General features: G+C 37.9%; 7 protein-coding genes across 10 annotated transcripts; 6 read left to right on the forward strand and 1 right to left on the reverse strand.

Moving 5' to 3' along the window:
- Nucleotides 1-4,054: 4,054 nt before the first annotated feature.
- LOC117305588 (protocadherin Fat 4-like) lies at nt 4,055-44,807 on the forward strand. Its single transcript, XM_033790467.1, has 12 exons — nt 4,055-4,081; nt 14,606-15,160; nt 16,188-16,389; nt 18,504-19,598; nt 29,308-29,482; nt 30,307-30,551; nt 31,146-35,947; nt 39,152-39,234; nt 39,754-40,058; nt 40,446-40,666; nt 41,045-41,309; nt 41,926-44,807. Exons 1-12 carry the CDS (start codon nt 4,055-4,057, stop codon nt 43,764-43,766), a joined length of 9,816 nt encoding a protein of 3,271 aa, XP_033646358.1. The 3' UTR covers nt 43,767-44,807.
- A 1,451-nt stretch (nt 44,808-46,258) lies between these two features.
- On the forward strand, nt 46,259-59,241 carry LOC117305579 (progesterone-induced-blocking factor 1-like). Its single transcript, XM_033790460.1, has 16 exons — nt 46,259-46,656; nt 47,531-47,773; nt 49,459-49,578; nt 49,824-49,957; nt 50,376-50,484; nt 50,951-51,132; nt 51,885-52,010; nt 52,485-52,583; nt 52,742-52,907; nt 54,153-54,303; nt 54,973-55,063; nt 55,754-55,856; nt 56,304-56,434; nt 56,850-56,934; nt 57,450-57,650; nt 58,409-59,241. Exons 1-16 carry the CDS (start codon nt 46,327-46,329, stop codon nt 58,502-58,504), a joined length of 2,367 nt encoding a protein of 788 aa, XP_033646351.1. The 5' UTR covers nt 46,259-46,326; the 3' UTR covers nt 58,505-59,241.
- A 1,167-nt stretch (nt 59,242-60,408) lies between these two features.
- Nucleotides 60,409-89,754, forward strand: LOC117305562 (protein FAM114A2-like). Of its 3 annotated transcripts, XM_033790445.1 has the most exons (13): nt 60,409-60,622; nt 64,991-65,113; nt 66,951-67,855; nt 68,613-68,819; nt 70,890-71,119; nt 71,976-72,081; nt 72,817-72,984; nt 74,097-74,182; nt 75,225-75,299; nt 75,899-76,044; nt 76,779-76,914; nt 77,826-77,953; nt 79,424-79,543. In XM_033790445.1, exons 3-12 carry the CDS (start codon nt 66,970-66,972, stop codon nt 77,934-77,936), a joined length of 2,151 nt encoding a protein of 716 aa, XP_033646336.1. In that variant the 5' UTR covers nt 60,409-60,622; nt 64,991-65,113; nt 66,951-66,969; the 3' UTR covers nt 77,937-77,953; nt 79,424-79,543. The 3 variants fall into 3 exon arrangements, with proteins under 3 accessions (XP_033646336.1, XP_033646337.1, XP_033646335.1); XM_033790446.1 differs by lacking the exons at nt 64,991-65,113; nt 79,424-79,543 and adding an exon at nt 89,726-89,754; XM_033790444.1 differs by lacking the exon at nt 64,991-65,113.
- LOC117305565 lies at nt 82,361-86,890 on the reverse strand. The gene is made up of 4 exons (XM_033790450.1): nt 86,524-86,890; nt 85,317-85,442; nt 84,071-84,457; nt 82,361-82,866 (listed from the first exon to the last, which is right to left on the reverse strand). The coding sequence occupies exons 1-4, from the start codon at nt 86,594-86,596 to the stop codon at nt 82,748-82,750; spliced, it is 705 nt and encodes a 234-aa protein (XP_033646341.1). The 5' UTR covers nt 86,597-86,890; the 3' UTR covers nt 82,361-82,747.
- Nucleotides 89,728-105,250, forward strand: LOC117305564 (medium-chain acyl-CoA ligase ACSF2, mitochondrial-like). Of its 2 annotated transcripts, XM_033790448.1 has the most exons (14): nt 89,728-89,928; nt 91,965-92,142; nt 94,057-94,239; nt 95,005-95,123; nt 96,358-96,523; nt 97,189-97,284; nt 98,489-98,637; nt 99,440-99,608; nt 100,912-101,019; nt 101,597-101,745; nt 102,185-102,326; nt 102,894-103,004; nt 103,719-103,787; nt 104,741-105,250. In XM_033790448.1, the coding sequence occupies exons 1-14, from the start codon at nt 89,777-89,779 to the stop codon at nt 104,765-104,767; spliced, it is 1,818 nt and encodes a 605-aa protein (XP_033646339.1). In that variant the 5' UTR covers nt 89,728-89,776; the 3' UTR covers nt 104,768-105,250. The 2 variants fall into 2 exon arrangements, with proteins under 2 accessions (XP_033646339.1, XP_033646338.1); XM_033790447.1 differs by lacking the exon at nt 104,741-105,250 and having other exon boundaries at nt 103,719-104,333.
- Nucleotides 105,251-110,903: 5,653 nt separating this feature from the next.
- On the forward strand, nt 110,904-112,444 carry LOC117305589 (apolipoprotein A-IV-like). Its single transcript, XM_033790468.1, has 2 exons — nt 110,904-111,449; nt 112,268-112,444. Exons 1-2 carry the CDS (start codon nt 110,904-110,906, stop codon nt 112,442-112,444), a joined length of 723 nt encoding a protein of 240 aa, XP_033646359.1.
- Nucleotides 111,897-124,316, forward strand: LOC117305566 (cytoskeletal protein Sojo-like). Its single transcript, XM_033790451.1, has 9 exons — nt 111,897-112,010; nt 112,268-112,414; nt 113,652-113,785; nt 114,260-114,454; nt 115,044-115,184; nt 115,817-115,959; nt 120,054-120,133; nt 120,883-120,967; nt 123,923-124,316. The coding sequence occupies exons 4-7, from the start codon at nt 114,311-114,313 to the stop codon at nt 120,091-120,093; spliced, it is 468 nt and encodes a 155-aa protein (XP_033646342.1). The 5' UTR covers nt 111,897-112,010; nt 112,268-112,414; nt 113,652-113,785; nt 114,260-114,310; the 3' UTR covers nt 120,094-120,133; nt 120,883-120,967; nt 123,923-124,316.
- The last annotated feature ends 16,114 nt before the right edge of the window (nt 124,317-140,430 follow it).

Genomic DNA, 140,430 nt, shown 5'->3' on the forward strand with positions numbered 1-140,430 from the left:
TAACAATTCAAAGGACTTTCCTACAATCACTTTCTGAATCAATTGTGAGATTTCCTTTTTGAAATCCTTCCTGTTACTTATACCTTGAATATTTAACGGAAGGAATTAGCCACAGCAAATGACTAATTAAATGATTATGGTTTGAAAGTCTTGTGGGGAACTTGAGCGGCTGGTATTTGAATACCCAAAGGGCAATGTAATATCAGCAGCGGAATTACTCCTTGTGGTGAAGTAGGGTCATCAACCTTAAAGGGTCACTCAAGTCTAGGATAAATGATGGTTAAGCACATAACAATTCTACTGTAATGAATTGTTTGATCACCCGACTGCTCCTTTATTGATTATAGGATTCCTTTTAAGTATATTAATGAAGTATGAACATTACTATTGTTCATTAGAAATGTACTGTCATATTGTTGAAATGAAATGTTTCATCAATATTTGTTTCAAATTAGATCTTGATCGCAGCAGTGGTTTACTGATCATGTTGTACATGACATATCTATGCTCCTTGCTCTATGGTCTAACAGTGGTCTAACCACTGTTTCCATGAAAGACCTGCCCAAATGCTTGCTACCAACCAAACCAGCAAACCCCAATGTATCATCCAGCAGTAATTGTATTAGACTGAATAGTTTTGGTCATTTAACCACTCTTGCCTAACAAAGGGGCGCACCTGAAAATGGTAATTTAGCAAGTCACATGCACCTAAAAATGGCCTAAATTGGTCTGTGTGTTGTGTGAGGAGTACGGAAGTCATTCTAGAGATCTCTATTGAGTTCTTTAGATTAAAGACATGGAGTCTACAGTACACAGTCTATTGTGTTTAGAAGAGGGTTTCTCCACAGGCTGCTACCCCAATGACCACAACAACATCTACCATCTCTGAACTTACAACCAACCCCTCCACTGTAATCTATACACTTTTATTCTCACATTCCAATTACCTATTACGCTATAAAGAACTTTCCTGATGTGCACTTTTTGCCTGTAGTTTTCTCCATTTTGAAGTGGTGATTAATGCTGGTTGGTCTGAAACCATCTTCAATTGCTGGGATTAGATCTGTTGTTTGGTTTAATGAATTCTAATCCTTGCTGAATTCTTTCTGGTACAAGGTTATTGTTAGTGGTATTAACATTACCCATTAACACAACTAAAGTCTTCTTAGTGGCAATTAGATGCTATTCATTCTAACGTACCTGGTTAGAATCAAGACCTTATAACGAGGAGTCCCCTCGATCCACTTAAGCTAAAGTAGTCGTCCTGGCCGATTTTCTACCTGCCGCCCAGGTTAATAAAGCTGGACAGACATTTTCAGCTTACCTAAAAGTCTCATGAATTCCGAAAATCTACTCAGTGGTAGTAGAATATAAAGCAAGTCAAGTTCTCAAAATAACTTAATCAACCTGGCATGTAGATAAACACACATAAACTATTTCTTGCACTAATCCAAACATGTTGGTATCCTTAGCCATAGTTTGTGAGGAGTTTTTATGTTTGACAAGGATTTTAACAATTTGGTGCGCTCTTAGTTGGTGGTTCACCTTCTGGGACAATGAACTAAATAGTTGGAAATGACATGAATTTAAAGCAAGTGTGAGATTCAATCAGTGTATTTAGTTGTTATTATTCCCCTGGTCCTAGAATCCTTGCTTCACACATCTCATGGTTCTCAATCATAAAATGATTACGTTTTGACCTCAGTCACCAATAACACAATCAATAATACAAATCAACCAATACTTCATATTACCTTTTGATCTGTCACCAAAGCCGAATACATTATATTTGAAGTGTGATTTCTGCTTGAGGACAGAATCTAAGAGTAGAGGAAGTAGCTTTATCGCAAGGTTGTGGTTTTCTCTTATTTTGTATATCAACAATTTCAAGCTTTAATGGGTTGTTTTTAGCTTTTCTTAGATGTGATGTTTATTCTGCTTTGTCTTGGTATCTGTAGACGAGTCTATCAGTGACAGATATAGAATTTTTAATGATTTTCCTAACCTTGGACTAAAGGTCAGTTAACGGTGACCTCTGCCTGGGTCTTGTATACCACCATACCACCTACCAGTACATGTACTGGTATACTTGGCTCATTGTACAAACTAGCCCTAACATGTAAAATACACAGATTATCGTTAAACAGGACATGCTTTTGAGTCATGAAATCCATTTTAATTTCCTAGATTAAACAAGACATTTTGCTGTTGTCAGTACATGTATCAAACAAATACTTAAGTAGGATTTGAAACATTGCATGGTGGAGCATAGAGGAATGTGAATATCTCTTTGAGAAGTGTTGGTTCTGAACTAACCAGCGTTGGGTCTGATTAGAGTTGCTTACCATCGGTTCTTTTAAGAATCAACACTACTCAAAGAGATATTCACATGGTGCTACCAGCCGCAAACCTCTTTTAGTTAAACTAATACTTGAACAGTAATAGAGGACGTTTTAAAATGCTTATTAGATACTTTGGATGAAGTTTTCTCCAGAACAAAGGGAGGGGGGGGGGGGGGGGGGGTTGCTGAGGAGGCAAGGCACCTGTATGGAAATAATGATGTCAGTGGTTGAGAATTCCAATGCCTCTGGCTCTATTGATTCCTGCACTAGAGACACAGTTCATGATCATGTACATGGATACTTATTGAAGTTAAACCAACAGAGGAAGGACACACCAGGCCTTAAGAGCCATTAATTAAGGCTAGGAATTATAAAGTCATTTTCAGCTAGCGGTTCGAGTTTCCTATGAAATCCCATGACAGCATATTTCATTTGATACTTATTCGTTAAACAAACTCATGGACTGACCCTTTGATATTATTTAATCAGATTATTATTTTGAGTGTCAACATTTGTGTGTAGTGATTGTAAGATCAAACAAACTTACACACCTACGCTAACCATCCTTTGTTTAATCCGCTTACTATCTTGATTCTTGATAACATAGAAAGCCACTTAGCCAGACATGGTTTGAGTGCTTATATTATCTGATAATTTACAGGTGAACAAGCAATATTGATGTAAGTCTGTGCATATCTCTGCTGTAGTAATGGTATACCTCTCTCTTATCATTTACTATGTACTACAAACTTTGATGAGATGGATTCCTTCATACATCAGCTTGCAAACTGGGCATTTTGGGCACCATTACAGAAACAAAGAAACAGATTAATCAAATAAATATATTCTGTAGGCAAAGTTAAGTTCATTTGTCAGCGAAAACACAGCTTTCCACTGTAGTGAAGTTAATAACGAGAAGTCCTCTGGATCCACCAAAGCTAAAGTAGTAGTCCTGGCCGATTTTCTACCTTTCGCCCAGGCAGTAGTTACCAAGCAGGACAGTTCTTTTCAGAGCTGAGAAGTCTCCCGACTTTCAAAAATCTACTCTGCGGGAGTAGAATATAAAGCAAGACAAGTTCTCAAAAGAACATAATCTTCCTAGCAAGTAGAAACACACATGGTGTTACCCCAAACCAAATATTAATTTTGCTTGGTTACTTGTTTTTTTTTTCATAAATTTCTGCCAAATACACTTTAAGTGCTCAACAAAAACTGCACGAAAGTCATTATTTAAGTCAACATATCTGATATTAACGTTAGCCGATTGCCAGGCAGATACAAATTCTTGTTTGAATCGACTACAGCGATCAACAGTTTCAAGTATTGTCCATGAAAACCTCGACTATCAACATAAAATCCACAATTGTCAATAGAAATAATGTGTATTAATGAAAAAACCCTTTGGCATGGTCAGAGACTCAATCTCACAGACTCGGATCATTTGTTTGCTTTGGAAATATTTCATATGATACATGTATTTGTCATTGACAACAATGCAATCTGAAGTGCAAATATAGGTAAATGAACTTGGACAAAAGACGTGCTGGGTCATTGGCTTTGGGTAGTTCTCTCTCTACCAAATAGTCCTGTGTGTTCCTAGGTTGATCCAAACACACAACACAACATCACTATACAATATAGAGTTTTTATGTCGCATGGAGAAATGCATTCAAACTGTTGACAAATATTAATATTGATAATGAAAGGCGATCATGCGGAGTGTGACTGAGATGATGACAGTAAATGTATAGGATGGATTGCTGATGGTTGAAATGTACCAGGGGTTGTATTAGTAGACCATTGTACCACCCACCCTAAAACGACAAACAAAATATTCATTTAAATATAATATCCAGTGAAAGAGTTAGTATGTTGAGTGATATTATTGGGGACTATGTAATCTGTGATTATGCATGAATAATGAATAATCACACATAGTAGATATAGTTCCCACTTAACATCACGCAATGGTAAGTTGAACACATGACTACGCACTACGCATAAACACAGCGCAGCAGTTTTATATCAAATTCATTGATTGCGTGATTGATCGGTGAACAACTTAGCTGCTTAGGATAGGTGGAACGCAGCTCAAAGCCAAAACCCAAGTTGCCTGTAAAGATGGTGTCTTAAGTCTGATGACTGAACACCCTCCCTAATAAAGAAGAAAGTAGAATAAATATGTTAATGAAAGAGTACGTTAGTATAAACATTGAGGAATAAATTCCTCCATGTATTCCTGCATGGTATGAAGGATTCGCTGTAAACTGTGCCAGTTTATTTGTTCCTGGTGAGCTCTGTTAATGTGGACATACAGACATGTTTATTACCGAGAGGGTTTGTTCCATGATCTTTCTGCTGTGAACCTGTCTATAGTCTGACTTATCTTGCTTTGTACTAGGACTAAACAGTGCAAATCTCTGGGGATTGATTTGTTTATTATTTGGGATTATGACAGCTTTATTTGTCATCCTTTGCATCAAGCAGTCCAGCAATCATTGTGATAGACACCAGGCCTTGCCAGCACCTCTGCAGGGCTATGGGTCTGTTTCACAGCAATGATAGAGCGCTTAGATGGACAACTTGGCTAAAATGTTAAATTGTCGCTTTACAACATTTCAGCAACCAACTCTTTTGCTGCATAGATCAGAACTGACAATGCCTATTACTATCAAATCAGAATCAATGATGTATGAGTCATTTGCTTGCAAATCAGAATCAATGATGTATGAGTCATTTGCTTGCTAAATTTGCGCCAATGTGAATTTTCCTGTTTCAACGATATTTAGAGTTCCAGTTCCCCAACATCATGGCATCATGTAGTTGATACTGATGTTAATGTCAGTCATTACCCATCAAACATCATACAACGGAGGAACTGTCAGTCTAGGTCAGAGTTCAGCATCAACTTATGAATATTCATTGCTGAATGAGGTAGTTTGTTTATTGATTGTAACCAGGCTTCCATGTTGGATGTTTATTGATCATCTATTCTAACACCAGCTAAGCTTCTTTTGTTTGGTATTCTTCCTTGGCATGTTGGATTAAGTCCTTTGGTATTCACATGGTTCTTCTGAGTACAGCTTTCTATACTGAGATCCTTAGCGACTCTATTTGAACTACTGTACTTTCTTTTAGTAGAGGCTTAAGAATCCATGTCCAGTCATTGCTGGTTGATTGTAGCAGCTTAATGAGCCATTCTGTGTTCAATCAAACCTTCTTATTTCATCTTGGGTGTATCTAATACTTGTTGCTCTCATTTTAGTTGATTTCCCTTTTACACTCTAGAAAAACAGGTTTTATCTAATGGCAGGCATGTATGCTTTGTTTTTGAAAGGGGGCACCAAGGCACTTTCTCCCTGTGTAAAGGGCACCATATTAGGACATTAAAAGTTACTACTGGAGCATTTCAAGGGCACCAAGGCAATGACCAAGGGGCGTGGAGGCAATCGCCTTTGTTGCCTCCGTGAAGTATGAGGCCTGTAAGACTTAGGAGGAACTTCTTGGTTCTTAAGCAAAAAATAATAAAGGGATTTGAATCAGAAGAGCCAAACCTGGTTCTTATCTCAACATATTTAGGCATGTGACCATGGAGGTAGAAATAGACTGAGCAAAATGGTTGACATAAAGTGGGCCCCTCTGATGATGCGTCTCGTCTGCTGAGATATAGTATGTCAATATTTTGTAAGAGATCCAAACCGAATCTCAACATTGCAACATTTGTCCATCAGAGAGTAAGAATTCGTTACAAGGCTAAGCTTAAGAAGTTTGAAACTGTGACTGTAGAAATAGTCTTATAACACAATGAGTAAGCTTGAATAGGGACTAACTGTAAATGATTGATCTCTTAGCCCCTTAGGCACAGATTACTGGATCTATTGTACTTATTGTCTGCTGTATCTTATCTTATGTAAGAACTTTCTTCAAGACAAGGACTGCAACACTAAAGTTGTATTCAACGCTTTGAGGCTGTGCAGGACCTGCTGTGCAAATATTCAATCTTTAGGTCTATTTTCCTTCTTCTCTCAAATGTTAAAAACCGGCATTAAGTCGTTTATTGGTGTAGATAATGTAAAAGCTAAGAGGTATCGCTTCTTAGTCAGCCTCGTCAGACTTTGTTTGTCCATTGTTGGATGAAGCCTTCCTCATGCAATTATCATTCTCTCCTTGCTGTATGTTTAGATTTTGTCTCCCATCTTCTCTTCTCTTCTGTTTTCTTCCCCTTACTTCCTTTTCTAGGTTGCCGTTCGGTTAGTCTCTTGGTCTATTAAGGTCGAAGTGTCATGTCCATGTCATGTCCTTGATCAAAGTTGTTTGCATTATACATATATGTATTGATATGTTTAACTTTGTTGTATAGAGTTTGTCTCAGCTTTTGAGCATCTTCCTTTCCATAGCTCGCTGTGGTGTTCCATCTCTTTGGTTATTGACCACGCTTCGTATTTGGTTAAAAACAGTCTCCTGATTATGACTTGAACAAGCTAGTTGAGACAAGCTAGTTGAAACGTTGAGACCAAATTCAGCATTCACTCCGCGGTAATGAAGTAAATAATGAGAAGTCCCCTCGATCCACTAAAGCTAAAGTAGTAGTCCCGGCCGATTTTCTACCTTCCGCCCAGGTAGTAGTTAAAAAGCAGGACAGTTCTCAAAAGAACTGAGAAGTCTTCCGAATTCCGAAAAATCTACTCTGCGGTAGTAGAATAAAAAGCAAGACAAGTTCTCAAAAGAACACAATCTACCCAGCAAGTAGATACACACATGGTGTTACCACAAACCCAAAATACATTGTTAAAAACCACTTTGTATGATTCTGGTTGAGAAAATAGCTCCCTAGTAAAATCCCAATTCATTTGATAGGAGTTTTATCAAAACCTAAACTCTCCAATCAGCTTTAAAAACACAAAGCTTTGACAGGGTTTCTCCTTGTAAATTGAACTGTATCCTTAGTTTGTTTAGTTTGTGTTTTCTTACTGGTTATTTGGTTACCAACCCACGGGCTATACACTAATGAGTTTAAGGCTTGACCCATCAGATAGGATTAACTTCATTGCCATTTATTAACATTGGATTCCAATGGTGGTCACTTGAATATTTGGACTACCGATCTGATGGTGTTGAATGCATGTGATTTGATAGCATTGGGTATATCGGTTTTGACAAAAGATTGCTTATTCTATAAATGAGGTTGGGTGCTTTATATACAAACTTTGATAGGATGTAAATGACTAGAAGTTCAGATACCAGACCAGGGATGTAATGCATCCACAAGGAAAGCTTGACCACATCCATAAAGATTAAATATGTTATGATTAGATGAGGGCACTGTTTGTTGACTTTGTCATAGCCTTTGACCCCAATTGAGATTTGTTCAAATTAATATAGCACACATCTGTTTTAAATAATTAATGCATTTACACTTTAAGAAGGACATTCGGTAATTATTGTTGCACTATACATGCATGAACTAGAAAGTGATCAATCAAGTCTGGTGCTTTATTAGAAGTTTTGACTTTAATTCAAATGGCTTTTTGTAGATGTTGTATATGATGTTTACCCCATCCCTGGAAAGTTGACCCATGAGTTCATACCCTGGGGTTACATTCTGAAGGCAATAAGCAGAGTTTAATAACCTCCAGTCACCTGTTCCTTCCATGCTGTTGACTTTTCTTTGAACATTTTGACTGAATCTCCACATTTGGTATTGCTATTGTGAAGTTGAATGTACCATTATGGTTGTAAAGCCTGTAGGATATGGCGACCAGTAGGAGCCAAGACCCCTTACTGTTCCTGTTTGCCACTAGAGGAAGACAAAAACCCCAACTTGTCATGATCCAATCTTTCTTCATAAACCAAAGCAAAGATGGTGCATTCTTTAGTTTTTTGTGTGGCTTAATTCTGCTGCCAGTGTGTGTCCAAACCTGGTCTATAGTTGATGGAGTTGAAGAGTTCTGCCCCAAGGTTCAAGAGTCGATCACTCCTGCTTTCATTCCTGGGAAAGATAGAAAGATCAAGGGGCCATAGCTCCCAGGACGTTTGTTTTGGGACTGACTGCATCAAAAAGAAAAGTGATTGGGTTTACTTTTTAGTTCAATGAGAGAGAAAAGAGGACAAAAGTTGCCTAAGTAAAGAAGAGAGGCAGTTACTGGTTTCCCATGGCCACTATGCTGGGTTAATTTGTTTAGTTGAGGGCTTTATGAACCATGACCATTTGTTTTCTTTTCTAAAAGAGTCAACCGGAAGCCTAGTGGATATTGTTGGATGAGGAAAACACATGATGGTTGTCCAATACAAGCAAATGCCCTCAAATAACCTGCTTTAAAACATTTACTGTATTATAAAAGAGAAGATTGCCACCGACATCACGTAGACAAAATTGCTACAAAGTTCCGAAATTTATCTGTTCCTTCTTGGTATTTTTTTTATATATGTGCATAAAACCCTTGATCTTTTGTAATGCCAAATTTGAATAATAGATGCCCAATACAGCTCCCTCACTGAGGTCAATGAAGACATGTCATTGACTGAGAGTTGTAAAAGTGGCACTAACGCTTCCATCGCTTTTATGTATGCCACTAGATAAAGTGGAGAATCAAAATACTTCACTTTAACATTTAAGAACAACGACTTTAAGCCGGTTGCTAAATATTGTAATGTATGACTTCTAGGTCACTTGATGAGAATTGCGAGGATTTCTTCAAGTGTAAACTTGAATTATGTTCATTCATTTTAAGTTCTGAGATTCATAAACCATCTCTTACCTTTCCTTCGTGCTTATCACTCAGCAACACAGACTTGTTTTGTCTTATCCCACCAAATATTACAAATCATTAGCAACATATGAAAATAAACAAGTGCCTTACAATCTAAATAGTGCTAGTTAAATAAGTGACAGTTGCCAAGCGTTTGCTAAGGGTTGCCGACATCCACTATGGGTAGTAACTGATCCTGATCGACTAGGGAGATGAAGCTAGGTCATGTGATCTAAGGGTGTTTCACCTTCTGACCACAGACTAGTTCAAGTCTATGACTGAAGGCATGGCCTCCTGAACACACTACTTGTTTTGGGTGGACTTGTTTTTATAAGAAGAATATTGCTCCAGTCTAAACTGTCATGTTTACAATAAAGTGTTATTCTACATAACTTGCCCGCATGGAAATAAATGTTTTCACTACTTGACGTGGTTGTTTTCTTGGTCTTATATAATATGAGGAATGAAACAAAGTGGTGTGATTTCAACTCCTTTTTCTTGCGTGTTATTTACTTTAAACTAACATGTGTTTGTTACATTGGAGGATATTCCACAACATATAAAATGAAGACCAATCCCTACATTGGAACTTCCTTCCTTTCTCCTTATTTCACAATAGATTGAACAGAAGTTCACATGCGAGGCCAGGATGTTGTGGGGACATAACTTTTTCCTCAAACTAGCTACAAATTAAGTAGAACGTTTTTAGCAGTAACCTTGAGAAAGTTTGCAAACACATTATACAGTAAAATTTGTGCAGTTGGAAGCTAATGAAAGCAATTATCATACCATCACGCCTGATATACACAGGGGGCAGGCATTGGGCAGGCTGTGCAACAGCTGGTCAGACTGGTTCCTAGTGAGCTACAGGACTGTGACTAGACCAGCTGGACCACACATCTACTGGGCGCCTGGTTCGTTCAAATCCTCCATGTTTGTTTCATCAAACGTTTCTCATCAAAATCCCCATGATACACATGATGGAGTTCTGAAGATAAATTGGGGCTATTGCTTAGTGCAGAGCAGTGGGTGTCCGGAGTTCGCTTCATGGGGTGGAATTCCCTTTTGAACAGATGAAGTGCCTCTGTTTCCAATGTACAGTTGTTTTTATGAATGGGTCATTGGTTGTTTTCCATAGAAATCCTCAAACTGTTTGCCATATGTTCATGTTCTGATTGGTTTGTATGTATCTGGGACATGGAGCCATACTAAGTAAATCTAGATAATCCTAGACATTACAAATACTTCATGACATTACAACCAGGCATTCCAACTTGTTGATACCCCTTGGCCAACTCAGAATGCCCCTTAGCCAATGGCCAAGTCAAAACATCATTTCTCTTGTCATTGTTGAAATCACAAGGAACCCATAATTAAGGCTACTTTGGAATTTGGAGGGTACAAAATGTGTCCTTTAACACTAATGGCATAACCAGCCCTTTGCAGTCAAAGCAAAGCTAGTCAGAAATTATTCTTGGTTCAAGCATGGATGTTCAAGACTCTCCCGCTTTTTATATCTCTCCATAGACCGTTATCACAAGAGGGCGCACTCTCACCATAGACCGCTCTCAATATTAATACCAGGAGAGTCTTGCACCAAGACTAGTCAAAAATCAGAAACCCCCCTTGTTAATTCATGATGTTTCTAGGGGCAAGGTTTATGTGAGAGTAGACTAGATGTGTCCTCATAATGGGGGCAGATTGAATGCAATAGTAGGTGGTCTATTGTAGGAATCCATCTGGTCTGCCAGGATGGATGTAAATCATCAGACTATGTTCCCAGGAGCAAATGTTTGTAGTTACACTCAGCACTGACAAATTACTGTCTTCCATCAACTGGAGCTGTTCCTGCTGTGCTTATTTCTGGATGTTACTGGATTGCAAGTCTTTTGTTGGATAAGATTGTTTCTGAGACTGGTACCAATGTTATCCTATAAACCTCTCTTGTAACTCCTTTGTAGTGATTGTTAATCTACTAAAGAGAGTGCGGGTGCCGTATTGTAAACCACCATAAAGCCACCTTATTCACTATTTATCTTAAACCTTAAACCACTAAATGTTCAACTCCAGAAGACAAAAAGTACTTCCCGACGACGCAATCCTCTAAGTATGCCTTTACCTTCTCCATTCTGCTTCAGTAAAATCCCACACATCTTACCCAAATTGAGAACAAATGAGAAAGAACAAATCTGACAAGAAAACCTTAATCTTCTTTGTGGATAATGTTTGAAGGTAGTTTTAAAATAAAGCTGATTGGACGAAAGTAACAAGAGTAATCAATGAAACTTTTCCTCTAGCAATGGAAGTTAGTTAAGATGACTTATTAGCAAGTAACTGATCACTTTCTTACATTCCACTGTATCTTAAACCCATTCTTCTTCTTCTAAATTCCTTGTCTAATCTTAATCTTATGAGTTACCCCTTTGTCCAAACTGGTAATGCTTTGTAAGTAGCAAGGATTTAAGGATTAAGCTCACAGGATTTAGTGACAAGTGTAATCCATGCCTGAAGATGATCTCTTAAGATGCTTACAGCTAAAATTGTTGGAATATTTCTTGCATGACTCTTGTGCTGTTTTTGTCACAAATTTAAATATCTGATTAGAAAGAAGTTGTCTGTGTTGGATTACGCTTGTTATATTTCTGGCCTCAATGGTTTGGTTTTACACTGATAAGATGATCTGGATTTTCACGAGTGCTCCACGCAGAATACGCCCACGCTCATTCAACCAATCGAGGGCGTGCATTTTTATCGTTCTCGTCTTCGTTCTCGTTATCGGGGCCTGTGTGACCGGGCCTAAAGATTGTACCTGAATAATGACAATGTATGAAATATAACCCAAGCATGAAATGACCTGATTCTCTCAGGGTTAGTTTCTGATTGGTAGTTTTAAGAGTCCTTGCTCCATGATAGGACGGTATGCATGCAGAGAATTGATTGGTAGGAAGACCTTGCTGACAATCCATGCAGAGGATTGCTCCGGATTATATTTCACAAATATAGGTTCTTGTTGCCATAGAAATGAACTTATGTCATGACACAACCACTATGCATTCCTATAAAAGGCTATTTATTATAATTACGGATATCATTAGATGACAACATTCAAGTAAAATGCCTGATCCTTGTTTCTCCTCGATGCATACAGGTTAAGATTCACAACCAGTTGTGTATTCTAAAGCTGAAGTGTTGTGACATTTCCAGATTAGATACATTTCTGTGAATGAAGTTATTGATGCAAGGATTTCTATTTTGAATCAAAAGCATAAAAGTGGAACCCAAATCAACCAACCATGTTATTAAAAATGGTATTAGATTGTGCGAAATAGGGATCAGTGCATTCCAATAGAAGCTGATGGCATTATTAAAGTAACTACCTCCCACAGTTCACTATTTATTCAAAGACTTTTTCACTCACTTTGAACGGACATTTCAATCATGTCCCTAACTCTTTTATAATTCAATTCTGGGTGGTTACAAAAAAAATAAGTCAAGAAAATGTACAGTAGAAGTTTTTTGTGGCGGTTTAGATAAAAAGGAATTTCACCTTGCCTTCCTTATGCTTAGGCTTTACCAACAAAACATATAACTGTGGTTTAACAACGACACCTGAGCTACTAATAAGCCAGTTAGCCTTGATGTGTCAATGGGGGCTAGCATGTAGCAAGAGACTTTTGTTAATTGCCTGTGTCATCCATTTTAAACAAAGATTTGAGTGTCAGCACAATGTTGTGGTATAGTTACCATTGTGGGTACTATACTATGATTGAGTGACAGAACTATTAAGGGAGTGGTGTTTTCATATGATATGGAATATTGTATGGCTAGACATGGGTTCATGATACTGGTGGTACATTCCATGCATAACTCATTATGGCCAGTTTGAACAAAAAACCCGCATAATGACTCCAGAATACGTCTGGATGTAGGATTACTTACTTCCAAACCTCTAAATGTACTAGGAAGATGCAGCATGGAGTCATATCCTGGAAGAACAACAAAGCAGTCCTGCACCACATTCTGTTCCCTCAAACCTAAACCTGAACCCCAAAAGAACATGAACCCTAAAAAGAACATTCTTGACACGACACATTTGGTGTCTAGTTTCCGAGCTCTAGAATAAAGAAAAGCCAAGTCCAGTGAATCATCGATAATAGCTGCTGGCCCTGCTGCATTTCCATCTGACTTTGTAGGATTGTTACCTGCTGGCCCTGCTGCATTTCCATCTGACTTTGTAGGATTGTTACACCTCTTGTACAAGAACCACCTGGTGGAGTGTGTACTTCTAGGCTGATGGGTGTAATGACATGAAGGGAGTGTTGTCTAATGGGGGTGTCTTTACTGCCTCGGGGAAGGAGGAGAAAGGGTCACGGAGCTCCTGAGGCTTAAGAATTCCATTGCAATGACCTGTCCCTCTACTCAGCTCTAGTCCCTCAAGATAATACCTTCTTTCTTGTCTTGTTCTTTCCATCAACAAGTCCATTGCTAGTAATCTCAGGTTGAGTTTCTTATGGTTTCCTTGTATGCTTTAGTGACATTCTTACAAACAAGCACAGAATCGCTGCGGTTAATTAACTTTGAGTAATCTCCTGTACTTTAGTGAGGGGCATGCTAGCGATGGTTAAGTACTTAACTGTACCATACATCATTCAACCCACTTTATAATGGTAGTTAGATGTTTCTCATCATAGTCATTAACTATCTTCTAATTATAAACATTGTACAATGAAGAAAGGAACTTGATTCACACATCTTTGACTGTGACAGTTGGTTACTTCACAAGTACATGCAATGTCATGGGTTTCCTTCCTTCCTTCACAACTGGTTCAAGTGTTGTATGGTTGACATGAAACACTACAAAGCTTTTGCAGGTGTTAGCTCTCACACTGGTAATCATCATTGCTGTACAAAAGATAGTGGGTGGCTAATGGGTCTAAGGGGCCCCAATGTATTAGAATGGTCCACAGTCCTCAAGGAAAAACCTATCAGAACTGCTTTAAATTAAATGTTAAGAAAGGAAGAGTTTTTAGTCCGTTGAGTTTAGATATCTGCCTATATAGTAAACAAATGAATAAAACGATCACACAAATAAGTCCATCAACTACCATACCACGGTCTAGTATCCTTATTCTATGATTATATAAAGAATGTATTTAGACTGATGTCTGACTGTCCCAGATTGCTGATAACTTTTTATAAAAGTGTTTATTTGGGGGTTGAACACAGACAAAATTACTACAGCAGGACTTGAACATGCGACATCTGAATTAATATGGCGTTGCTCTACCAACTGAGCTATCTACATATTGCCCTGTTTTTGTCAACGTTTTTGTTCAGGGGTGCCAGTCAGAAGCAATTCAATCTATAACTGACTTGGTATAACTGACATAATGATAAAACTTTGTTTATGTGAAATGTTTGCTTGAAATGTTTGCTTGGAATAATTTGATTTGAATTGAAGTCCGTTATTGTCACGTATACTCATGTATTATTATCTTGATATCATTTGTACAGGTGATGATAACTGTCTTAGATGAGAATGATAGCCCACCAGTCTTTGCCCGAGACGTCTACAATGCCAGCATCTCAGAAGAAGCTCCAAGTAGTTCACCTATTACTACTCTTCTGGCTCAAGATGCTGATATTGGTTCCAATGCTGCTATCTCATACAGTATTATAAGCGGTAACGATGGCCACTTCACTATCGACCCTAATACTGGACTGATCCGAACCAGTGGTCAGCTTGACCGAGAGATCGTCGCCATGTACTCACTAGGAATCCGTGCCAGCGATGGTCGACAGTCTACAGTTACTACCCTAGATGTGAATATACAAGATGCTAATGACAATGATCCAGAGTTTACAGAGACGACATATTCCTTCACAGTGAATGAGAACCATGTAGTAGGGACAGCAGTAGATTCTGTTTGGGCTGTGGATCTTGATACAGGAACTAATGGTGATGTTGTATACTCCATTCTTACTGAAGGAGCACCAGGAGAAGATGTCTTTACATTAGACTCAATAACAGGAGAGTTTTCCCTCAGTACAAGCTTGGATTATGAACAGGTATGCCCCTTCCACATTAGACAAATTCCCTGGGAATTCCAGGCAAAACTTGTGTAAAGTTTCTCCCTTGACAAACTCCCTGAGAAGTAGCACTCCTTGAGTGGGAGTAGAGATAAGCAAGATAACCTACATAACAAGAACTAGCGTGCATCTTCACAACGCCTTTCACACTATCTGTTCAACACAGGAAATTCAATCACACGGGAGTCGTTTTCCTCCATTTCGGGAAAGTACTTTCGTTAAACATGATATGTCATTCGCAATTAGTATAATTATCAATTGATTTATCATTCTTTATTATTGAGCTTTTTAAAATAAAGTCTGTCACTTTGTAATGAGCTAGAGTTTTGTCACCTACAGAGTAAATTGATTACCCATATTTCTGGTCTTGAACTCGACTTATCAAGGTCAACAAGCTAAGTGTGTGGGATTATCAGCCCCAAAATAAGGAGACAGTTCTTCATATGGTTAAGCTAGATAACCGATTGCTCATTTTGTACCAAGGAAAATTGTATCATGAAAGTGTGAAACAAACATGGAGTGGCATTCGGGGTTTAAGAAAACGGAATTACCTGAGAGTTAACTTCCTGAGTATTGGCTTCGAAGTGTCACCTCAATTACGCTCATTGTAATAAGAAATGAATATTACATTATCACATTGCAATACCTAATTAGTTATCATATCTCTACCTTCCGTCCAGGAACAGGACAGTTCTTTTCAGAACTGAGAAGTCTCTGCCGAATTTGGAAAAGCTACTCAGTGGTATTAGAATATAAAGCAAGACATTCTACCTGCAGGCCTGATACTTTACCTCCATGCCCCCTGTTCATTGCCTTGGTGCCCTTGAAATGCTCCAGTAGAAATTTACAAATTCCTCATACATGTAGGGTGCCCTTTACCAAGGAGAAAATGCCTAGGTGCCCTTGCCCTTTCAAAAACAAAGCATACAGGCCTATACCTGGCGTAGATAACCAAATATAAATATTGATTCCTCAAATCTCATATATATGCTATCTCTCTCAACAGAAGCAACTTTACTTCCTGACTGTCCAAGCTAACGACAGAGGAACCATACCACGCTCATCTACAGCCACAGTATACTTCAATGTCTTAGACATCAATGATAACCCACCGGTCTTTGATCCTACAACTTACTTGGTTGATGTGACTGAAGATGTAGATATAGGAGCGGAAATCATTGCAGTTCAAGCTACGGATGCTGATTCAGGTATAATACAATAACACTTCTTAGTGCAAAAAGACCCTTCGTTTCTGTTTTTGTTAATATTTATGTTAGTAATAGATGGATTGCACATAGCGTCATCGACCCCGATATTTCATGATAAACAATTGGAAAGTGTACGCACTGCGTTTCATTAATGACGGTGGTCAATGTCGTCATGTGCTATCCATCTATTATATTCAGCAGGTACATCAGGTTATATTTGTAGCTTATGGAACCCAAATATTGCAGAGCAAGTCCCTACTACTAGTACTAGGACCTCATCCAATGTATTGAAGCTAACAATAAAGAATCTGGACATCAATATTTTGTGTGTATCAACTTTGATCTTATGGTTATGATAGAAACCTCAAAATGAGTCCAAGAAACAGTGAAATATCACCCGCTGGTTTCTAACTCTCTTGAGTCTCCCTTCAGAATAAACAGCCATAAAGATCATTCCAGTCCCAGAAATATGTATGGAATAGTAATCCACACCTCTACAGCAATATGTTACTAGTTAACCTTGATTTGAACCTTATCCTGATACCACAATGTGACTGAGTCACTTGCAATGATTCCCACCCTGACCTTTGACCTGTGAGGTCAAGAGGTCACAGTGGTTGTGTTACACTAGAGAGTTACAGCAGACCTATATCTAACGTGTTGATTTATGCCAATTACGCGTTATTGTTGTTATTGACAAAACTCTGAAAATTAACTCACTCAAATAATACTTTCAAATTTCCTAAGTCAAATCTTGTGCTTGTCCAATAATGCATAAAACCCCCAGTATAATTCATAATTCATTCGATTTACAATCCGTTGACAGTATGAGTCCCATGGATGTATTAAATATTGCCAAATATAATTTGTCCTTTGCGGTAAATAGTTGGACTTCCAGTCCAGACCAACCTTGGGCCAATTTTTTCATAAAGCTTAGATCGGTCTTAAAGTGCAGGTCACTCTTTAATTGCTAAGCAAATTAACTTATCTTTAGATGATTCTAAGCGCTTTGTGAAATCAGCTCCTGAACGCACAAACAAAATCTAATAACTAATTGCACTGCTGTCTTGAAGCCATCATAACTGGGTTACTTCATGTTCATGCATGTTATTTGTTAAGAATGCACCTTTTTTTATCCTGATTTCAAGATATATTTTGACCTTTGCCCCTGATGCCCCTTGAGCTAAGGGTGACTAGAGACAGACAGCAGAACAAAATGTGCAAGTCTGATCTTGGTATCGACGTACAGAAGTCTTGAAATGAAAAGCACAAATATTATACAGCTCAAAAAAGATTTGTTGGGATGTTCCTTCCTCTAATTAAAGGCTTGGAGTAATATTGAGGGGGTATTGTGTATCAATCAGTGTATCCCATACAGGTTGTCATTTGTGGATAAAATACCTCTGCATTCTGATCGGCAATTTTGACTCATCACAATTTAATATTTTGTTTATAAGAAGATTTCCAGCTGAAAATTAGAGGAGCTTGTCCTCATCAATATTGATTTCAATGTACAAATCCTTCCAGGCATAAATGATAACTACATGATTAGACATCTTGAGAAATCTTTAGTTATGCAAGACACACAATAAAATCTCAAGACATCTTGAGAAATCTTTAGTTATGCAAGACACACCACACTGCTAATTATTGTGAAGGTCGCCCCCAAATCCCAATCATTTGGAAAGTTTTACCACCGTGATATCCAACTGACATCGCTTGGTTGTCCATGGATGAAATTACTCACCCTCCATGACATGTAACATGCAGACGCTGAAATAATTATCACAGTAATTCAATTTGCACCAATAGTTCCCCTGTCAATATTTTATAATTGATTGATTTTTTGGGGGGCAAGTTGTTTTGTTGATTGAACAATTCTTCAAAGATTACTTCCTGCCAAAAGCCAAACTTGTCATTCTGAGCATCATTTATTTACTCAATTGACTTTGTGGTTTGATGTTTGTCAAGGCAATGTTAACTTTGTGTTGCTTTTCTAATGGAAGAAACCTGTACCTGTAGGGAGCTGGATTACTGATTTTTTTTCTGCTTACTTTTTTTCAATTGATAGTTAAAGCTTTAACTAATTACTTATTGATATGTTTTTCCTCCAGGTCCCAACGCTGAGATAGCCTTCATGATTTCATCTGGTGATCCTTCATCTAGTTTTGCAATCCATCCCAATGGTAGCATTACTACAGTCAGGAAGCTAGACCGAGAAACTCAATCCTTCTACAATCTAAAGATCACAGCAACGGATCAAGCTATCGACGCTACACTAAGGAAATCTAGTCAAGTTCATGTAACTGTGATTGTATTAGATATGAATGACAATGCACCAGTCTTCACTACAGGGAACTATGTCTCAGTAAGAGAAGATACAACGGTAGGAGATATTGTCATGTTTGTTCAGGCTACGGATGCTGATGTAGAAAAGAACAGCTATATTGAGTTTTCTTTATCTCCAGTTCCTGGTGAAGTATTCTTAATCAACCCAGTGGATGGAAATATCCGCTTATGGAATGCGTTAGATAGAGAGATGCAGTCCGAATACACCCTTACTGTGCTAGCTACCGATAAAGGTCAACCTCCCCAATCTACATCTATGGATATTGTGATTGAGGTATCTGATGTTAATGATAACAGACCCGTCTTTGATCCTACGTCTTATCATTCAACTCTACCAGAAGATGTTCCTCTTGGCTTGGAGTTCCTTGAGGTGTTTGCGACAGATGCGGACGAAGGAATTAACGCTGAGTTGCGGTTCTCAATCATCAGTGGTAACTATGACTCAGACTTTGATATCAATCCAATCACTGGTATCCTGTCTGTTGCCAACCTGTTAGATCATGAACGACGCTCGTCTTATTCCCTGACTCTCCGTGCTCAAGACAATGGTGATGGATCAAGGTTCTCATCCGTTACTGTGACTATCAATGTTGAGGATATCAATGACAATGCACCAGTCTTTCCTTCTCATGATCAAGCTGAGATTATGGAAAATAACCAACCAGCAGCGGAGGTCATTCAAGTATCAGCAACTGATGAGGATGGGGGTTCTAACGGCCAATTGACGTATCGTATTCAAGGCAATGACTATGATGGTCTCTTTACTATTGAACCTGATACTGGAGCAGTTCACGTTGGTGCATCGTTAAACAGAGAAGAAGTGCAGATGTATACACTGACTATTATGGCTCAAGATGCAGGTTTGTACTCTCTTTTATAAATCTCGACTATTTCAGTTTTTTTTTACTACTTTGTTCTGAAATATAGGATTTGAACTGCCTCTAGCTGCCGGGCAACCTCGGTAGTCTAGTTGGTAAGACACTGATCTAGAATTGCAAAGGTCGTGGGTTTAAATCCTACCCACGTAATATGCTTGTGATACACATCGGTGTATGGGTAAAACCAAAATTAAGATACTTTGTTCTTCTCGTTAAATCTTTATTTTGACACGTTGAAGAGAAAACATTCTATTTCACATGGCAAGTGCCAATAGAAATACACCTGAATTTGTGCATTTTCTGTTACAATAAAGACAACACTTATTTATGTTTGTCTGTATTGCTTGCCGGCACCTTGTGAATTATCAAATACTAAAGTAATTTATGCAAACTACAGAGGGTTTGTGAAACAAACAATCCCTGCTGGTAAAAATGGTTGACAAGGATTGTGAAAGTTGTAATTGGTGAATGGTTTGAAAAGAGTTTTTGATTATAAATAGTGTGATAAATAGAGCAGCGTTGTAATAAGTAGGTCACGTTTGTGGATGACTGATTTCAGAATAGACACTTTGTAGTCAGGAAAACTCTAACTTGTTCAATCAACTTCAAGATAATACCTCAATACTCGCTCTGACCAAATTCTCTTTTCTGGTTATGCTTCAGGGATAAGCTTTCCATAAAATGTTTTCAAACTAACTAGGTGGGGAGGTGTAACGGTACACTAAACAGAGTGATATATGAGGAGGCTTATGGATAATGTACTCAACATGACTTGGCATGCATGAATGCTTGGTAATTTGTTACAAGTGACAGGTCTTTCGTAACAACATTTTGCTGTCAAAATAAAGCTATGAATCTTTTATTTTGGAGAAAATGGAAAGAGATAAATATTCGGCAGATTGAACGGAATTCTTATTAGTAATCATTCTTTGTATCCTGGATATCACTTAAAACTTTCCTCTCCAGTTATGATTGGACTTCCAAAAAGCAAGACATGAGATTGCAATCGCTGTCTAATTAAGAAGGAAACTGAATTTCCCTGGGTGGAGTGATTCTCTGGGGTTTTCCACCCTCATCTGAAGCTAAAATTTCTTCTCTATCTTCTCTTCTCGTTTGGCTCTAATTAGAGCGTTGAGAATATTGATCAAGATCCAGATACAGAATTGATTCAATCAATTCACTCTTTACTAACTTGCTATGAATGCATATTGACAGAGAAATGACAGAGGAAGTTGGGAAAATAGAATTCTGGTCTAGTTTGGGTGTCAGTCTTTTTCTTGTTGTGAATAACTTGATTAGACTTTATAGAGGTCAGATTAATAAATAGGTCAAGTCAAAATTCATACACCTCAATGTCCAGAGGTCAAAGGTTGTTTCTCTCACTTTACACGGTGAATTCATATTTAATTGGGAATGAGGTTGTTGGTTGTTTCATCCCCGTGAGTGGTTCTGTGTTCATATTTAATTGGGAATGAGGTTGTTGGCTGTTTTATCCCCATGACTGAGTGGTTCTGTGTTCATATTTAATTGGGAATAAGGTTGGTGGTTGTTTCATCCCCGTGAGTGGTTCTGTGTTCATATTTAATTGGGAATGAGGTTGTTGGTTGTTTCATCCCGTGAGTTGTTCTGTGTTCATATTGAATTGGGAATGAGGTTGTTGGTTGTTTCATCCCCGTGAGTGGTTCTCACTTCATAATTAATTGGGAATGAGGTTGTTGGTTGCATCCCCGTGAGTGGTTCTCACTTCACACAGTGACTTCATATTGAATTGGGAATGAGGTTGTTGGTTGTTTCATCCCCGTGAGTGGTTCTCACTTCACACATTGAGTTCATATTGAGTTGGGAATGAGGTTGTTGGTTGTTTCATCCCCGTAAGTGGTTCTCACTTCATAATTACAAATGTAATTGGGAATGAGGTAATGAGGTTGTTGGTTGCATCCCTGTGAGTGGTTCTCCCTTCACACAGTGACTTCATATTGAATTGGGAATGAGGTTGTTGGTTGTTTCATCCCCTTGAGTTGTGCTGTGCTCATATTTAGTTGGGAATGAGGTTGTTGGTTGATCATCCCCGTGAATGGTTCTGTGTTCATATTTAATTGGGAATAAGGTTGTTGGTTAGTAAGTTCATTATAGATAACAGTGGATCTTCAGGGCCCATTTTCTTAGAGCTGCTTAAGAAGAAAAGATTGCTTATTTAATTGTTCATATTCCTCAAAAATAAAATAAAATTCATACAAACAAAAATGATCAGGATACCAGTCATACTTGTTTTTAAATTAAATTAATCCCATCACTTTTCATATTTAACTATTTCTATGACTTTACAATTTGTGTGTTTGTCTGGAGAAAAAAACCCACTTTCTTGTAGTTTTTTTGGAACATCCCTTAAAGTTGATGCCTAGCGAGTATTTCTTTCAAGCAGCCAATCAGTCTGGGTCAAGGCATGACCTTTAAATCCCAAGGCAGATAGATTTCCTGGGTTCTAGTTGATCGTAAGGCTGTATTTCACTGCGGTTTGTTGCATTTTTTCTGAAACAAGGGAGTGAAGGTGCTGTATTTATTCCTTCTGTCATACAATATTTAATACCGGTTATTTTTATTACATACGCTACTTTCTTACATTCCTACATCGTGGTTGAATTTTCACTCCCTCATCAGTTAGTGGTTCAATAATAGCACTCAATAATAGCACTCAATCTATTTTCGGCCATGGCAACAAAATCTACAGTGGTGCAATGTTCTTTTGGTGGGAATTAGGTGTATCCACGTATCTACATGTACCAAAAGACTTTAGTCAAAGGTAGTCATCAGGTATGTTAGAGATTTAAGAAAGAGGGACAGCGGAAAAATCTTTAAAAAGAAAATAATTTGGTTGAAACAGAGTCTGACATAAACGGAGTTGTTAAGGAGTCCTGAGTGGATATGAACTTGGAAACTGAGCCAAGTGTTGTTTGTGATTAGTTGATTAAGAGCTTGAAGCTAGGAAGTCCAATCAATGTCAATATAAGACATGATCAGTCTCAGTGTTAAAGAGTTCAAGATTGGAGTGGGGTCTTGAGATGTATGTTACTCATGGTTCATGTGGTTATTTGTGCAGCTGTGAACTCATGAAGTAAACATCAACAGTTTCCTGAGCTTGTAGCATTCTTAACTCACCTTAGGGTAGATACCTGTAGATTAAACAGTTGATCAGGTGGTTTGCCAGGTACATTGTAATCAGTTTGGTCATAGCTCTGTGGTTTGGTCAACACAGGGCACCAACATTGCAAGAGGTCAAATAGTGAAGTATGAAAGGCAGCAAGACATCTTGTGGCTTGATTGTTTTTATCAGTAATTGTTAGTTTTGTGGAGCTAATAATTTGTGGTAGTTTTCTTGAGAGATACCCCAAGCACAAAAAGCAGCTAAGCCCTAGGTAATTATGCTTACCGGAATACGGTTACCAGCCAAATTACCATGTCGCATGTCAAATTTGTGACTGGTATCCTGCTAACTTCTGCTTAGCAGAAAATTGTTCAGCAATATTTCTGCTTAAGCAGCTCTATGAAATTTGGCCCAGGACATGAGGGGGAGGTAGTAACCAAACTTGTCTTCTGAATAACAATACTCTATATGAACACGTGATTGCACAGCTGTCTTTTGAATCAGTTGCACTTTCTGCTTTATTTCATACCATGACACAGTACATTTTCTGAAACTTCTTTTTGGATTATTGGAGCGTAACTTCTAAATCATTCGCCCTACTCCTACTGTCAGAGTTAGCACATTCAAGGATACATGAACGTGACTTTGATCAAAAGAAATCCACATCAGGTTTTGTTCCCCTGAGAACAATTGAAGTTCATCCAGACATGAGTCTGTACCTATCAGAGCCTTGGGTCACACCATGGCGTCATCAGAAAAAAACATCAAAATACCTCAAAGTTTTTTTATTATTTTTTTTTATTGGTGCACTATGTGTGACTAACAAATGACACTGTCTAGTGTACTCGCATTCAGTTTCTGCCATTGTTAAATCTTGGATGGGGTGTTTGAGTTCTCACAATACTCAGTGTGGATTATTACAATGTTGTTGTGGACTGGAGGTAGATATTTCAAGGTCATATCTCATTGTATATTACTCACTTATCCTTTTATCATACACTTGATCCCCATGTTTGATAAATATCGCTTTCAGACCTGGTAAATGCTATTTGCAAAGTTTTCATGAAAAGAGTAACAAAGTACCCCTCGTCAAATCCAGTGACATGTAGTTGTTTGTCAGAATGGATAGTAATGATCAGGTGTACAGCAAGCTTGCTAACAATTGAAAGACACCACTCTATTAAAGGCACTGGACACTATTGGTAATTACTTCAAATAATTGTTAGCATAAAAACTTTCTTAGTCACGAGCAATGGCTGTTGATAGTATAGAACATCGTGAGAAACGGCTCCCTCTGAAGTAACGTAGTTTTTGAGAAAGAGGTAATTTCTCACTCAAAAAGACTTCATCAGGCTTGAAGGCCTTTTAGGCATCTGAAGCACACAAATTAATTGTGCAAGATGGGTTATTTTTCTTTCACTATTCTCTTGCAACTTTCATGATCAATTGAGTCAACAGTTTTTCACAGATTTGTTATTTTATGCACATGTTGAGATGCACAGAATACTGGTGTTTGACAATTACCAAAGGTGTCCAGTGCCTTCATGGTGGTATGGATCCCACAGTCCTTGTATTTTGACAAATAATAACAACAGGATTTCCTCATGGCTGATTTGCAATTAGCCAACAATTTCCTGGTAACTTCCCCTCTATTGTTACTCTGCTTTACATAGCAATCCAAGTATAAACCACAGCCTCGTCTTGCTTAATTACTCCCCAATAATAGGCTGATAATAAATAGATTACTTCACTATGAAGTAATAGTTGATTGACTTGCTGTTTTTATAGGAACTGGTTTGTTTTCTCCTTCGCCTGCAAGGGTTGACTTCCAAGGTCTGCATAAACCTATTGCATCTATTTCTAATAAGCAGTATACAAAAATAGTTGAGAAATTGTTTTATAATAGGAACAGTAGCAGTAATAAAGGACTTCCTCATAATAGTTATCTGACGTACGCTGTTGAACACATTTGATACGACACAAACGTTTTTCCCTGGAATAAGTTTTTATGAAAAGTGGAAGAACTTTCAAATTTCTAAAGCAGGAAAGAGAAGGTTATTATTTAAAGGCAGTGGACACTATTGGTAATTACTCAAAATAATTATTAGCACAAAACCTCACTTGGTAACAAGTATTGGGGAGAGGTTGGCAGTATAAAACATTGTGAGAAACAGCTCCCTCTGAAGTGACGTAGTTTTCGAGAAAGAAGTAATTTTTCACGAATTTGATTTCAAGACCTCAGATTTAGAATTTGAGGTCTCGAAATCAAGCATCTGAAAGCACACAACTTTGTGTGACCATGGTGCGACAAGGGTATTTTTTTCTTTCATTTATATCTCGCAACTTCCATGACAAATTGAGCTCAAACTTTTTACAGGTTTGTTATTTTATGCATATGTTGAGATACACCAACTGTGAAGACTTGTCTTTGACAATTACCAATAGTGTCCAGTGTCTTTGAAAGCTGAATGCGGAGTGCTACCTGGGTGTAGTTTGTAACCCAGTCCTTTGTTTGGCAACATTGGAATGTTATCTTACTTCTACTTGAGGACCTTAGTAAGGTCTAATTACATAGAGTCAGAGAGTCTGGGTTCCAATCCTCAAGCTACATAGATGAGGGTTTAAAGTCTGGTGCCAGCCACTATGACTAGAGGCACTATTGTGGTTGATGTTACTCAGAAACCATGTGCACACATCTGCAAGACATTCTGGGTGTCTTCTTACAAACTAGCCATTTCCAAACTTGTTGTTGTTAAAGATTTGCTTATTTTGAAGACTTACAAAACAGTCAAACAAGCCTCATCACTCAGATTACAAGGTAGGCCTGATATTTCACAGAGGCAATAGAGGGGATTGCCTACATGCCCCCTGCCCTGGTCATTGCCTTGCCTTGGTGCCCTTGACATGCTCCAATAGACATTTACAATTGCCCTTTACCAAGGAGAAAATGATTTGGTGCCCTTGCCCTCTCAAAAACGAAGCAGACAGGGCTGACAAGGCATGGTCAAATCTATTCAGGAATATAGAAAAGTTTTTAATGCATAGTTACAATCTAAGGTAAAACTGTATGTTAGTATTAGCTCATTGTATGTCAGAGGCAACAATTCCAATCACATTCTCAGATAAACAACATTTCATTTGATCTCAACGATGCATGAATCTTAGTGTGTCGGATTCGATTTGATGTTGTCGGTTATTTCAATATAACATGTCCAGTTGATTGTTACTTGTTAACAATGACGTCCATATATTCCTCTAAATGCTGCTGGAGCACGTTTTTTAATTTGGATTGTAATTTACAGCTCCTTTATGGAGCTACAATTGCTTTGTACTTGGTCATGGTAGTGGGGAAGGAGTGTTCCCACATGCATTTGGAAACTATTTAGATTGGAATTATTGAGACGTTTTCCTTCATACAGGCAGAAAAGCTAATCAAAATAATGAAAATCTACAGCTTGTTTCCTTTACTAAATGATTGTCATGTTGCATTTTCCAGTGGATAAATTCTCACAACAAGAAATTTCCTCTGAATTGATGTAGAAGGCCCTTAAGCAGGATTAAGATACAAAACTCATAAAGTCACTTCCTTGTGTGTTACAGTAGAGTGTAAGGCAAGCTTAGAAACAGAGTTGCATTTAGGCTTATTGACATGTACCCTGAAATTCCTGCTGAAAAACAAACTGGTGTGCGTGAGTTTTGTATGAAACCAGAAGCTTTCTACAGAGGTTCTGAACTGCCCGCAAGAGCGACAATAGAGTCGCAGCCAGTAATCTGAACTGCCACATCGCTATATTGACTTGATCAATGTTTAGTCACACGTGACTTATTACAATGTTACTTATGGCAAAGTTTCATGTTGTTTTCCTGAGGCAGCCAGGTGCATTTTCAATTATAAATCTAGCGTGTGTAATTTCTTTTAGTTGTTAAAAAAAAAAGTAATTTTGTTGTTTATTTGTATGAACAAATTCTTGAATGATTTGAACTAAGGGTGGGATGTCAATTGTAGTAGTTTCAAGAACATAAACGCATACCATGGAGGTAGACATTTCTGCCTCCCATGGTCATACAGAATCTGTCAGTTTCAACATTCATATAGAGTAAGGCAGACCTTTCTCGATAGTTCAAGCATAGTTGCATCATACTGGTACACGTTTCAAGGCCTTACATGCCACTCAAAACTAGTTTGTTAGTTTCAAAAGTAATTCTACAAGCCTTTGCTCCAGATAGTTCACTTTGTTATGGGACTTAAATCCTCTTTAATAAAATAAGAGCAAACAAACAAATTTAATTTGGTTTTACTTGTAGAATTAACCTACATGTACGTGACATATTATCACGAGTGTAGCTTGCAATGGATTGTGTTTGAAACTGAAATAGTTACAGAGCAAACTCAGATACTATCGAGTTTCCAATACCAACCTACAAATACCCTTTAGAAAACGCTAAATGTGTCTAAGCAAGCGCATTGTGTACAGACCAAAAGGCTATTAAGTTCAAAGCAATTTTCAAATGAAATACCTTTGTAATCAGTTTGTGGCTAGATCCGTTGCCCTAGAATCACAAAAGACCACTCAGGCCCTCGGACCACCCTCAGCAAAGAACCGTCACAACACAATACCACTCCCTCCCTTTTCCTAAACCGACAGAGACGAAGAAACCCTGAATGGATCGATAATAGTCTGTAACTCCCACAAACAAGAAAACTAGTTTCACACTGACATTGAAACCTAAAGGTAGTTTAATCCACTGGATGAACTAAGATCTTGTCTATAGGATTATCAGTAGTAAGCAGAAATACTATCAAAGGAAACACAATTACCCTCCAGGGAAAAGGGTGCCAGCTTTTAGAAAAGTAGTCGCAAGTAGCCTTGTCAAAATGAAATACCAAATAGACAGACCTTGGTGTATTGCATTCAGAAATAAGCCCAAAAGGGAAAGGAATAGTTTTAATATGAAATGTAAACATCATGAGGGAGCTCTCTGGTTGAAATGTGAAAGGAAGGAAGTTTGGATTTAGCTCTAATCTGTTTGATATGTATACACAATTTTGATTGACAATTGACATTGTAGTAAAATTGCTTAAAAATCTGTTGGTTCGGGAGTTACGTTTTTAACTAGGATTTGAAACTTTGCATGATGCAAGTATAACTAAGAGAGGTTTGCAGTAGCACCTTGTGAATAGGCATATCTCTTTTGAGTAGTGGTGGTTCTGAAAAGAACCGATGGTCAAGACTCAATGTTTTCGATCAGTATGCTCTGATTGTCTGTTATAATTATTATGTCAAATGGATGAGCAAATATTTGCCTGCAGACTTTTTCCACTTTCTTACCAAGCTGTAAGTTTAAACTCTCAATTCCTGTGGTTGTTGATTCTGTTTTGTTCTCATGATACATTCACCAGAAGTAGGCCACTGACCATCTCTAAACTCTTTCAGTATTCACTCATTTTTAAGAGGCATCGTTTCTCATTCAAATGAACCAAACAGCAATAAATCATAGATTCTTCATTGACAGTAAAAGACTCTCACTGAGCTGAGGCATAAACAAATCAAGTAGTTATTTCAAGTTTATGGGCAAGTTTTTTCCAAAGGACAAACTTGTTTGTTTTTATAATCTTTTCTTTGGTGAGCTTGACCCCCATACAGAGTACACATGGTGTTTTCTAACAAGGAAGACTGTATCAAAGGGATGGACAAACTTATTATCTGGGTTCACATTTTTCTTGAAGTTGAAGTCCACCTAAAAATTGTTGGGTATTCGTGACAAAAATGGTGTAATGAACAGGGGCGTTGGAAACTTGAAAATAACCAGAAAAGTAATTTTAGAAAATGATGTTATTGGACCATTGGGAGAGGCTAAAGTACTCAGTAGTTTTGTGAAAAGCAATTTGTTAAATCTGGGAATAAATCATGCTTGATTCTGTTAGCATTGTGTGTTTGGTTTGTTGGGACCTAGTCTCCAGGGAACAGTTTTAGTAGGCGGCTGGATAACTTCAGACCACCACACAAAACCACATCATGAAAGATTTCTCAATTAAAGGGTGGTCACCATTCAGTTTACATGTTACTTGTTGATGAAGTAATGATGATAGATTGCTGCTTGAAATATAAATAACATATTTACCAAAGATATTTTGCATTTTGCTCTATGCTTTGTGGTTTAGTTTGCCAAACTTCTCCTGTCCCTTTCCTTGTTGCACATCAGACTGTTATTTTTCTCATACTGCCTTAGTTTTTTCTTGCAAACAATTTTGGCTTCTGACTGGCATCCCCGTACAAAGATATTGACAAAGGAGACCAACTTTAGGGCTAGACAGCTCACTTGGTATATATAGCATTTGCATGATAATCCAAAGGTTGTAGGTTCAAGTCTTACTCAAGTCAATTTTACTTTCTTAAAGCCCAAATTGTTTAAATTGTACCCAGTCAGTTTCACTTGTGGTATATAACTTGATAAATAATCTTGTCAACATAATCTTAATTTATAGTTTGTAATTGCTATAGTAATATTAATAAAGCACTTTGTTGTTGTTTGATTTCACCCATACAGGAAATCCACCATTGGAGACATCCACTGAGTTAACGATTACAGTAACTGATGACAATGACAACCAACCAGAGTTTGAATTTCCTCATTACACAACTACCATGCAAGAGGGAATAAGTCCTAATAGTCCAGTCATTCAAGTCACTGCTACTGATCTAGATTCATCTGCTGCTTTGAGGTATGTACAGGCTTGATATTCTTCCTACTTTAGTTTGATTTCCGATACTTTAGCCCTTGGAAAAATCAGTAAAAAATTGTGATCAAATAGCCTGAAAAGATTATAAAAGCCTATACCACATGATCATGTTGGTCGGCTCTTTTACTTGATAAAATTGTCCTACTTTTTCTTCAAGGAACAAATTCATGTTGGGTATGAGCATTATTGTTTAAAAAGTTATACTCCGGTATTTTTGTATTGGGTGTTTCATGGTGACTGGAATTACATTGGTTTTAAATCCTTGCCTGCCCTGGTTTAGGCATTGGTGATTCTTCAAAAGTTTCCATGCACTTGTCAAATAGAAGAGGCATTTCAAAGATGAACTCCAGTGTATGATTGCATGTAGTCCTGTGAGGATGAACTTGTAATGCACCATATCTTGTGCAAATGTTATATATATTCAAAGCATGTAGATAACATGGTTGGCGTATGCGTAAAGCGCTCGCCTCTCACCAAGGTGACCCCGGTTCGATTCCTGGACGGGGCCAGATGTGAGTTGAGTTGTGCGTTGGTTCTCTGCTGTGCCACGAGGGTTTTCCAGACCATCCGGTTTTCCTCCCTCGTGAAAAAATCAAACACTTTCGATCTTGGCTGTGCTCCGTGGTCATAATGGGTTGATGTGGCTGGCAGCCAGAGGCGCCCTTGCATGCCAGCTTCTCGAACACGTTGTAGCCGAATCCTTCGCAATTCAGCTCTTAGCTGCGAGTAAGGATGATTAGCCCCCCAAATTATAGTTATAATAAAAATAACAATAAACAACAAACATTGATCTTCAACTATTACAGATACCGACTTGATAATACTATTGGAAGTAAGTTCACCATTGAGCCAGTGACCGGAGAGATTCTAACAGCAGGACCACTCAATAGAGAAGAGCAATCAAGCTATGACATCATTGTCACTGTAGAGGATGGTGACCTATGGACAAGTCAAACGACTGTCACTGTTCATCTAGATGACATCAATGACAATGCACCACAGTTTAGTGTACAGGGTTATCAAGCTTTGATACCATCACCTACACCAGCAGGTGAGTGTTTGCTTTTTGTTTAGATCCCTTGTTTCATCCAGCTACCACTGTCCGCCATTGTAGATGTCAATTTACACAATTGTACTGATTAAAGCACGGTTCATATTTCTTACGAATGGGATCTGAAGTTCGACGTCACAAATTCGCAGCAATTTTGATTGTGGTTAACTCCTGCGAAACATTCACTACGGAAACATCCCTGTGACATTCCAATTCGCTTCGCATTTGTAAGAAGTATGAACCAGGCTTTATATGCCTACCTACCATGTGCAGCTTCAAATGTGTATAAGAAATTCATAAGAGTCCAATGTCGCCCCCAAATCATGCAGTACTATATGATCAATGTCATCAATCTACACTTAAATTTCCACACCAATAACAGGCCCAATACTTCATGGAGGGAACGAATGCGATTGCCTCCATGCCCCTTAGTCATTGACGTGGTGCCCTTGAAATTCTCCAGTAGAAATTTACAGTTTCGTCATAGGGTGTCCTTTACCGAGGAGAAAATGCCTTGGTGCCCTTGCCGTTTCAAAAACGAAGCATACATTCCCGAAAAATTTGTAACTTTGATGTCTTTGTTATCTTTTATAGGTACCTATGTGATAGCTGTAGAGGCCCACGATGCTGACTTCGGTGTTAATGCAAAGCTGACGTACTCCATTATCAATGGAGACGCCACTAGATTTAGCATTGATGCTGATACAGGCTTCATTACTACAGCTAGACAGCTCACTTTGGAAAGCGGATCCTACACATTAGAAGTATCAGCTGCCGACAGTAACCCATCTCATACAGCTGCTATGGTTACAGTGCAAATCACATTCGATCCATCAGGAGAATTCCCAGAGTTTCAGAGTCCGTCTGATGGTACGATTTATACAATCAATGAAGATACATCAGCCAATACAGAAGTTGTTACACTACAAGCTGTCAGCCCAAAGACTGGTCAACAAGGGGATGTAACTTACCACATCGTAGGAGGCAATGCTGAGAACTCATTCATTGTAGATGAACAGAGTGGAAGATTGGCTGTTAATACTGCTGGTTTGGATTATGAAGCTATACAGAGATTCTCTCTTCTAGTTGAAGCTCGTGATGGTGACACACAACCACTGTCAAGTTTCATACAAGTCATCGTCAATGTCCGTGATGTAAATGATAACTACCCAGTGTTTACTCAAGCTGGTTATAGCGGGAATGCATTGGAAGGCCAATCAGCGGGGATTGACGTTATACAAATCATTGCTACTGATGCAGACAGCGCTTTGTTTGGTAATATCCGCTACTCTATACGGATTGATAGCAATCCTAATAATGATTTCAGAATCAATCCTAGTACAGGATGGCTGCAGACAAATAAAGTCTTAGATCGAGAATCAATTCCTGAATACGTATTGACGGTTCAAGCTGAAGACCAAGGAAGTCCTGCTAAGACTGCCCAAGTTACTGTTCATATAACAGTAGATGACATCAATGATAATGATTTGAGCTTCACCAATCTATTCAGTGCAACCATACCAGAGAATTCCCCCATTGGAACCGATGTGATTACCATTACAACATCAGATCTTGATATTGTCAATAGCGTCAGATATTCCATCGTGGGTGTGGGTGATGGTTTGAGTGACTTTGTCATTGATTCCAAAACAGGGCGAATCCGTGTCAATGCAACGTTGGATCGAGAGGTTAAGAGTCAATATCAACTTCCAGTCTCGGCTGGTGACGAGTCACATGTTAAAGATACAACGGTGACCATTACAATATCTGATGTAAATGATCACTCACCAACATTCAATCAAGCATCCTACAGTGTTAGTCTACCTGAAGGCTTAGCATCAGGCTCCTCTGCTCTACAAGTCAGTGCTACAGACCTTGATATTGGAGCTAATCAGGATGTCTATTACACCATGAAGTCACGATCTGATTTCTTCCTCATTAATGAAGATACTGGTTATATAACCATCAAGACACCGGTAGATTACATTCAACCTCTTGACTCATCTAACCCTAACGTCTATTATCTTGAAGTTCTCGCTAGAGATAGAGGAGTACCGTCTCTATACACTGAAGTCCAGGTGACTGTAACAATCTATGATGCCAACGAGTACCCACCTGTCTTTGAGAAAGCGGAATATTTCTCACCAGTTCCATTCAACTCCCAAATAGATCAGTCTATTCTACAGATCATTGCCACAGAAAGCTTAGACCAGGGACAGAACGCACACATCCAATATTCTATTATTGGTGGTAATGGATCATCTCTGTTTGATATTGAGCAAGATTCTGGTTGGATCCAAGTTAGATTGAGTCTACAATCAGATATTGGTAGTTATTACAATCTTATTGTTGAAGCTAAGGATGAAGGGCTACCATCACCTATGAGTGCTCAAGTTAATGTTCAACTTCTTGTCACTGGTAGTAATGATAACACACCAATATTTGATGAGTTGACTTATCAAGTGTCAGTACGTGAAGATTTATCAGTGGGATCGGAAGTGAAACGTGTTACAGCCACAGATTTAGATTCTGGCGTTAATGGAATGCTTCTGTATACCATTGGGAGTGGTAATGAACAAGGTTTATTCACCATCAACGAAGGAACAGGCTTAGTTACTGTAGCTAAGGCTTTAGACTATGAGGAGTTTACATCACACACTATGCAGATTGCAGTCCGTGATCAAGGCTGGAATGATAAACATAGCATTACTGTCTTAACAGTTGATTTGATTGATGTTGATGATAACCCTCCAATCTTCAATCCAGACCAGTATGATCCCAAAGTAGCTGAGAATTCACCCAGTGCTACGTACGTTACTACTGTGACTGCAATGGACGCAGATACAGGAACCAATGCTGAGTTCACTTATGATATCATTGGTGGTAATGGTGTCAATTTATTCATCATTGATCATGACACCGGTGTGATTCAAACACAAGGCAGCTTGGATTACGAAGGAGATCTCAAGATATTCCAATTGTCTATTGAAGCTGCTAATGAAGATACATCTCAGTTTGGTATCGCTCACGTCAAAGTGCATCTAACAGGAGTCAATGAAGATAATCCACGGTTTGTCCAAGCATCTTACCAATTCTCTGTAAGTGAAGCTGAAGTTGATGGTGCTGTCGTGGGTATGGTCTATGCTAGTGATGGTGATCAGGGAGTAGACGGCCAGGTGCAGTACCTCCTAGTTGGATCCAGTAATCAGCAAGGATTCTCTATTAATATCCTGACTGGAGAACTACTAGTCTCAAAGGCTAATGGTGAGCTGGATAGAGAGACCCAAGATACCATCACGCTGTCTGTACTTGCTAAGAATCTAGGACCTATCACTGGAGATAACATCGATGAAGCTCAAATTACTATTACTATCCTAGATGCAAATGATCCACCACAGTTCCTAAGTGATCTCTACCAAGCAACAGTTAGTGAAGGGGATGATGTAGGTACCTTCGTCACTGTAGTGAGTGCTGTTGAATACGACCAAAGCAACGAGTTCAGACAGTTCTCATATGCAATCATGGATGGTAACCATCAAGGTGCGTTTGATATTGATGCACTTTCTGGACGTATAACGATTGCATCAGAGCTTGATAGAGAGAGAGTCTCTACATACAGACTGACAGTAGGAGCTATAGACACTGGAGATCCACCTCAAACAGGATTGACGCAAGTCGTTATCAATATAGAAGATGTTAACGATAATGGTCCTATCTTCCTACCAGGCAATGATGTTGGTTTTGTCTCAGAGAATGAAGCTCCTTTAACTAATGTGATGATCCTGAATGCTACTGATCCTGATGAGAATTCCAATCCTAGTTTATTTACATTCACCCTGCTGCCTAATCCAGACAGCTCATCATTTACATTGAATTCAAACACTGGACTTCTAAGAACGACTCGGACTTTAGATCGAGAACTGAAGAGTGATTATTATCTTTCCATTGAATGCGGAGACGGAGCAGTTCCTGAAATGAAGGCTGTATCAACGATCCATATCACTGTGCAGGATCAAAATGACAACCCGTCATCAGAAAGAAATGCCCGTATTGAAGTCAAAGCCTATCAGTCTGTATTCCCTGGAGGTACCATTGGTGTTGTACGACCTAATGATCTTGATACTGGCGATGTATTTGCATGTCGGATTGTCAACGGTGATCAGAATGTATTTTCTATCCAATCTGGATGTGAATTAAACTCCAGAATGCATTCTACTGAGTCAGAGTATACACTTGAGATAACTGGGGATGATGGCCAACATCCAGCTATACTCTCGGACTTCAGTGTTTCCTACAAAGCCTTTAATAATGATTCCATCACCAACAGCATCACACTTCGATTATCAGATTTAGTCCCTGAGACCTTCCTCTCTGGTTACTATGATCGTTTCTCCGCTTCATTGTTATCATTCCTCAGCATCCGAGAAACGCTTCTGGTTCTAAGCTTGAATAACATCGAGAATGAAGTCAATAAGATGGATCTGACTCTAGCAATCCAAAAAGACAATGGATACACACTACGTGATGATGTTGCTAAGTTGATTACTGATAACAAAGCAACCATCATGAGCCAATCTGGAGTGATTATTGATATCGTTGATTACTCACCATGCTCAATCAACCCATGCAGTAACTCAGGAACATGTTCTGATCATATCAAGTTAGAACAAACACAAGCCATTATTGACAGTCCTTCAATCATCTTTGTAGGTCCAGTAATGCAGCGTGTGTTTAGATGTGAATGTATCAATGAGTTCTTTGGACCAACCTGTGAGGAACAGATCAATGAATGTGATTCAGAACCGTGTCTGAATGGTGGGCTATGCATGGATGAGATAGGAGGCTATAGCTGTTCCTGTGCGTTAGGCTATACTGGTAATCAATGTGCCACTAATATAGACGACTGTGCAGGAAATCCTTGTTTGAATGGTGGAACTTGCTTAGATCAAGTAGGTGCTTATATATGCCGCTGCAAGCCTGGTTATAGTGGAGACGATTGTGAGAATGGACCATGTACAAAGCAACCATGTCAGAATGATGGAGTCTGTATTGAAGAAGGTAGTAGCTACAGATGTGAATGTCAGTTTGGAGAATGGGGCGATATATGTCAGTTTAAGAGTATTGGATTCCAGCAAGGTTCTTATATGGAGTTTGACGCCCTCACTGGTAGTCAGAATATCATCACGATGCAGTTCACTACAGTCTCACCTAATGCTCTGCTACTCTACAACCACGACGGCACATCATCTACTGAAGCAGAGTTCTTAACACTTGAAGTTATATCCGGCAAGCTACAGCTATCCTACAATCTAGGAGATGGTGTGACGGTGATATCTACTGATAAAGAGATTGCTGATGGGCAGTGGCACTCGGTTGAAGCAAGACGCATTGGGAAGGTGAGTTGTACATGAAAGTTTTTAGTGAATTCACAGCTTAAAGGCACTGGACACTATTGGTAATTTCTTAAAATAAATGGTAGCATAAAAACTTACTTGGAAACAAGCAATGAAGAGCTGTTGATAGTACACAACATTGTGAGAAACGGCTCCCTCTAAAGGAAATATTAAAAGACATCATGGCTGAAGCCTTTATAAGCAATCTGAAAGCACACAAATTTGGTAGCATAGAAAACTTACTTGGTAACAAGCAATGAAGAGCTGTTGATAGTACACAACATTGTGAGAAACGGCTCCCTCTAAAGGAAATATTAAAAGACATCATGGCTGAAGCCTTTATAAGCAATCTGAAAGCACACAAATTTGTGCAACAAGTGTTTTTTCGTTCATTATTCTCTTACAACTTTGATGACCAATTGAGTCCAAAATGTTCACAGATTTGTGATTTTATGCATATGTAGGGATACACCAAGTGAGAACACTAGTCTTTGACAATTACCAAAGGTATCCAGTGCCTTTGTTTTAAAGACATTACGTTATAACTCCTGTTATAACTCCCGTTGCTTGTTTAAAATTATTCTGAGGTTTGGGATACTTGTTAGTAAAACCCTGACACTGCACATAATAAACGTGACAAAAAAATAAGGACATAAAACAGCAGCTGACACATAATGACCCAATACTGAGTGATTCATCACACTGTGCTAATGGCATTAGGTTAGAAGCTTTTTGCCATTACATTTCCATCTGTAACAATTACCAGAGAACTCAAACTATGTGATACACCGATTTCAATTGGATGGTTTGAGATGTTTTGAGTTATTGTTGTAAAATAAAGTTGTAAAGTATGAGGCCGTAATGTAAAGTTGAGGCCATACAAACATTCTTAGCCAATGTGGACATAGAAATGTGTTATTTTTATGCAGTAACAATATTCATAACAGAACAAAAAAACAAACAAAAAACATTCCATTTGCAGAGAAAATCTATATTGAAACATGTTATGCTTTAAAACAAACAAAAAAAGGTAACAGCAAACATCCCTTTAAATTAGGAGAAATAGAAAATTGATCCAAGTTTGAAACCTCACAATAGTTATTAAGACCCAGAGGATAAAAGCTTCCCCAGGGGGGTTCATAAATCAGCCAAGTATGGGCTGTGAAAGTCAGGCCAATCGGAGTTCAAATCTGTCAAACTTATACAAACAGATACTTATTCAGGATCCTTGTATACGGAGTACTAGACATTGGCCTTCATTCTAAGGTGTTTGAAATAATAAGTCAAAGAGAACTTTTTTTCCAATGAATCTTTGAACTTCCAAATCATCTTTCTCTCTTAACAAAAATAAGGAAACGATTCAAACCATTTCTGGAGTTATAGCTACTTGTTTTACCTCATTGGTTTGCTTCATTCTTGTCCTGCTGCCTCTTGTTCACATTTTGTGTTTTACAACTTAATATAGATATGGAATGTGTCTCCCCTTAGATAAATAAATAGACAATGGAGTCATTTGTCTTAACTCACACTTTGCCTTCAAGGCGACCATTAAACAAGATACTAACCCATCATTGTCAAGACGCTACCAGAACCGTCTAAATCTCTACTTGTGATTTTTTATTAGTCAATAGAGAATTCATTCCTACTTTCCACTTAAATGATGGGAAAAATGCCTTTGATGTTGGAGTTGGTGTTGCTTGTCCATTCAATGGTAAAACTAGTAGAAGCAGCTGCGTTATTTATTGAGTTCAATCATCGGTCAGGTCAGACCCTTTCATGGCTTCACTCCTTTTAGTGGCGTACTGAAGAGATGAAGTCAAAGTGAAAGGGTTTGGTTTATTTTGGTTGATGCCATTGCTCTTGATATATGTCCCTATAGGATGCATAGCTCTACAGGTTGATAAACTGCGTACAGAAAGAAAACATATAAGCACAAAATTGTCTCAACTATTTGGAATGCTGTGAAAACTTCCCTTGTGACATTGTATTGCTTAATACACGTGTTTGGAGTATGGAGCTAAAACAATTCCTCACATTATGTATTTGGTCAAGTTGTTGTGTATGCTTCATACAACATTCAAGTTCAAGTTTTTCCAGCTGGTAAGCATAACCAGCCAGTAAGCATGACCGGCTGGTTTATGTAACTTACTGGTAAGCACAACCAGCCAGTAAGCATGACCGGCTGGTATGTATATGGTGTTACCGCAAACCAAATATACATTGATACCTCACCATGCAATGCTTCAAATTCCACATAAAGCATAACCAGTTGATAAGCAAAACGTACTGCTAAACATAAAAAACACCTGCTATTAGAATCCAATTTCTAACTTAGCAGTCTCTCCTGCCTACTCAGTTAGGTCCATTTTAGGACTCTCTGTAGAGCCCTTCTACTTTGTTCTGATACAAAGATAAGAAACTCTATCTCCCTCATAAGAGTACTTTAACAAACTAATTGTGCAAATAAATAGGCTAATCTGCATTGGGTTGAAACCAGAGAAATTGATGTCAATAGGTCTGATTCCTCTAGGGATTGGGTTTATGCCTCCATGCACGTAACCCATAGTAACACCTGTTAGTATCAATCACATCTTTAGGTATGGGTGTCAAAATGTAACAAATAAAACCTGAGAATTAAATTAAGAAACAAATAGCAAGATTCTCTGTAAGCATGTGTGTCTGATTGGATAGTTGTATCAATTATACCAAGCTGGTTTTTAAAATCTTTTAAAGTAGTTTCGACCTGATTTATTTATGAAATTGAGACAGATTAAAAAATTCCTGTTTGTCATCAACTCATAGTGCAATTAATTAGTTTGTTTATTTCCTAATCTCTCAATGAACCTTAGTGCTGATGACGTCACACTTTGTTCACCTTTTCACAGAAGAATGGGAAAACGGGTCCATTGTGTCTTTTGCACAACTGTCAGAAATGCAGTACTCAGAAATGCACTAGTCAAAACCAATGTAATCAGCACAGGGGTCAATTGGAGAAACAAATTCACAAACTAACATGAGAATGGTTGCAGACAGTCTGGTTTCAACCCTATCAACCACACACTACATCAATCATCACTTGAACTCATTGTATGGTATGAAACCATAATAAACTCATGGCATGACATTCTCCTTCTAATGATGTAAATGTCTCTTAGATGACTGAGGACTATTACTCAACTTCATGTATCCATGTTTATATAATTACAGGATGGCATGTTGACTGTAGATGACTGCTCTTCATCTGAAGCTGATGGTTTCTGCAGAGCATCCGGTGGAAATGGAAATGAAATGTAAGTATAGACTCTCCATCATAAGTTACATATCAAATCAAATAGAAGGAAACCATAGTAATGGTCTTGATTAATCTTCTATACTGATGAAGACCATCAGAGTTAACTGATTGAAATGTTGAGTTTATGAAGAAAACCACCACAACTCCTGCGAAATATTTGCAGCAGAAATGGAGCCGTGATGTCAAATTTGTATCCCAGTTGTGAAACCTGTGTCCTTAGGGAAGACACTTAGCCATTGATCCATTGTGTTGTGTAACTCACATAAAAGAGCCAAGTGCACTCGCAAAAAGACAAGGGGTTTGCCCCAGTGGTCGTGGTTTGATTGGCAGCATATTGCGCCACAGCACCTTGTAAACCAATAGATGGTGCTATGTAAACATTGCAGGAAAATACTGAATGTGCGCTTAGAAAACAACCGTATTAAGTGCCTAATAAATAATGTGTATTATTATGAGTTTATTTGTTTGTTTTATAAGTGATATCCTAATATTTGAACTTGATTGATTACTTTGACAGGAACCTTGATGTAAACGCTGTGCCCCTCAGCCTTGGAGGTACTGAGTCTATCCACGTTATATTAGAACGATCCTGGCAGGTTTCATCAGCAGATTTCTTAGGATGTATCCGGAATGTTTACATTAATGGTTCACCATTAGATCTATCTGCACCATTAGCTGAGAGAGGAACGGGTGAAGGATGTGATAGGAATACAGAGACGTGTTCTAATAATCCATGCAGTGGGAATAGTTTGTGTGTGGATGAATGGTGGAAACATTGGTGTCAGTGTCAAGCAGGTTCATCTGGAGATAACTGTGATAAAGGTACGTAACCCCCCCCCCCCCCTACCTACTATCAAATCACATTTTATTGTTTTGAAAGTGTCATGGCTGCCTTGTTTAGAGCATCGAACTAAAGTTCCTGTGGTTAACGTCAACAGAGTGTGGGTTCGTGTCCCGGTGGTGACACTTGTGTCCTTGAGCAAGATGCTTGACTATAATTGCTTCTCTTCACCCAGGGGTATAAATGGGTACCTGCGAGGGTAGAGGTTGATGAAAAAGCCTTCTTAGCACCACAGCAGCTCAGGGCTGAATACTCCCCATAGAGCTGAGAAATATTAAAGCAATGTTATTGACCCAATGACCATGCGCTATATAAGAACTAGTTATTAAAGCATTTATTCATAATGTATTGTTTTCTTGATTTTACAGCTTCGACAGCATTTTCCTTTGGTGGTGACAGCTTTGTTGAATATGTCGTCAAGGAGAGCTTCCAACGTCAACAACTCCTGGATGCAGCTAAGGCTGATACTAGAAGAAGGAGACGGGATGCCATACCAAGCTCACAGACCATTTCTATGTCATTCAGGACAGGGTCGTCACATGGTTTACTTTTGCTGGTTGAGTCTGGAGCTGATTTTACTGTACTCCAGGTATGTTATATGGTCTGGACCCCAGACTCAAAGTTTATACTGACTTTAAATTAAAGGAAAATAGAGTGCACAAACAGGGGGCACTATATGGATTGGGTTTTCAGTCCCTACTTGACTGCCTGGGTTTTACCTGGAATAATTCTCTGGGGTTTTCCTCCCACTTTTAAAACTGAAATTTCTTTATCATCTACTCTTCTCGTTTGGCTCTAATTAGAGCGTTGGGAATACCTATCCAGATCCAGATTAAGGAATACAAAATATAGTCTCAATCTAAAGCAACCAGTGTTAAGGAAATATGTTCATTGTCTACTTGTGTAACTGGTATAATTACATAGAACACTGATATTAATATTCATCTTCTTGTTTCATCCAACCCAGATTGTAAATGGAGAAGCTCAATACAGTTTTGGTTCAGCCGGTCAAACCAAGGGTTCTGTCACCCTACAGATGAGCTTGAATGACTGGAAGTGGCATAATATCAATCTGTACAGAGAGGGCGCTACTATCTCTCTAGAGGTTGGTGTGGATGGAGCCTCAGAGCGATTCAATGAAGTACCGCATGACTTTACTGGACTTGATGTTAGCGGAATGTCACTGGGTGGTACTAAGAAACCTCTATTCATCGATGGCAAGAATATCACTGGTATGTTATTAAGAACTTTACTCAACATTTCAATTCTTGTTAAGATTTTCTGAAATTATTCTGTTTATGAATTGATGATATTATTTATCTTTCAAAATTCAGAAAATTACAAACTGAAATGTACACAAAATCTAAGATAATCGCAAAGTGAAAAGAAAACACACAAAAAACATTTAAAAGATGTGGAGAATGCTAAACCAAAAGGTTCAGTCTGCCAATGAAATTATTTCCATAAAGTTGAAACTGTTCTGCATTAAGCCCGGTTCATACTTCCTGCAAATAATGATGTGATATGGATTTTGACGTCTTAAATTCGCAACAAATATTTTGCAACAGTTGAGAAAACCGGAAACAGTCATGTGACGTCAAAACTCACTTAGCATTCACAGGAAGTATGAACAAGGTTTAATACAAAAGAAAATTCAATCATTTCAATAGCAATTTCAAATTTGTAGTAGTATGATACATTGCATGTAAACAAGCAAGGCACACAATTATTTGTAACTTTTGTGCAATTAGTTGAGTTTAATTGAGAATGACTTTGCAGCATTGAACATTTGAGACCCATATTAAATAATGTAATTAATGTCTCTTATGTTGTTGTTTTTATTTCCAGCTTTTTCTGGCTGCTTAGAGGACTTTGAACTGAATGGTGCTGCTCTACCTCTAGATGGCGCTAATGAGATGTTTGATGCTATACCATCAGAGAGTACTGGACAGGAATGTGGTACAGTCAATGTGTGTTTACCCAATCACTGTCCGGTTGGTCAGATATGTAATATTGATGGAGATGGGTATTCCTGCGAGTGCCAGGCTGGATTCTCAGGAGATGAATGTAAGATACCAGCGACTGGTGGTCCAGGTAGTAACACAGTCTTAATTGCACTTGTAGTTGTGTTCTCCATACTGCTTCTTGTGATCGTCTTGGTTTGTTTCCTGTTGCTGTTACGATATCGTAACAAAGCTAAGGAATCCCGGGCTGTTGCGGCAACCCGAGCTAAGAACACTTTCTCAATGGATTCCCTTGATAACCCTGGTTACAGCTCAGATACATTTGATAATCCTACTATGATGGGCTCACATAATAAGACACTCAACAACATGGATGTGATACGTCAACAACCAGATATCATTGAGCAGAATGCACATGCTGATATGCCTGGTGATTCCTTCATTGTGGATACTGATGATGTAGTGATTGGTGAAGAAGCATCAGGGAGAGATCTTGATGTTCCAGAACACTATGATCTTGAGAATGCTAGCAGCATTGCTCCATCTGATATTGAACCAGCATACCACTACAGATATTACCATGATGGTAGAGAGCGTAAGCAGAAACGTCATGCTTACCGGTACTCACCAAACCCCATGTTAGCTCGTATTGGAACTCCACCATGTGAAAGCCCCGTTAGCCAAGCATCTTCCAGACATACTCCAATGAATATCAATCCAAACCCTAACTCAATGCACTTACGAAGCAGCCCTAGTGGGGTATCTCATAGTACTCCCATGGAGACAACGAGAGCAAGTCCAGCTTCTGCTGTGACCAGACAGAGTCCAGCATTGAGACAAAGCCCAGCCTTACTTATCAATAATCAACCCACACTGCGCTCAGCAACACCATTACGCCTTAGCCGAGCCAATACACCAATACGTAATATTGCCAGCCCTGTAGGATCTGATCATAGTTTTAATCAGAGTGAGCTTCGAAGCCAGGGGCATCACAGTGATGTAAGTAGTCTCCGTAGTGGACAGGGAGATAGAACTCATGCCAACCCTAAGCCACGTGAAACACACAGACCGCCACGTCCTCGTAGTAGATTAAAGGAGAAATCTCCTGGAGACTTAAGAAGCTCATTAGGCTTAACGGTAGAAGAAGTCAAGAGACTAAACACAGCTCGACCAGATTTAATGACTGGGAGCCATGCCAGTACTATTGATAACCTTTCATCTGTAAGCAGTAAACATAGACATCATCCAGTCCTTCCACCACTGCCATCAGACCTTGAGCCCTCACCACTCCTTGAACCTCCTGAGTCATCATCCTCTGATGAGACAGCCGGTTCATTCACATGCTCAGAAGCAGATTCAGAACATGAGAAAGTGAAATTAAGAGATCTGGATCCAGGAATGCTGCTTCTCTCTCGTCTGTCCCAAGTCGATGATGGGGTAGAGGAGGATGAAGAAGCTGAGACTTATGAACAGTTTAGCGCTCCCTTCAAGAAGAAAGAGGGTCTTAACTCTAGAGGGGGCTCTCTTAGTACCCTCTTTGCATCAGAAGATGAAACTATGGACCCTAAGAAAACCAATGGACAATTCAGTTGGGACCAATTCTTAAACTGGGGTCCACGCTTTGAGACTTTTATGGGTGTCTTTGCAGACATCTCCCAGCTGCAAGAGACAACTCCTCCTGAAGAGTCAGTTTATATTGAACAATCGGCTGAAGAATTTGTTTAAATTATAAACCCAACCAAATGATATATATATATTTTTTATTTACTATTGTGTTTCTCTGGTGAAGACAAATTCTTAAAGAGATTTATGCAAAATACTGTCCATTGGTAATGTATTTAATAATAGACTCTTTTGTATATTTTAACTTGTTAGTAAATGTATGATGTGTACATTCCCTGGACTTTGTTTAAGTGTCGGGTAAAAGTAAGTTTGTCAATCCATTGATTGGGAACAATTCCTTGTGATTGTATTTTCACAATTATCTTGATGTTAATACTGCAGAACAAGGACAACACATTCCAAAGTGAGAAGTCCTTTATTTCTATTTATTCTTTGTGCATGAAGTTTCCAAAGAAATCAGTAATTTTTTTGAAATTTATAAACATGATTGATCAAAATAAATGTTTGTCTTTTTTACTCTGCATGTGCCAGATGAGCTTTTTATGACAAACTCAAAATTCCTGTGAGTTATTATTCAATTTACCATCATTTTATAAATCTTTATTGTGGAATGGACAATATTTAAATTGTTTTTGGGTGGAGATGTAATTGAGTTCCACTTATTTTTTAAGGTTTAATAGAAACTTTTTAGAATATTTGAAATAGCCATTTGTCCATTACTATGCAGGACTGATTTTACACAGCATTGTACATAAATAAATATTGTGTATTGTTTTTATTTAACCTGTTCATAATTGTTTATTAATGTCTGATATAGTCTATCTTGTTTAATATCAATGTTTATAAATGCAGGGTCGTTAACTTTGACTCCTTCCAAACTTGTTATATTTGTCAAATATTATGTTATGGTTAACATAGTAATGCTGTGTTCCAGAAAGAAACACAATTTATTTATTGTGAATCAGTCATCATTCCATAAGGCCAGCAGTCGTATCTGGCAGTAGTTCTGGCCCCAATTTCATAAAGCCTGTAAGCACAATAACTTGCTAAGCAGAGAATAGTACTGCTTAGTAAGCAGAAACACCAGCCCAATGCAAGATTGCATTTTTGTGGCTAGTGCAGACTCAATTTTGTTCTTCTAAAGCAAAGACAAAATTCAGCAGTATTTTGTGCTGAACAGTTTTATTAAATTGGGCCCTATTTGAAAAAATGTACTGTAATAAACAGTTAATTACTGCCCTCTGACCAAAACTATTTACATTCTAATTGATTTTAATGCTCATTCTGGAGAATTCCAAATTACATTTGATATTGACTTCCACTTATCAAGAATAATGCAAACAGTACCAGGTATTTACCTTCATTGTAAATTGTTCATTAGCGGAAACCTTCGTGAAGACCTCGGCTTCATAATAAGAATATGTTAACTAGTTTCTGTACATTTTGTATACTGCTATGTTGAAATTAATGAAATTATTTTTAACGAATACGTTTGTTAAACCTGGAGTCAAGCAGATAAATACACACTCATTGCAACTGTAATTGGATTTATTAGTCTTATACAAGAAATAAAACAAGATTTGTAAAATAAATTCTGTGTTTGATTTTATGTAGTTTCCATTTTTGTCAATTCTGGGAATGGATGGCAGTATAGTATACATTGCCGATATGCAGCAGAGGCAGCAACCCCCTAACACTCTTCCCCACCCCCACCCCCCTGCCAGATAATCTTGAGATTCCCAAAATGCAATAAAGACACAATGTGAGTGGGAGGGAGGGGGGGTCACCATAGTAATAGTGGCTTCTTATATACACATGTAGCGCTCTGTCACACACTAATGGCGCTTCAACATTATTACCCCTGGTCACTTGGGCCTGAAATCATTCCTTGAACCATCTCAGCTCCCTAAGGGAGTATACAGACTGTGCTGCCGAATATGTAGCACACTAAGCTAGTCAATCACAAGAAACATCTCTACCCCAGCAGGTCCCCATTTACCCCTGGGTGGAGAGAAAGAAACTTATGGTTAAGCGTCTTGCTCAAGGACACAACTGTCACGACCAGGATTCAAACCCACTGAACAGAAACACCAGAGGCTTGAGCTCTGTGCCCTTATCTGCTCGGCCACGACACCCCACCATGCAACATATCCAGCACCAATTGGTTGAGGGAGATGGTTGGTAGGGTGATGAGCCAAAAGGTTGTGGTGAAAAGGGGAGGGGTGCATAGCCATCATAGATGGTCTACTGTACTTAAATACCACATTTCAAAGGGGCTAAGTTTGTTAGTTTTGCTTTTGTACATGTGTCCTACAACCCTTTACTCTGTTTACTAGATCCCAGCTGTCATGATTTGGGGTTATATGTAGGATCACACTCGGACATGTCGATAAAGAACCTGTGGTCTGCATGTACCCATGTAACCTAGAAAACGACAACAATTTTATGTAAACAAACAGTATGTAACTGTCAACATGCTACTTTTCACCAATAGAGGGCGCTAAATACAGGACCGTTAGTCGGATACTCAACTATCCTCAATTTCGTCTGCATTTTACACATACGCACGTCTAGCAACCAGATTGTGACAAGTGTTCGCGGCGGGTCGTACAAAAACGTCCGTGAAAATAGTTTTCTGACTTAAAAACACTGAAATATCGCCATGGAACACGAAGATATATCCAGTATGATGAGTGAATTAGAGACGGGTGATATTAGCACCTCTCTGGCGACTGATTTGTCAATATCGGCAGAGGACGAGTCTGAAACAGAGAGGAGAAAAGACCGTAGAGGAATTCACAAGCAAAGACAAGTCAAAGTGACCAAACAACTGATTGAGCGAAAACAAATGATGCATGATCTCCAGTTGATGAAGATTGAACTCTCTCAGAAAAACCTCATTATCGACAATTTGAAGACGGAGAATGCTGGCAAAGTGGAGGAGCTGGAGGAACGTCTGGCAGACATATCTCATCAAAAACACATCTTACAGGTAATATTAATCAAATATAACAATTAATAATTAAAATAATAGTCGCGGGTGGCTTTTTTATCATTTTAAATGCTGGGCCCAATTTGTTCATGCTAGCGCTGAATATTAATTAGTACGAAGCACCAAAAAGTGCTAAGCTCGACGGCTTACCACCAGAAACAGGTTGGCAGCCAAAATTACTTTAGTATACGTTGTTGTGACTGGTGCCCCACTCAATTTTTGCTTAGCAACTTAGCAAAGACACTTTTTCGCTAATTAATATAGCTTTATGAAATGGGGCTCCTGTGCTGCACTTTATATTACTTTAGCACATGACACACCAGAACACATTACATTTATTTTAATACTTATAGTATACTTAGACTTTATGAATCATTGTACATCTAGGCTAGTCGTTTAAACTTTGTAATGTTTTAACAGAAAAGTTTCCGTATGGCTCCACCACTTTTTAATTTGATATGAAATAATATAGTATCTAATTTACCTCAATGAGATATCCCTTTTTGTGAAAAGGGTTGAACAAGTGGTGGCGCCATACGGAAAGTTATCCGTTTTAACTACATAATAAATAATTAAACTACTTCTCACATGACCAATTTATGTTGATCCATGTAAAGAATTAAGCCTAGGCTTACTCCTAGAACTATTTCGGTTTCGTCCGGCTATCGTCTCCGCCTCTTACCAACCAAATGGACTGAGAGTATAAATGCAAAAAATAGTTAATGGCCTGATGTTCGATCCTAGCAGAGTCTTTCTCAAAGGCTAAAAAAAAAAAAAGTGAATCTGTGAACTTTTATTTATTTTTCTGTGCCAAAAGTGTATAATGGCTTTAAATATTTATGAGATTATTCATCATTTTGAATTTATTTTTCAGGCAAACCTAGAGGCCCAGCTTAACATTCATAAGCAAGATTCACGTCATCGTCAGCAACATTTACAATCTGAGCTAGAAAACATTGCTAAGCGTCAACAACAACTAGAGAGAACTAATGCTGAACTACAGCAACGAGCAGGTGATGTACGAAGCGTCTTACGTGACTTGGAGTTGACGGAGACTGACTACATGGAATTGAGGGCACGGTCTGAGGAGGAACTTTCATTACGGGATTATGTGGCAGTAAGTTTTTCCCAAGTTTTGAGTGATTTATGTGATTTTAAATTGAAGCAGTATCAAGTTTGTATTAAAGGCACCTTTGGTGATTGTCAAAGACCGGTTTTCTCACATGCATAATATAACAAGCTTTGAAAGTTGGACTCAATGGGAGACTTTCCAACGCTAGGTGGCAGCAGACATACCGGGTAAATTTCCATTGTTTACGTAGTTCTGAACATGCGCATAATTCTGAGAACAATGGATTTACCCGGTAAGTCTACTGCCCTCTATCGTCCCAGAAAGTCTCCCATTGGTCATCACAGTTGCAAGAGAATAATGAAAGAAAAAACACCTAAAAAGGCTTCAGACCTGAAGTCTTTTAATATTTGAGTGAGAAATTACCTTCTCAAAAACTATGTTACTTCAGAGGGAGTCGTTTCTCACAATGTTTTATACTATCATCAGCTCTCCATTGCTCGTTACCAAGTAAGTTTTATGCCGAAAATTATTTTGAGTAATTACCAGCAGTAATGTATCCAGCACCTTAAACTAGATGCTCTAAGTGTTTTAATAATTACAAAAGTAGGTACAAATTTAGTCCTAATTACTTCCTTTAGGAAAGGTTTTTACTGTTTACTGAGTCCTTGTGTTAGAACTAAGTCCTTGTTTATCTTTCTGTTTTGTTGTACTTAAACCTTGATTTGTTTATAATTAATTTGCAAGAATGGACATTGCATGAGAAATTGGTTATGTAAGTTTGTTTAAAGTATCATTTATTGGTTGGCTATAAACCCTTATGAAAAAACAATGCAGTCAAGTCATGATTTGATTTGGTTTGGTCAATAAATATGCAACACCGCTTACAATACAATTAAATATTTTCAGAATCAAGTTTTATACAAAACTTCCACAAATAAAAACTTAAACCATGTTTGAAATAAAAATGAAAGTATCCAACAGAGAAACATATACTTTTTTTTCTGAGAGGAAGTTTATGTTATTACACAAAGCTCCATAAAGATTGACTTCCTGCCGGGGCAAGTCATCTATGTAAGATTTTATATGCACTGTAAATGTAGACTGAGGATTTACAGGGGGGAAAGCTGCCGGTTGTTTCAACTGTGAGTATTTGATTTGTGCCATAAATTCAAGATTTATTAAGAAGCTGTAGGAATGGTGATTTTATGATACCTTTTCTGTCATGTGAATGTTTTGGGTTTGTGTTTTGCTTACACGTAGTATCAATGGGCGTACAAGTTTTGCAATGCTCAGTGAAGTTGTGTTTTTTGTAGTAATGCATGACTGCCCACTCTATATACAATAGGGAAGTACACTGAAATGTCAAGGTTATATTAAGCTTATGGGAATGATAGAAGTAAACAAAACTTGTACAAATAACACATCTAAAGTGAGCTTTTCATAAAATAACATTTGTACTTTTGGTATAATCTGGCTCAGGTAAACTTTCTCAAAGGCTAAACTTGAATGATATAATAGGTTCTTATTGTGTTTAATTTTAATATCTTCAATATTAATTTCACAATAATTAAAATATACTTTTCTAAAGTTGTACATTACCCTGAACAGCAAGATCCAAGTTATCCCTTTATACATAATGCAATTATTTTATTTTGTTGCTTGCCTCTTCGATGTTAACTCTTTCGTTCACAGTTTTTCATTTACATTTACTTTTACATTTCCGTTTCCAGCTGAAATTGTTTGATAAAGTGCGCCCTCTACAGATTGAATTAACTGATCTTAGAGGGTGGAACAGCACCCTGGAGCAACAAGTCAATTCATACAAAGAGGACCTATCACAATTACAACAGGTAAGTTCAACTTTATTCAATCAAGCTCTTCATTGCAATGTGTTTGCTCAATTTTGTTTGTAATCTTCGATTGTTAAGTTAATTTGAAGATAACACTTGTATTTTGTTGTTATGTATTTATTGTAAAGCGCATTGTGAGTTCTCGCAGATCTGAAATGCGCTCTACAAGAATCAGTACTGATAAGAATGTCTTATTACATGTATTATTATTACTTGAGTTTTTGAACATTTGTTTATGGTAATAGACGTTAGCGTTGGAGCACAAGACTAGAAGCGAGTTAGAAGGAAAGTGCCAGAGATTGACCCTTGACCTTGCAGAGACTAAATCCTCCATCCAGCAAAGTGATTACAAGAGAGAGAATTACGACAGAGTCAAAAGGTAAAACACTCAGTCTAAGAGACCATGGACATGCTGTGTAGATAACATATATAAACAGCAAACTCTCTTTTGCAAGTGAATGACATACCTGATCTTGATATAAAAAAATCCTAAACATAACGCAAATAAGGAAACTGTGAAGTATCGCAATGCTAGATAACGCAAGGGTTATTCGTTAACTATTTTTAAGACTGGCCAGTTGGCATTTCAATTTACTGGTCCGTGACTTTTTTTACTGGTCCATACTTTAAATGAACTGGGAAGTTTTTCAAATTTAACTATTCAGTAGAACCACTTGGAGTGGTTTAGGACTGGTCACCATGTGTTTTAACTACCATTTGGCAGTTGGAAGTACATTAAATTGTCCTGAACTGTGCAAGCCAATGTTTGATGGTAGTTTTATTGTTTATCAATGTAGTGAGAGAGATCGCTTAGAGCACGATTACATGGAGCTGAAGAAACAACATACGTACATGGATGTAGCTTATAAAAACTGTCTGAGTGAGAAGGAAGATATCGCTAAACAGGTTTGTCATTATTCATCTTGGTTTTAACAAACCTTCCTTGTCTATTTCTTGGAGTTAGGGGACTTTAGCTTTCAATCTTGAAGTGTTGATATCTGCTTTACATTACTGCAGTGTAGTCGACTTGAGTCGGTGACTTGGGCTCGATTCAGACTCGAGTCGCCAATTTTACTGAATTGCGAACTGACTTGACTTGGAGGAAAATGACTTGAAACTTGACTTGTGCAAAAAAAGACTTGAGAGTTTACAAATGACTTGAATTCATTTGATTTTACAACTATGTTACTATTGTTTAAAATAAATGTGGCAAAATTGAGTCTTCGCAATGATGCTGCCTCATGTTTTCGAGTGTATGCTCGACTTGTGAACATTATGTGACTTGTGACTTGACTTGACTTCAGCAAAAATAACTTGGTTACAACACTGCATTATCGATTATATATATCTTTGTTTTTATGTTTGTTTTTAGCTATCAACAATTAATCAGGAACTGTCCCTTCTAAGACAAGATAAAGATTACCTTCAGAGGCAACTGAATGATGTCACCAGCAAATATGATCATTCTGATAGTCGTCTTAAAGACACATCAACAGATCTAGAGAATGCTAAGAGATCAAGAGAAGAGTTGTATGACAAATATGTAGAGTCAAGGTAAAGAAAAGCTGAATAGTTCCAGGGTCTGCTTTTTCTTATTTTCTTACTTGTCCATTTTTCTTATCCGACTTCTTGATTTACAGTCACTTGATTTGCTTTATTTAACTCCTTGTTCTTAAGCATTTATTGTTTATCTACAGTTGTCATTAATGTCCTAATTTATCCTTTGCCGCCTTCATTTGTACTAATGTTTGTTGTTTGTTTAACCTATTTGCTGATTGTGGATTGGGTTCTTCATACTTCCAACGTACTCCATCCACAATCAGCATATTACAGGGGGCCACACTCGACAAGCTTGCTTCTCATGAAACCCCTCCACTTCCTAACTTCTTGTACATTTATATTCCCAACTCATTGTGTATGTTGTAAACTTTCTTCTTGTGGATTTGGAAATAAAGCTCAGTTAATAACATTATTGTGTCACTACACAAGTCTCGTCCAGTGCTCCACACAGGCTCTCGCACGGCTGCTCATGGCTTCATCCTGGGTACAAGGCTCTGGCAGGAGTAGGCAATCTAGCAGGTGCCCATTGTCTGTTTCTCGCCGCATTCACAAGCTGTTCATCTCTGAAATAGTCTTCATAGTCCGTAATCAGGTCTTAGGCTGTCAAGGCTTTATAGCCCAAAAGGCTAAGTTTCACTGGAGCCAGATGCCGGGGATTCCTTGGGGCTGAGGAAGAGTTTATAAAAGTAAACAAGATGACAGTGTATCAGACTTAACCTCTTTATCTTATGATTGATTTGATTCAGGGATCAATACAAGGCCGAGTATGAAAGCAAACTGCGTCAAGAATTGGAAGCCATTCGACTTCGGACTGACACTGAGGTAGACAAACTGAGGACTACTACAAGGGACATGTTTGAAAGAGAAAACAGGTGGGTTTTATTCAAACTCTGTCTTCTTCAATTTAAACCAATTTCATAGTGCTGCTTAACAGTAGGCAAATGTTTGTGCTTACTGTAGCAGAAAAGTTTGCTAAGGTGTAAGCGTATTCACCAGTTAGCAAGAACATCAGGCTGCCATCTTGGAAGTTCACTATGGATTTGCATTGTGACATTCATTTTTGTGCAGTGAGCACCGTAAAGGTTAGCATGGCTTTTTGTGAGCTTATGGTAATATCAACGCTATGGGATGGAAATCGTAGAGTAAGCACAAAATCAGCTGAGTAAGCATCACTATAAATTAGGGTCCATGTTAGATTCAACACCATACAGTTCAATGTTGCACTATGCCTTGCTTAGGGTTAGTCATTGTATATCAAATATGATTTGTGTCATGAGCAACATACATGTATGCTGAAGGGAGAACTTTTTTGAAACATGATTTTGTCCTTTTGTTTTGTTGCTCAGGAATCTTCGTGAAAATCGTGATACCGCACTATCAGAGAAGGAGAGAGCTGTGGCTGCGGAAAAGGAATGCAGCGCCAAGTATGAACAACTTCTTACTGAGTAAGTAAATTACGATTGAGCTTTATCTGTTGTTGGCTTTTTCTGTATTGCCTTTCCCTTTGTACCGTTCGTAGGTTCATAGAATCACCACCTGTAAGATGACCAGACAAGTAATGGTTCTAATCAAAGACATCATAAAATGATTTGTTTGTGTGCAGCTTGCGGCAACTCCAGATGACATCAGACACTAAGACATCCGAGCTACTTGGAGAGGCTCGGATGCAGAAGTTTGAAGCTGAGAGAGCACACATGCTTCATGAAGAGACACTTCAGAACTTAGAGAAGACACAAGTGGAGTTAGAGAAACACCGCAAGAAAATACAGGTAATTCAAAACTATTGAATACCCTTTATTTCTCATAATAGACTCTTGCATAGGCTGCCATCCCTGAGCTGGAATTAATGGAAACATGCGCATTTCACATGACGATTTGCAGTCAATCCAACATTATGTTCGAGTACATGTAAATTAACTGTAAATAAAACTGTGGACACTACATGCAGACGACTGAAAGTAAGCTTTCCATATCTGTTAGGTTTGAGGTGATGTTTGTCAGCTGCACCCACAACACCTCGGACCAATCAAAACACAGATATGTAAAGCTTTTGTCACTACGCGTTTATCCAATGACGTCGGTGTATCCAATGAGAAACACCGCAAGAAAATACAGGTTATTCAAAACCTTTGTTTATTTCTTGTAATAGACACTTGCATATACATATGTAGGCTGCCATCACTGAAGTGAAAACAATGGAATCAACACCTGAACACAACATGAACATCATTCAGCAAATAATACAGCCTGAACATCTTATATGAACACACCATGAACATCATTCAGCAAATAATACAGCCTGAACATCTTATATGAACACACCATGAACATCATTCAGCAAATAATACAGCCTGAACATCTTATATGAACACACCATGAACATCATTCAGCAAATAATACAGCCTGAACATCTTATATGAACACACCATGAACATCATTCAGCAAATAATACAGCCTGAACATCTTATATGAACACACCATGAACATCATTCAGCAAATAATACAGCCTGAACATCTTACATCACACTGCGAGGCTTATGAATTACGCTGAGTTTGGCCTCTAGCCTAGGTCAATCCCCATCCATAATCACCTTTGTGATTCCCAGTCAAATCCTACATACCAACATTACATGCAAGTACATAATCATTAACTTTACATAATACACATGTGGACAATACATGCAGACGACTGAAAGTTTAAAGCTTTCCATATCTGTTTTGATTGGTCCGAGGTGATGTTTGTCAGCTGCACAAACATTACCTCAGCTTATGTCACTGCATGTTTATCCAATGAAATCATTGTATCCAATGAAATCACTGGTTCTGAAAAGCAAGTAACTGTCTTTATCCTTGCCTATAAAGACAGGGGACCAGTCTCCAATGATAGGTCATTCTATGACCTCAGTGAGGGCAATGTTTGAGCTTCATAGTCAATGGTTTTGTTGGTTATCATTCTGTAGCTATTTCATTTTGTTGTTTATAGTTTCTCTATGTTTGTCTGAATTGAACCGTAGGTTTTAACCAAGGAATATTACAGCATACAGACATCCTCTGATCGCAAAGCTACTGAACTAGAAGCTCAGGTATCTGAGCTGCGAGCTAAGCTAGATATCTATGAGAAGCTAGAGACAGAGTTAGATGATGTTGTTATGCAAGCAGCAGAGAGTAAGTAACACTCCCAATACAGACTAATTTACTCATAGTATGAAAGGTATCCCACAGTGTTTCACACCAAACTAGTTCACAAACCCCTCCGGAAAAAAATCAGGTTAGCACATATCAAATTTGACCCAAGTTTGATCCAAATCCACGTCCCTAGTATGATCCAAGTGTGGTGTTTAGGCTTTAATCACTGAGACACTTAGACATGTTAGATTAGACTGATTCATGATGATACGTTTATTATTGGTCAGACATCTTGGATTGCAACTTATAGACTTAACAACTACAGTCAATAGAGGGCGGTATAACAACTCTACACCAAGTACTGCAATTCTGTTTGTAGTATGCTCTTCTCGGTTTAAGAACATTGCTACTCCATCCAATTGAAGGACGGGATTTTGGGCAGGGTCAAAGTTCTGGAGCACCATTCCTGATTAAACCCGTCCGAGCCTGTCTGTGAAGTTCAAAAACAGACCTAACTTGTTACTACGTCCACTCTGTTTGACACAGTTTAAGATCGTTCGGCTATATTTTTCAGATTGTCTGAGAACGAGTTGGGTGTGATTGGGCTAACTAAACTTTATATCAAAAAAACAAAGACACAATGTATATGCATTAAACAGTTCTGGCTCTGTCACTAATAAGACAAGTTTTCTCTTCTTGATATTGTAGATGTGAATGGTGAGGAGGCAGAGAGGGTGTTATTCTCTTATGGCTATGGTGCTAATGTTCCATCTACAGCTAAACGAAGGCTTCAACACAGGTAATGCTTACATTCGCATTATTATTGTTATTATTAGTATCATATATTTCTGGTTATGAAAACAAGTATGCCTCATTAATGACTGTAATCACTGTGGCTCACAAGCTAGATGAGGAAACCTGTAAACCTGTGCTATGTACACCAGAATCACTGGGGTTAACCCCTACTCTTCTTCCACGATAAATGTTCTTAGTTACATGCATTACTATACCTAGCTCACTGGACCTACGGCTTAATGTCCCAACCGAAGGACAAGCAATTAGTGTGAAGTATCTTGCTCGAGGACACAAGTGCCGCGATTGGAACTCAAACCTCACACTTTGCTGATCAGAAACACCAGGGCCCAGCTTCATCAAGCTGTTAAGCAGAAAATACTGCATGGCAAATTTCTTTGCTAAGCTTAAAAATTGGTTGGCCCTAGTCACAACAATTTAAACTATAAGGATTTTTCGGCTGGTAACTAGTTTCTGCTAAGCAATATTTTTCTGTGCTAAGCAAGTTTTTGTGCTAATGAGCTTGATTCTGGTACTCTTTACCAATCGACCAAGACATGTAATCTTTATGAAGGTGCAGCAGATGTGAAGCATGTCATATTGGATGTCAGTGTTACAATACATTTTAAACAGAATGCGTTTTTGGGGTAAATTCGGTAATAGTTGTCAAACATCTGAATTGTTTCAATTTGTTCAGTGTTCATTTAGCAAGACGTGTACTCCAGCTTGAAAGAATCAACACATCATTGAAGAAGGAGTTAGATAGTAACAAGACACAAATGCATCAACTTGGAGAAGAGGTACAGATCAAGATATTCATTTCAAATCCTGTTCTATCATCCCCATTCTGAAACAACTTCACTAGCATATCTCAATGAATCATCTTTAAGCTGATTCTCATTAACCACAAAGCACTTAACGGCAAAGCTCCCCACTGTATTTCTGAACTACTTCAAGTTTACACTCCGTCAAGGAATCTTTGATGAAGTTCCACTTAGTCTTAGATCTTGTCTTCGTACCACAACATTCAAATCTCTTCTCAAAACATGTCTTATATCACAGGTTTTCAACGGCAAATTTTGCTGTGTCAATTTGTTTTGTTATTGGTTTTACTGCGCCTTGAATACCCAGTAGGGTGGATATGTGCGCATCACAAGTCTTTATTATTATTTATTGTTAATATTGTACCACTTTGATATGGAAAGTGCCAATGTTGAATTGAATATTGGACTTTGTTTGTTTTCCAGCTGTCCGGCGCCACATCACTGCTAGATCAAGCCCAGCAGCCATATAACTATCTAATAGAGAGTATTCGCAGTAGAGATAAACAGATACAGAAACATAAGAGTCATATTGCAACTGTAGAAGAAGATATTAGGTAAGAAACAACTTAGACTTGTCATTAAAGGCACTGGACACCTTTGGTACTTATCAAAGACCAGTCGTCTCACTTCCAACATATGCATAAAATAACAAACCTGTGAAAATTTGTGCTCAATGGGTCATCAAAGTTGCAATAGAATAGTGAAAGAAGAAACACCTTTGTCGCACAAATTTGTGTGCTTTCAGATGCATTGTAAAAGCCTTCAGGCCTAAAGTCTTTTATTATTTGAGTGAAATATTACCTCTTTCTCAAAAACTACGTTACCTCAGAAAGAGCCGTTTCTCATGTGCCTTTTTAGAGGTTTAATCAATTTAATTTTGTTTTTTCCTTGTTGAATTTGTGTTCAATTCCACACTGTATATTTCCAGTATATGTATATCATTCTGGTTTTATTGATTTCTTGTTGCAGACGATTGAAGGAAGAAAGGAATGAGTTACATCAATCCAGGAATCAGATGTCAGCTGATCTAGAGAGACTTCTAAACCAGAGAGAGGTAAATCTATATTCTCATTTCATCTGCCGTTACAACTATCACTGTTAATGCAAAAAGGCACTGTCAAAAGGCCTGATTTTGTGCTTGAAACTGCAAATCGGCAGTACTAAAGCCACTGATTGCAATTTGAGATGACTTGCTTATTTATGCCCATCTGAAACGCATGTCACCATGATCAATTTGCGGCTCTTCAAATTATCTGTTCTACATCTACTCGCTTCTGTCACAATGTACAATGTGCTCTGTGGCTCTTATTGAAAATGGAAATATGGAGATATAGATGGATTGCACATGACGTCACTGACCACCATCTGTGATGAACCGTGCTCGCGTGAAAGGCTATCATTAGCTGAGAGTTGTGTGCAGCACATACACACGTGCACTTTTCCATTGTTTTTGTTTAAATATGGCGGTCGATGACGCTATATGTAATCCATCTATACACACCTTTGAGCCTTTTTGTGAAAACAGTGACAATATAACTCAGTATCCTATAACTCATGTCTTATGTTCAGGAAATGGCAGTTATGAAACAAGTTGTGTTGAATATCAGCCAGCGCCAGCATCCTGGTGTCTCTAGTTCACATCCTGGTGCAGTACATATTGAGAAACTACCTAGTCCTACAAGGAGGGCGTATGCATCTACTAGCAAACAAGCAACAAGACACAGCAAGGCAGACATTGGAGATATCAGTAAACCAGCTCCAACAATCTTTGTAAGTACACTTCAGATTCCAAATTCATAAAGCCTGTAAGCAAAAATGTTGCTTAGCACATAAAAGTATTGCTTAAACAGAACCAGGTTACCGTCCAAAACTACACTTAGATTTTAATTGTGTGACTGGTGCACGCAAAGTTTTCACTTAGCAACAAAGTTTGTCAAGCAACATTTTCTGCTTAACAGCTTTATGAAATGTGGCCCAGGTATTGACCTCTTATGCACAATGCGCAGCACAGTTACACGTCACCATTCAAGTCAAAATGTACACAGAGGCAGGTCTGGATTTTCATCTTTGAAGATGTTGAAAGGGCCAGGCCATTTTCATTATGCAAAGGGCACTTCCATCGGAAAATCTTAAACTTGGTCTTGAAGGGCACCAAGGCCAAGACAAGGGGCAACGAAGCCATTACCTTCGTGGCATGCGTGTATGTCCAGGCCTGCAAGGGAATTGACTCCCAAAAATGGTGGACAGGGTATATGCGCATTGTGTGGAGGTATGCTTAACATCATTCAAGGGATTAACAAGAGAAATTTAGCATTACTTCATTTAGTTTTACTAGAAAGATTACTGTACCACTCTAATACTCTTTAAAAAACAAATAGATTTTAGTGTGGTTCTCTTTTTAGGAAAGATCGGTCAACATTTTATCTGTCTCCAGTTCCTATACCAGATTGGATATACTGATCGCTATTTTAATAGAAAGATTAACTATTTTGATTTTCCTTTTTTGCTTTTGTTTTTTCTGTTAACAGACATCTACAGATCCTCCACGGTGGTATAATAAGCTGAAGGAAGAGAATGCAGCTCAGCAAAGTCGTTACTCTACTGTCTATGCAACAGGGACATGATAGAACCTTCGAGAGATGCCTGGCGCAACTGAACGAAACAACATCAACATGCTTCCAAGCAACAGTAATTAGGTTTACTTTTGTTGTTCCTGACCTACATAAGTTGTTCTTTGTTGTTTCATCCAGTTGTTGTCCCAAGTTGTTTATTCCCCTGCATGCTCCTCTTCTATTCAGTCATTGTTTTTGCTCATCTAGTTGCCCTCCTCATCATGTTCTGCTTTTGTATAATTATTGTGTGCTGTTTCTTGAATAATTATTGTGTTCTTTACTATTTTGATTGGTCTGTTGTGTTATCGTTTCACTTTTACTGTGCCTTTTGATGTACTTGATAAAACCTCTGAGAACTGTCACAACAGAGCAATACTTTCTGATGCGATACCAAAGACCTCCCGAATACACCCCATTACTAAATCATTGTTTCTCATTGTTTCCCATTGTTGTCATTACATTTCCAGAACTTATTACTTTCATCAGGGGCTATATTAAACTTAGCCCCCCCCCCACCCTCCCAAGGGTTTGAATGCATGTGCAATCAATATTAGCTTTGATTCAAGTTCTAGGTCTGAAAGAATATTTTCTTGTTTTTTGTCTGTTGTTTTATATTTATTTTGAATTGAACAAAGAAAAATTGACTAGAACAATATTTTGAACCAGCAACACCGGTTTAAGGGCACTGGACACCTTTGGTAATTGTCAAAGACCAGTCTTCTCACTTACGCTATCTTAACATAATGCATAAAATAACAAACCTGTGAAAATTTTAACTCAATTGGTCGTCAAAGTTGCGAGAGAATAATCAAAGAAGAAACACCCTTGTTGCACAAGTTGTGTGCTTTCAGATGCTTGAATACCTCAGCTGAGGTCTCAAATTCAATTCAAATATTTTAGTGAGAAATTTCTTCTTTCTCAAAAACGACGTTACTTCAGAGGGAGTCGTTTCTCACAATGATTTATACTATCAAAAGCTCTCCATTGCTCGTTACCAAGTAAGTTTTTATGCTACGGTTATTTTGAGTAATTACCAACAGTGTCCGGTGCCTTTAACGTGCCAGCGCTCTACCAACTGAGCTATATCTAGCCCCTTGTTGGCGATCTCCCTAATTTGTCAATGTCTTTGCTCAAACATATTGCGCAAACCATAGGGTGTTGGTTCAGGTCAATTTTCCTTTTTTCAACCCCCAAATCATTAGAGCAAAAAAATACCCAGTCAGCTTCCGAATTCCCTGGTGGTTTATAAAAAGTTGTTTGTCTGTTTATGATTTTTGAAACAAAGCCTTGTGTAAATAATGCTCCAAACAAAGCATAGAAAATGCTTCCTGAAATTGACTACAATTTATAAAATTAATTATAAATTTAATGATATTAAAAAATATGAAATATACTTTCAAAAAATGGTTGTACTTGTAGCACCTTTTTAATGAGAATTGCAAAGTATTTGTACTTGTTGTGTTATGTTGTTTCCATCTCGGGGCATTCATAAATATAAATGCTCTTTGTTAATCAGATTTATATCTCCATTTAAATGTGTTTTCGGCAAGGGTTTTGGGAGCTAGTCGGCATCAGTGTCACAACACTCGCCCAACAACCCAATTGGCTGCCAAATCACTAAATCTGTTGTTTTGTTTACCATTTATAAATGAAGAAGGGGTACCAATTGGGAAGAAAACAAGAATGAGGGAGAACAAGAAAACAGCCTTTTGAAAATCCCACTAGCAAACTTTTTAAGTCCATGAACTGAATGGTCGCTGAGGGCGCTATTCGTGTTTCTTGTTTCTGTACGTGTGTGTTGACGGTTTAATTAAAAGGATGGTAATAACCGTCAGTACTGTGCATTGACGGTATAAGTAGTAGGTCCTACGGAGGTAGGGTCGTACTATTGACCGTCAATACACGTGTTGACGGTTATTGATGATAAGGGGTGCGTATTCGCGGTCGGAACCAATAACTGTTTCGTTTGAAAACTTGTCACTTTTGCACTTTTGACTTTGGTGTTCGGTTGTTGTCCGTGAAATTTTGTACAATGTGTTCGTGTTGACGTGGCGAATGGTTTGACAGCTATTTTTGCAGAAACAAGCCAACGAAAATAACAACTATTCCAAAGATTATTGACGGTTGAAGGTAAGTCTCAAGAAATAAAACCTGCATGTGCTCGTAATGGTTATTTATAATTTGAAAATGAAAGTGTAAAATAAAAGAACATTTGTTGTTGTTGTAGCCTATTTCACTTGGCCTGCCCTCTCCCTGACTAATGATACTTTAACTTTATTTAGTGAATTGAACTTTCTTTGAACAGTTGATGAAGGGAGGTTCGTGAAATGTGTGAAGATGTTGTTTGGTTGAGTTCAACAACATTCATGACATGACATTGCTTTCTAACTAAAACTTGAAAGTAACAAAACAAAATGACTGTTTAGTTGCTGCGTGAAGTAAAGCAAACAACTTGAATTTGTGTTGTTTTGGATAACTTTCTGTATGGCGCCACCACTTTATCACTCGTTTTTACAAAAAGGGATATCTCATTGAGGTAAATTAGATACTATATTATTTCATATCGAATAAAAAAGTGGTGGCGTCATACAGAAACTTTTCCGTTGTTTTTTTCCCAATCTCTTAGTCTTACAAAAAAAGTTGTCAGCTACTCAACTACTACTCCTGTACGTAGGGAGGCCGGCACTTTTCATGTTTGTTTTTAAAGGAACCCCACAAGTTTAGTACCATTAAAAAGAGAATTTAAAGAGAAATGCAATGGTGTAAAAATCAGCTTCATAGCTGAAAGTATAGAGAATTTATGGTAATTTAAAGTTCAAAAATAGGCGTTTTCTGTCTGTAAGATTTTACTGACGCAAATCCAAAATCACAAAATTGTATGTTGGGTGGCCATAACAAAAATAACTTCAAATTCATCATACATGAACTAAATTACCTTAAAAAATAATTTGGAGGTCTCCTTTTCTGTAATCTTCCATTAATTGGTATGTGTACAGCTGCTCATCTTCGTCATATTTGATGTTGAACCAAGATGGATATCCAGGGACCTATTAACAAAATTGTTATTTTAACAATTTTGTTAAACAAGAATGTGTGCTTACATTGTACCAGCCTTTATTTTCGTCAATATATGCTAGCCACATGGAGTCTTGCTCCTCATCTGATATATCTGACTCCGACATATCTGTATATCTGCATATTAATTGTACAAAAAAGGTAATTATTAATTGTACTTGATTTGTCAGGGCCCTTGAAAAAGTTCATCATAAACCATAGATGGGAAGCAAATTCATCCTCTTCTAGTCTAGAGAAAATAAATAAAACAAATTATAAGAAAAATTTAAGTTTGTTTTATTTATTATTGAATTAAATTTAAATGTTTATCATCAACAATGTCATTAAATGGTAAATAAATTGAGGTATAAACAATGTAAACAAAAAGTATAGGCCTTACAACACATGCACTGTGTTGACTGTTGTCAACAAAGCCTGAATAAAATTCCACTCACAACTGCAACGATGTTTTTTGCGTTTGCCATTAAGACCGAGTTTTAGTCGGTCGCACAGTGGTCGGGCGTCGGAAATCTGGACGCGCGATCATAAAAAGACACGGTTTTTAGGCCTCAGTCTTAGGATTGCGCGCAAGATTTCCGTCGCGCGACCATCGCGCGACCGACTATAAACCGGCCTTTTTAGACCTCCCCATTAAAATCGCCCATGCGACCATTTTGCGCCTTCGTTAAAAAAAATAAAAAAATGTATTCTTTATTGGTGAATGTATAAGTGTTCAGAAAAACATGGTTTCATATAAGTTTCATCGACTCCTGATGTGTGTATTTTGGAGTTTTTTAAGTAAAAAAATGGTAGAACACTGTACCTTTTTTGGCCTCTTGCAAACAGTCTTGTTAAGGAGTCACCACATTCGCGAAAGTTGGCATGTCACACATCAAACGAAAGAGCTTGCTTTCATCTACAAAATGATGACATCATCTATGCAAACCCCCCTAAATCTCGCGAGATCTAGCCTAAAACGCGAGTTGGCATTAGGACCAGAAATCAAGGTGGCCGCGCCCAAGAGTTGACGCGTCGTAAGTCAGCGCTGATTAAGCGGGATTTTCTTGAAATAATCCATCTCATAAATCATACCCATTGGGACAAAAAATAACACAAATGAAAAGATAAATCTTTCATCTACTGAAATATTGTTTAAATTCCTACTTTTGATGAATGAAAAGGTCAACCAACGCTGATTATAAATTTTGTTTTTTACACGCCTACAGATATAAATCTGAAAACAGTCGTTTCACTGGCCTCCCTACTACTAGAACTATTTCGGTTTCGTCCGGCTATCGTCTCCCGTATTGGGAAATGACAGCGAAACAAAATCCAAATAGTTCTAGGGGTACTCAACTAAACATGCTAAGTAAAGTAGGCCTAACGTCAATAGAAAATTCATACTTTTGAATGGACTTTTTTTTTATAAGGAAAGTGACGTCGGCTGCCTTTTTACCAAGTTCAGGATTGGTTGATTCTATTCTGAATTAGTATTGTGCCCTCATTTGCAAAACCCATTCATAGGCCTACCCCTATTAAAAAAACTATCTCTGAAAGCAAGGACACAAACAAAACTTAACAAGAGTAATTGCCAATATTGGCATGGATGTGGACTTTCTCAATTGAATGTCATGTTGGTGTAACTGTGTAAGTATCTTTAACAGGAGCAGTGCAAAATCCCAGCGACCTTATTCTCAAAATCTTTTGTGTGCATGTGTGTATTCATTTTTATAACATCCCTTACCAATATTCTGCCTTTTCATTGGTTTAGAGCGCGTCACATGGTATGTCTTAGTTTTGCTAGATGACGGCCGTGTGATAGTGCATCGGTTTGCTGTGCGCTAGTCTGAAAGACTAGCACACGGTGTGCAGTACCCAGACGTCCGTTGCGTGTACGAGTATTATAAATTAATAGTCTGTAGTCGTTTCGGATTACATGACACTACATGCAGCCATGTCTACCTCCATGATGCAGCACAGTAAAAGTTTTCGCAATTTGTATTCGCGTTGTTCGTGGATTGAAGCATTCAGGTCTGTAACTTAATAGTACAGTATTTAGAAATGTTTGGGGTGTAATAAAACAAATATTGACGGCTTTCACTCGTGCAATGGTTAAAACTATGACTCCCTCGGTGCTCCCTGGACCGTTCTATTTTCCCGAGACTTCGCCTCGGGCGAAGCCTCGGGAAAATAGAACGCTCCGGGGATCACCTCGGGAGTCATAGTTTTAACCATAGCACTCGAAACAGTCAATATTTGTATAATAGCTCGTAGTTTCACCCTTACTGCACCACCAAAATACAAACTCGGGGTGTGCAGAATCTTGAGCAAGGTATTGGAACATGTCCGCTTTTTCCCTTGCTACTCGAGTATCAAAAACCTTTCGCCTTTGTCAATGAGGTCAAGAATTTAAGAAACTTTGTTTTGTAGTCGGAGATCTCGGAAGTGAATATCAAAGATGGGTGTAGATTGTTTCATCTTTAATCCTATGCTAGATTTAGGAGAACCATGATGATAGGAAGTTTGACTATGTAGTATAGGCCTACGTTTTGACAAAATATAACAGCTGTTGGGCCTCAATAATGAGTCATTTCTGTGCTTGGATGGAATTTTCTTATTTCCTTTTTCCATGCAGGTTTGAAGTGTATTTCACTTGAACAACTTTAATTTTTAGATTTATTGCAGAAGTTGCCAAATTTGCAGTATGGCTATATTTGGTGGGGTGGAAGGGGGGGAAGGTGTCTGATCTAGCGATAATGCTTATTTTAGCTTTCTAGACATTTAAATCAAGAGGAAGGGCATAACATACTCAATACACTTCCATATTCATATTCTCCATGGTCATTGGGCCGTATAATCACGTTTAAAAAAAGTTTCAAACGAAAATTAGATGCAGCTGCGACCCAGCTTTACTTAGCACCCCCACCAATGGAGGTACAAATGAAGCCCAAATACGAGCCAGCTAAGTACACAGGTACAGGTAAATTCTAACAGGATTATGAAAATAAACCTATGTTATATTTAATGAGTACTGCTTATAAATCTTTTTTTTTCATCTGTTCGAATAATGAAATATCGCAGCTACTTATTAGCTTTGAGCTTGCGATCAAAGAAATATATTTTGCATGTGTTTAGGCCTCCCTTTTTCCCCCTCTCAAATGTTGTACAGACGAACAAATTCTCTACAGGAATTAAATAGTGCACATTCTTTTTATGTACATGTATTATTGTAGTTTTCTATGGAAAATCTCCGTTAGAGTTGGCCTAGTAGTATTTGTTTAAAGCAGCCCTCTGCAAAAAATACAGCCCTCTTAATAAAGCCAATTTTTTTAAAAGTCATCATAATGCATTTTCAATAAAATTTTGTAAAATTGTCTACAGAAACAAATCAATATTACATGTACAGCACCAATACCGAAATAACTTTTTTTTTTAAATTAACAGATTTGTGGTAAAATGAAGACTAGCATTGGAATCCCTGGTGCAGGTAAAAAAAAACTGTTAACAAAGAAGTTTTTCTCATATGCAGGGGTGACTGTTAAGCTCCAATGATTTCCATCGAGCAAGGTACACATTATGCAAAGCAACATAACATTACACTAACAGTCATAACCAAAACATCTATGTCAGTACCATAGACATCACCATAAAAATTGCTTCATAAAAAAGTGCTATGTTAATTGAGAGTATTAATTTAGGATTGCACAAATGAGAGATAAGCCCGACAGCCGCAATCTTAAAGGCAGTGGACACTATTGGTAATTACTCAAACAAGTTATTGGCATAAAACCTTTCTTGGTGACGAGTAATGGGGAGAGGTTGATGGTATAAAACATTGTGAGAAACGGCTCCCTCTGAAGTGCCATAGTTTTCGAGAAAGAAGCAATTTTCCACGAATTTGATTTCGAGACCTCAGATTTAGAACTTGAGGTCTCGAAATCAACCATCTAAACGCACACAAAATTTCGTGTTACAAGGGTTATTTTTCTTTCATTATTATCTCGCAACTTCGATGACCGATTGAGCTCATGCATATGTTGAGATACACCAACTGTGAAGGCTAGTCTTTGACAATAACCAATAGTGTCTACTGCCTTTAACTGGCAACGCCTATGAGACATTTAACATTATTTTTATATTTTCCTTGCTCTAAGTAACATTTATTTACAATTTGTTTTATGTTAATTAATTCCTTGAAATGGCTATTTTGTTATCTTGTGTAAATGCTTGATGACTGAATAAAAAAAATAAATAAATAAATACCCTAAAACAAAACAATAACTAGTACATCATTCTTAAAAGAGACACGACAGTCATTAAAAAACCATGTAACTTTGACTGTCTGTGAGACTATCGTATGTAAAATGTAAAATCTCTTTAAAACATTTACACCTCCAACCATGTCCACTTGCAATCCATGTTTAAATTCAGGGGTACATCATGCACCCTCTGTCCCCCCCCCCCCCCCACCAATTTAATACAGCCTAGGCCTATCCTTGATTCAACTATTGTCACGCATCCATCCATGGCATATCATGCATACATGGTTCAACCCTTACAATCCAACTCCGTGGGGGGAAATGGACACTTTGTTTTCCCAAAATTTGACATAAAATGTAAATTACTCGATATTAAACAATCCCGCCCCCCCCATTTTCGTGCTAAAAAAATGGTTTTAGATTGGCTTAATTCATGCAAATAAATAACATGGTTAATCAAGTTCTGGGTGTTACTTTAATAATAAAAATAAGATTGGCTCAGTGATTTCTGTCTCTGCATTTCATCAGTGTGGACCTCGGTTCGATACCCACGACTGAAGCCTTCCATGTTGACTGGGCTTATCAGTCCCTACTGCTTGGGTAATCCCTATAAGGGTTTTACCTCCCACGTCTGAAACTGAAATCTTTTCATTGTCTTCTCTACAAAAAAGTTGGTGTGATTTTTCCATTGGGATGCTTTGGAGACTATAAAATTCACATCCAGAACCTGTACTTGACAACCCACACAAAGCATGCTGAAAACACCGTAAAGAAACAAACAGTGTCAGAACATAGTCAGAACACTGCCTATGTCACTTATGCATGATAACATATACATGTATGCATCAAATAGGGAGCAAGTCTCCAGTCTCTCTAATGAGCAAATTTGTTTTCCCCCTTTTTTTTCTGGGGGTGACATCATAACGTGTATTGCTACTTTTGGAAAGGCTGTCTGCATGCGCAAATGTTCAGTGTTTCGCTCAAATCAAAACACATTTTCAGTACCTCTTGATCTAGCTAGCGATCATCTCCGAATCTGGCCATATACATGTATTTGTAGCTAATTTGTAGCTAATTTGTCAATTTCTGCAAATCTAGCTTAAGTCATAACTGATTGATTGTATTTTCCTTTCCACTTGTTCCAGAAACCAAGGTATTGGCAAGATGGCAGAACTTGACAGCGATGATGCCTTTCACAGTGCAGATGAAGAAAGTAAAACAGTAGACAGTGCCCCACCTTCAAGTGACCAAGAAGGAAAATCTACATCACAATCAAATCCATCTACTGCAAGTGCTTCAAATACTGCAGCTTCCAAGAAGGAACCTCCAAACACTGGAAAGTGCAAGAATTCAAAAGGAAAGAAGGGGAAGAAAAAACAAACATCTGTACAAGAAGATAAAGAGGCTAAAAGTGAAGTTTCTAAACCAGTTAGTCCAGCTGTCTCTGTTGAGACTTCACCGGAGAAACCTACATTGCCAAAACAGGAGGAAACTCAGACAGAAACAGACAAGGAACAATCAAAACCCTCTGAAGAAACAATGAGTGAGGAAACAAAAACAGAAACAGTGGAGAGTGAATCTCGAACCATTGATGACAGCAAACCCCCAGCTGTCAAAGAAACCCTAACAGAAAGTTCTGAACAACACAAAGTACAATCTGCCAATTTGGAAGAGCAACCTGATGAAGATCAGTCAAGAGAGGATATTCAATCACAGCAAGATGCTAAACATGAAGATGCTAAAGATACTCAAATGAAAACAGATACTGAAGATTTGCACGAAGAGAATGATGGTTCTCAGGAAAATGAAAAGAAATTATTAGAGTCAGGAGATCAGATTGAAAGAAATGTTGAGGATGTTCCTTTATCATTTGATGGAATGGTAAAATCTGATGAAACAGCAGCAGGAAGTTCTTCTGAAGAGGCTGAGGTATCTATGGCAGGAGCTTTAAGTAGGCTGACTGGAGAGAAACCAGATGAGAAGAAATCTAGTGGAGGTTGGGGATGGGGAGGATGGGGCTCATCTCTTGTCTCGTCAGTCTCTAAAGTTGGTATGTGTCACACACATATATTATTATAATGACCAAATGTTAACTTGTGCAAATTTTATTTGTTTTATCTCTATATAGAAAGGTTTACTGTAACACCATGTAATGACTATCTCTAATGAGTTGAGGTGGTTCTGAAAAGAACCGTATGTTTCAACTCGACGTTTCGCTCAGTATGCTCTGATCGTCTTCTGGAGAAAGCTTTATTATCTCGTTCACGCGCTGACCAGTTGTTAGCGATCAGTTTAAATCCCTTTAAAAAAAATAATTGTGTAAAAAAAAAAATCAAGATCGCGCAACCACACAGTTTAAGAACAGGAAAACAGACTATTGAGGGTGCTATTGTGATCTCAAAAACAATTAATGTGGCCATGTTGTCAATTTATTGCTAAAATAAATGGTGCATGAAAGGGTTAATATTGCAAAAAACATGGTAAGATTTTGTATTTTTTTTCTTCATCAAATGTTACTTTTTGTAAACGAGCTTGATGTTTATTTGGAGAAAGATTAGAAGGAGGTGGAGGGGTTTTCATCTAAAAGGGATCAGTATGCAAAAGTCGTGTTTGGTCTAAGCTGAATAACTGTTGAATTACATTTGTTTATCTCCTTTGCTGATCGCCTTTTTATGTAAATACTTGCACTTGGATCGCACTGCATCGCTGGATATCCAGGACAGCAAGTTTTGCTTTCAAGAAAAGACACTTTAAGTTGCTGTAGCTCTTAACTGGAAAATGTAGTGATTTTGAACTCTTTTTACCAGGTCACAGCTTGAGCTCAGTTATTGAGAATGTTGAAACATCTCTTGGTGTGCCTAAACCAGAAACATTGTCAGAACAAGAACTGAAAGAACAGCAGTTTGTTGTAAAGTCTGAAGGAGAAAGAGATAAGAATGAAGAGGAGACAGTAGATGAAGAGAAACAAGAAGATGGAGAAATGAAAGATCAGGATGAAGATGTTAAACAAAAAGGTATGATAATTATAAAAACATTAGCAGCTTCTTAGATAGCACTCATATCCGTCACTCAGTGACGCTTAATGCACTTCAACTTTCAGTATCTCTTGCAAGGAATTATGAGGCTAACTCCTTTAACATCTATGGTGCTAAAGCACCATGTAATGGTTACAGGGTGCTGTGGCGCAATATGCAGCCAATCAAACCAGAAACACAGGGGCAAACCCCTTCTCTTTTCGATAAGTGCACTGGGTTCTTTTACGTATGTTACACTTTAAAAGCACCAACAATGAGCATGTCATGGTTGAGCAGTATATTAATAATGATCCTAACCAGTTTTTGTATAGCATTTTTCCCACCCGAAGGGCGTCTCAAAGCGCTTCCAACATTATTACTCCAGGGGTGGATTTCACAAAGAGTTAAGACATGTCTTATCTCTACTTAGGATGAGTTATGGAAAGGTTTTCAGTAACACCATGTCATGACTATCTCTAATGAGTTGGGGTGGTTCTGACAAGAACCGTTGGTTTCAACTCGAGTTGAAACCAACGGTTCTTTTCAGAACCACCCCAACTAATTAGAGATAGTCATTACATGGTGTTACCGCAAACCTTTCCATAACGTATTTCCACCATGCAAAGTTTCAAATCCTACTTAAGATGAGTTACTCGTCCTAACTTAGAACTAGCCGTGCGTTTTTAATATCTCCTATCTCTTTGTGAAATCAAACCCTGGTCACTGAGGCTTAAATCATTCCTTAAACCATCTCAGCAACCTGGGGAGTACAAAAGCCTGTGCAACAAATATGCGCACCATGGCTACATCCAGTACAAGAACCATCTCTGCCTTTACAGGTACCCATTTAACTATGGGTGGAGAGAAGCATTAAGTGTCTTGCTCAGGGACGCAAGTGTCACGACTCCCAAACCCACACTCTGCTGAACAGAATCACAAGAGCTTGAGTTTTGTGCTCTTATTTGCTCGGCCACGACACCCTACTTCAAACTTAAGTTCTGGTGCCTCATCATCAGGGTTGAGTGTTTGAATCCTGGTCATGACATTTTGTCTTGTTCTTGAGCAAGATACTCTTCTATAATTGCTTCTCTTTATTCAGGGGTAAATGGGTACCTGTTAGGGCAGAGATGGTTACTTTAAAATTGAAATTGCACAGGATAGATATTTCCACCTTACACAGGGAGCTGTGATGGTTTAAGGAATGAACTGTTTGGACTTGTAACTTAAAATTCATTCAGCAAATATTATACACTGCAAGGAAAACTGACTAGGTAAATTTTAAATGATTTGGGATTGAACAATGAAAAATTGTCCCTAACGACTGGCAACCCAAACAAATATAGTGACAAAATAGGGAGACCGCCAAAAAACATAGGGCTTTATAATTTAGTTGGTAGACCGCCGGCTCGTTAATCCAGATGTCGTTAGTTCGAGTCCAACTTTAGTAAATTGTCTTTGTTAAAGGGAAGTTACACGTTTGGTAATTACTCAAAACAAATATTAACTTAAAAACTGACTTGGTAACAGGCATTGGAGAGCTGTTGAATATAAAACATTGTGAGAAACAGCACCCTCTAAAATAGCATAGATTTTGAGAAAGAGGTAATTTCTCACTAAAATAATAAGAGACTTCTAGCTAGAAGTCTTTTATTCCTGTCTGAAACACACAAATTCATCCAACAAGGTTGTTTTTCTTTCATCATTTTCTCCCAACTCCGATGACCATCTGAGCTCAAATTTTCACAGGTTTGTTATTTTATGCATATGTTGAGATACACCAAGTGAGAACACTGGTCTTTGACAATAACCAATAGTGTACCTTCCCTTTAAACCCCAAATCATTTAAAATTTACTCAACCAAGTTTTCTGACGCAGCATAATTTAGAAAATCAGAAATTGCATTCTTCATTGCTTAAAGATGATTGAAGCCTATCAAACCATTGCAACTAATAATCTGTTTGTTTCATATACTGCTTCCTCATTTGTTACACAACAGCCTGTTTTTCTACTGATGGGTGTTTTTTACTGATGTGTTTTAATGTTTATTTGTGAACTTCATTATTTGAACAGAAGGCGAGATTCCTGAGGGCCAGTCAGAGGCACAATCTTCATCTAGTGTGAAGGGATTCTTCTCATTTGGAGCTTCAGCTATAACCAGTGTTGTTGGTAAGACAGTTACTGGAGGCTTAGATGCTTTAGAGACCATCGGACGTAAAACGATGGATGTACTCCAGGAGGGAGATAGTGAAGCAATAAGGAGGCAGGGCAATGCTGGTGGAGAAAGGGGAAGGTTGTCAGAGGTAAGTTGGTTACATCCTTGGCCCAATTTGTCGGCTCTGCTTACCATAAGCAAAGAATCGATGCTTACGCCTATTAGTTCCCGTTCATTATCCCCCGTTCGAGCACTTGTACGCGCACTTGTACTATGTTTTTTAGTTGTGCAAATGCCTGTACTGCGGTTCCGCTAGACAGGTAAACTGGGCAGTTAGAACACCTGAATACCTGCTACACATAATAATTTGCACTGTTGATGATCTGATCATGGTGCAAGAGGGTGATTCGTAACACAATGACCACGTGACGACAGTAACGATCAAGAGGTGTAGATGCCGTGAGGTTTAAAATAAAATTAATGTCCCAATGCGGAAACTTTTAAGGGGTGTTTTATTCAGTTTATTGAACTGCAAAGACAGTCATGTGTTTGTGGGGGGGGGTACAAAAAGAGGTGTAGATGCCGCAAGGTTTAAAATAAAATTAATGTCCCCGTGTGTAAACTTTTAAGGCGTGTTTTATTCAGTTTGTCATGGATGCATGTCCTGAGAAAATGGAGCTGCGTGTTAGGTGACGTCCCCCCGTCCCCCTACGAGGTCTTTGATTGCTGGTCCAACCTTCTAAGGGTAGTAAGCATAATTAAACCGTCAACTGGCTTTACAGATAATGTCAATGATATGTATGTCCCATTTCAGGTTATTGGCCACCTTAATTAATATCAAGTATTTTGAAGACTTCACTTGAAGTGGCTCACAGGGAGTAATGTCCATAGAAAAACATTTTGCTGGATTTATAAGCATATTGTTTTCTGACGCCCATAAATCATGACGCTCAACTCGTGGATGAGTGTTTAGCTCGTTATTTAATGGCAAGTTTTAATTTCAGATATTACGAGATGCCAAGAAAGAAGCTGAGACAGTTGCCCTTTTGGAAGAGGAAGAAAAAGAGCGACAGAGGGCGCACTTTGGCTTCCTTTTTGATCAGTTCCAGGGTAAGACCATAGTTTATACAAAATTACACTGGAGTTTTTGTTCATATCTGGTTTATTGTAAAAGACTCTTCTTGAAGTTAGTTTGTGAAAGATTCATGTCATAAGCCACAAATGTTGTTGGATATCAGAATACAGACCACCATGTACTCTGTGACATCACATGTTTACAAAAGAGCTAGAGAGTCTGGATTTCCTGCAAGCATGATTTGTACACAACTTCAAATAAGATATTTTATGGAGACTGCACTCTCTGATTTTTATCAACTTAGATAGGAAGAAAGTTAGCTCATATCAAATCCTGTTCAGCTTTTGTTTGGATAATTCTTGAATTTATGTTGAATGAATTAATGACACAAGATATGAAACTTTCCATGCGACCAGTATCTTGCCTGGAATGTACAAGTCACTCATTTTGAAATCAAGTACATGTTCTATAATTGTTTCAGTTTCTGTTAAGTTTGATATTCTGAAAAGGTCGGTGATAAGTTTTACTTTTATACAGAGTACAATTTCCGAGTGAACTCAAAGACAGTAAAGAAATCTACTTGATATTGTTGCTGTTTGCTGTACCACATCCTTGGTTTGAATTCCTGTCAACCATGGTCCATCTTTGATGTTTATTTGATCTGTGTTGAAGACATCCAAGCCCTTTGCTCTTTATGGAAAAGGAGCTATATAAATGCCAGCTTATTATTATTATCATTATTAGAGTGCTGTCTTTATTCCACTGTTCAGGTCTGGCACACCTTGAAGCACTAGAGATGATTAGTAATCAGAGTGAAAGTAAAGTTCAAGGGTCATTGAGTACGCTCAGTGGTGATAACCTTCAGAGTTTGAAGACTGAACTAATTGAGATCAGGGATGCATTCCAGTTGGAGGATCTGGAGTCAGAGGACCAGCCTGGTGAGTACCATGATAGATAGTACTTATGATGTTTTCATGACAGATAGTACTAATGATGTTGTCATGACAGATAGTACTAATGATGTTGTCATGACAGATAGTACTTATGATGTTGTCATGACAGATAGTACTAATGATGTTGTCATGACAGATAGTACTTATGATGTTGTCATGACAGATAGTACTAATGATGTTGTCATGATAGATAGTACTTATGATGTTGTCATGATAGATAGTACTAATGATGTTGTCATGACAGATAGTACTTATGATGTTGTCATGACATATAGTATGATATAACACCCAAGCAAATTCTTTCCGTTTGATTGGAGGATTGTCAGTATTGTGATTGGAAATAAGGGACAATTGCATTTATTTCATTAATTGTGCATTTTTCATTACAATCATCATGCATTTTTCCATTCATTTGATACAGTTTGCAAGGCACATATTACATTAAGGCGGCCAAAATACAGCAGTACAGAACGCACGTCATCACTATTGACTCCAAACAAGCCGAACCCAAAAAGGAAATGGGTGTAATGTCACAATTAAATATTGTTCATTTGTTTGTTTTGAAAGTTGTATCCTCCAATCAAAATGACCAAAGTCTACTTGGATGTTACATATTAAAGCAAATAATTAATGTTTTCCATTCGTGCAACAGTGAGAATATTTTCAACCTTTGAAAGATGGAATATTCCATTAAACTCTGCTCTGCCTCATTGAAAAGAACATCCATCTTTCAACTCATTGAAAAGAACATCCATCTTTCAACTCATGAACATGTTGGAACCATTGCACTCATTAATATTCCTTATTTGTATTTCATTGCTGTTGTAGTTCCATTGATTATGGTGACAGATAGTACCCCAAGAATTACTTTCATTATTAAATTGTTTTGCTGCTAAATGCTTTATTGAGAAATAAATCTTTGAAGGAAATGTTTTAAACAATTCTGACGAGTTTAAGCTTCTGATTAAGAAGACATAATATTTTGAGATACTGAAGGGAAAATGTTAGATTTATAGATAATAAAGTCTTTATGATTAGTGTTTTTTCTGATATTTGACTTTGACACGATTTGTTCTTCTTAATGGACTGATTTACAGAAGGGAGTGAGCAAGACTTTGTGAATGCAATAACTGAACATCTGTTTGGTGTGACTATAGCATCTACTCCCGACAAACTACAACGGGTAAGATCCTTCACTCCAAACATCAAATGTCATTAAACCTCAATTCATAAATATCTCAGACAGTTTCGCTATTCCTATTGGTGGAGAGCACGTCACGTGGGTGTGTATAAACTTTTGTTTATGACCAGTAAAAAGTTATGAAACGTGGGTGTGACATGCAAGCTTGCACCTGTTCTTATAAGACAGTTTCTTCATTCCTATTGGTCGAGAGCAACGGCTGAAACAGTTGTGCCACATCTCGCGATATGCGCGACGCGCACAGCATTCCCTTATAAGGAGTTGTTTACCTGAGGGCGGCGGAGGGCTTTACCATTTCAAGCTGGAGGGGTGTTGTGTTGACAGAAATCATTCCAACAATTAAAAATTTTGCATTTATTTTGACCAAAAACTGTTAATTTTTCTGACTGAAAGGGTATTTATGAATGGGAATCAAAGTGTGTTGAATCGGTTTTCAACTAGTGGTTTAAACCCGCCGAGGCCTGGCCTCAACTTCGTCTCGGTAAAAATGTCAAGAACCAGGCCTCGTTGGGATTAAACCACTAGTTGAAAACCTCTTCACCACACATTGATTCCCCTTAATCATAGAACAAGGAACAAGGAATATCATTTTCTCCTTATGCTCTCTGCAAATGTTACATATGTCTTTGAAAATGTTTGTTGTTTCTAGAGATGCTATTTTTTAATAGAATCAAAAGGTATGAATTCATTTGAGATGTTTGAACACTAGGTGGCAGCAGACGTGACTATTTGCCCTGAATGTTAGCATTCTGAATTGCAGTGGCAATAAAACCAAGTGAGTCTGCTTCTAATCAAAATCACCCAACGGTAGATTTAAATTGAGTCTTATTCTCTGTGTCTAAAAAAATGTTGTTTTCAATAAGAAACTTGACATGGCTAGAATACTTGTAAGACACTTTCTTAAATTCAATAAGGAATTTAGCTAAAAGCTTTGCAAATGTTTACTTGATTTTGTTTGTGTATGCTTCATCTGGAGTATTTAATGCATATTATCAAGAAACACATTTGTAATGTTTTCCCTTAGGTCCAGAAGGCGGCTCATGATTGGTTAGCAGAATGCAAGACAAAACAGGAGGCTGGTCAGAAACAAGAAATAAAGGTCAGTACTTGACTGTATTCTGTTCAAGCAAATTCTAGAAAAATCAAATATTTTAAATTTTTGTGATTGGTAATTATTCAAAATAATTATGAGCATAAAAACTTACTTGGTAACAAGCAATAGAGAGCTGTTGATAATATGACACATTGTGAGAAACGGCTCCCTCTGAAGTGACGTAGTTTTCAAGAAACACAGTTTTTGAGAAGCCCCTGAAGCCCCTTCTAGGCATCTGAAAGCACACAAATTTGTGCCACAAGGGTGTTTTTTTGTGTACATTATCCTCTTGTAACTTTGATGACACATGAGCCCAAATTTCCACAGGTTTGTTATTTTATGCGCATGTTGGCATTCACCAAGTGAGAATAATGGTCTTTGACAACTATCAAAGGTGTCCAGTGCCTTTAAATCTATAAGAAATTGTCCAAGAGGCACACAGGAAAAAAAATAGTAGAAGCCCACACCTGTAAGTGTCCTTCAGGCCTTGTGTGTCTAGCAACTTTGATAAAATAAAAAAAAATATGGCTTTGTATAGTTCCAGTCCTGCTAGTGAGTAAAAAGATATTGTATTCATTGCAAGTTTTGTGTTGCTGTGTGTTTAGGAGTTGCACATTAAAGCTATGGAGGTATTTGCTGAGTTCACATCCAGAGTGATAGAGCAATTTCACAAGGCATCGGAGCTGATGCTTCTACCTCAGGATAAAGAACAAGGGAAGAGTTCTGTTCAACGAGCAACAAGCCTCTCAAAGTAAGACATAATTTCTAGGGTTGTACAAAGTCTATTATAGGGAATAGAAGTAAAGTAATAATTCTCTCAGAATTCAAAGGTAGAAAACTTACTTTTATAACAGAATTATTTAGTCTGCAATGCACTTGTTGGATAGAAATAAATAAATAAATGTATTTCAACAAATTGCTTGGGCAAGTTTAATTTTCTGTGGTATCTGGAAATGCAGTTAGTATGGAAACATTGAAAGGCTATGAAAGGCACAGTTAAAACTATTGGCCCAAGTTGATGTCAAAACCATGACCATGATGTCAAAGGGATGCATTTTAGATAACAAGTATAGAGGGAGCTATCCATGTCATTATTGCCATATCTGTAACTTCCAATTATTCCCATTTCGTAAAAGCCAACTGTCTTTACAGGTTTTTTCTTTGCTAGTATGGGATTGAGGCATTGCATGGTGAGGTACCAATATATATCTTGTTTGTGGTAACACCATGTTTGTATCTTATAGATTATGTTTTTTTTTAGAACTTGTCTTGCTTTATATTTTACTACAGCTGAGTAGATTCTACTACCGTGGTAGAACATAATATACCTAGGAAGTAGATACACACATGGTGTTAGCGCAAACCAAATATATATTTTGGCTATTTCTGTGAAACAAAAAACTTAATGTTTTGTTATTCAAATCAGATGTTTTGGTTTAGTAATGGTGTTAATGTTACTCATTATTGTTGATGTCCTTTTCTTAGGTTGACTAGTGTCCTAGCTGCAGAGGTCAGTAACTTGGCTAATAACTTTGGTGAATGTTTGAATCGGGAAGCAACCAATCAAGAGGATGAGAACTCAGAAGATGTTAATCCTCTCATCACAAACATCTACCTAGAGGTCAGTTCAATGTTCTTGACCTCTCATTCTTTGTTCATACCCTAGCAACCCATGTACAATATGCCTGTATGCGTCTTTTATTTTTACACCTCAGTTTTGTACTGGAAAAATAAGTCTTGAGGTGAGACTATATTATTAACAACGCTGTATGCACACGTTCCATTTTACATGATTATTTCAAAAAGGGAAAGAAAGCCAGAATTCCATAATTATTATATCACCGTTATGCACACCTCCCAAAAAAATGTTATAACATTAACTTCTACTCAAGACAGAAATTGGCAGTTTACAGTACAAAACCCGTTGTTGTGGTGTAAACAAAAAATGCGCTGTGTGTGTACACACTGATGTTTGAAAGTATCATGCTTAATCAGATTTTGAAGGATTTGAGACCATTGAGTTTGAGGAATTTTGACTCCTACAATCCCGTTCAAAATGCTTGGGCCTCCCCCTGTCCACTTCCCCTGACAATTAACATCCCCCAGCTCAATGTTGACTGGAACGCAGAAGAAGACCATGCAACAATGAGAACCAACATTGAAATGGGGCAGGGGGGCCCAACGAGATATGACCGGGATTGTAGTTCTGGGCATGTTACTCGAGTGGGATTCGAACCCACGAACCCACGACCCTTGCAATCCTAGAGCAGTGTCTTACCAACTAGACTACCAAGATTGCCCGGTAGCTAGAGGCAGTTCGAATCCAATGTTTTGGCAGCGGGTACTGCAACGATATATAATAGATGTCAATTTGCATCAAGGATAAAGAATATTAATTTTTGGTTTTTACCCATACACCGATGTGTGTTAGCACTGTATACTCAGTACTTTGCCGAATCCTGTGAAAAAAAACATCACAGGCAATGATTTGTTTTGTTTTTACTTATTTGTGTATGTTTTTGACTTTGATAGGCATCTAATAGTACATCCTACATCCAGGATGCATTCCAGCTCATCCTTCCAGTTCTTCAGATGGTTAGCATTGAGAGGAGACAAGAATCATTACTGGAGGCTACTTCATGAATCTAGAATGAGGCAAGGTAAGTGAATCACTCACAATGAGAAAAGTAACAGGCTGGATCCAATTTCATAAAGCTGTTAAGCAGAAAATACTGCTCATCAAATTTATAAGCGGAGCAAAAAAATGGGTGGGGCACCAGTCACAACAATGAAAACTTTATGGATTTGGCTGTTAACCAGTTTCTGCTAAGCAATATTTCTCTGTGCTTACAGGCTTTTTGGAATTTGGCTCCGTAGTTTATACTCTGAATAGACCTGTCCCAAATAAATGCCATTAAAGGAGCCAGTTTGTAGCAGAGAAAAACTTCTTCAAGAATCTTTCTTCAGGAAATGATTATGGGAGAGTGTGGATAGGCTAGATATAAAATTAATCTTTCAATGAAGGTTAGCCTCTGCTCAAATGACATCACAAGAGGATGAAGGCAGACAGAGTTTGTTGAGACCACACAGGTTCTTTTCAGAACAATCACTCCTCCCAAAAGAGTTGTATGCAAGGTTGCACCCGCAAGTCGACTACTATAATTGGTCTCTTAGAGGTTACGTTTCAGTGTTTCACTAAGGGAATAAAGGGGTAGCGACGACTTCTTCAACTGCCGTTTAAAGCCGGCAGGGTCGGCGGCCGTGAGGGCCTTTATTGCACAACAACGACCCTGCAAGGTTTTAAACGGACGTTTAAGAACGAGTCACTACTCTTTTTTTCTCATTCATAAATGCCCTTTTGTTAAAAAACGTAAAACGTAAGACACTTTAACAATTGAACATTCGAGGTTTGAAATACTTTCCCCCAAAACTTTGTGAAGAATCTGTTCGATGCGCATGGGTTGTGTGTTGGCTATGAATTGCGTTCCGCGTGATAATCTTGCGCCCCCAACACGCGGAAGCCAGCTTGTTATAAACAGCTCCAGCTGGTCATTATCAAAGGTTTAAACACCCCCATGTGACGCGCTCTCCACCAATAGGAGTAGAGAAACTGTCTGGGGTATTTATGAATAAACAATAAATTGCAAAAAATTAACTTGAAAGGTTCAAATTGCAAACAAATTTATTAATCATTTACACTATTAGTAGTATGTTAACTTTGGCAATACATAGCTATAGCAGTCTAGATGCTGTTGATAATAGCTTTGCTTCAATATAAATGAAGGACACAATGAGTGAGAGAAAAACTTGATGTTTGTAGATGTTATATTTGCACTGCAGTGTATAGTCACTAGCTTACAAATACAACATCTATAAACCATCATGCAACATTCGATCTGGAAATAAATATCATCTACAAGAAAAAAAACTTCTCATCACACCGGGGGAGACATCATTTTCCATTGCAGCCCCACATCCCTGGAATCAGCTACCCCCTTCACAAATAACAACTGTTCACTTATTCAAAAAGTCTCACAAAAACACATCTCATGTCAAAATGATAGTTCTTCTAAACTAAATTTGTCTTTTTGGTTCCTTTCTCTTTTGTTTTTCTCTTCTTTTTGTTACAGCGCTTTGGTGGATATTTTGCGCTTTAAGACTTCAATATTATTGTTATTATTATTACATAGTAAACTATGTTGTAAAAATTTGACATGATTGTCATCCCACAATGCATGAATAACCTCAATGTCTAGACATTCTTACTGGTTTGCAACTTCACTTCAACTCATTGAGTAAGTCCAATACACATGTGGAGCATTCATACTACAGGAAATGAAAAGGCAAATTACTATAAGGGGTAGTTTGCATGTCATTGTACATTTAAAAAAAAACAGTCTAGGTTTTTAGAAGTATGATCATGTATGTGTTGTCAGACTAAGTGCAGGATAAATAAGAGTACAAGTTTATAGTATATTAATCTAGTCAATAAGTGGACTTACGCTATTTCTGTGACGTCACTCAGTTGATCAAAGTGTAGATTATTTTTTACAAATGTCACCTTTTTTTTAGGGTAGATTTGTTCAGCCTGAATATGACTGTCTTTCCAAATTGAAAGATAACATGAGTTGCAACAAAACAGAGCTGAAAAAATGTCAATTTACAAAAACATTCTCCAGTTAAAAAAAAAACACTCCAGTAACACACTTGTAAACTGAGCAGACTGACATTTTACTCGATAGTGTTGCAAGCATTAAGTGCGCTATCAATTTTGCAAATATAAAAGGTGACAAATCACTGTTTGACAAAGTACATCAATTTAGATGAATGTTGACTTGTAGTTAAGCATTGACTATGAATATGTACGCATGAGTAATTTTCAGAATCTACACTTATTATTAAGAAACCCATTTCAGTGAAACTATTAAATATTCAATTGAATTTAGGGGAAATAGTTTAAGTCAGAGAATAAACTCTAAAGTGTTTGACTTGTACATTTCATGAATCAACACTTTCTCATCCATTCTCCTTAGCAGTATGACCTTCAAAACTGTCAGATAGAAGTTAGTAGAATTACTGATTTTATATAACACCAAGCAGATACTTGCCATTTGATTGGAGGATTGTCCGTCACGTGATAGCAAATAAAAGTACCATTGCACGCTGAGTCACTCACCGTGGTTTTTTGTTCCATCCGAAAAGTACCATTGCACGCTGCCAGCGTGCAATGGTACTTTTCGGATGGAACAAAAAAGCACTGCGTGCGTGTGTCTTTGGTAACGCAGCAGTGTACTGCAAGGCATTATTAGTAAAAAAAAATACTAGCATTCGGCTTCTACAATTAAAAATTGTAGGCCTACGCTTTGTTTGTTTTGAAAGTTGTATCTTTCAATCAAAATGACAAAGATCTACTTGAATGTTATATAAAACAAATAATGAATGTTTTTCATTCGTGCAATGGTGCGAATATGTTCATTCAGTGAAAGCTGGAATGTTCCATTCAACTCGGCTCTGCCTCGTTGAATAGAACATTCCATCTTTCAACTCATGAACATAATATTCAAACCATTGCACTCATAAACATTCATTATGTGTATACTAGCCACTTTGATTATATCCAAACTATAATATCGGCAAATCACAAAAACACTCAAAATAGAAATATTATTTATTTATAGTATTCAGCTGAAAGCGAAACATGTGTCAGATATTTATTTTTTGCATTAAAAGTAAATACAATTATAGGCCTATAAAATACATGAAAAGTAGTAGAAGTAGTGATGGAAATATTAAATTTGAGAAGATTATTGAAATAAAACAGATCCCTTCACATAAGGATTTCTCATTTACCAGGTTATTTTTGAACTCAAGACAATGAAAATATTAAGTACTGAATATGGTTGGCTTCATGTGAGTTGCTTTCCCCAAAAGATTTCCTGATAAAATATATACAATATCTATCATGTCAAGTTGATTAAAAGGCACCAGGTTCATTTGCATGATAGAAAAATTACTAAAATTCATCCGAAACAAACATGCAATTACACTGAGCGAAATTCAATAGCTTTGTTTGCTACAATTTTGTCTATTTTTTATTCTGCTGTTAAAACACAGTTTTAAATATCAAGAAAAAAAAATCGCCCAGCGATATTAAAAATAGAATTTAGCAAAAGCACAGCTATGCCCATAAATACATTGCATTTACAAAGACATTTTAATGATCCCCAACAAAATGGTTTTTTTTATAAAGCGGATTAATTTGTAAAAAAAACGATGTTATTAAATCCACAATGTTGTATCTTGTTCTAATGTCTATGGCAATATTCACAATATTCCCCGGATGGACACAGTAAACTATAGTCCGGACTAAAACGTTGTTTTGCTCTTTGAGGAAAACAAACTTGTTCTCCTGAAACTTCAGCATTTGTAAAATATTGTGTGCAAAAATTTAGTTGCTCCTAAGCATAGTTATTGAACTTTCTCACTGTACAATTGAAAAGCAAGCATTTTTAGCCAATATACAACAAGTAATATTTTGTATTAAAGCCTTGTGTTACTAAAGTGTTTATATTCTTTTTGAAAAATTACGCAGATAAACTCGAACCATTTCAGGCCTGTATGCTTCGTTTTGAAATGGCAAGGGCACCACCTGTGGGGCATTTTCTCCTTGGTAAAGGGCACCCTATGAGGAAATTGTAAATTAGTACTGGAGCATTTTAAGGGCACCAAGGCAATGACCAGGGGGCGTAGTATCAGGCCTATCATCTGGTGTTGACTTTAAAAAGGCCATGTAATGATTAAACTGACAAAGGAAGTACAAACTACAAAGGCCATCCTTAGAATAAAGCTTGTTTGAGGTGCAGAGGATACACTATCCACCCCGCCTTGGAGTGGATCTGTAGGTTTTGCTTCTGTAGGTGTGTACTTTGGTGTTCCTGTATTTGCTGCAGTTGGTGCTGCTGTTGTTGGGGGAGCTGTGAATATAACCATAAAGCGATTGTAATTGGCTGGCTGGCTGGCATAAGCTGTTGTAGGTAGATATGATGTTGAACTTGTTGGTTGCCTGCATTTACTGTTAGATGGCTTTGACTGACCATTGGCTGTTATTGGAATCCTGCATTTGCAGATGTAGATGATAGAAAGACGAGGTGGAAAAGGCAAGAGAAAGAGCATGTAGGCAAGGAGATATCAGGAAGATAAGCAATGAAATGAAGAAGCAAGTGTTAAGGTTGCATAAATTATTTACAGATTTTGAATTGATTAGCAGCTTGAGCCTTTGACAGTTAGCTGGAAAGTTGAATCAATCAAAATGGACAATTCAACATATACTTGGATTCTATTTTTCAAAAAGATTGTTATTGCTGTGCATTTGCTCATAAGATTTGTTTTGCTGCAGCTCATTTTCCGAGAAAGGTTAAGTGAATGACTTGCCTTTAGTTCAGTGACATATTTTATTAGAAGCCAGATGAGATGGCAAGAATAACAGATACAATCAGTGTTGCAATAAATCCACTTTGGGAAACATTTGAACTTGCTACAGATTCAGTAGTCATTGGTATTGTTGTTGGTGGATCTTTTATCAGGAAAATGTCATTGTGAAAGAAAAACAGCATGAGGTATTGAAGTGCACCCACGCAAGGAGACAGTAGGACAACATGATAAAGAAAGAACAACAAAAGACAAAATGAAAGCTTTATTCATGATCAAAATAATGCAGTAACTTATAAAAATAACGTGGTTTATTTTGTAATTAATTCAACAATGAAGTGAAAATGCTGTGCATTGGAGATCGATTAGTCATCGTAGAGTACATATGGGAGTGGACTGCACCAACTTATACATTGTGTGTTCATCTTATATTACTGAGCCAGACAAATTAGTTGGAAGCACAGGATTTGTACAAAGAAACTACATATTAATCTGCTATTTTATTTATATTGCAATAGTAAAGCAGTGTCTAACACATACAATTTTATCAAAGTACTCAAATTTTTGGGGCAAATCTTATTGCACATAGATTTGATGATAAACAATGGAAAAGTGCACGCCTGCATGCGCTTCGCATAACTCTCGGCCAATGAAAAAGATCAAAGATGGTGGCCAATGATGTCATGTGTAATCTATCTATAAAGTGACTATCACTTGACTCATGGGATTTTGTTATATATTCAATTCAATTCAATTCAATTCAATTGTTGGTTTTGTATTCCATTGTTTGATCATTGTTCATTTTATTGTTCAATTGTGGGTGGTAAGTTTTGTAATATGTATAAGGGTTTGTGATTCATCGGAATAGCAAGTGTTTTAGAGGCAGGTGGGAGATGCAAGGCAAGATAGAAAAGCAAACTTTAAAGGCACGGACACTGTTGGAAATTACTCAAAATAATTACTTCCATAAAAACTTACTTGGTGACAAGCAACGGAAAACTGTTAAAGTAGAAATCATTTTGAGAAACGGCTACCTCTGAAGTAAATGTAGTTTTTGAGAAAGAGGTAATTTCTCACTTGAATATTTTGATGTAAAAGACTTAATACCTAAAGCTTTATTAAGCATCTAAAAGCACATACAATACAAAGAATCCAACAATAAGGGTGTTTTTGTTGTTGTTTTTCTCTTGCACTTTTCACAGACTTGATGTGCGTATGTTGGGATACACCAAGTAAGAATACCTTTCTTTGACAATTACCAAAGGTGTCCAGTGCCTTTAAAGTGCAGAATTTGTTGTTGTCTTGTTAAATAGCTTATTTTATTTTTTAAATGCTTAAGCCAGACATACCTGCTACAGTAGCATTCCAGAATATCTGGAAGCCCTGATATGTTCCTCCACCTCTATGAGTAGCGAAGTACATCCAGACTGTATCATTGTAGACACTAAATGGACTCGGAGGTCCAAATCCATCAAAGAAGTATTGCTTAGGGGGGATATTTCCAAATGCCAGAGACAAGTAAGGGATTATAAGTCCTTCTCCAACGTACAGCTCATCATCATTTCTTTCAATTTGAAAAGTACTTGCAAATGTGAAGCGAATCTCTGTTGCTCGTGGGATGTAAATAAGATACAATGAGGATTCACTGTTGTTGTAGCCAGTTGTGAAATAGTTTGGAGATGAGAAATTTCCGGTTATGCATTGATCTCCGTAACAGGTATCAATAGTTTTGGTATCTGTAGGAAAAATCACCAAATGAACAAAATGAAAATGTGTTCCTTACAATATACTCAGGCGACTTTCTTACCTAGATCTTAACTGAGAGCAAAACTCTAAAAACAAAATGTAAACTTGGACTTTCGTTCAATAACAAGTAGGACAAAACATTGTGATGTAGAGCTATAACTTATTGCAAGAAAATAACTAAAGACTTTTAGTTTTGTTTAAGGGTTATTTTGTCCGTTTGTACAGTTGTGCCGAATGAGTAAGAATTTTTCATTTTTGTGTGTTAAATACTATATTATGTGAATCTTGCATTGGGGACATGGAATCATATTTTTGGTTTTACCCTTACACAGATGTGTGATAGCACTGTATACTAAGTTTTTTTCCAAGTTCTGTGGAAAAAAATCACAGGCATATGACTCATGTGGGATTCAAACCCACGACCTTTATTATTCTAGAGCAGTGTCATGGGTTCGAATCCCAGCCAAGTAATGTGCCTGTGATTTTTTTCACAGAATTTGGAAAGTACTGAATTTAGAGTGCTAACGCATCGGTATTAGGGTAGAACCAAAATAAATTGAATTTATTATCATGAGCTCAGTGCTATAAGGTCCCTTACTGCACTTTCATATCTGTATCAATCAAAAGTGAATTAAAATCAGTAAAATAAAATGCTGATAAATCAGAAGGGGAAACATATCACAATCAACAAGTAAACATTTTTCTTCCAAAATGAATGTTTCTCTTTGTCAAAAAGTAACTTTTGAAACCACATTTGATCAACAAACTTAATTTACCAGGTGTTTCAAATATTCCATTTGATGAAATCCATACAAAGAATAATGTGGATGAAAGATTGAGAATACATACTTGATGTTGCCCTACAGTTATAGCCCATATAGTAGGGCTGGGTACATTCACACACATAGTCAGGTAGACCAGGGACATCCCTCGTCAAACATCGTTCATTTCCAGGACATCTGTTTGTTTCACATTCTGAAAGTGACAAAGATTTCATTTTATAATCGGCCAATCCAAGGTGAAATATTTATTACATGTGATTATTTGGGTGTGACTGAGTTTGATCCATTTTTGACAAGGCAATAATTTCTAATATATTGTTTATTAAAACTTACCGACTTAACAGGACAAGTTGCCTTGGATCGGGCGAGTTGGTCTATGAAAAGCCTTTAAAACCGTTAGTTATAAAACTTGTTTTAAAAGTAGAATATAATGATGCACCCAAAAATGCCTGGAAATTGCATGGTTTTCCTTATACATCGTGAACTAACACAGCACGCCATTTTGTTGATTCAAGTTTTTGACTCCATAAAAAGGTCGACCGTGTTAGTTCGCAAATCAAAAGGAAAACATTGCAATTTTGAGGCTCGTTTGTGTTGATCATTATATTCTTCTTTTAAAACATCTTTCTACCCTTTAAACGCACTGGACACCTTTGGCAATTTGTCAAAGACCAGTATTCTCACTTAATATATCCCAATATAGGCATAAAATACAAAATCTGTAAAAATGTGGGTTTAATTGGTCATCAAAGTTGGAAGAAAATAATGAAAGAAAGAAAACACTTGTTCCACAAATTTGTGTGCTTTCAGCTGCATAATTAAAGGCTTCTGCTCAAGTATTTTATTATTTGAGTGAGAAATTATATCTTTCTCAAAAACTCTGTTACTTCAGAGGGAGCTGTTTCTAACAATGTTTATACCATCAACTGCTCTCCGTTGCTTTTTACCAAGTCAATTTGTATGCTAATATTTGTTTTTAGTCGATACCAAAATGTGTCCAGTGCCTTAAAATAATTCCACCATAATTAAAAGCAATCTTGTGTTCATTTGAATCAACAAAGCTAAATTGATAACAATATGACAAAGTAATTTCTGATATGTGTGTGTTTTAAATTTGTTTTGTCTAACTAACAATATACAGTTATATCAAATTAAAGATGTATATTAAAATGTTAAGCCCAAACTAATCAAACTTATTGAAATATTAACACATTTGTAACGATAGAGTTTTAAACACCACACAAAATAGTTTTGTATTAAATTTCTCCACATACCTTCTCCATTAGCTCCAGCTAGGAGCGATGCAAGCAGTAATGAAAATACGGCAACAGGTTTCATGGGATGCATATTGAAGACTCTTGCTCTAGCTTTCGATTTAGTCTTCTCATGAATATATTGTCTTGGTATTGGGTTCTGTCCTTTTGAACTGTAGTTAGGCCTTACTAGTCATGAGTGCGATAAACAATTTTTTCATCCAATCTTTGGCAAACTTCCGTGTGCTGTCCAAACAACCTCTTGGTGTTCTATAACTAATTTTCTCAAATAAATCCAAGCTTTTATATCATAGGCATGATCCATTGTTGGTGTCCTCGATTTACAATATCACGGTTAAAAAAACCTCACGTCATCTGTTTTGATATGTAAATCAATAGAGTGAGGACCATACCTGTTTGTTTGAACCTACCTCGGGCATTGTTCATGACTCAGGCATTTTAATAATAATAGTTTTCAACTATCACAGATGTTGGGTTTAATGTGGCGTGAGGTTTGTATGAATAGGCCTTGGACGCCTTAGGGAGGGAAACCAAACCGGATCTCCCTTACTGGTCCTAAAGATTGTTTTATTGTTCCGTTTTTTGTGCTGGGACTTTTTATGGAGTTTATTTTGGCAGAAATTCCTTTTCATAGGTGTACCTGTATGTAAGAAAAATATGTTTAATGTAAGCTTTCTGAGTAATCATACATTAGATGTTGATGCTAGTGCCCATATAAGGTAGTAGTGTACTAGTGTAATGCAAATGTGAATTTGCCATCAGGGTTAGGGATTTTTTGGGGTCGTTGATTGTTCAACATAGCTCTTGTTTTTTTTGTAAGAAATTGCCTTAAAACGCCCTGTTCATGTGCTATGGCAAGAGGTTGGTTTAAAACAGGTATGCGATATATACTACAACTTTTTCAATTGAAACCTCAAAATATTGCTTCAAAACTTCCTTTGCACTGAAATTTATTTTACAAAATGGAATAAATAACATTTTTTCCTGAGGTCAATAATATGATCATGATCCGTGAGGGTCAACATTGAGGGTACGCCATGGATGGTGACATGGACAAAACCATAGATTTTAACAGTTAGCCTTGAGAGCTTTTTGTGTTTATTATATTGGTCAGCTAAAGTCACCATTTAGGCTCAAGCAGGGTATAGTCGCGGTCCACAATTGGGCTCAAGCAGGGTATATTGCACTGTCAACTAAAGTCACCATTGGGGCTCAAGCAGGGTATAGTCGTGGTCCACAATTGGGCTCAAGCAGGGTATATTGCACTGTCAACTAAAGCCACCACTGGGGCTCAAGCAGGGTATAGTCGCGGTCCACAATGGGCTCAAGTAGGGTATATTGCACTGTCAACTAAAGCCACCACTGGGGCTCAAGCAGGGTATAGTCGCGGTCCACAATTGGGCTCAAGCAGGGTATATTGCACTGTCAACTAAAGTCACCATTTAGGCTCAAGCAGGGTATAGTCGCGGTCCACAATTGGGCTCAAGCAGGGTATATTGCACTGTCAACTAAAGTCACCATTTAGGCTCAAGCAGGGTATAGTCGCGGTCCACAATTGGGCTCAAGCAGGGTATATTGCACTGTCAACTAAAGTCACCATTGGGGCTCAAGCAGGGTATAGTCGCGGTCCACAATTGGGCTCAAGCAGGGTATATTGCACTGTCAACTAAAGTCACCATTTAGGCTCAAGCAGGGTATAGTCGCGGTCCACAATTGGGCTCAAGCAGGGTATATTGCACTGTCAACTAAAGTCACCATTGGGGCTCAAGCAGGGTATAGTCGCGGTCCACAATTGGGCTCAAGCAGGGTATATTGCACTGTCAACTAAAGTCACCATTGGGGCTCAAGCAGGGTATAGTCGCGGTCCACAATTGGGCTCAAGCAGGGTATATTGCACTGTCAACTAAAGCCACCATTGGGGCTCAAGCAGGGTATAGTCGCGGTCCACAATTGGGCTCAAGCAGGGTATATTGCACTGTCAACTAAAGTCACCATTGGGGCTCAAGCAGGGTATAGTCGCGGTCCACAATTGGGCTCAAGCAGGGTATATTGCACTGTCAACTAAAGTCACCATTGGGGCTCAAGCAGGGTATAGTCGCGGTCCACAATTGGGCTCAAGTAGGGTATATTGCACTGTCAACTAAAGCCACCATTGGGGCTCAAGCAGGGTATAGTCGCGATCCATAATTGGGCTCAAGCAGGGTATATTGCACTGTCAACTAAAGCCACCATAGACTGTGCAAGTCTCACGCAAGTCTCAGGCATATTTGAACTTCCGGGACCATTGTGGTCCCAACCTTATGGAGTTTTACGTTGGGGAGATTTTGTTTCGTCCATTATTTTAGTTTAACATAACTGATGACCATAAAAATTACATGTTGTTAAAAATGTAATACTAATTAACAACATATATAAAAGTACAAATAAATTCAACAAAATAACAGAGAAAAACAAATATTTAAACTTGACCTCAGGTCAAGTTACTTGAACAAAATTAAGAACTTTTGCCCATCTCTGGTCAAGAAACTTGCGCAGACGCTTGTTTTTTTCGCGCGGGATGAACAGCCTTTTGATTGGTCATTTAAGCGTCAGCTTTCTTTTAAAACTGCGTCACGCATTAATCTAACGCCCTCGCGAACATTGTGCGTCCGCGTAAAACCCAGCTTTTGATAATTTCACAGTCGGGCGTATATTTGCAACGGGTTTCAAAAAATTTAAGATCAAATAAACATCCTTGTCCAAGAATTGTCCTTTTGTCTATACATAAACTATAACCGATTAGTTGCATAAATGTTTAAAAAGCTAAAACATAATTAAACAAGCTCTAATGAGTGTTTGTGTTGTTTGAAATCGGTATTTAGAATAATTTAAAGCAAAGATTTGATTTGATAAAAAACAAGTTTTTCGTCTGTCGTGTTTTCTCGCTTCGGTGCGCGCGAGAAAACACAGTCAATTGTGGCTCAAACAGGGTGTAGTCATTGAGCAATTTGGCTCAAGCAGGGTACAGCACACTCTCAACTAAAGTCACCATTGGTCTGAAGCAGCCATGCAAGACTGCCCATGGAGCTGAATGGGTAACAACAATGTATTTATAAATTTTCTAATGGGTCACCAGAAGTGCCTAAAGGGGAACAATATACACCTGCCACACAGTTACCACTATATGTGCTTATCCCTTTGTAAGCTTTTTCTTTGACTGCAGAACATTTTTGATGCTGGATAGGGTAAGGCCCCCCTTTTTCAAAACACCAGAATGGCAGCTACATTGATGTTGAGGTTCATGCGGACTACAAGTACACACAGCTACCAGAAAAGCGTTTCTAACTATTTGAGTAAATCAACAAAGCTAAGGACACAATGGCAGTCATGTACAACTTCATTCGCTTTGTGTTTCTCAAACAGCAGGTAAATCATTCCAGATTTAAAGGATTTGGGTACTTTTTCAAAATGTCCATAGATTTACATTAAACTTACAGGGTTTGAAGATAGTGATAGTGGAAAGCTTCCCTTCGAATATTACTTACTGAGGTGCTGTAGTTTTTGAGAAGATAATGAGTAAAACAATGTCATGAAAATACGTTTGTAAATGATTAAAATAATTTTCGTCTCATGAGACGAAAAATATTTTCATGACAATGTTTTACTCATTTCCCAAAAACTACAGCACCTCAGCACGTAATATTTTCAGGGAAGCTTTCTACTATCATTATCTTCAAACTGTGTAAAATTAGTGTAAATCTGTGGACATTGTGTTTTTTGTCCTACAAAAGTTACATAGACCCTTTAAGAGAGTAAAGATTGGTGATGAATGTAATGGCATGCAGACATCTGGGGACCACTGAAAGTATGCATGGGGCCACGCACCCCCCCCCCCCCTACAAATAAGCAATAACAACCTGGTTAAACCTGCATTTCTTTAGGGATGGCAGTGTGTACATGCGCTTGGAGGTTTTTACATTAGGCATTATACAAAATGTCTTTATTATTATTATTACTATTCAAATCGGATCACAAATGGACACTACTTTGCTTACAGCATCTTTGAATCCTTGCATCAACTTTATAATGAGTAATATTTTCATGAGCCTAAACCTGACCAACTTGCACAATTGTTCTTGCAATGAGGCACCCCTGCCCTTTAATTTTCATTCTTGCTTGAGCCTTGACAGTGTGTATGGTTAGAAACCAGGCTATACACAAATTGAACTTCACAAATATATGATATGGCCCTCCAAAGTATAAAACTATTTTCATACAAAGAGTTTATTGTTAATTCATAAATACCTTAGACAGTTTAGCTATTCCTATTGTTGGAGAATGGTCACGTGGGTGTGTATAAACCTTTGTTTATGACCAGTAAAAAGTGTTGAAACATGCGAGCTTTCACCTGTGATTATAAGACAGTTTCTTCATTCCTATTGGTCGAGAGCAACAGCCGGGACAGTTGTGCCACATCACGCGCACAGCATTCCCTTATAGGGAGTTGTTAACCCGAGGGCGACGGAGGGCCTTACTATTTCATAGCTGGAGGGGTGTTGTGTTGAAAGAAGTCATTGAACAATTTTAATTTTTGCATTTATTTTACTTTTGGACCCAAAGTGTTGATATTTATTTACCGAAAAGGTATTTATGAATAGGAATCACGAGTGTGTTGAATTGGTTTTCAACAAGTGGTTTAAACCCGCCGAGGCCTGGTTCTTTACAATTTACCTCGACTTCGTCTCGGTAAAATGATCAAGAACCAGGACTCATTGGGATTAGACCACTAGTTGAAAACCTCTTCACCACACATTCATTCCCTAAGTAATTACTTTACTATTTAAAACTAAACTCTTTATACCAAAATACTTTATGTATTTTCTTATTATGTAAGCTTTGCTAGTGTTGCAAAAAGTATAAGAGAACAAAATCTTTAAGGGCTTATTTGTACCTAATGTTCATTATTTTTTTAAGAAAACAATGATAATATTTTGTGAAAAAAAATCCAACAGTATTATGTGGACCAATTTGCACTGCATTAAGTACACTACTTTTGAAACATTTGAGATGAATTTTAAAAGGTTAACAATGTCTCTGAAATGACCTAAATTGCACCATTATACCACCTCAAATTTTCACTGGGGCCCTTATGGCTTTGCGCTTGCAATTAAGTCTCCTATAGCTGGAGTGCACAAAGCGCCATCAATCACCATGTTTGGTGATAGACAATGGAGAAGTGTACTGGCTGCCCACAACTTTCAGCCAATGATAGTGTTTCATGCATGCACGTTTCATTTACTAATATAAATTTCCTTTGTGAATATGGTTTCATGCCTGTTGGAATCAGATAGCAATAATTAATTCCAAATTTACATATGATGAGATCAAGTTTTGTAACTTTGACAACATAAACCTTTATCATCTAACCTTAACATAGTGCTATGTTTTCTTTTCCTTTTTAGCTCTGTTTCTGGCAGGAATAATGAGTTGAGCTACTACCATGCCGTTGGTAAAGAGCCACTTATTGGGAAAACAATGGGTCAAATAATGGATGAAACAACAGAGAAGTATCCAGATAGAGAGTCACACGTCTTCTGTGCAGATGGAATCAGAAGGACATTTGCACAATTCAAACAAGAGGTATGTTTGGGGGGTTTTTCCATCTGAAGGGTGGGTATTTGTTGACAATTTTTGTGTAGAAGGACAGCCTTTTAGAGGTGCTGGTCGCATGTTCCTCTTTGCCACCCACTTGCTTGGTATCTCATACAATTTTGAATATTTGTATTTATTTTTAGTTTCTCCACCTGCTCTGTTTTTAGGATAGTATCTTTTCAAACCTGTTCGTGAAGTGTAATAAAATAAATAACAAAATAAATAAAATAAAATGTGTTTAAAATCTTCACACACTGTAAATAATGTTTTGTCTATTGTGTGTGACGATTTTATTCTTAATTTGTATTGGAGAGCCTGCTTGTTATAAAGATGGTAAAGGTAATGGCAGTAAGCATCTTGCAAAATTATTTCAATCTCCACCTTTTGGACATTGTTGCTGTTTCCATCTTAATACCATGAAAGTTTTTTTCTTGTGCTAACTTAACAAGTAGACAATTCAACTGAAACTTTCACAGGCTACTTTCATTGTATCTTTTGGACAAAGACCAAATGATGACCCTACCTTTACACTGTGTTTTTGGTTTTGGATGAAAAAGGACACAAAAGAGTCTTAGATGAATGTTTCAAACTGATAGGGTTGTGGCCTTACAATAAAGGACCAAGCTTAAGGCAAGGTCATTTATCACAATGGGACAACCCTTCAAGGTTTTACACAGACGATTAGGACCACGCTGAGTGGTTTAACCTATTGGGTAGATGAAGCTCATGATCATTATTTATTTATTTATGATTTTTTTAACTTTAGAAATAAAGGTGTCACATCACAGCCTTAAAGAGGCTGAATTTAGTTTTAATTTTACATTTCATTAAGAAAAGATTAATATATAATTATTAAAAATACACAAAAGTTGACATTTTTTTTTATATAACCAAAATATTTGGATATGACAACAATTGGACTATATTGACAGCAACTCAGACATGGACAACAATCAACAGCAACTAAAACATTGATGACAATGATACAACTCTGGGCATGGATAACACAGACAGCAACTTAGACACGGACAAGAATGACAGCAACTTAGACATGGACAACAATGACAGCAACATGGTCGTTGGTCAACAGTGACAGCAGCACAGTCATTGACAACAATGACAGCAACACAGTCATTGACAACAATGACAGCAACTTAGACACGGACAACAATGACAGCAACACAGTCGTTGGTCAACAATGACAGCAACAGGGACATGAACAGCAATGACAGCAACACAGACATGGATAACATTGGCAGCAAATCAGACATGGACAACAGAGAAATAACAAATTGTATTAAAATTCAGAAGCTTGAATTAATTAGTTAATTTAATGCATTTTGGTGCATGTGTAATGTATATAAAGCAATGGGTCGGGGCAAACAATAACATTCTACTCAGATCAAAGGAGAACACTGGACCACAGCTAGATTTGCAGCTTCAATTACTTAACCTAATTTCACTGAGACAGAAGTTTTAGCCAGAATGCTTAACAACAAATCTCATAAAAAAAGATACAATGCACATCTTACACTCTGCTGTACAGCAGTGAACATGGTGAAAATGTAAAAACACCAGTGACAATTTCAACTCAGTTCTTTAGAGTCCACTTAATCCAAAATATAATACAAAAATTAACTTTTTAATTGTATTTCATATTTTCATTGCCAATTCTCCCTTATTGTGCAGAATTCTGTCCATGTTCTGATCAACAAATTTGAAAAACTACCTGATTTTGGAAACTGTTTCCCTATTAATGTGTTGAATTAAATTCTAAATATCTCCATGTACAAAATGTCCCTGATTGCAAGATGCAAAAGATGGTAGCTTTGAGCTTGAAAAGGTAGAACATTTATAAACACTAAGCTACACATTCTGATTGTTTTTTTTTCTTCTTTTCAGACTGACAAAATAGCACTTGGATTTCTGGCTCTTGGCATCAAGAAAGGAGACAGAGTTGGAATGTGGGGATCATCCACATTAGAATGGGTTCTTACACAGTTTGCATTGTCTCGTTTTGGAGCTATTATGGTCAACATTAACCCAGTTGCAAGAACTCCAGAACTGGAATACTATCTACAAAAGGTAAGGAACTGAACATTTTTGAGATAAAACCATGAATCACAAAAAGAAAAAAACGGATTTAACCAAAACTGTGCTTTTTGATTATGTTCTATTGTCTCAAGTCGTCACCTACACCACAATGTAGCACACTCTACTATACAAGCACGAAAAAACAATCCGATAAAACGGTCTCTGAAGTTTAATTTATTTTAGAAACCCTCTTTCCTTTAAAACTTCAAAATATTTCCGTTTAAGTTTCTTAATGTAGATACTTGATGACTTGAACTTAAAAATTAATTTAATTTTGACTCGTTTTTAGGAAACTAGACACGAGAGAAGTACCGTGCTACCTCGTGAAAAAAAAGAAGAAGAGATTTTAGTCTTTTAGCATCTTTCACAAAGTAGCACACGCCTATACTACAACACAGCATTTTTGTGCTACTTCGTGAAAACTAGGTCAGCGCGCGTGCACTCATACAAGTTGCATGTTACCTAGTGAAAAAGTTTATACTTCACTTTGACTTGAGTGATTGCCATGCATTACAATGGTAAACAGAAGTTGGGTGTTACTTTGTGAAACAAAAAATGTCACAGTTGTGCAATTAGTTGAAAACACGCATTAGCTTAATAAAAAAAGTAAAGCTATCTGAGCTATGAAATTTCATAAAATTGTAGGTCTTCATGCATTATCTACAGAAATTTAAAAAAAAAATTAATGTAAAATGAATTGTTTAAACCAAATTCCTTTCCACGAAAATTGACTTGCTGTATTCATTTTGTTTTTAGTCTGGCTGCAAGGGAATAGTCTGTGGTAAAAGTTTCCGAACATTGGACTACTATGCAATGCTACAAGAGATTTGCCCTGAGCTGGCAACCGATAAAGCAGGTCAGCTTAAAAGTGCCAGGTAAAGTAAATTACATTCTCTTGTGTTTAAGTTCGTGTCTTGCAGCCCTACTAGTGCATCTATTTGCAGTGAGGGCCTAGGGTGGGTTTCTTTCTTAAAAGAGGATTATGATTTTTGATATAAGTTGAACTGTAAATAACTTATATGTAAAAAGACTGGTCTTATTTTGTTTAATGCTTGATCAGTACTGAAGGTTATGTTTAATGAGTATCTACACAACGAAGAACTTCATTCCAAGATGACTTGCTATTACACTCAACATTAACTGGTATGATGATCAATTTCAGCTATTGCAGAAACAGATCTTCTCCCAGTCACATTATCCCAACATCTATTATCCTAACTTCAAGCTAATAATAACATAAAATTTATAAGGCGCTCTGCTCAGTACCTGGAATAGAACCATTCAAAGAAGTCGGTTGCTAGCAAGCTGACAAATTGAACAGATGAGTCTTGAGGTTGCACTTGAAAGTTGACAGATCAGGTGTGTCCCTCAACTCGTCGTGCAAGGAATTCCAGATATGCGTGGCACAGCTGGAAAAGCCAACGAACTGCTGATTTCACAATGACTAGAATAAGTATGTATTGTCGACGAGTTACTGAGTCACAATTTCTTGATTTGTGCAATTCATAATCATAGACGTTAAACCAATGTTTGTACTATGAGAGAGATTGGCTGTTGCCAGCTTGGCGTTATATCCCCTTGTGGGAGTTTGCCGAGTTTCCTTGATGGGAAGATCATCTTAACCAATGTTTGTATGTGAGAGATTGGGTTTTGCCAGCTTGGCGTTTATATCCCCTTGTGGGATTTTGCCAAGTTTCCTTGATGGGAAGATCATCTGAATCAATATACTGGACAGATTTCCCTTTTTTGACTAGGGTGTCGTGGCCGAGTGGATAAAAGCACCAAACTCAATCTCTGCTGATTCTGTCAAGCAGAGGGTGGGTTCGAATCCCGGTCGTGACACTTGTGTCCCTGAGCAAGACACTTAACTATAATTGCTTCTCTTCACCCAGGGGTAAATGGGTACCTGTGAGGCAGAGATGGTTCTTGTGATTGGTTAAGCCGAGTAGCGCATATATTGCGTACAGGCTGTATACTCCCCAGGGAGCTGAGATGGTTTAAGGAATGATTTAAGGCCCAGTGACCAGGGGTAATAATGTGAAGCGCTTTGAGACTTTCCTCGGGCGTGAAAAGCGCGATATAAAAACGGTCTATTATTATTATTATTAGACTCCCAGATCTGAAGACAGTCATCTTCAGAGGTGAAGACAGTCTTCCAGGAACTTACAACTTTCCTGATCTCCTGAATATGGGTAGCAGCACTGAAGAGAAACGTCTGGAAGAATATAAACGTCTGACTCAGTTTGATGAACCCATCAATATACAGTTTACATCTGTGAGTGGGAGTTGGGAGTTGGGGGGGGGGGGTCGTTGGAAGATGCATAGAGTTCTTATAATTTACCTGTGAGTTAAAATGGAATCAAATTTAGTTGGTAAAGATTCCAACATTTGCTGAGACAATGTCATCACATTTCAGCTTTTAATTTCCAAATAAAATTTGAATAAACTGCTGGCTCTCTAGTAATATTTTTAAGCACACCTCAACAAATTTTTTGTTTCTCATCATTTTTAAATCCAAGATGCTGTATCAAAGCATTGGGCATTTTATACATTCGTTCTCGAGCAAAAATAACTTGACCAAAGTATGTGTTTGTTAATGAGAAAAAATAGTATTGTCGTTACTCTATATGTAATTGTAGCTACACTATAGATGTGTGTAAACGTATAGAACAAGGTGTAATGCTACATGATCATTTACTTAAAAACAAATTACATTTAAAAATCTCCAAAAGTATCCATACATTTTAAAAGTATTTTTGTGCCAAAAACCAGAAGGGAAGTTTAAAAAAAATGAAGCTTGACATATTCCTTGGGGGAACTATAGTCTTCTATGTGAATGTACACAACATTGGTTTTATTGTATTTAAAATCTTTGTGTTTTTGTTGATCTTTATATCTAGTGCCATATGACAATATTCTCCAATTTGTATTGTATGACAGGGAACTACAGGCCTTTCTAAGGGTGCCACACTAACACATCACAACATAGTCAACAATTCCAATATTGTTGGTTACAATCTTGGCTATCATGAAAAGGTACTGATCGTAATTTGTTTCACTCAATCGTTAAATAAGTGTCATAACTTAACTTTTAGCAAGACAGTTTATTATCAAGTCACCTAAGAAGTCTCTGATATTTATTAAATGGTGTTTTGTTGGTCATCTAAAACCTTATTCATAAATACCCCAGACAGTTTCCCTATTCCTATTGGTGGAGAGCACGTCACGTGGGAGTATTTTAACAGTTGATAAAGACCAGCTGTAGCTGTTATAATCGGTTGTGTTTGGATAGCATTTGTGCGGGTTAGCCCATGGATGTGAGGATGCATGTTTTGTAGTCGAGGAGTCTACTACCTTGGACTCAAGTTCTGACAGTTGAATCATCAGAGTGTGGATTCAAATCCATGCTGTGGCACTTGTATCTTTTAGCATGGCACTTAAGCATAACTGCTTCTCTTAACCCAGGTGTATAAATTGGAACCTGAGAGGGCTGAGACAGTATTGTGTTGGATTAATCCCCTAGTGCTAAATAAAGCAGATAGGGGTTGTATGCTCCCCTGGGAGTTGAGAAAGTTAGAGGAATGATTTAAAGCCATTGGACCCTTTTGGTACAGAAAAAAAAAAAAAGTTCACAGATTTACAAATAACTTACAGGGTTTACAGAAGGTAGTGGTGAAAGACTTCTCTTGAAATATTAGTCCATGAAATGCTTTACTTTTTGAGAAAACAGTAAAACAATATCAATTCTCGATAGCAAGAATTACGGATTTATTTTAGACACATGTCATAACCGGGCGGAACGTGGTTACAAGGATGGGTTTTCCCGTTGTTTTCTCCTGACTACAATGACCGATTGAGCCTAAATTTCCACAGGTTTGTTATTTTATATAGAAGTTGTGATACACGAAGTGTGGGCCTTGGAAAATACTGTTTACCGAAAGGGTCCAATGGCTTTAAGTATGCCCAATGAACAGGGATAATATCGTTGAAAAGCGCCTTGATGTAGCTACTAGGATATGGGCGCTATATAAGAACCATTGTTATCATTTTTTGAGAGTCAAATTTGAAGAAAAAAATTATAAATGTTGTATTTCATTACTCAATTGACAAAGACAACCTTTTCTATCAATTTGGCATTAGCATAGCACTAAAGTGGCACTGTATAGAACTAAAATGATAGATGTTGTATATAATAGTACTCTATAAACTAAAGTATTTGACTTTCTTTTCATTTGAACAGCAACACATCGTCTGCCTTCCCGTACCACTGTATCATTGTTCTGGTTCAGTACTTGGTACGTTATGTGGAATGGTTCATGGTGCAACCTGTGTCTTCCCAGCCACTGGGTATGATGTTGAAGCCACTCTTAGAGCAGTGTCAACAGAAAAGTAAGCAGTAACTTGGACTCATAGATTAGTCAACCATAACCCACTCTAGCGCCCTAATCATATTGATATGGTCTAGGGTGCTGAACAAGTGGCACTAGTCAAAAATTAAGCAGGTACAGTTGTTTGGACAAATTAAAAATAAAAGAAACTGAGTTAAAACAATAAATGTACTACTGACACATCTAAGGCAATTATCATTCAATCGAGAATCTACTACAAATTTAGAACAACAAATAAAATAAATATAGAAGGATTTCTGATGCATTAATGTTTACATGATTAAAGGGAAAATATGTTACTTACTTGATTACAAAAGCCCCCCTCCAGCACCAATTTACATTTCCAAATAAAGACTGCAAAAATAACCCATCCTTAAAGGCACTGGACACCTTTGGTAATTGTCAAAGACTAGTCTTCTCACTTGTGTATCTCATCATTCATAAAAATAATAACAAGCCTGTAAAAATTTGAACTCAAATGGTCGTCGAAGTTGCGAGAGAATAATGAAAGAAAAACTACCCTTGTCGCACAAGTTGTGTGTTTTTTTATGCTTGAATTTGAGACCTCGGCTGAGGTCTCGAATTTGATTCAAATACTTTCTCAAAAACAACGATACTTCAAAGGAGCCTTTTCTCACAATGTTTTATACCATAAAAAGCTCTCCATTGCTTGTTACCATGTAAGTTTTTATGTGGTTTGAGTAATTACCAATACCGTCCACTGTCTTTAATGAATCCATTTTCAACCCATTTATTTTGATCTATAAAATCATGTTCTTTGTGTTTTACTTGTCCTCCTTTAGATGTACAGCTTTTATTGGTACACCCACCATGTACATTGACCTGTTGAATCATCCTAAATTAAAAGACTGTGATTGTTCTAGTCTATCTACTGCACTGATGGGTGGTTCCAGTTGTCCTTCTGAGATTGTACATCAATGCACAGACAAGCTCAACATCACTTTTATTACTGTATGTCACCATCATGTCACATTTTGCTTTTATTGTTTATATAGGGTGTCAAGGTCAAGAAATTAAGAGCATCCTATTGAAGTTCTGGTGGTTAAGTCATCAGAGTGTTGGGTTGGAATCCCGGGTCATGACACTGGGGTTCTTGAGCAAGATGCTTCACTAGAAGTACTTCTCATCACCCAGGGGTATAAAATGGCTACTTGTCAGGGTAGAGGTTGATGTGTTTGAAATATCCTTCTGAGTGCAGCTCTGGGCTGTAAAGATTAAAGGAATTTTATTGACCCAATGACCAGGGCACTAATGTAAAGTGCATTGATACGGTTATCGTGAAATGCGTTTATAATAAGTAGTTGTTATTATTATTATTATCTCTAAAAGTGTTAAAGTGGAGAGGGAAATGATAAATCAAGTGAAGTATGTGGAGATATGGCGGTGTTGTTAACTGTCGGTTCCTCTCAGAACAACCAAAGTTCATCAAGAGAATTCTTTACATGTTGTCTGCACAAACTTCACTAGAATGTACTCCATACATGCAAAGTTTCAAATCTTACTTGAAAATTATCTTATGTGTAATTTCATTGGGGAGGCAATTCGAGAAGGTGAAAACATGTGCACAAATTTAATAGATGTTAATTGTGCAAAAATGTTTATGATAATAAAATGATAAACCAGCCTTTTCTTTGTAACCTGCTAACAGGCCTGGAATTTTGACTATAAGAGGGTAAGGCAAGTTTGGTTTTGCAAAGGGCGAGTGCTATTTGAAATCTAGAGGGATGTGGGGAAGTTTTGAAGGGGCACCAAGGCAAAGACCTGTGGCAACAGAGGACGTGGACTCAGTTTAAATTCTGGGCCTGAGCTGGGAAATTTTTGCATTTTCAATGTTAAATAACTTTCACTAAGCAAATACCCCTTTAAATGCATTGCACCCTATTGGTAATTGCTCAAAGTAGTTTAAACATTTACTTGGTAACAGGCAAGGGATGGCTGTTGATAGTATAAAATATTATCTTTATAAGAATGAGGTAATTTCTCACTCAAGTAATAATTTACTTGCAGGCCTGAAGCCTTTTTTATGCATCTGAAAGTATTCAAACAGGGATGTTTTTTGTTGCATTATTCTCTTGCAACTTCGATGTCCAATTGAATCAAATTTTTCACAGATTTGTTATTACATGCATATGATGCAATACACCAAGTGAGAATACTGGTCTTTGACAATTACCAAACATGTCCAGTGCCTTTAAGCTCAAATTTCTCCTACACATGAGTTAAGTCGCAGAGATTTGTTTTTGTGTGTGTGAAGGTTTCTTATGGTCTGACTGAGGTTTCTCCTTTGATCTCTCAAACAACTAAAGATGATCCATTTGAAAAGAAGTTCTCCACAGTTGGAAAAGCAAATGACCACAATGAGGTAAAGTAGTATAGACTTACAACACTCCTTCATTTAAAGAAATATATGAAGAGCTAAAAACCTGCACTCCTTTAATTATTGAGGAGGTCTCTTTGCTCTCTTTGGAACCAATCTTCACAAAGCACTACTAAACATTCACGACCATTTGACATCAAAATTTGCTTCACATTTGCAGGAAGTATGAACCGGGCTTGAGGAGTGCTGAGTAAGAACTCTATTGCACTCATAGTCCTTGAAGAGAAAGGTGTGCTTATAAAGGAAGTCATGGCTTTGCTCAGTTATTGTATACAGTATCTAGTGTCTGTTTGTTTGAGAGATTTGACAACAATTGATGGAATAGTTATATCAAATAGTCATTTATCCAATGTTTGATCGATGGAGAATATAAGAAGAGTAAGTTTGTCAAATACAAGGGCTGCAAAGAGTTATATCTGTATTTATCTGGTCATAACGGTGTTTTTATAGCAAAAAGTGTCCCCCTGATTGTAACCAGATGTGTGGCGTTGGTTGTTTGTTAAATTAAGCAAGTAATAATTTTCTGGAAAGTGAATGTATTTTTGAAATAATTTTGTTCCAGCTCAAGATCATTGATGAAGCTGGCAATATTGTACCTCGTAATACTGCTGGAGAGTTATGCAGTCGAGGATATACCACAATGATTGGTTATTGGCAAGATGAGAAGAAGACAAAAGAGGCTATTGATGAAAGTAGATGGTTCCATTCGGGGTAAGCAGCTACATGTAGCTTTGGTTGTATGTAATACACCATTTCTCCTAAGCAAGACTTCTTTTTGTTTGTTCATCCCCTCAATCCACTAAGGTGAAAGTAGTAGTCCCTGCTGATTTCCTACTTTCTGCCCAGGGGGTAGTTAAAAAACAGGGAAGTTCTTTTCAGAGCTGAGAAATCTCCCAAACTGAGAAGTCTCCCAAATTCTGAAAAATTTACTCCACGGTAGTAGAATATAAAGCAAGACAAGTTCTAAAAAGAACATAATCTACCCAGCAAGTAGATACACACCTGGTGTCACTGAAAACCTAATATTTATTCAATTTGTTTAATCAAATTACAGAATCCAACTAAAGAAAGCATTTATCTGAAAAGTTCCTCATTATTAAAATGAAGATGAATGTATACTGGAGAGTTTTTATGATTAAATCTTGTTTAGTGATCTGGCTGTAATGGATGATGAAGGTTACGTCTCCATCGTTGGACGGAAGAAAGATATGATCATCCGAGGAGGAGAAAATATCTATTCTGTGGAGCTGGAGGACTTCTTGTATAAACATCCAAAGATTGAAGACGTTCAGGTATATGTTTGCTTCCTCCTGTATTTAGTTTGTTTTGCTCAATAAAGGATCCATGTCTCACAGCCATAGAGCAGTGTATGTAGGCAGGCTGTCTTGATTATGTTAGTTTTAGTTCTTGGGTCCTGGTAGAAGACTTTCATATCCTATTCAGTTTCCAGAAAGCACCCCATGCAACAGATCCACGTCGTTGTATGTCACCCTCTGATGATGCCATTATTGACCCCCAAATAATTAAAGTCTGATGTTTGTTTGTTACTATTATTGGTTTATTAAAACACATTCAAACATCGCAGCTACAAGCTGAATTGAGTTTAAAATACAGAGATTCATATAAAAAATAGAAATGTTGAAACTTTCAAAAACACATTAAGAGTTTGAAGACTACTCTGTTGAGTGCTAGGCTGGTACATGTACATGGTTGAGAAGTCATCAGTTCAGTTTTCCTGATGTCTAGCCCGTTTCCTACTTAATACAAGTGAATAATCTGTTCCTGACAAAAATAATTGATTGACAATTATTTTCTCCTAAGAATCACCACTCAACATTTTTAATTGCGTGTTTCAATAGGTAATCGGAGTTCCAGATGAGCGTCTTGGTGAGATTGTTTGCGCTTGGATCAAATTAAAGGAAGGACAAACTGCAACTGAAGTAGAGATCAAGGAATTCTGTAAAGGAGAGGTGAGTTTAATTGAGTTTACACGGTGAAAACAAAGACTACATCTAATGTATGAACTGCTAAATTGTCATGTCCTATTGGTTAAGAGCACCAGACTCAAGCTCTGGTGTTTCTGATCAGCAGAGTATGGGTTTAAGTTCTAGTCATGATACCTGTGTCCTTATACAAGACACTTAGCATCATGCTTCATCCTTGGGATAAGACACATAGCTGTTGGTCCTGGATGTTGTATAACGCTCCAAAGATGCACTTATCAAAAAGAGAAGGAGCTCGCCCCGGTGTGGCGGTTTCAACTTTCCGCCGTGTTCAGTTTTCAGAATGACCAAATACGGTAACATTACGTCATGCGACGCCTGCGCACAGCAAGCGAAAGTAGTCAATTGTTAGTGCCGTACTGAGTTTCGGAAAACTGAACACAGCGGAAGACTGAAACCGCCACACCGGTCTGATTGGGAGCACATTGCGCCACATGGTGCTATGAAAAGGACTAGGTCTAATAACTTAAACGTAGTCCCACATTCCTTGCAGGAAAATACTGATTGTTGAAGTGCCTTGAGCATCACAGAGTGACGAATAATTATTATTACTATAACTACCTTTATCAGCAAAGGTGAATGCTAAATGTTTTTAGGTTTTGTTTAACAATTGTTTTGCATTGAAGGACTGTTAGTTTGTTAAGGGAAAGCTAACTCTACTTTTTTATTGTTTGTTTACAGATGGCTTATTTTAAAGTTCCAAAGATAGTTCATTTCGTGAAGACATTCCCAATGACTGTGAATGGAAAGGTACAGAAGTTTCAGATGCGACAGGAGATGCAAAAAATGTTGAAAGTCAACAAGTAACAACAATGTTAATTTGTGAAACCAGTTCTGAAAATAAAAGAAATTAAAATGTATTTTTGATATTTTTGATATTTGCAGATGCAAGTTTTTCATTTTTACTTCATACCTCATACATACTTATGTCCAAGAGTAGAGTTGTCACTGGTCCATTCACATGGTAGATGCGCATGACAAGTACACTAGCGCCCGGGCAGCCGCGCACTAGTCTTATTGTTCTTCGCACTTCAATGTTTGTGAATGGGTAGCCCGGGCAATAGTCTACTTGTCATGCGCTTTTCGATCATGGTACTTTTGTACACTCACAGGAACATCGCTCTAGCGACATCCAACACATGAACAAATTTATCATGGTGCATTTTATTTCACAGTCGCCAATTCCCCTTGCTCCAAATGATATTATAATACCTGGTTCTGCTGGTTGGGAAATAGTTCGCTCTTCTGGTCACTCAAAGTCCCTCGGGGGAATAGACATACCACTAGTTATATCATTGCCAGTCAATATGTGTATAATATTGTTCTGGTAACTGAATATGTATGATTTATAGCCTCAGAAACTAGTTTGTCAACTGTCAATACCGAGGGGAGCTAATACCAACTATTCACCATCAAACCATGTTACATTTGATAAGTACAAGTTTTGTTTTTTTTTGCTTTTAGTTTTATTCATGGTTAGTACAGTAATAGTATGCAGACCCAATACTTCACTGAGGAAATAGAGACAGTTGCCACTTTGCCCCTGGTTATTGCCTTCGTGCCCTTTCAAATGTTTCAATTTGAGTTCTCTTCTTGCCTTGCCCTCACAAGACTGATGTTAAAATGCATTTTAATAGAAAAACAGTTTACACCCAAATTATGATTTCACATTATTGAGTTACTAATCCTCTTGTTGTTAATAGGACATGTGGGGACAGCCATGCTTATGAGCAACAGTAAGTTAGTTTACTTTTGTTGTCCCTGACCCAGACCAGCATGACTCGTTGTTTTTTTCATGTTTTCTTTTTTCTAGTTTATTGGTTGTATTCCCTCCTGCATGCTCAACCCTCACTAGCTCAATCCATTTTGGTCCCTAATTATCTTTTTCCGGCGTTATCATTATTCTGTTATTATTATTTGTTTCAATTTTTACTAAAATTACTAATATTGTATTTTTTTAAATCATATTTATCATTTATTTTTGATTTTTCATGTTAAATTCGTCATATGTTCTGTTAACAGTTATTTACATGTATTTATTTTTTTTGCTTTTTGGGTTTACTGCTGTATTCATCTTCTTGTATTTCCTCCTTTGTAATGTGTTGTGTTTGTTTTGGTCAAATAAACAAAAGTTATAAAAATAGTTTAGTAATAATAAAAGCATATAAAATGCAACATTTTACTCTGACAATGTTTCAAATCAAAGGTCCAGATCAGGGGTGGGTGCGGGGGGGGGGGGGGGGGGGGGTTTGGCACCCAGTGGGCAGAATCTAATTTCAATTTAAAAAGTATCTAATTCAGTAAGGGTTTTGAAAACAAAATTAATGAGAAGACAGTACAAAAGTTGCCAACAAAAGTATCCACATTTTAAGGGTAGTACCAATGATTTTAGTAGCACCTAGGCATAAGCATATATTACAAAAACAATGGCAACAATAATTTGACACATAAAGTGTGTTTTGGGGGCTGACGATTTGGTCCAAAATCTCTTGTATACTGCCTAGTGCTGAAATGGTGTCCTAGTTTTGTATCATGAATCATGTCTCGAAAAGAAAGTAATTAAAAAAGTCAACGAATGTTGCTAGGTAACGAATATGGGATCGTTTGAAGGTTAGTTCTCCTTTTCGGTATTTTGATAGAGTTGCCTATGTTTTTACTGAAGGTCCTACATGTATTTTTTTCGGAGTGAAAATGTTCCGTGCACTCCGAGTTTCATTGAATTTGTTAAACTTTAAAAACTCCTGGGTCTCGGTCTAAGATTGACCAGATTCCGGTACCCGGGGTGACTAAATTCAGTATCAGAAATAGATCTTGCAAAATTCAGAATATGAACAAGTTTGGCTATTTAGAGATCATTTTGACGCATATTCCGTGTGATATACCGCACACCAAAATACCCAGATGTAGGACCCACGTACGTGACCCCGCCCCCGGGATCTCCTCAATTCGGACCCGTACCCGGATGTTTTTAGAGTGTACTTCCAAACGAGAACGAAGTTGCCACAAATTCATTACATAATTTTCACCAACAACAATAATCCATAGAGTGAACAATTATTGACTTATTATTTTGGGAAATAAACAATTAATTCTACAATTTTTTAAAAACATTTTTTAATACTACGGTGTCTTGACCAATCACCGAGCTAACACTTTGTCACGTGTCACAACATTTTCTTTTTTACAAAATGTGAAGCACATGTTTGAGCAGACGACCGCACGATTAAAATAATAGCTGGTACCCGTTTGAATGCTAGGAATGTACTTGCCGTGAGCTGAGACGGCCGGGTACCAGTTAAAACAGCTCAACTTTTACTTTAGTTGTTGTACGCGTCACCACATTTATCTCCAGTTTTCCACATTTTGTCGTCAATTTAGAAGATGGAAAAGACCAGAATTCGGGTAGGTAAGTTGAACATGACTTGTAGTATAATTTGAAGGTATCTTCCAGTGGTTATGAGGTTTGAAATGAAGCAAACTAAAGGATTTACGTGGGGCCCGGCGGCATGTTTAAAAACACGTGATGGATAAAATTGTGGGTGCGTTCGTTTAGCTTCCCTGGGTCGACCCCGGTGTGTTAACACCACACACCAGGGTCGACTCAGGGAAGCTAAACGAACGCACCCTGTGTAAGTTGTGTGTGCTTTAGTGTGTGCTTTAGCCCCACTTGTGAGGCCAAGGATAGCTGAACTCTTAGCCACACGTCCACCCCATTTCCTCATGCAGCTAAAGAAATTTAAAAAATCTGGCGTCTTATCATAACTACGAGCCACCCGATAGTATAAACCGGCTGAATGTGTTCACCTAACTCTTAGCTAGTACAGCCGAAGCTCAGCCCCACGCACGCAGGTTCGACATTTGAACTTGTGAATTTCGCTCCGGTTCTGGTAAGTTTTTGTCCATGTTCTTCGAAATATTTCCTCAACCAATGGTGTTTTGAGTATTATGGCAGGCTGCATTAGACATTGCGGATTAAGTTCGTACCCTCAGAATTTTTGTCATGATTTTTGAAAGTGGTAAATATGGGGCAAATCTGGTGACTAGCTGTCAAAACTGTACATGTTGAACCAGGTCAACCGTTTCCGCTCGAAACAGTCTCGTAATCCTCCCGCCTGGCGGCCGTCGGGAGGAGGGTTACGTTATCGCAACTCACTATTAGCTTGCTTTGTGTGTATTGAAAAGTGAAACAAATAAAATTAAAAGAAATTTTTTACGATAACTTTGCTACCTTTAGCCGACTCTAATTTCATCGTTTTGTACACGGCGCAGCCATCTTGGAATCTACGAATCAACATGACGTCATCGACCTGCCAAGCTGTGGGCTCGTGTGAGGGCGCGAATACAAATCAACGGCTGTTTTATGTGAATTAAGCTTGTGTACTTTTTGCGCACACGTGCTGCGTAGTTCACGAAAAATACCCAAGCTTAATTCACATAAAACAGCTGTTGATTTGTATTCGCGCCCTCACGGGCCCACAACTCGGCAGGCTAATGACGTCATGCTGATTCGCATATTCCAAGATGGCTGCGCCGTGCACGATTCGATGAAATTAGAGTCGGCGAATGGAAGCAAAGTTATCGTTAAAAATGTCTTTTTTAAAATTTTATTTGTTTCACTTTTCAATACACACAAAGCAAGCTAAGAGTTAGGTGAACACATTCAGCCGGTTTATAATGCCGGGTGGCTCGTAGATAAGGCGCCAGAATTGTTGTATTCCTTAGCTGCATGAGGAAATGGTGTGGACGTCGGGTGGCTAAGGATTCAGCTATCCTTGGCCACACAAGTGGGGCTAGGCAGGCCGATGGCGTCATGTTTATTCCATATTCGGTGTACGGGTAAAAAAACAGAATCAATATTCTTTATCACCGATGCAAATTTAGCATCTATTATAAACAGCTACCTCATTAGAAATGTTTTTATAGAATTCAAAAGTGAAAATGTATTTCACTCAAGTTATTTTTAGTACAAAAACTCAACACTCTGCAGAAAGTTCCGTGGGAAATATACAAATTTGTCCATATGTGTTGATAATCAAACTTGAAAATTTTTGAAAAATTCCCAGTATGTTGAATGTAATTCTAAATATCTCTCTAGATGCAAAAGTTGGAAGTTCTGATTGACTAGTGTTAAATGTTGTCATTTGTTTGTTTAGCTACAAGTTGTAAGTCATGACCTGGAAGTTAAGAATGAAGCAGTTCCGTCACTGTGAGACAAAGTGTCGAAGTTGGAGTCCAGCATAAGATTGGATGATGAGGCACTAAGGTAAGTTTCTGTATGGTTAGGGTTCCATTCATCTTGAGATTGTTTGTCCTTTTTAATTTGCATCAAGACATCTACAAACACTCTACAGGCCTAGTCACCCATGAGCATTAACAAAAACGAAAGCGATAACGATCACAATGCAAAGAGGATGCATTCTATTGGTTGAAATGCTCCACAAAGAATTTTATTATTAATGGTTTATTTATTCAACAATATTTAAAAGTCACTGGCAGTTAAAAACTTAATTACTGTCTTAAATGTACAATTTGACAGTGAATACACTAAAAAGATAAATATAATTTGACTGTACAACACAGAAAACATTAAAAATACGAGCTTAATTCCAGTTCTTTTTAACCGCTTGACCATGACAATCCACATATCACAGCACTTGCAAAGGGTGCCCCTTTTGCATATTAAGTATAGTGTATATTTTCATATTTAAATTTTTAATTTTGTTTTTAGGACTGCTGACGGGCGCCTGGTTGAACTGGAGTGTGAGATTAAAGAGAAGGACTCCCTTCTGAAGCAGTGCCGAGAGGAATCCAAAACCATTAAGGCAGATCTCACGTATGAAACAACAGAAGAAAAGGTAAGTGCGAAAGAGGCTTGTTTTTTGTTGCAGTACCCACTGCTTAAATATAGGATTAAAAAATGCAACTAGCTACCAGCGAATTTGATGGTCTAGTTGGTGAGACATCTGCTCTAGATTGGCAAATGAAATTGCCTCTAGCTACCAGGCAATCTTGTTGGTCTAGTTGGTAAGAAATCTGTTCTAGATTGGCAAATGTTGTGGTTGTGGGTTTGAATCCCATCCGAATGCCTATGTTTTTTTGTTTACAGCACTCAGGAAAGTACTGAGTGTGAAGTGCTTTACACACATCAGTGTAAGGGTAAAAGTAAGTAATGTTATTAGCATTACTATTAATGAGGTCCATCTTTGTCACTGCTCTGCTCTTTGTTTGTGTGTAATTAAAAGTACTTTTTAGTTTATCGTCTTTAGGGCTGAGAATCAGCGCGATGAAGCCATGCAGAATCTTGAAGAACTTTGTGATCAACTCAATGAGTACAGGTCCCAGACAAAAGACAAGTTCAAAAAGGTGAGTCCACAACCCACATACAATACTCGTCAGAGATATTTTCTCAACCTCAAGGCTGAGTTACACTGCAGCGATAACGAAAACGATAACAATCACGACGCAAACAGAACGCATTCTATTGGTTGAATTGCTCCTTGCAGCATACGCCCACGCTCATTCAACTAATCGAGGGCGTGTATTGTTAACATTCTCACTTTTGTTGGTGTTATCGAGGCCTGTTTGACCGGGCCTTTACACTGCAAAGCTCCAGTAAACATCCAACCAAACCATTACCCAGAGACAGAAGTTGCCCTCAACGCCTTTTATGGTGTATTGTGGTGGAGCAATTAAAAGCACCAGATTCAAACTTTGGTGTTTCTGACCAGCAGAGAGTGTTGGTTCCACCCTGGTCTTGTGTCCTTGAGAAAGATACTTTTCTATAGTTTATTTGTCTTTAAGATGGGCTATTAATCCAGATGTCCCATGTTTTGGGATTGGTAGTGCACGTAACAAAACAATAACGCTTATCTTAGAGTAGGGTTTAATTATGTTTTTGTTTGTTGAAGGGGTTAAAACATCTGTGGATAGACTCTAAATAAACTGATTTCATTTAATGTGGATTTAGACTCAAGATACTGAAGATCATTTACAAGACAGTCTTCTACACTGTGATAAAGAGAAGGAGTACTTACTTGAGAAAGCCAGCGCTCCTAGAAGGAAAGCTTCAAGACGCTAGAGAGGACATGAGGTAAAAACATTTTTAGTCAAGGCCAAGTTTGTATATTTTTTTATATTCCAAGAGGACATGTGTGAAAACCAATTCATCAAACTGTACATGTGCAGCTTAAAGATTCCTTTGGTAATTGGAACCCACTATTTTTTCAATCCTATAGTTGTATTGTGTAAATTTCATTTCAAAATGTGGTCGCGCTTTTGAGACATTGTCAAAAATCTGGTTATGTCCAAACAGGAAGAATAATCTGCAATTGGAATAAACAATCTGAGAAAGGTTATCGCCAGTAACACTTCTTAGATTCAAATTTTGAGGGATAAAACGTGATATCTTTTTCAATAACTGCAGTATTTAGAAGTGAAAAGTTTCTCAAAATGCATTGTACTCTCCAAAGCTGCTGTACTTCTTACCAAGTAAGTGCTGATTGCCATTCATTTTCAGAGTCATTACCAAAAGTATACAGTCTCTTTAATGCAATACACAGTGTTGGAGCAGCCTGTATGTGTTTTTTTTTTTTTAAACGTGTGAACAATTTGATCTTGTCAATGATGGCGTATTGTCCCTAATAACAGGACGCTAAAGTCGATCATTAGTATGGAGTCCACTACCCAAGATCTACAGTCCACCGTCTCAAGCCTGAACCACCAGCTCAGTCACCTCGAACAGGATCTGGACAACAAGTCCAAGGAGAACAGAGACTTAAAGGAGCTGACTGAGCGACAGAATGAGAGACTCGGAGAGTGCCAGCGAAACATAGAGTCAGTCACACTGAGCTGATGCATCTGGAGGAGATGACACGGAAACTACAGGAGAGAATGGTAAATCAGAAAGTCACACCCATGAGGGGGCGAATGGCACCCAATGCAAAGCCGAGGGTGCCATTGTTGCACGCTATGATGGGGTCCATGAGGGGGCGAATGGCACCCAATGCAAACCAGAGGGTGCCATTGTTGCACGCTATGATGGGGTCCATGAGGGGGCGAATGGCACCCAATGCAAAGCAGAGGGTGCCATTGTTGCACGCTATGATGGGGTCCATGAGGGGGCGAATGGCACCCAATGCAAAGCCGAGGGTGCCATTGTTGCACGCTATGATGGGGTCCATGAGGGGGCCAATGGCACCCAATGCAAACCAGAGGGTGCCATTGTTGCACGCTATGATGGGGTCCATGAGAGGGCGAATGGCACCCAATGCAAACCAGAGGGTGCCATTGTTGCACGCTATGATGGGGTCCATGAGGGGGCGAATGGCACCCAATGCAAAGCCGAGGGTGCCATTGTTGCACGCTATGATGGGGTCCATGAGGGGGCGAATGGCACCCAATGCAAAGCCGAGGGTGCCATTTACCCCCCGAGGGTGTACAAAACCCATGGACCCTACAGAGCTTGCACAAATTTGTTTGTTATACCATTGTAATAAATTTCTCTTCTATGGAAGCGATCTGTTGTCATCTTCCAACACTATCATGACGATATTGGCACAGTTTAAAAAGCATTTGGTGTTAAACAAAAATAAAATTACTAAAGCAGGATTAGAACCAAAAACCTCAAAATTAACGTACTGGCGCTCTTCCAAGTGAGCTATCTAGCCCTATATTGGCGGTCTCTCTATTTTGTCAATATCTTTGTTTGGGGTGTCAGTCAGATGCTATCCAATCGTTAACTGCCTGTAGTCAAGGGTTACACCAGAATGTTTTTTGGGCTAATGCTAATGTTTGTTTTTTGGGCGTTCCAGAGAAACTCTGGAGACTGATGCCGAGCGGACGGGACGCAGAAACGTCAGCCCTACGCTAAGCACCCTCCGCCGATCAGAGTTACGACACTAGCTGGAATGATGAGGTGGAGCTGGGAGGGTTAGTGGGCGGAGGAAGTAACCAAGCCCTCATTGCAGAGTTGAGGTTTGTTCTAAACTAGGGCGCTAAGTTTTTATAAAATGTTTCCTAAACTGATTTTTCACTGATTAACTAAACTTTCTTTATAGTAACCCAAAATTAGCAATAGATGCAGCAAATCTGGGAAAAAGAGAAGGTCTCATAGTTATTCAAACCCAGCTCTGCGTAGGTCGTAAAATAATCAGTGCTTTTAGATACCCTACATAGAGCCCACAAAAAAATTGTGTTGTACTAACTTTATATTCTCTGAAAAATAATTTTAGCTTGAGAAGGAGAATGGCTTAGTACATGTAGCTCATCTTGAGGAACATCTTGCTGAGAAGACTGCATCCGTTGATGAAGCTACCTCCAACCATGCTGATCTAGAACATCAACTCACTGAACAGACATCGGAGCTCAGAGAACTACAGGTACAACTAGTTCACGGCCCAATGTCGTAAAGGTGTTTAGCAGAAAATCCTGCTCAACAAAATTCCTTGCAAAGCAAGAAGTGAGTGGGATACCTGCAGTCACAGCAATGGAAACTGTATTTGCTAAGCAAGCGTTTTTTGGGGCTTGATCAGATGTTCACAGGCTGTATGACATTGGTCCCTGTATTTCAATGTTAACGTTTTCCCATCAGTTTGCTCAGTACAGTAAAGTGACAGTAGCAAAACACAAAAGTAACGGGGCAAAAAAAGGATATTTTGAAAAAGAAATTGTTCACTGCTGCTGAACATTATACTCGCATCTACTTTTTCTGCCCTTTTTCTAATTACTGATCCTCTATGCACTGTGCTATTATTTATTCAATGCTTATCCGGTTTGGGATGAAGGTGCGGTCATCACCAATAGCAGAAAAAGGTTCCAGTTACCGTAAAAAAAAATATCCGGAATGAGTTTGGTAGCACTTGTATCTGAGCAAATGTTTACCGAAAGAAGTGATTTATTGTGTGATCGATTCTAATATTTATCCACCAATAGCTTACTTGACTGATTGATTGATTGATTGATTGACTGATTGATTGACTGATTGATTGACTTATTAATAAATAATAATCAATATCAATCTTATACCTTGCTATGTTATTGTAACTGTAAGTTAAACACTGTCAATAATAATTGTTCAAAGGAACAAGTTGCCTTGGATGAGTTGGTCTTTGAAAAGCTTTTGTAATAATTTGTTATAAAATGCATATGATTGGAAAGATATTTTAAAATATGGGAGTCAAATATTTGACTCCCATAAATGGCCGACTGTGTTAGTTTGCAAAGTAAAAGTAAAACCACGCATTTTCGAGGCAAATGTGTGTGGATCATTGTAGTCTACTTTTAAAACATCTTTCTTCCCATAGGCATTTTATAACAAACGGTTACAAATGCTTTTTGAAGACCAACTCGACCGATCCAAGGCAACATGTTCCTTTAAATACATTCAGTTTTGACTTTTGTTTTTAAAAGAATTGTTTATTAGTTAATGCTTTTGATTATTGCTTCACGCTCAAAAGAGATTGTCTCCATATGATTTCAAATAATTTAATATTGACCTAATACATAAAAACAACGTGTTTGTCTCTCTAAAAGTATAAATACCAAACAACGACCTTAAAAAATGTTTTTAGTTGTAGGGAATAATAGTTTGAAAAACGTTTTTTTTTTTGCATTTAGCTCCTGGGAAACAAAGAGACATTGTCAACCGATCACCTTCAACTCAGCCAGACTGTCGACCAGCTGCAAAGTGAGCTTACATCCCACAATCACACAGCGAATTATTGGAAGCAGAACTGGACAAAGTCAAAACAGTAAGCAAATTGAAAAATAAGTACTCTTAAACCTGAAATATAGTGTCAGAGCTGTCCAGGGCGATAATTTGCAGAATTCTTGTTCGAATCCTGACCTGTTGAGTCCTTGAGCAAAGCATAATCATACTGCATAGACTTGTGTCCATGGCCGCCTCATCCTCAATTTGTAATCGGGCGCATTCCTGCAGTCGCACTGAGCAAGGCACTTTATCATAATTGCTTCTCTGCAGTCACAAGTACAAAAAGGGAACTGGCTAGAGCTGGGGAGTAATCAACAAAGGACTGGCATTCTATCAAGGGGGAATATTAATTTTCTCTTTTTTTATGCCAATGAAACCAGACGTCACAAACACCAGACTTTTTTGCTTAAATCTAAATTGTGTAAGCACAAAAAAAATTCCCACAGGCTTAATGAAATTAGCCGCGACCAACCAAGTATGTACACATCTTGAATCTGATTACCACATCTCCAAGGAATTGGATGCGGAGGTCAGGGAGCTTAGAGAGAACAAAGAGACCCTTGAGATGAGAGCCAATGAGGATGGTCAGCGAGTCTCTCAGCTGGAAGCAGCTCTGCTCATCTGTAAGGAAGAGCTGACTGGGTATATCGATAAACTAGATGGAATGAGAGACAGACATGAGAAGGATCTACAGAGTAAGAAGACTGAGGTAGGTGAATCGGGCTTGGTTTCCTTCTGCAAGGTCACGCTGGTCTCATGGGTGATAAGCTTACTCATGTGGTCCTTACCGGTCTCATTTCCAAGATAGCTTGGATGAGCTGGTGAGCTTGTTCGCTCGCCCCCTATCGGTCTAAGACTACTTGGATGAGCTGAGCTTGTTCGCTCGACCCCACTGGTCTCATCTTCTAAGATAGCTGGGATGGGCTGATGAGCTTGTCTAAATTATTCTTCAGCCTCTTTGTATGAAAATGCGGTCAAGCAAATTGATTGCTCAGTACCTAATGTCATAAATTCTGTAAGCAAAAAAACTTGGTAAGGGTAGACAAATCTTTCTGAGCAAGACCACCCAAAGTTCCAAAAGTTTTACATTGTCAGGAATAGGTGCCCAAAATGATTTTTTTTGCAAAGAACTTAGTCTCTTCAAAAAAGCTTTACGGATAAAGACATCGTTCAATGTGAAGTAGTTGATATCCGGGCCTCCCGGGAGAACAGTTCATTGACAACTGATGGGGCTACCCTGGTTAAATAAGACAAAATTACTGAACTAATACACAGATGACTACATGTACAAATTACAGATGAAGAAGTTGGAGAAGCAGTTGAAGCAGGCTAAGGAGGAGTTGGAGACAGTTGCAGACCAGGTTCTAGAGTTAAAGCAAGCCTTGAATGAACGACAGCAGAGTGCTTCCCGTATGGCGGAGGGACAGTTAGAAAACCAGGTCAGGCTCAAAGATATATCACAGTATCCTGTCTGTTTGTACAGTAAAACCTGCCCACTTTATACGGCGAAGCTCCAGTGTTTATCAGAACCCCCATACAAAATTCATTGAGACAGTTTTGCTTTAAGGTTTTTCACCTAAATTTATGAAGTTATCAACTTTTGTGTCTTGCGTGGTTTTCAAAGACTTGCGGTCTTCCTAAAAATGCAAATTTCCATCCCATGAATTGTTTTTGAAGCAAGGAAATTTCCATTAAATTGTGCCGAACTATCTATCAACTTTTGGGCCAGGAGTAGCAAAACGCCTGAGAACTTGCTTGGGCAGTGTTCGTTTGTGTGCCCAATAGAGCTGCTTAAGCATGTCAAGGCTAAACGTACCAGACTCAAGCTTTGGTGTTTCTGATCAGTCCTGTTTTTGACACTTGTCCATTGTTACAGCTATTTTTTTCTTTTGAATGGAGATTTTACATGTTGTTTAAACAAGTTTACTGTTAATAGTTGTATTAATCCCTGCATTAAAAAAATTCAAAAGCAATTCTAATTCTTCTGGAATAGGATCATGCTATTTCAAAGGAAAGTAGTTAAAATGCGGGTTAATTTTCAAGCATTTGAAACACATTTTTCTTGTATTAGGTGTCTCATTTAGAGACAGGTTTGAATCACATCACTACTGAGGCTGAGAACGATGCTGCAATGATCGAGAAGAAACTTCATCAAGCATGTATGGATCTTGAAGACAGGACCACCCAGCTGACAGAAATAACTACAACTCTCAGGTAACTAACACAACAAAAGAGTATAGAGAAGCTTAGAAAATGTGCATAAATGTAGAAAGATAGGCAGTCATTCATCAGCCTCAATTGGTCAATCATGAATTTGATCTTGAGTCCAGTGCTCTAAACCGCATGGCCACAACATGCAACAAGATGCAAGTAGAATAAGTAGACCTTTAATACAAACTTACCCCCATTCAAATTAATGCAATGAAGCTTCAACCAGGGCAGAAATGTTGAAGACCTATTGGCTCAATGAGACTTTCTATTCACTAATGTACACACGAGGTACATGGCAGAAATGCTGAAGACCTATTGGCTCAATGAGACTTTCTATTCACTAATGTACACACGAGGTACATGGCAGAAATGTTGAAGACCTATTGGCTCAATGAGACTTTCTATTTACTAATGTACACACGAGGTACATGGCAGAAATGTCGAAGACCTATTGGCTCAATGAGACTTTCTATTCACTAATGTACACACGAGGTACATGGCAGAAATGTTGAAGACCTATTGGCTCAATGAGACTTTCTATTCACTAATGTACACACGAGGTACATGGCAGAAATGTTGAAGACCTATTGGCTCAATGAGACTTTCTATTCACTAATGTACACACGAGGTGCATGGCAAATATGGCTGCATCACCACATGGCAGGTGTTCGTTTTGCTAATTAACCAAGCGCGCATGTCAGTATTCATGCATGTAGTAAATACGCATGACAAGTCAAAAAAGAAAAAATCGGGCTTACCATCCTGCAACTGTGAAGATCTGGAACAGCCTACCATCATCGGTTATCTCAGACACTACTACCCAGGGCATGCAGTCATTTAAATGTAGAGTACATAAATACCTTAAGTAACGTCCTGTTTTACGGCAATCATGACTGCAGGTGATGCTAGTTGTTGTGTCTCTCATCAATTTCTAGTGAGTGAGGCATAGTCCAATACACCGTGTTAGCTAGCAAGCCGTGCAGGCCGTGTTAGCACGGCCAGTTGGGCTGAAATCACGGGCAAAATTTTGATGCACGGCTTGGTTGCAGCCGTGCTGTCTAATAATTTCAGTGAAAATTGCTGAACTTTATTATCATTGTTTGTGTTGAAAAGTTTAAAAACAGCAGTGAGTAAAATTAGATTTGGTTTTACCAGATTTCCTTCTTTTTTTGGGGATCAAACTTTCAACGACGCAACCATACAACAAATCACTCGAAGTTGCGTCGAACACGCTGAACACATTGCAACCACACAATGCACAAACCACACATTACGCAACACACATGCAGTACACAACGCATGAGCAAGACACACAGACTTCGTTTTAACGGTCAGTCGTCGTCATTGACCGTCATCAGCAGGCAGCATGAACTCCATGCACGCGTGGTATGAAAGCGGCGAATTCACATGCGTTTTCCTTCAGATTATTTTAGGTACCAATCTCATCTCCACCATAAACCATCGCGTTATGGATTTTTCTACCATGACGTCAGTATCGGCAACTGAGTGACAAGCGGTGCAGTGCAATGCACCTTATACCGCATACTTATATGCAGTTGCTTTGTAGACTGGTTCCGCAGTTTTTCCCAACTCGACCGCGGCAAACATGACAATGTTTTTTTCCTGCTAGAAATTCAAGGGCACGTCGTTCGTTCGTTGTAGAGTTTGTTTGAAACATCGAGACTTTTTTGGATTTCATTGTTTGCATCTCTTGGGTGTTTTAAAAAAAATACAGTTGCCAAAACGATGTGTGTTTTTTTTTTTGCTCGAAAGTTTGAGCCTGTATTCTCTGTAAAACAGCATAGTTGTGACGATCGACATTCAACAACTGGTTCATGATATTTCTCAAGTTTCAAATCTCAAGTTGGTTTTGCTGTTTTCTCCTCACTAAAACCTCCCCAAATTTATTTGTCAATGCACGTACGTTTTTTTGCCCAGTTGAATTACTTACTGGCACTGTCTTTAGTAACTGTTTGTTCTTTATTCTCCAAAGACCATTTACAACTTGCCTTTGACCTAGTTTCACAAATTAAACAACCTAAAAGACTTAAACGTTATGAAACCTAAACAAATACTAAGAAAAATATTAATTACCATGATCAGTCGGTTGAAATTAAGCAAACAATTATGATACATGTAAATCACTCTTGGCATTTTGATTGGTTGCAAAAAATTGTGTGAATCATTATTTTACATTAATTAATTGATTTGTTTGAAATAAATACAAAAACAAGACAAAAATGGATAGAAAATTAACATTGGTAAATGATAACTCTTAATTTCTTCAATAAAGAACATTTCAAAATTACCTCTTCATTTTTTCATTTTTTTTTTAGTCTTTAAAACAAAATCTGTATAAAGAGTATCACATACCCCCCAAAATATTTTGTGGACAGTAAACTTGAACTGCGTTATTTCACTAAATGGGTCCAAGCTCCATAGTCCAAGTAATTAGTAACTGCTCTGAAATGGCCTTATAATGCACCAGAAAACATTTAAAAGTGTTTAATATTGTGCATTTCTTTTTTAAGTTCAAATACAATCCTTGTTAAACCATGGAGGTAGAAATAGCTCCATGGTCAAACTGACAGGTGACTATAAGTGACACAAAAACGAAGGATTGACTTATTGTAAATTGAACTGTGCAAGTCTGTATTGAAAAACTAAAATCAAGTAGACTTGGTTGTAACCTGTTTGAAATGATTCACGTGTTATTTTTTGTTTGCATCTTCTTTGTTACAATGTTTGATCATTATTGCAAACAAGGAGCAAAAATAGTGCACGTCTTTCATCTTTACAATCTTTGTTTTAAAGCCTCTCATTTTCAAGTTAAAAAAAAATTGAATCAAAATAGTTTACTTGTACCAGAGAAATAGGTACCAGAAATGCATCAGAAACCACCAGAGAGCACCTACAGTAGCCAGAGCTTCCAGGGCCCTTAAGAGGGTCATGGACCCCGACGAGACAGACTTTGCGCTGCGCGCTCATGTTGTTTGCTACGCACACAATGTTTCAAATTTTTTGTAGTGATTTTAGGTTGCACTCTCACTTTTTCAGTTTGCACTCACCCTTTCCAAATTCCTGGCTAAGACACTTGGACTCCAATAATCATTATTTCCTTTCTTTTTTTCTTGTTATCGTGGAATGGTCTGTTGAAATAAGAATTTAGCTATCCCTATGGGATATTATGCTTGTTTTTTTTCAGGGGGCACTCCTTATTATTATTTTTTTTTTTTAAATAGCTCCCCGGGAGCTTTTCTATTCTACTTGTCATGCGCACTACCATTGCATGAAGTCATTCCTGGGCACTATTCTACTCGTCATGCGCTTTACAATTGTGGTACTGTTTTGTATACACGCATGAACAGCGCTCTCTTAGCGACAACAAATTCATGAACAAACTTATCATGTGCATTTTGTTTCACAGTCATCATTTTCTCTTGCTAAAACTCATGTTCTGGTAACTAAATATGTATGAAGTATAGTAAAACAAATATAACATGGTTTATTTCGGGTGACTAGTCGATGAGCTCCCCTCGGTATTGGAAGTTTACAAACTAGTTCCCTCAGCTTTGCCTCGGGAACTGGTTTGTCAACTTCCAATACCTCTGGGAGCTAATATCGACTAGTCACCCTCAAACCATGTTATATTTGTATAAAAGTTCTTGTCACTCATACCCAACAATATTTACAGGCAACTTGGAGACATTGATCATCGTTTTTTAACCATGTATGGGCAACTGCGGCGCCTCTCCCATTATCACGGTTCTGTTTTGAAAGTTATTGATAGGGTAAGCTTGTGTAACAAGGCACCGTGAATGGACACCATCCTTATCGTGTCACATTTTCTTGTTACACCGTCATGCTGTTTAAAAGCCCGGTCACACAGGCCTCGATAACAGAACGAAAAAATAAAAAATGCACCCCCCTCAAGTGGTTGAATGAGCAAGGGGCGTATTCTGTGTGGAGCAATTCAATCAATAGAATCGGTCTCTTTGCGTCGTTACCGTTCTCGTTCTCATTATTGCTGTAGTGTGACTCGGCCTTTATTTTTTGTTTTTCCCTCAATTGAAAACAATTCATTTTATTTGATGCAGATATCTGTTGCTGTTAGAAGGATATCAACCACAAAACTGAGAGATGCTCCGCACCATGAATCAGGATTCATCTTAGAATGGTAAGCCGAATTATATGCGTGTAGGCTGTGTCTTAGTTGGTGTCTATGGCTATGGCTGGCTCTCCAACTCATCATGTAAAGGATGTCCGTATTGAAGGAGCCGCAAATTTGGACATGGCCTTGAGTTTAAACCCTCCCCATGCGTTATGTGATTTTGCATTCATACACACATAGTGCCTATGAATTCATGTAGAAATTGGTACTAAATAATTGTAATACGGGTAGGTATTTATCTATAGTTCTTATGCTATGTGTTTTTTTGAAAAGGTACCCCAACAAATATCCATGATCCATGACCCCCCCCCCCCACCTCTTGAAGTCTGGAAACTTAGATAGATGATCTGGACATTTGAGATCCCCGCATTCAAACTTTTGTTCAATTGCTTTTTAATTATTATACCTCTACATGAGAGTATCTTGGGCTACAAAAATAGTAAATTCGTAACGAGTGTTGTAAAGGGAATTGATAATAAAATGCAAACCGACATCTAAGTGAAAATTTTACCTGATAGTTTCACAATTGACACTGTTGATAAATCTGACATTGAGTGATAAGTACAGTAAACAAACGTTAATGAACACGTATTGTGTACCATTCAATTACAATGCACCTCTGGGTCCCATATTATATCATCACGAAAGGATTAGACCCAATGGTGTAAGAAATAAAGTTTGTAAAAATAAAGGCTTTTCCTCATATGCAAACTTGTTTTAATAACTGTATTTTGTCCCAATGTTTTTATTTTTAGTGTTTGTCCGCCATTGCATGAGGATGTCAAGGAATCAACAGTAACAAGCTCATAACGATATGGATATGATGTTTAACAAAAAAAGGTAAATACATAATTCTTAACAACTGTTTTTGTTGGCATGTGTGACAGCAAATGGAGCTCCACATCAAAAAGAACTAGCGCCCAGATTAAACTCATCTTGCTAAAGGCTAATCCCCTGGTAATGCCATTCATTTTAAACTTCAAACAATTTTAGGCCCAAATTTGATGAATATTCTACTTGCTCCTGATGATTTTTTTTATTTTAGGCATAAATTTAATAAAACTGCTGGCTTTTCCCTTGTGATTTGTCAATTTAAGGCCCAAGTTCGGTAACATTGCTGGACCCTTGTGATTTTTTTTCTTTAGGCCTGAATTGGCTTTAACCCCATGTGATTTTTCAATAATGTGAGCCAAATTTAATGAAACTGGTTGTTTTTTTCCCCTCCTTTTTCTCACTCTCTAAATTTTGGTAAAAACTCTGTGTTTTTTTTTCATTTCAGGCTTAAATTTTATGTAACTGCTGAACTTGCCCCTTTAGATTTTCTCAATTTTAAGGCAAAAATTTGATAAAACTGTTGGACCTATCCCTTGTGATTTTTGTCAATTTAGCCAAATATTTTGATAAAACTGCTGGACTTGCCCCTATTGATTTTTTGGGTTATTTTTCAGGCAAGATATCGATAAAAATGCTGGACTTGCCCCTCATGGTTTTTATTTGGGGGTGGGGGGGGGGGGGGCTCGAATTTGATAAAACTGCTGGACTTTACCCCTTGTGATTTGTTTTCAATTTTAGATGCAAGATTATTTTGTCCTTTAAAATGTTTTGGATGGAAGTGTTTGTCAGCCACCATCATGAAGATTTCAATAGATCACCAGTAGCAAGCGTAAATTTTAGGCCCAAACTTGATAAAACTGCTGAACTTACCCCTTGTGATTTTTTCCATTTTAGGCCAAAATTTTATAAAACTGCTGGACCTTTTTTCCTTTTTAGACCCAAGTTTGGTAAAACTGCTGGACTGTTGTGTTGTTTTTTTCTCAAATTTTAGGGCCAAATTGTCTAAAACTGCATACTTCCCTTGCGAGTTGTTTTATATCTTAGACCCAAGAGATGTTGTCACGTAATTTGTTAATACATGTACACTGCTGTCTGGTGAAACTTTGCATGGTGGAAATACGATATGGAAAGGTTTGCGGTAACACCATGTAATGACTATCTCTAATGAGTCGGGGTGGTTCTAAAAAGAACCGTGGTTGAACTTGACGTTTCGATCAGTATGCTCTGATCGTCTTCTGGAGAAAGCTGTACTCTGATGCTGCATGCTGCTTAAGTATTGTGGAGGCGGATTAGCTTGGTGATGCATGAAGGCAGGAAATTGGGCTCGGTGATACGCTGTGAAACCTGCTCTGAGCCTTGGGGTTGTGTGTAGGGTGTGTGCTCACTGAGCTGTGTCAGTAGGATCACCACTTCTCTACAGCGGAACGGATACAATGCAAGCAAGTCAAGACAAGCAAGCCCATCTCCCCCCGACCAAAGGGTCCCCTATACCCAAGGTCAAACACACACTCCCTCAGTTAGTTTACCATACCTAGGTCCCCCCTCTCGTCGCCTCCAATGCATCAAGCAAGCAGGAATCAAGGTGTATCACTCCGCTCCCAAGAAACTCCATCGCTCTCTCCAATTACACAAGGGCAAGAAGGACCCCTCCACCCGTGCCAGAGTCTACTGCATTCCATGCGAATGTGGTAAGGTTTACGTCGGGGAAACCGGACATAACCTTCCCACTGGACTTAAGGAACACAGAGCACACAGAAGGAGGGGAGACTTTGATAAATCATCCATCGTCAAACATTCCCACATCACTGACCACAAAGTTGACTGGGAAGCAGCAGAAATTATGGCTCCAATCTAGGCATGGCACCCAAGATGGATCAGAGAGGCCTCCTCCCGACCAATGGATCTTGTATATCCACAGTCACCCCTAGGCCCAAACTCCTGTACTTAGTTTTATCCCCCATTGGACTGCTTTGGGTCATCTATACCCTCGGTCACCCCCTAGGCCCCAGCTCAAGTATTTATTTATTTTAGACTGTTTTGGGTCTTCTATACCCACAGTCCCCTAGGCCACACACCCTCACCATCCCCTGTACTTGATCCTACTGACACAGCTCAGTGAGCACACACCCCCACACACAACCCAAAAGCTCCAGAGCAGGTTCTACCACGCATCACCGAGCGCAATTTCCCGCCTTTATTTCCCGCCTTTGTGCATCACCAAGCTAATCCGCCTCCACAGTACTTAAGCAGCATGCAGCATCGTCAGAAGACGATCAGAGCATACTGATCGAAACGTCGAGTTAAACCAACTCATGAAGATAGTCATTACATGGTGTTACCACAACCTGTTCATATGTGTTGGTTTTATATAATATTTGATGTTTTTCTAATCGTCTTTTACATGTAGTGGGTTGTTTTTGCAGCTGGCATCTTGTAAATAAGTACACCATTGCAAACCGGCAAGCATATACACGTTTTTGCGCTAACTTGGTGGTGCCTGCGCTAACTTGGTGGTGTGTGTGGATCGAAAAAAATGGTGGTGCCTGCGGATTAAAATGGTACAGCACGGACGATTCCGAATAATATAAGATTGAAGGGACCTGGGGTTGATTTCACAAAGAGTTAGGACTAGTCTTATCTCGAGTTAGGACCAGTCACTCGTCCTAACTTAGGACTTTGTGTATCTCCTAGGACTAGTCCTAAGTTAAGACTAGTCCTAACTCTTTGTGCAATCGACCCCCGGGCACTTGCACGTTGCAGGTGGGGTCCTACTTCCGGTTCGGGCCACTGGTTGGTTGATCTTAAAGGTGCATTTGGGCTCCTCACCTGAGGATGGTGCTTGCATTGGTGTTCTTAACTACAAGATTATGAGAACTATTGCGTTAGAATCATATTCTGTTGAAGTAGATTATTAAAACAAGACTAATGCAAGAATTATTATTTATTTTATTTTTTACATAGGAACCAACTGGGAGGTTGGTATTAACAACTGCATCTCCTAAGGACCGGATGTCGCCCAGAGCACTTAAGTCAACTGTCAGTTCATAAGCAAGGGAGAGCCGAACTACGCTGAATGTAGGGCTGACACCTGTTGCTACATTGAACACAACTAATGTTTCTACCAAATTTTGCCTCATAGTGCAACATAGCATTCTGTATGTAATTATCAAGTTTTGCTCTAAAATGCAAAAAGGCGTATTTATAAAATTTTGCTTTCAAATGCAACAAGGTGTTTTATTTAAGTTTGCTACAAATTTTTCCCTCAAATTCAACAAGTCGCGTTTATCAAATTTTGTTTCGAGAATGCACAAGCAATTTTTTTATCAAATTTGCGTACTTAGCAAATTTTGCTTGAAAATGCAACAAGGCTTAGCCTTAAAAATTGGCCGAAAAATTAAATTGTTCCAAATCAGTCAATAGAACAAGTTTAACCCCTTGCAGTTTTTTTAACAAAAAAACCTGGCTCAAAAGGCCCATTTCTTAAAAATGACCGACTTTTTTTTGATAAAAAATCAGTCAAGTTTAACCCCTTGCAGTTTTTTATAGAAAAATCCTGACTCAAAAAGGCCCATTTTTAAAAATTGGCCGAAAAATAAAATTGTCCCATATCATTCAAAAGAACAAGTTTAACCCCTTGCAGTTTTTTTAACAAAAAAATCCCGACTAAAAAAGGCCCATTTTTAAAAATTGGCCGAAAAATAAATTGTCCCAAATCAGTCAAAAGAACAAGTTTAACCCCTTGCAGTTTTTTTAACAAAAATTCCTGACTCAAAAATGCCCATTTTTAAAAATTGGCCGAAAAATAAAATTGTCCCAAATCAGTCAAAAGAACAAGTTTAACCCCTTGCAGTTTTTTAACAAAAAAATCCTGACTCAAAAAGGCCCATTTTTTAAAATTGGGCAAAAAATGAAATTGTCCCAAATCAGTCAAAAGACTAAGTTTAACCCCTTGCAGTTTTTTTAACAAAAAATCCTGACCCAAAAAGGCCCATTTTTAAAAATTGGCCGAATTTTTTTTTCTTCCCAAATCAGTCAAAAGAACAAGTTTAACCCCTTGCAGTTATAACAAAAAATACTGGCTCAAAATAACCCATTTTTAAAAATTGGGCAGAAATTAGTTGGGTCAAAAATCAGTCGTAAGAACAAGTTTAACCCCTTGCAGTTTTTTTAACAAAAAAACCTGGCTCAAAAAGGCCCATTGTTAAAAATTGGCTAGAAATTTTTTGTTGTCAAAACCTATTCAAAAGAATAAGTTGCAGTTTTTTAAACAAAGATCCTGGCTCAAAAAGGCCAACTTTTAAACATTGACAGAGGATTCTTGTTTTATTTGATCGAGTGTTAAAACAAATTCTTGGAAGACGAGATATTTATCTCTTAATACTATAGGCCTAAGTGTAGATTTTATCAAGAGTTTATTGTTTAACTACTGTTTGAATTCTTTTAATGACAACTGCAGGGTAGCTACCACAGGCATGTTCCTTTATTTGTTTGTTTATATACAACTTCTTTTTACTTTTGTGTAAATATTTTATGTTTTTTTTTTTGGTAATAAAGTTTAAATTATGCACTGTCTTTGTTTAAGGGGCAGATTTGTTTCTTTGGAACATGTGCTGCCGCCTGTGGCTCTTTGCCTGAACTTCATGCTAACGTTTTGAAGGTGCGCAAAGTCTGAGGCGTTATGTCCAAAGGAAGAAGATCTGCTTCTTAAACAAAATGGCATTGAATGTGGTTACAGATTGCAATGAGAGGTAATTCTGTCATCTTTACGGGAAGTTTGTATTTTGCATTTCGTGTGAGTGCAGCTTGCTGTATATGCTCATTTCACAAAACTTGATACGCGTTTGGTTACTTAACAACGTTACTGCTTTAATCATTTGAGCCCTTGCCACACCTGCAGGCTAACAGCAACTTGCCCGTAAAGATGGTGTCTTTCATTGTCTTAAGATTTCCTGCCTGTTTTGAAACAAAAACCTGTGATTATATACATTACTTAAATATTAACAATATTAATATAATAATAAATTCCAAATATAATGACAACACAAGATGAAACGTGTCTTTTTTTGTTTTTGTCACCATTCGCATGAATGTTTATTTCTCTATAAATCCAAACACAAAAAACCCAAACTTGTCATGTACTTACATGATTAGTCTAAGCACTCATCTTGTACGTACATAATAAATCCATAGTTATTATGTATGTACACAATAAGTCAATATTTGTTATGTATGTACACAAGTCCAAACCTATCGTGTACGTACATAATAAAGCCAAAGTTATAATGTACGTACACGATTAGTCAAAAAAGTCATGTACGTACATTATAAGTCCAAACATATCATGTACGTACCCAATAAAGCCAAAGTTATCATGTACGTACACAATAAATCCAAACTTATGTGTATACATGATGAGCCAAAAAATCAGTCAAAAGAACAAGTTTAACCCCTTGCAGTTTTTTTAACGAAAAATCCTGGCTCAAAAAGGGCCATTTTAAAAAATTGGCTGACAACTTTTTTATGTCAAAAATCAGTCAAAAGAACAAGTTTAACCCCTTGCAGTTTTTTTAACGACAAATTCTGGCTCAAAAAGGCCCATTTTTAAAAATTGGCCGAATTTTTTTTTCTTTCAAAAATCAGTCAAAAGAACAAGTTTAACCCCTTGCAGTTTTTTTAACGAAAAATTCTGGCTCAAAAAGGCCCATTTTTAAAAATTGTCCGACTTTTTTTTTCTTTCAAAAATCAGTCAAAAGAACAAGTTTAACCCCTTGCAGTTTTTTTAACGAAAAATTCTTGCTCAAAAAGGCCATTTTTAAAATTTGGCCGGATTTTTTTTTTCTTCAAAAAACTAGTCAAAAGACAAGTTTAACCCCTTGCAGTTTTTTTTACGAAAAATCCTGGCTCAAAAAGGCCCATTTTTAAAATTTGGCCGGATTTTTTTTTCTTCAAAAAACTAGTCAAAAGAACAAGTTTAACCCCTTGCAGTTTTTTTAACGAAAAATCCTGGCTCAAAAAGGCCCATTTTTAAAAATTGGCCGAATTTTTTTTTTTGTCAAAAATCAGTCAAAAGAACAAGTTTAACCCCTTGCAGTTTTTTTAACGAAAAATTCTGGCTCAAAAAGGCCCATTTTTAAAAATTGGCCGAAATTTTTTTCTGTCAAAAATCAGTCAAAAGAACAAGTTTAACCCCTTGCAGTTTTTTTAACGAAAAATCCTGGCTCAAAAAGGCCCATTTTTAAAAATTGGCCGAATTTTTTTTTTTGTCAAAAATCAGTCAAAAGAACAAGTTTAACCCCTTACAGTTTTTTTAACGAAAAATTCTGGCTCAAAAAGGCCCATTTTTAAAATTTGGCCGATTTTTTTTTTTTTTCAAAAATCAGTCAAAAGAACAAGTTTAACCCCTTGCAGTTTTTTTAACGAAAAATTCTGGCTCAAAAAGGCCCATTTTTAAAAATTGGCCGAATTTTTTTTTCTTTCAAAAATCAGTCAAAAGAACAAGTTTAACCCCTTGCAGTTTTTTTAACGAAAAATTCTGGCTCAAAAAGGCCCATTTTTAAAAATTGTCCGACTTTTTTTTTCTTTCAAAAATCAGTCAAAAGAACAAGTTTAACCCCTTGCAGTTTTTTTAACGAAAAATTCTTGCTCAAAAAGGCCATTTTTAAAATTTGGCCGGATTTTTTTTTTCTTCAAAAAACTAGTCAAAAGACAAGTTTAACCCCTTGCAGTTTTTTTAACGAAAAATCCTGGCTCAAAAAGGCCCATTTTTAAAATTTGGCCGGATTTTTTTTTCTTCAAAAAACTAGTCAAAAGAACAAGTTTAACCCCTTGCAGTTTTTTTAACGAAAAATTCTGGCTCAAAAAGGCCCATTTTTAAAAATTGGCCGATTTTTTTTTTCTTCAAAAAACTAGTCAAAAGAACAAGTTTAACCCCTTGCAGTTTTTTTAACGAAAAATCCTGGCTCAAAAAGGCCCATTTTTAAAAATTGTCCGACTTTTTTTTTCTTTCAAAAATCAGTCAAAAGAACAAGTTTAACCCCTTGCAGTTTTTTTAACGAAAAATTCTTGCTCAAAAAGGCCATTTTTAAAATTTGGCCGGATTTTTTTTTTCTTCAAAAAACTAGTCAAAAGACAAGTTTAACCCCTTGCAGTTTTTTTAACGAAAAATCCTGGCTCAAAAAGGCCCATTTTTAAAATTTGGCCGGATTTTTTTTTCTTCAAAAAACTAGTCAAAAGAACAAGTTTAACCCCTTGCAGTTTTTTTAACGAAAAATTCTGGCTCAAAAAGGCCCATTTTTAAAAATTGGCCGATTTTTTTTTTCTTCAAAAAACTAGTCAAAAGAACAAGTTTAACCCCTTGCAGTTTTTTTAACGAAAAATCCTGGCTCAAAAAGGCCCATTTTTAAAAATTGGCCGAATTTTTTTTTTTTTCAAAAATCAGTCAAAAGAACAAGTTTAACCCCTTACAGTTTTTTTAACGAAAAATTCTGGCTCAAAAAGGCCCATTTTTAAAATTTGGCCGATTTTTTTTTTCTTTCAAAAATCAGTCAAAAGAACAAGTTTAACCCCTTACAGTTTTTTTAACGAAAAATTCTGGCTCAAAAAGGCCCATTTTTAAGATTTGGCCGATTTTTTTTTTCTTTCAAAAATCAGTCAAAAGAACAAGTTTAACCCCTTGCAGTTTTTTTAACGAAAAATCCTGGCTCAAAACGGCCCATTTTTAAAAATTTGACGATTTTTTTTTCTGTCAAAAATCAGTCAAAAGAACAAGTTTAACCCCTTGCAGTTTTTTTAACGAAAAATCCTGGCTCAAAAAGGCCCATTTTTAAAAATTGGCCGGAAAAAAAATATGTCAAAAATTAGTCAAAAAAACAAGTTTAACCCCTTGCAATTTTTTTTACAAAAAATCCTGGCTCAAAAAGGCCAATTTTTAAAAATTGGCCGGAATTTTTTTTCTTCAAAAAACTAATCAAAAGACAAGTTTAACCCCTTGCAGTTTTTTTAACAAAAAATCCTGGCTCAAAAGGCCCATTTTTTAAAATTGGCCAGAATTTTGTTAGGTCAAAAATCAGTCCAAAGAACAAGTTTAACCCCTTACAGTTTTTTTGACAAAAAATCCTGGCTCAAAAAGGCCCATTTTTAAAAATTGGATGGAATTTTTTTTTTTTTTTTAAACTAGTGAAAAGAACAAGTGCAGTTTTTTAAACAAAAAATCTTGGCTCAAAAAGGCCCATTTTTAAAAATTGGCCGGAAAAAAAATATGTCAAAAAACTAGTCAAAAGAACAAGTTTAACCCCTTGCAGTTTTTTTAACAAAAAATCCTGGCTCAAAAAGGCCCATTTTTAAAAATTGGCCGGATTTTTTTTCTTCAAAAACTAGTCAAAAGAACAAGTTTAACCCCTTGCAGTTTTTGTAACAAAAAATCCTGGCTCAAAAAGGCCCATTTTTAAAAATTGGCCGGATTTTTTCTTTTTCTTTTCCCAAATCAGTCAAAACAACAAGTTTAACCCCTTGCAGTTTTTTCACAAAAAACCCTGGCTCAAAAAGGCAATTTATTTTTACGTATATCCGAATTTACGGCATTATCTCAAAAAGTAGCCATCGGAGACGACTTAAACCAAGATTTTCCTGCTCCTCGCCCTCCATTACACCTATTTATGAAGTTTCAGGCGATTTGGAAAACAAAAATTTCGGCCGATTTTTGAAAAAAACGACAACTTGACGTTTTTTCACCCTCAAAAACTTTTTCTCTCTGATTTGCCTCAAAATTTCACCAAAGGAATTTAGGTATGTGTAAAAGATAATCTCCTAGTTACAGGTTGCTGGAACAATAGGATGGGTCTAAAATGTTCATTTTAATCTTGATTTTGAGGCAGCGTTATATCGAAAACCAGGCATTATCAATCGGGTACCCTTAGTTGGTCTTATAACCAATGTTCTCAACCAATGTTTCGTTTCAAGCAATTTGCTGCGTACGCATGTATTAAAAATGGTCTCCAAGCATGCAGTTGACACTGGCTGTCTCAGTGGACGATTTAGCGCCTTTTTGATGTGGTTTTTAATCTTCAGGGAGCTGCTCAGGCAAGACTAATGTATATTCGTTTATCCTGATTCACTATAACGTCTTTCAGATCTCTCAAGAACACCGGTAATTACAATGTCTGTGATTTCTATGTTTGTGGCATGGTAGCTATACACGTTTAGCTGGTATGGTCTTGTATGTAGGTCTACGTGTATGTAGAGCTAGCGCTATGTATGGTCTACTGTTCACCACAACACAATGTGCGATTGTGTGTTTTTCAGTATAGGTTGTTGTTTTCCTGATGATAATTCAGGGATTGTGTCTGATTATTCACTGCAGACACGTACATGAATCTAATTATTTTATATAGCCTATATCTTACATCAATGTTTCGAAATGAGAATTGGCCTTAAGTCTGGCAGTGTGAATATGGTAACTTCATAATATTGTCAACACTTGTATTACTTACACATGCACATACACTTGAAGTTTTAATTCTTGCAATGATTTAAACAAAATTCAGTACACAATTTTTTACTGCTAAAATTTGCATGTGTCAATTTTCTGTATTATTTTTTTAACTTTTGTGAAACGTAGAATTGGCCTTAAATCTGGCACTGTAACTATGGTAATTTCATAATATTGTCAACATTTGTATTATTTACACAAACACACAATAATATACACTTGACGTTTTAACTCTTGTAATGATTTAAATAAAATTGTGTACACACTGTTTTCTCCGCTTAAATTTAGATGTGTCAATGATCTGTATCCTTTTTTACTTGATTTAAAGAGCAGTTTATTTTGTAAAACCCGAAAATTAAACAAATAAATAAAAACAATAAACAAATCCGTGCCGTGTCTTTTCTAGAGTTAAATTACTAAGATTATCAATAATTTATTACATGTAAATACTTATGGTTTTGTTGGCCACTTAACGCCCTGTTTTGATACACCCCCCCCCCCTCCACCCGCCTGATTTGCCCCGCTTCTAGAGACTTATTCAATCACTGATATTTTCTCAGTTTAATATACTCGTTTTATTCCCGTGCATATTGATCCCAAACACCGTCAAATGTGTGCATGATTCAACTCTGTTGTGCCCAGTCCCAATCATTACATTTATACTTAACGGTGTGTACTTAATGGGGTACATGGCATGGGGAAATCCTTGTAACACACAATAACATGCGAGTGGAAGGCGCCCGCTATAATTAGTTTTGATTTAAAGTTACTCATTCTAAGGTTTATAATTTAACTCGAACCCATTGTTAGTAAGAGAAGCGGTGGTCCAGTGGTAGGGCTCCGGATTCTGAACGCAAGGGTACTGGGTTCGATTCCCGGTGTGTGTTCTTTTTCTACGCTTATGAACATTGCTTTACGCGGTACCCTATGAAAAAGGGAAATCCTTGCTTTACACTTGGTAAATAATTTGCGAGGGTGAGGCATTAATACGTTTTGATTTAAAACTTTTCATTCTTGTGTATGAAATTAAACTCGGACACAAATGACACAAATTTACTAAGAGGAGTGATGGCCCAACGGAAGGGCTCCGGACTCCATACCCAATGGTACCGGGTTCGATCCCATGTGTGTTCTTTTTCTACACTTGAGAACATTGCTTTACGCGGTACCCCATGGAATAGGGAAATCCTTGCTTTACACTTGGTAAATAATTTGCGAGGGTGAGGCATTAGTACGTTTTGATTTAAAACTGTTCATTCTAGTGTATGAAATCAAACTCTGACACAAATATACTGAGAGGAGTGATGGCCCAACGGAAGGGCTCCGGACTCCATACCCAATGGTACCGGGTTCGAACCCCTGTGTGTTCTTTTTCTACACTTCAGAACATTGCTTTACGCGGTACCCTATGGAATAGGGAAATCCTTGCTTTACACTTTGTAAATAATTTGCGAGTGGAAGGCATAAGCTATAATACGTTTTGATTTAAAGTTGTTCATTCTAGGGTAAACAATTTAACTCGAACGCAAATGAAGTAAGAGGAGTAGTGGCCCAATGGAAGGGCTCCGGACTCCATACCCAATGGTACCAGGTTCGAATCCTGGTCTGTGTTCTTTTTCTACGCTTAAGAACATTAGTTTACGCGGTACCCTATGGCATAGGGAAATCCTTGCTTTACACTTACTAAATAATTTGCGAGTGGAAGGCATAAATACGTTTTGATTTAAAACTGTTCATTCTAGGGTATAAAATTAAACTCAGACGCAAGTTGAGTAAAAGGAGACGTGGCCTAATGGAAGGGCTCTGGCCTCCACACCCAAAGGTACCGGGTTCGAATCATGGGAGTTCTTTTACTACATTTTGATTTAAAGTTGTTCATTCTAAGGTATAAAATTAAACTCGAACGCAAACTGAGTAAGTGGAGACGTGGCCCAATGGAAGGGCTCCGGACTCTACACCCAAAGGTACGGGGTTCGATTCATGGGAGTTCTTTTACTACGTTTTGATTTAAAGTTATTCATACGAAGGTCTAAAGTTAAACTCGAACGCAACTAAAGTAAGAAGGAGCAGTGGCCCAGTGGAAGGGCTCTGGTCTCTGGACCGAAGGGTCCCGGGTTCGAATCCCGCTACAGAAAAGTTCTTTTACTACGTTTTGATTTAAAGTCATTCATACGAAGGTTTAAAATTAAACTCGAACGCAATTAAAGTAAGAAGGAGCAGTGGCCCAGTGGAAGGGTTCTGGTCTCTGGACCGAAGGGTCCCGGGTTCGAATCCCGCTACAGAATAGTTCTTTTACTACGTTTTGATTTAAAGTCATTCATACGAAGGTTTAAAATTAAACTCGAACGCAATTATAGTAAGAAGGAGCAGTGGCCCAGTGGAAGGGCTCTGGTCTCTGGACCGAAGGGTCCCGGGATCGAATCCCGCTACAGAAAAGTTCGAGACGTTTTAAAAATATTTTTTTTATAAAAAAATATATATATATAAAAAAGAGCATAGGTTCGTTTTAAGTTTTAAGTTTTAAGTTTCTTTTCTAAGCGAGTGCTAGCGGTGAGTGCCACTGCGCGGTGTGTGCCGCTGTCTGGTGGGTCGGGACTTCTCGGACGGCAACCGCGCTGCCACCAGCGGGATTCGAACCGGGGACCCTTCGCTTCGGGGGCGGACACCTTCCCACGACACCCACTTGGGTCCCCCCCAAAATGATTCGCATTTTAGACCTGATAAACCTTCGGTTCATACTTACATAGAAAGCTATGGCATGGGATTTCAGTGCTTTATACTTAGTATATAATTTGCGAGTTGATACTTTTTCATAGGATACTATGGTATGGGAATATCAATGCTTTATACTTAGTATATAATTTATACTTGGGTCCCCCCCAAAAAAATGGATTCGCATTTTAGACCTGATAAACCTTCGGCTCATACTTTACATAGAAAGCTATGGCATGGGATTTCAGTGCTTTATACTTGGTATATAATTTGCGAGTTGATACTTTTTCATAGGACACTACGGTATGGGAATATCAATGCTTTATACTTTGTATATAATTTGTATTTAATTTGCGAGCGGAAAACTTTACACATGATGCTATGGCATAGCAAAATCAGTACTTTATACTTTGTAATTTACGAGGGACCTACGCTTTTGGCATGGTTGTAGGAAACATGTAGGCATACGGAGGACTCACTGGTTCGGACTTAAAAAATAATTATACTTGGTAAATAATCTGCGAGTCAAAGCAAAGGCATATACGCATTACTTAGGAGTAGGTTTATATGGGTAGACGGGACTCTATTGTTCGAACTTTGAAAGTATTAGAGTTGAATACACACGCTGTTGGTATGGAAAATAGTTCACGGGGGACACGGTATTGTTGTGAATTATCGGTTTGACATTATGGGAATTGGGGATTGTCGCCCGGAGGGTGCGGGGTTTGGGGTTGGGTGTAGGATAGCTGGGATCAACATGACGGAGGGGGCGGGGGATAATTAAAAGCGTTGATTTTCCACTAGGTGTTCTTGGAGGGTACTCGCCGTGTGTCGTTGTATTTACTTTAAGTTAGTACACTAATAATGTTTCAGACACCAATATATAAAAAAAACTGAGAAGGTAGATGACTCAAACCAAGAATACACCTCTGTGTGAAATTTCCGGCTATTTTTGTAATTAATTTTTGTATCGGCCGATTTGTGAAAAAACGACAAGGGGTATAACTTTGACGTTTTTTTTTCGTCCTTGAACATTTTTTCTCTCCGATTGGCTTCAAAATGTAACCAAAGGGAGTCCTTATGTGTAGAAGACAGTCTCCACCAAGTTACATTTTGATGGGAAAATTGAAGGGTCTCAATCATTTTAATATTGTTACATCGAAAACATTGCATTATCACAAAAGGTTGCTATGGTAGACGACTAAAACCAAGATACTTCTGATCCCTGCCCTCCATTACACCTCTGCCTAAAATTTCAGGTGATTTTGAAATAAAAATGTTTGGGTTGATTTTGGAAGAAAAAAAAACGGCCCCTTTATATTTGAACTTAAAAAAATACTGTTTTTCGTAAAATTAAAAAAACACCCCCCCCCCCCCAAAAAAAAAAACCACAAGTTAGCCAGTTCATGGTGAAAGTGTCAAACCAGTTTTAGAATGACAACCTATGGGAAAGACAAGTTGCTAAGGTCGAAACATGATACCATTATCAATTTGGACCACAGCACCGGTCATTTTGGTTGGTAAGCAGTTTACAAAACGAGTGATTTTTGTTACATATAAAAAAATCTTATATTTCAGAAACATGTATAATCTAACACAACAATCACACAATGATCTAATGTTTTTAAGATACAACTATCCACGAAGTAAAAATATATTATCTGACAATACAGAAAAGTCCATTGTTTCGTCTGATTGACGGCAAGTTGCCATTGGCGATGATGCAATGACCTAATGTTCTAACGTATAGAGCTACTTCCGGATTGCCGTTGTTTATGTTGAGCACGGAAGGTGGAATAGAAATGCGACAAAGTTACCCGTTTTATGCCAAACTAGGGTGTAAACATGTCTTCCACGAGGCATTCCTATTCTACATTATCAACTTGAATAAACTACATGATAAAGCTTACCCATAGAGACATTAAATCACATCAAATCATCGTAAGTATATCCACGGTATTGACAAACTTTCAAGCATGGCTGGTGGCCATTTTGAATACCGTCACGCGGCATCAAGCCGTCGGGTACCCAGACCTCTACTGCATGTTTATATGGTGTTAAGCGGTGGTCGGGTACCTCCCGTTTGCTTTGGCTGGTTCCAATCACCAGTGCCTGTCCAAGACCACATGGGTACGCAACTGGCTCCCGCAAGATCTCGCGGAATGATAAGAAATGCGAGAATTGAAGACTGGAATAGTTAATGATAAAATAAAAGGTGGTATTAAACCAAGTAGCCTACCGCTTGTTAGAAATATGAAATAATTTAGCGCAACGATGACAGAACTAAGGTATTTGGGGTTTATTTTTTGTTAATTTCCAACTTATTTATTGTAGGAATAAAAAGTAACTTGTAGCCTATTGTTGACATTTCTCACCCAATGGTCACTTCACCCCCGCGCCCTCCAAAAAAAGAACAATTCGATGTGGTCATTTGTAATCATGTTATTGTGTTAGCAAATTGCAAGGCTAAGACACAAGATTTAAGCTAAACTTGTGGAAATATTGACATTAGGCCAAATCTAATAATTTAAAATATCAAACTTTGGCCTGGGCGAATTTTGTTATAAATATCAAAAGGGACAAGTCCAGCATTTGGAGCAATTTTTGTATCCAAAATCACAGCGGTTAGGTTCAAATTGCAAGTATCACAAGGGGGTAAGTCCAGCATTTTCAATCCAACATGTTTTTTTTCAAGGGGTAGCTCCATATTTTAATCAGCTTTGGGTCAACAATTAAGTATCAAATTTTTGTCAATATTTGGGAAAAACACAAGGAGTATGTCCAGCATTCTTATCAAATTTGGCTCAAATTCGACTAATTATTGGGCCATCTTTGACTCCTTAGAAATAAACAAGAAACAAGATTGATTTTTATTGCCTTTTTTATAGCAAATTTATTATTATATTAATTGTTGAAATACTTGTTACATTATGTTCATTACCACAGATTTTGTTTCTTATCAAAAAAGCAAATCCTATGACTGTTTGTTTTTAAACCCAACCAAAGCATTATTCTCTTCAATACACCCAGGGCCCAATTTCCTAAAGCTGTTTACCCGTAAGCAAATTGTTGTGCTTAATGTAGCAGAAAAATGTGCGCAAGCATAAACGTAATTCACTACGATTTCTCAAATAAGCAGAAAACTTGAAGGCGCGCATGCACGTTCACAATACATTTGCATTGTTACGTCACTTGTGTGCTTACCGCAGGTTTGCCAGCATTTACCCTTGCTTACGGTAAACAGCTTCATGAAATAGAAATTCTGCTAAGGGACACTCGATAAGCACAAAACAGCTGCTAACATGTTTTATGAAATTGGGTCCAGAGCATTGGCCATCAATGTTGATAAACATGCATTCCTGCGAGGCTAAAATTTGCCGCTAACCTGTATCCAATTTCATAAAGGTGTTAAGCAGAAAATATTGCCTGACAAATTTCTTCGCTAATGCTAAGCAAAAGTTGAGGGGGGCACCAGCCACAATAAGCAAACTTACTGTAATTTTGACTGGTAGCCTGTTCCTGCTAAAAGCAAACTCTTCTGTGCTCAGCAAGTTTCTGTGCTTACAGACTTTATCAAATTGGACCCGGTGAACTACGCTTGCCGTAATCACGGAATACCATGCTTCTGTTAGTTGTGATTATTGCTTATGGTAAGTGGAGCCATGAAACTGGGCCCAGGTTTGAACACAAGCAGGAAATTGTTAAGCAATACACATGTATGTTCTGCATATAAAAAAACAGCTCTATGAAATTGGACCATGTGCTCTATCCTTATCAAATACACCATTCAACTACTGACCGTTTCCCTTTATACAATACAAATACTCAATGGAAACAAGTACAAACATTTGCCAATACAATATATAAACAATAGACCCCTTTCATGCGCGTTCACACGGCGACTGTGCCACGATCACGATTTTGGTTGGCAAAAGGTTTTTATGTAAACGCTGCGTCGCCTAAAACGTGCACTTGAAAAACCCACAGTGGCATTGCCTGCCAAAAGGATGTATGCAAGATTATTCTGATGACGACGTCAGGTGAATTGGGTCAATTGCTATCCACCTTTTTCGCAAATACACACTTGCGCATTGCCAAGGTTGAATGAGGTGCATTCTGATCTAGCGTGCGATCAAACTTGATCGCTAGCTAGACTAGCATGCACCTTTTTCACACACCTTAGTGCGTGTACTGAGTGTTTGCAATAAGGTCTATTCGAGCCCACCCAACAAAGCAATAGCGCCCTCATGGGTGGCGCGTGCATCCTGTGTCTGTGCATGGGCCAATTATCTGCACAAGCTGTGTTAATTTAAAAAGTTAGTTAAAGTGTAGAATGCATAGTAATTTGGGGTAGGCCTACAAATTGACACACACACACAAGTATAACTTCCCTGCTTGCCACTGAAATACACCAGGGCCCAAATGAAATTCATAAACCTGTTGAGCAGAAAATACTGCAGGGCAAACAAGGGGTAGGTCATCCGTCACAGTGTAAACTTGATTCCCTTTTGGCTGTTGACCAGTTTCTGCTAAGCAATAATTGTCTGTGCTTAGCAAGTTTTGTTGCAAACAGGCTTTATGAATTAGGGCCCAATTCCTGCCCAATTCCTGCAGGGCGCCAATTCCTGCAGGGCACAGCTATCAAATTGGACCCTGAACAACTTTCCAAATTTAAATAGTGTCACCGAACTTTAAAATGTCACATTGTTGTCAGGCTTTTGGCTCATGTTCGCAACAGTTGTGATTGGTCAATATAACAAGCAGCTGAGCTTAACAGATCGGGGCCCATATTCATGGCTCTGCTTACAGTTAGCACAGAATCGGCGCTTACGGAAGCAGGTCATCCTGTGCTTATGGCAAGCGTATTTCACGAGTTAGCGGCGAATTTTGGCTTCTGCGCGTGCGTACTCCATGTTAGTACTAGGCATTCTTGAAGCTTACAAGGCTAGCGCAGAAATTTGGAGTTAGCTTGTCAAGCGGGGTAAGCAGAGCCATGAAATTGGGCCCAGTCTGTTCTTAACCCTTACCTCCCCCTGCCCCAACCCCCAATAAAAAAATCATTTAAAAACAACTTTCAAAAAGGCCAGCAGAAGAAAAAATAAGGCCAGACTACTTTTTTATTAGCTTGGATCAAATATCTTGCAATAGTTGAACTGTGTTTAAATCTTACGAAACAATCTCTGCGAAAACAGCCACGTCCTCCGGCCTGGAACTACACGCAGACCGCAGAGGTCATGCCTTTAATGCCCCTGGTCTTGGCCTTGGTGCCCCTTCAAAAGTTTCCCATTGACTTTAAAACATTCCAATTGAAGTGCACTTTGCAAAATCAAAATGGCCTCGCCCGGCCAGCCATGTGATGTCAAAATTAGCTCCGCAATTGCATTCAAAGGAAGTATGAACAAGGCTAAAGGCTCAGTTTTAACACAAGGGTATTATGTTTGGGACACGATAAGATTCTATCTATTAGAAAGTGCCACAACCTTTTTAAACATTTTTACAAGACAAACTCCCAGCAAGCCACAGGATACACAAGAGGTATGCTCTGAATGCAAAGTATACCTTAGGTAACTTAAATTGTCCATTTAATCTATGGGTGCATAGCTTCCCGTGCCGACCCCGCGGTGCTCATTTTTTTGGGTGAGCCCCTGACAAGAGCTAATCGAACAGTCGCACTTGCCCTCTTGTGGTACTGTCATGCACCTCGGGCCAGCCCAAAGTGACCCATTTCACAAGCAGGGCACTGGGGGCTGACCCGGGTGAGCCCCTGGAATGACATCAAAGCTATTCGAACTTATCGGGGGCAGACTGGAGCCGACCCAGGGAAGCTAATTGAATGCACCCTATAAATGTAGACAACAGTAAAACTAAATGTAACATGTGAACATTCCATTTTGAAAGGTGGTAGCGCTTTTGAGATACAATGTATCGCTGAAAATCTACATTAGAGCAGTTTTGTCCGAGCCGACAGGAAGAATAATCCCCAATAGAAATACACAATCTAAAAACGTTACTCACAGTAACACTTCTCAGGTTCAAATATGGGGCACCCATATATATACACCCATGCAGATTCTTGCCATTTGATTGAAGGATTGTCCGTCACGTGATAGCAAATAAAGGTACTACTGCACGCTGAGTCACTTATCGTCGCTTTTACATTCCATCCGAAAAGTACTATTGCACGCTGAATATAAAAAAAATTTGCGTGCGCGTGTCTAGTCTTTGGTAACGCAGCAGTGTTACTTCAAGGCACATACATTGGCGTCTGTGTGTCTCAAAATAGCTGTACAGAACGCACATTGTCACTGTTGAATCCAACGGGTGTAATAATTTCACAATTAAAACTTGTAGGCCTAGGCTAACATGTACGAGGATGATAAATAGTCTGTTGGGGTGTTATAAAACAAACATTGACTGCTTTTACTCGTGCTATGGTTGAATCTCTGACTCCCTCGATGATCCCTGGACTGTTCCATTTTCCCTCGACTGCGACCTCAGGAAAATAGAATGCTCCGGGGATCACAAGTTTTAACCATAGCACTCGAAGCAGTCAATATTTGTATACTATTATTAAGAGTGAGATCAATAAAAATTCCCTGGAATTTTCCACACAACAAAAAGTGTGAGCAATTCACCACACAACAAAAAGTGTAAGGGATTCACCACACAACCAAAAGTGTGGGCGGTTCACTACACACAAAAAGTATGAGCAATTCACCACAAAGCAATAAGTGTGAGCGATTCACCACACATTAAAAAGTTTGTGCAATTCACCATACAACCAAAAGTGTGAGCAATTCACCACACATCAATAAGTGTGAGCGATTCACCACACATTAAAAAGTGTGTGCAATTCACCACACAACCAAAAGTGTCGGCGATTTACCACACAACAAAAAGTGTCAGCGGACTCACCACACATCAAAAAGTGTGAGCGATTCACCACACAACAAAATGTGTGAGTGATTCACCACACAGCAAAATGTGCGAGCGATTCACCACACAGCAAAAAGTGTGAGCAATTCACCACACAATAAAATATGCGACAATTCACCACACAGCAATAAGTGTGAGCAATTCACCACACAACAACAAGTGTGAGCGATTCACCCACCAAAAAAGAGTCAGCAATTCACCACACAACAAGTGTGAGCAATTTACCAGACAACAAAAAGTGTGTGCAATTCACAACACAACCAAAAAGTGTCAGTGATTAACCTCACAAAAAGTGTCAGCGATTCACCACACAACAAAAAGTGTCAGCGATTCA

Source organism: Asterias rubens (genome assembly GCF_902459465.1).
Source record: "Asterias rubens chromosome 8 unlocalized genomic scaffold, eAstRub1.3 super_scaffold_89, whole genome shotgun sequence".
Taxonomy (NCBI): Eukaryota; Metazoa; Echinodermata; class Asteroidea; order Forcipulatida; family Asteriidae; genus Asterias; species Asterias rubens.

Coding starts and splice junctions, on each gene's coding strand:
- LOC117305588 (XM_033790467.1), top strand. CDS start 4,055: ATGCGGAGTGTGACTGAGATGATGACA. Junction 15,161..16,187: donor CAAGCTTGGATTATGAACAG/GTATGCCCCTTC, acceptor CTCTCTCAACAG/AAGCAACTTTACTTCCTGAC. Junction 35,948..39,151: donor AAGCAAGACGCATTGGGAAG/GTGAGTTGTACA, acceptor ATATAATTACAG/GATGGCATGTTGACTGTAGA.
- LOC117305579 (XM_033790460.1), top strand. CDS start 46,327: ATGGAACACGAAGATATATCCAGTATGATGAGTGAATTAGAGACGGGT. Junction 47,774..49,458: donor CATTACGGGATTATGTGGCA/GTAAGTTTTTCC, acceptor TTCCGTTTCCAG/CTGAAATTGTTTGATAAAGT. Junction 50,485..50,950: donor AGGAAGATATCGCTAAACAG/GTTTGTCATTAT, acceptor GTTTGTTTTTAG/CTATCAACAATTAATCAGGA.
- LOC117305562 (XM_033790446.1), top strand. CDS start 66,970: ATGGCAGAACTTGACAGCGATGATGCCTTTCACAGTGCAGATGAAGAA. Junction 67,856..68,612: donor CTCGTCAGTCTCTAAAGTTG/GTATGTGTCACA, acceptor TCTTTTTACCAG/GTCACAGCTTGAGCTCAGTT. Junction 74,183..75,224: donor CTCCCGACAAACTACAACGG/GTAAGATCCTTC, acceptor GTTTTCCCTTAG/GTCCAGAAGGCGGCTCATGA.
- LOC117305565 (XM_033790450.1), bottom strand. CDS start 86,596: ATGCATCCCATGAAACCTGTTGCCGTATTTTCATTACTGCTTGCATCG. Junction 85,443..86,523: donor AGCTGGAGCTAATGGAGAAG/GTATGTGGAGAA, acceptor TGTCACTTTCAG/AATGTGAAACAAACAGATGT. Junction 84,458..85,316: donor TAACTGTAGGGCAACATCAA/GTATGTATTCTC, acceptor TTTTTCCTACAG/ATACCAAAACTATTGATACC.
- LOC117305564 (XM_033790447.1), top strand. CDS start 89,777: ATGGCAGCTACATTGATGTTGAGGTTCATGCGGACTACAAGTACACAC. Junction 101,020..101,596: donor AAGCAAATGACCACAATGAG/GTAAAGTAGTAT, acceptor ATTTTGTTCCAG/CTCAAGATCATTGATGAAGC. Junction 101,746..102,184: donor AGTAGATGGTTCCATTCGGG/GTAAGCAGCTAC, acceptor AATCTTGTTTAG/TGATCTGGCTGTAATGGATG.
- LOC117305589 (XM_033790468.1), top strand. CDS start 110,904: ATGACACGGAAACTACAGGAGAGAATGGTAAATCAGAAAGTCACACCC. Junction 111,450..112,267: donor CACCCAATGCAAAGCCGAGG/GTGCCATTTACC, acceptor AAATAATTTTAG/CTTGAGAAGGAGAATGGCTT.
- LOC117305566 (XM_033790451.1), top strand. CDS start 114,311: ATGAGAGCCAATGAGGATGGTCAGCGAGTCTCTCAGCTGGAAGCAGCT. Junction 114,455..115,043: donor TACAGAGTAAGAAGACTGAG/GTAGGTGAATCG, acceptor TACAAATTACAG/ATGAAGAAGTTGGAGAAGCA. Junction 115,185..115,816: donor AGGGACAGTTAGAAAACCAG/GTCAGGCTCAAA, acceptor TTCTTGTATTAG/GTGTCTCATTTAGAGACAGG.